The sequence below is a fragment of the Myzus persicae genome, unplaced genomic scaffold, assembly GCF_001856785.1.
Source record: "Myzus persicae strain clone G006 unplaced genomic scaffold, MPER_G0061.0, whole genome shotgun sequence".
In the NCBI taxonomy this organism is placed as follows: Eukaryota; Metazoa; Arthropoda; class Insecta; order Hemiptera; family Aphididae; genus Myzus; species Myzus persicae.
This window is the reverse complement of record NW_019100581.1, coordinates 208-104,320: the sequence shown is the minus strand read 5'-3', so window position 1 is coordinate 104,320 and position 104,113 is coordinate 208. Positions and strand designations below refer to the sequence as shown.

The 104,113-nt window shown below is 29.2% G+C and overlaps 5 protein-coding genes across 9 annotated transcripts; 1 reads left to right on the top strand and 4 right to left on the bottom strand.

Moving 5' to 3' along the window:
- Nucleotides 1–44,900: 44,900 nt before the first annotated feature.
- Nucleotides 44,901–72,699, bottom strand: LOC111034528. 2 transcript variants are annotated; one of them, XM_022315803.1, is made up of 13 exons: nt 72,602–72,699; nt 64,720–65,452; nt 57,150–57,362; nt 52,324–52,428; nt 52,056–52,235; nt 51,552–51,638; nt 50,848–51,105; nt 50,324–50,511; nt 49,490–49,701; nt 48,441–48,598; nt 48,143–48,268; nt 47,418–47,603; nt 44,901–47,190 (listed from the first exon to the last, which is right to left on the bottom strand). In XM_022315803.1, the coding sequence occupies exons 2-13, from the start codon at nt 64,871–64,873 to the stop codon at nt 45,656–45,658; spliced, it is 3,402 nt and encodes a 1,133-aa protein (XP_022171495.1). In that variant the 5' UTR covers nt 64,874–65,452; nt 72,602–72,699; the 3' UTR covers nt 44,901–45,655. The 2 variants fall into 2 exon arrangements, with proteins under 2 accessions (XP_022171495.1, XP_022171501.1); XM_022315809.1 differs by lacking the exons at nt 52,056–52,235; nt 52,324–52,428; nt 72,602–72,699 and having other exon boundaries at nt 64,720–65,497.
- Nucleotides 72,700–75,285: 2,586 nt separating this feature from the next.
- Nucleotides 75,286–77,479, bottom strand: LOC111034821. The gene is made up of 2 exons (XM_022316204.1): nt 77,357–77,479; nt 75,286–76,057 (listed from the first exon to the last, which is right to left on the bottom strand). Exons 1-2 carry the CDS (start codon nt 77,452–77,454, stop codon nt 75,751–75,753), a joined length of 405 nt encoding a protein of 134 aa, XP_022171896.1. The 5' UTR covers nt 77,455–77,479; the 3' UTR covers nt 75,286–75,750.
- Nucleotides 77,480–81,499: 4,020 nt separating this feature from the next.
- LOC111034309 (rac GTPase-activating protein 1-like) lies at nt 81,500–98,561 on the top strand. Of its 2 annotated transcripts, none has more exons than XM_022315470.1 (12): nt 81,500–81,949; nt 94,834–94,941; nt 95,232–95,434; nt 95,510–95,639; nt 95,696–95,862; nt 95,938–96,082; nt 96,161–96,326; nt 96,456–96,576; nt 97,324–97,718; nt 97,792–97,918; nt 98,003–98,166; nt 98,237–98,559. In XM_022315470.1, the coding sequence occupies exons 2-12, from the start codon at nt 94,860–94,862 to the stop codon at nt 98,313–98,315; spliced, it is 1,779 nt and encodes a 592-aa protein (XP_022171162.1). In that variant the 5' UTR covers nt 81,500–81,949; nt 94,834–94,859; the 3' UTR covers nt 98,316–98,559. The 2 variants fall into 2 exon arrangements, with proteins under 2 accessions (XP_022171162.1, XP_022171155.1); XM_022315463.1 differs by lacking the exon at nt 81,500–81,949 and adding an exon at nt 90,544–90,721 and having other exon boundaries at nt 98,237–98,561.
- On the bottom strand, nt 83,319–92,771 carry LOC111034291. Of its 3 annotated transcripts, none has more exons than XM_022315434.1 (5): nt 92,743–92,771; nt 86,469–86,563; nt 85,522–85,791; nt 85,240–85,440; nt 83,319–85,180 (listed from the first exon to the last, which is right to left on the bottom strand). In XM_022315434.1, the coding sequence occupies exons 1-5, from the start codon at nt 92,754–92,756 to the stop codon at nt 83,622–83,624; spliced, it is 2,139 nt and encodes a 712-aa protein (XP_022171126.1). In that variant the 5' UTR covers nt 92,757–92,771; the 3' UTR covers nt 83,319–83,621. The 3 variants fall into 3 exon arrangements, with proteins under 3 accessions (XP_022171126.1, XP_022171144.1, XP_022171135.1); XM_022315452.1 differs by lacking the exon at nt 92,743–92,771 and adding an exon at nt 92,010–92,556 and having other exon boundaries at nt 83,622–85,180; XM_022315443.1 differs by lacking the exon at nt 92,743–92,771 and adding an exon at nt 91,626–91,847 and having other exon boundaries at nt 83,622–85,180.
- Nucleotides 87,376–88,574, bottom strand: LOC111034324 (ATP synthase subunit s, mitochondrial). The gene is made up of 4 exons (XM_022315481.1): nt 88,305–88,574; nt 87,991–88,211; nt 87,751–87,913; nt 87,376–87,690 (listed from the first exon to the last, which is right to left on the bottom strand). Exons 1-4 carry the CDS (start codon nt 88,397–88,399, stop codon nt 87,576–87,578), a joined length of 594 nt encoding a protein of 197 aa, XP_022171173.1. The 5' UTR covers nt 88,400–88,574; the 3' UTR covers nt 87,376–87,575.
- Nucleotides 98,562–104,113: the final 5,552 nt, after the last annotated feature.

Here is a 104,113-nt window from a genome sequence, read left to right as displayed (position 1 = left end):
TGACGAGTTACAGACAGTTGTAGAAGATGTTGGTACTTACTGTTTGTTGTTAATATACTTATACAAATAAAAGACATTTATCGAATTTTTAGAAGGAATGTGTGCGTGTGATAACTGATAAATAATAACAGCTGCAGCCTACTGCCTACACTGCTTATATATTTTATTATTATTATTATTATTATACACTAAAGACAATACTCATAAGCGTGTATATTTTCCATTACTTTTACACAGAAAATTGGTCGATTGAATGAGCGCTCTCGATATTGACAAAAATACATTGTAAATGCACTAGATACGGATTTTTTTTCAATTAATCACTCAAAACGTTGAAACATTGATTTCACATAAGTATGCGCTGCCAGAGGTTCGCAAATAACACGACGCAATTATGATGCTTTTATTAAACTTTATGTTTTATATTTTCGAATAATTCTCAAGTCTTATAGGTCGCAAGCAGCAGTCGAGGCCACTGAGCACAAAAAATGAAAAATAAATTACGTGATAAAAAACGAATAATGGTAATGGTTTGAGCGTTTTACTTCATGTACATCATTTTTTAATTCATCTAAAATATTTTATATTTTGGCACGGGAAATAATATGATGATTCCAGTTCGTTTCTAAATAGATTTATTATCGTCCACATGTTGTTATACTTGTTAGTTTTTATCAATATATCATCATATAATCGTCAACCTTCATAGCTACCACGTTAGAAGTTCAAAGAAAGCAATTTCAAGAGATCTTGAACATTATATACCTACCAATAACTAAAAATTTATAAATACCAATTTGATTTTCATATGTAATAATAACAAACTATTTCGAGCATACAGTTTGAATACTTTCGCACTTATGCGTATCTATATCGACATTTAATAATTAATATTTGAATTAATTATGCTAAATAAATTCTATTGCAATGATCTGCAGTTTATATGCAATAATTAAATTATTATTGAAACACAATATTGTTTATGCAAATTTCATGTTCAGTAATTCATAATTTAATTATTAAACCAATTTTATCAAATTGTATTATTCGATTTCATTCTATACCATAATGCCATTAGAATTAGATTAATCACTTTGTTGGTGTAGTTGAATAATTGTATGCCATTTTAATTGAATTTTATCAATAACAATTTTTTAATATTATTTTAACATTTTATCATTTTTAAATATTAATATTTTTTATCTATGCAGCAATATGGCTCAAACAGATTTTTAAATTCACTAGATTTAATAAATATATACGTTATTATATATTATATGTACATTGTGCACAAATCAAATCAATCGTATAATAATTGTATAAAAGGACAAATAGGTGCTATAATGTTTAATCTAATTGTTAAAATAATTTTTCGAGTTCATATGATAAGTTACTTGAGAATTAATTACATTGTAAATACTTTTTAAACACAAATTAATAGTATAACATGATATAATATATTATATACAATAAGTTGATTTGCCTTTCATATAGGTCGTAGGTATGTATATTGTATGATCGTGCATTGCGTGTATACTGAAATAATTGTAATAGCATCATTACAAATATTTTACTCATACGATTTTCCTAAAATAAAAAAACAAAACTATATTGTCCTAATCATTGTCATTTTTTCAATCAATCGTAATCATTAAATTTGAAAAATATCAGTAAAAATGTCCGAATTATACGACAATATATATAGTCTCATCGACGATTGACCGATTGCAGTAGCTATGCATTAAAATATACCGCTGTGTATGTTTATATATATATTATATATATATAGTATAATTTTTTTTCTCGTATAATACACGTGTGTGTTACTGTGTTTGGCAGAATTTCTATTGGGCACCCGTAGGTTTCTGCCATGCCCGGTATAATAACATTATTATATTCAAACCAAAATTATGCCGATACTCAGCTTCCAGATATTCACTGTATACACAAATAGTGATGGGCCAATCTCAGGTGAGAGGTCTAATAGAATTGTATGCAAGATATATAATATATGTCTTAGCAAAAACGCATAGGCATTTAAGTATCGAACGTCAAGAATAACGCTAAAAAAAAAAAATCATAATCATTTTACAATGACTGTCGTACGTGACGGCAATTAAAGTTTAAACATTAATATAGAAGTATATACGGTATTATTGTTATATTCAATGTAAACGACTTGTATAATACCCACAGCGCGTACTTGGTCGGCTGGAAAAAAAATCGTGACACAAAAATTATAAACTGATTGACATGTTCACGCATAAATACCTATAGGTATTGATACCTACACGTGTATTGATGTATATATATATATATATATATATGTATACAATTATTATACGGTTGCATATTTATGTAAATACTGCAATATAGTCGTATACTCTGCAGTTTGCGTAGTTGACACATTTTCTTTTTGTCCTGATGCACCACAAAATTTAGTATATGTATACACATAATATTTTGTGCAGGTAGTCATTTTACATATTATATTTATTAGGTAACACTGCAGACGGTGTTACACCGTGCAATATTTCTAGTAGAGTTAACTTCCGGAACGTCGGGAAAATTAAGAGTCACCTACTTATGTATTTTATTTTTTTACCAACAAACGTGGGTTGACAATTTGTTCGTCTACACGAGCGATCGTTCACGGATATTAATAATATAAATGTTATTTAAACGGTACATATACGCAAACATGGAATTTGATTTTTAGGGGCTCTAGTCACATGTACATTTTTTATGAATTTAAATAACTCGCATCTAATGAATATAGAATATATATATAGTAGAATGCTGAATTCGTTTTTCTTTTAGTCTCGGGAATGGACATAAATCAACAAATAATTCTAGAAGTTTAATAATTAAAAATTAAAACTAAAAATACATTGTTTAACTGAAAGCTGAGTTGAAAGGCTAATTCACATATTATATTGGAGGGTGATAGACCGTACCTAATGCCACTCACGTGCATAAACACAAACGTAATTCTGAATATACCATATACATATATGCCATACAATATATAGGTATATACGTTTACGTCAAGTACACACAACACAAAGGCAATATTTGTCGTTAAATGTATTCGTGTAAATATACTCAAAATACTTAAACGCTAAAGTGTTTTCTGACTGGTCATTGTCTGCTGCAGGACGCGTGTGTACTGCGCAGCGCCTTTCGAAAATATACTAAAGACAATGATGACTGCAGCAGTAAAACGTTTATTACCGTTGTCGAATGTATTCTTGTACATAAATTACATGATGTTGGACACAGAAAATGACGAATAATGGTTTACAAAGCACAAATGTACAATAGTAATTTATTGTCGATATAAAGATGGTATGCTATGTATGGTATATACACATAATATAATATACATAAGTATATAACTGTATAGAGGGATCGCTTAATCCGGCAATCTCGAGTCTTAGTAAAACCTACTATTTTCTGTTACTTTGGCGGAACACGGCTCACTCGAATCACATTATATGAATATATATCGTTTCGAAATGAGTTAACTTAATGCGTGAACCGGCTAAAATCAAAGGATATTTCATACCTATATATACATGTATATATATATCACATAATATGCAGTTAGGCGTTAATCAAAAGAGCCTGTACATGAAACTCATACAACAGTTAACTGTGAAGTATATACCCATGTGTAGGTATAAGACAATACGATACAACAATTATTGTAGTCTTATCACATTATCAGTTATCACTCACCGTATATTCTTAAATTTAAAAATCTGAAAATCAAAATTCTCGTATTCACTCACATGTATATAATTTATATTTTATGTATTATTATATTATTATACATTGTAATTATTAGAAATTGTAGGCAGCTTTTTGTTATGCATAATAATATGTACTACTCTAGGCTTATGCGATTTCACATTTAAATTTAATTGCGCATAATAAATAAAATTGCCTCAACAGTTGTTTCCAAGAACACTTTCTTTAATGAATGAGTTACAAATTATGGACCATCATGCACCTGCAGTAAAGGTAATAGGTACCAGATACCTGTACCATGTTAATGAATAATGATCATTAATTACAGTGCAGGTGCTGTTTAATATTGTACATTGATAATATTATAATAATTGATATTAAAATTTAACAATAATATATAATATTATAATAATATGATAACAATTATCGTTCTCGTAATTTTCGTTAAAAATAATATGTGAATGAATTGATTTTAATTTTAAATTTAACTCGCGGAAGTACGGTCAACAGTCGCTGGATGGTGTCTTCAACAAATGAACATGTATTTTTATTTTTTATTACTCTATTAGCATTCATGATATTATTTTATTTATGATTCAAAAGATAAGATATTAAGATGTATGAATATAAGGTTGAAAAATCAATTAAACATTTGCGAAACGAAACAAACATAGGAGTAAATTGACTCAAGTTTTGTACACAAAATGGTTGGCCTATACATTGATCCAAAATGTAACTCCGACATAATCAGGCGAAACAGTAAATGAAGAATGATCAAACATAAATTAATATTGAATAGTTTATCAGCATTCTGCTTAAAAGAGCAACGTTCATATCCTGAGTGGCTGAGTCCATGTTTCAAAGTCGAATTATTGTGTATGTGTGTATACTGTGCTGCGTGTCCTATTCCATTGTTTACCTACCTATTGCTTGTTCAGTTGTTCACTATATACCTCAAAGAGTAAGTACGGATCTTAAAATTGACAACATTTAAATACAAAACTATATAAATATTAAATTAAATTAAAAAAGATGGGCAAGTGGGTACCACTTTGGTTTACATTAGGTATCTCGCTAGTCACGTTATAATATGTGTTAAATTTGAATTCAATGACACAAAATTATTGTAAATGTAAGCAAAACGATTCTGATCGAACATTTTCCATCAGCCCAGTGGCGTGTATCATAAAAAAAATAGGTGTTGCTCTAATAATTGTTGGTGACCTACCCCTTATTATACTGTTATACCGACTTATAAAATGCCCTATTTTTCTTTTATCAATACCCACCCACCCATATTTAAGGTGTTGCCTCAACAACACTTGGACCCTATGTTACACGCCACTGATCAGCCTAATCATTTTTGACGACAAAATTTCATTCGATGTACGAAATATTTAAAAAGTATTTGAGTATCCAATCTAAGTATTGAAAAAATTCTTAGTTAACTTTTGAAACTCTAGTAAATACCTACGCGAACGGTTCAAAATAATAATCTTTAATTAATTTTTGTATGGAACTAAGCAATAATTTAAGGTGGATGGTAGTTTGAAAATTGTAATGTTCTAATTCCGTAAAATATCTCAATTATTCTGTCGAGTTCAGTCCGTTTAGTTAGCATAACAAAAAGTTCTATAAAAAGTTTAAAAAATAATTCTAAGATAGATGGAGGTACTTAGACTTTAACAGCAAGACTTTCCGGAGCACCGGTGTGGTTAGAAATTGTAACATTGCAAATAAAATAAAACCAAACAATTTTCAAACCAACATTTTGTAGGATATCGCACCGAAATATTATGATTTTGAAAAAAAATTAGTACAACCCACAAAATTAATAAAATATCAAAGGTAATAATAATACAACGTAAACTATCATTAGAAATAGATACTAATCTCAGATCTATCCAGAATAATTGTTTTCCGAATCGAATGATTTTAGATTTATTTATTATCATTGAATTTAAATTTAACACATTCAAAATTACAGCAAGTGATCTGCTGCTCAATGACGACGTACACTTTAAGGGCCAGTTAAAACACTATTCATGAAAACGGATACGTTAGCTGATAAACATAAAACACATTGATATGAATATACATGGTGGCCACTGCAGCAGAATAGCAGAAATTTTATTATAAAGGTACATACATATTATACTTGGGTAAAAGATAATTTAAATTATTAGTTGTATAATTGGTTTTATAACTACATTTTTTTTGAAGCGTCAAACTCAAGTTAAGGAATCCTTAAAAGGTTGTCACGAGTTACGTACGCATATATTATACTACGCACCTGTCCAAATAAAGGATTGGTAAAATAATGAAGTAAAAAAGAGAAGTAAACATTTAGTAAGTAGGGATTATAATTTATGAGACATAGATGATTTATCTTTAAATTTCCTCCGCGTTTGAAGCTATTAACATCATGTCATTATGTCAATAATTATATAAAGCTTTTTAAATATTTCTATAAGATTCTCTCCTCACAGTTATGCCACTGTACGTCTGCACATATTATCTTGAAACAAAAACATAATATGTTCTCCCTAAGTTAAATTACACTTATAGATAATGCACTGCATGTATGTTGTACTTACACTGTATAGTTAGATAACTAGATACTAAGTGATTATAAAGTTAGTTGAGTTAAGTTAGAGTTAGCGCTTTGGCAATAAGCAATAGGTACATCATAATTTATCACTGTGAGTTAGTATATAAACATTAAATTAATACTACGCATCAGAGAACGATCTTCTCGATGTTAGATATTTTATGAAAATTCGATATTTATAATATTTATACTAGGCAGCAAAATGTATGAAAAAATTCAATTTTAATGTCCAGACTATTAATTAAGTTGATTATCTTATAATATTATACTTGTAATTTTTTGTCTAAAGAAAATATTTTATAATTATTATACCTATGTTACATTACCTAAATATTTAGCATTTTGAAACTTGTTTTTAACAAAATTACCATACGTATAATTACATGTATTTATATGAATAAACACAATTTTATACAGTTACTATCGTATTAATTTGTAAATATTTGACATTTAACAAAATACAATTAATAATTGTGTTATATAACTAATTGTTCAGCTTCAATAGCTGAAGTAAGAAGCAGCTAATAGGCTCTAATAGCTAGAGTACCTAAGGCAGTAACGCATGCTAACTATTATATAATAATGCACATTTTTATAACTATAATTATTCTATTGCACATTGCGTTTTATGCAATATATAAATTGAACCCCAGAATATTAATTTAGTATTGCATTATTTAATACATTATTAAGACAACTATAAATACATTCCTACTAATTGATGACTATATACTCGCGTAGACCTGACGATAAAAAAAAGATAACCAGAAACATAATAATATAATATGCTGTATTCGATGTACATATTATACGTTTTTATAAGTTTCTAAGAGTTTCTAAGTTTCATTTGGGTACACCCTCGTCGTATTCGTTTATATGGGCCGTTGGTATGTTTTTTACGTTAACACATTATCTTATTTGCGCAATGTCTTGGTTTAATCAGCTATTATATTATAGGCACATTTTGGTGTCGATAAATGTGATAAACGCTTGGTTTACCCCACGTAGAATTCAAGCTCTAAAAATGTAGGAAACATGTTTATTCCGTTGTTGACTGCAAGTTTGAAGTATAATAATATCGCGGTAGGTGTTAATAAACACAGATTATAGGATAGGGCACATACGAAAAAGCGAATTAACACAATTAGTTCTAAATAACTATCGTACAGGCGTGTATGAAACTACGGCGCATTATTCACAAGGAATCTGAGAATGATACAAGTGACTTATGTGGATCCATAACCTTGGCTCACCGCTCGTATATCGCATAAACCAAGGGAAATAGGCGACGTGATTCGTTGGGAGGTGATTAAGTTCACAAATAATATACGTATAAGACTCGTTTCGCCGGAATGTCGTCACACTACTCACTATACATCTGATATCGTGTGTCCACTGAAACAGGAAATACTCAGATATAACTAAGTTCAAATTTCAGAATTCATCAAAATCACGAGAGTATGTAAATTATTCTGTGGTTAAAAATCTATGACACCTAAGGCTTTAAAATACAATACATAATTCCTCATAAGTTTTATTTACTGGAATTTAAAAAAAAGTAAACTTAAACCCATATTAAAATCAATCTTCGAACATCAAATAATTATGGTTATAAATAAAAAAATGCGCCTATTTATTTTAAATAATTTTCATTTGCAACTAGTAAAACTTAAAAAAAATTGTTTTTGATTTTCAAGGTTTATGGCTATGACCAAGCTTAACATTTTTTTATCAACATTTATAGAATATTAGGTAAGTCTATAACTAAAAAAAAAAGTAGAAAGTCACAAACTCCCATAGATCATATAGATAACTTTAAATCAGTTTATAGATATTTTTTTTAATTTACCTAATAGTGAATAGTAGAATGTTACAGGTTTCTATATGAAGTTGTTATGAATGATAGCAAAATAATAAAAATCATTTAAATATTATCTAATGTCTTCAAAATGGCAAGATGTGCTATCTACCTATACTAAGTTTTATGCAATTTCTCTTTACAGGGCCCTCCTGAGATTTATTGGGATAAAAATAAAAAATTGTTCCACCAAAAGTCATGTATTTTTTTGAGGCCTTTGTATTTTATTATGGAGCCCCTTAAAAAAATTGATCCATAGGCCTTTAGTGTGCCAGGCCAACACTGTTCCGAGGTGATTCATGCACTTGGTCCCAATTTATTTTAACCGTGAACTGCAGCACTGGGGAATGGGCTTAAACTATTTGAATACCGTATGTTGATCACTATTTATAAACTTTATAATCTCCATGCTCTATTATAAAATATACTCTGTTTATTTTTTAGTATTCCCCCCTCCCCCAGACGTCCGCTTTTACTAAAAATATAACCACAATATTATTTTGACAAACAATAAAATTTTTGAAAAATACAGAAATCGTTTACAGCCGGACGTGGTATAGCCGATGTCCCTATTCATGTGGGACATTTCGTTGGAGAAATTCGATCTTAAGGTTCAATTGAGTCACGTCAATATCAAGTTTCTCTTCCGATATCTTTACAACATTGGCATAAAAACCATCATATTATGATGGATATCTGTATTATACATATTATACCTATTAAATAATAAGTTTACGAGTATACAGTATACAATATAAACATAATACACATATTTTATGTACGATGAACATTACATTCATTATTAATATATTTTATGTTGTTGCCTGTATAGGTGTAAATGAAAAATGATTGTATTTTCATTTTTTTGTGTGTTACTCGACTGTTCAGATGAAATAACATCATAATATTATGGTTATACAGATGAACTGGGACAAATTGATGCCGCTTCTAGAATGCTACAGACTGTTATACACGTTTTATTATGTTTCGCATCTCTTCAGTTTTTATATTACAGGCTCAATATCGCGGAATGGATAGTCAATAATTGTCTGCTCCGAATGCCAAATCAAAATTATGTACTTTTCTAAATTGTTATTATTAAATTTAAAGAACTTATTGTTGATTAATAGCCAAGTAAGTAAGTTATACGACGGACTAAGGTAGAATCTATTTTAGTCCGTGGTAACTCTAGGTAGATGGTAATATGAATATAATGTCTTAACAAAGTGATGCATAATTGTTACATAGCGTATTGTTTGTTTTTTTACATCTTATTGTTTAACGGCACCTAATAACACCAAATCACGTAATTTATTATTTTTAACTCACCTATCTGGCATAGATTAGAACTATTTATGTGTAACTTTGATTATTATTGGCCAAAATTAAAATTTTGCATGAGGACTATTTCCATTTTTATTATTATTATTATTGGAGGGAGGGGGTCTTACTCAAAATTCAAGTTGCTTGATTTAAATGTTGAGTATTAAAAACAAAATGGAAATGACTCCATTATGTACAGATTTAATACCTGCAGTCCATCTATATTTAACTCATAATTTATATTTTATAAGGTTAGGTTAAACTTATAAACTATTCCACAGTAAATCATATATTATATAGTGCCTATTGTATTCGTAAATGCTATATATTATGCTACATGCAGTCAATATATCATATTATATAAACAATTAGATAATATCACGCAATAACCTATATGTGTTGGAAATTAAGTTTAAATAAACTATAAAAATGGCATGTGCATAATGAACATTTGGTGTTTTTCTAAACGAGCGGAATTCTCTCTCTCTCTCTATAATATATAATATAGACATTAAAAATAGCTAAACTATTTAAACATTTGCGACTTAATATTTTTTATATTTTTTATTGAAAAGCCTACGTGTGAACAAAGTTAAACCAAGTCTGCTCAAGTAATTTCTATAATTAAATCAAGGTTGGAATCACGTAATGCATATAATGTAAATATAAAGAAACGCTGGATTAAGAGAACTGGATTTGTGTGATATTTATTGTGTAGATGCCTACAAAAATTTTACTGAGTCGTAGATACAATACTATTTGTTATGGGTTTTTGTCTTATGACGAGACTTGAGAATAATATTATTAATTGTCTTCATTATTTGTTAGTAGGTATACCGCTGCTAGTATATCAAAATTGTTTATAATAATACACAAACTAGCTTAAAAATCCATTAAAACGCCTTATAATAATAATACAGTGTATATATTATGCCCCACTACTTTTGTTGTAACAAACGCAACCGGCAGATCACTTTACGACGTAATTATGTAATAAATATTTAATATATTATACATTTAAAAAATAACAGAAACAACGAAAAAAAAAACAACAAAATAAATTAAAGAGTACATTGTTTAGACGAGGGATAATGTATAAAACGAAATACCTAATAAATCAAAACTGTATATTACTTTACCATGTCCGTCTTTACTAAATAATCTCTAAGACCATCAGATAGAAGAGCGCACTCTATTATATCTCCGATACTATCTATCTTTTGATTAGAAGTGACCGAGCTATACATTATAATGCACCTGAATGTCTTCTCAATATTTTATATATTATAATAATAACGTGATGGATATATTTTATTATTACCTACCTATACATACATTTTAATAATAACATCGTCTACTGCGATATAATCTTAAGGATCATCGTCTCTGCAGGACAACAATTGTGTACGGGTCCACATAATATGTTGTCCATTATAGGTATATATATAGTAAAATAATACACATTAATAACGTTGCGTTACGCGTCTAGGCGTGCGGCGTGTACAAGATAATATACAGAGCACATTGTTTGCTGATATCGTCAGCGCGAGAAAAAAAACCATAATAGTAATAATATGGGTACCGAGCGTGTAATAACGATATAATATTATATTGTAACGAAACGGCCGACATCGATTTTATATATTGAATGACGGGGAAAAAAATTGGGTGAAACTGGATGATATCAATGGTAATAAAAATAATAACGCGAGGGACGGAAAAAGTGGATCAAAAGAGGTACCTATACCTATACTGCGCATATAATATAAATATTATACATATATGTTGGGTACCGCGACCGTGGTTTCGGGTATACTCGGTAGAGATTAGCGCCACAGTGAAACGCATAATATAATATGTATATTGTATAATAATATAATACCTACTGGGGCCTATATAGTGATGCCGCCGCGGCCGACGCTCCGGAATTCTTTTCGCCGTCTTATTATATTATATTATTATATTATGTGTTGTGCGTGTTTTATAATCGTTCCGAAATCTCTGGGACCTTATTTCGTCGGTCGGCCGGAGGAGAAAAGAATTATATTACCCGACAGCCGGTGGAATGTTTTTCTTCTGAGCGGGATGGAAAATAAAAAATATCGAACCCTGTTCGAAAAAGCGGCAAGTGTCGTTTATATTATTATAATATTTCTGCAGGACCGCTCTATTTTTCTTCGTTTAATATGATATAATATTTAACAAACTATAATAAAACCGCCCTCGATAGCTATGATAATAATGTAATACTAATAATACGATCATGTTGTACGATCACACTTGACTTTTTTTCTATGGACAAGGCCCATACGAGGACTGTCAGCATCATATTGTAATTGTATACGTCATTGCCTGTTGGAAAGGCGTGATGAGATTATCTACTCTCTGTAAGCATATTATTCTGTATATGCGGAAATAATGGAAGTGAATACGTATTTTTAATTTTTTTTTTTTTAACAAATCGGATGATATAATACACAAAACACAATGATACCTACGGCTTTGCCGTTTTGGGACCAAATAATTCTTCAGCCGCGTTCGTTAGCCTCAGCATAGGACAGTGTAGGCTAGATTCTAACTATAGAATTTTGCAGAACGATACCAGTGATTAACAATAAACTTATAAATTATTCATAGCCGATAGGTCAATAATGATTAGTGTTGTTGCTGTTTTAGTGCGTATTCACTCGTGTAACTATAGTAGATGCCTAAGTAAAGTAAATATTATATCAACATTCAACATATTTTATTATGATTTAACATGATAGGTGTGACGTTAACCACGGTCCATGAATAATTAAAATAGTATAATACCCAAAAAGTACAAACTGATTTTTAATTTTAAACTAATATACAAATAGTCATTATTGACCTACACGTAGGTATATAGTAGTAATACCTATTTTGGTTATCGACTATATAATAATAGTCATTGTACAAATAGCACAGACTTTAAGTACTCTGTTTCATTCAAAATACATAGTTACTTTAAAACAAAAATAAAGTTTATACGATTTAAATGTCATTATATGACGCATGAAAACAAATATGGTTTGGGACGCTTGTAATTTGTGAGTATCTCACTACGATTTTTTTCAAATTTAACTACACCGGCTTGAGACTTATGATAGTGATGACTTGTGATGATTTAAATATTATCGACCATCACATTTTACGCGAACAACGACTAATTATATACATATTTAAGTATTATGATGAGGATGTATTATGGGCTATGGCTAATGAATGATCCTCAAGATCCACGCATTATCTATTAAGTATCTACGCACTTCTTAGTCCTGAACGCTGATAAATCCTCTGAATACACCACCGTTACGCTTTCTAATAAGTAATGACTAATAACTAATAAGTATTAATCAGTAGAGTGCTCAGCTTTTTTTGAAGGGGGGATATGCATTTTTTACTATTCTCGGTTATACGACCGATGAAAAAACATATACATTTAAAAAAATGATAACTAGAATAACTGAAAATTTGTAACTTAATAATAATAATAATAGCATTTCTATGAGTAATGACTAATGTGCAGTGTGTAAATGTGTAACTGTGGGTTTTCAAGCGATTGATAAACTGCAGACGGTGTTTTATTATATCTTAGTTTTGTAGAATATATAATACTTTATATCGAGTTGGACGGATGCAACATATTCAAACGAATTTATTGCGATTCTGCGATGTATTATTGACTTATTTATTATTCATTCTATTTTTACACAAATATCTCACATACTGCCATATTATCTAATAAATTATGTAGGTTAAAGAAAATTTAAATAGATATTTTTCTCCATTAGGTAGGTACCAATTAATTTATTACAGCCTACAGGAAGTAAGTTAACTAAAAACAATAAGCGTATTAAATATGATTTTGCTATTATTGTTATTTTTTTATTTGATTTAAATTTAAACTCACTTTGGTGAATTGTTAATCTTAATGTAATATTGATATGTTGTACGTTGTTATAAAAACAAATAAATAATTACAATAATAATATAATTTCCTATATTATTGTGCATATATATTTTTTGAGAAAACAAATACTTAATATATTATTATACTTAAAAAATAATTATTACGTTTTATCTATTGGTACCTTCTTTCTGTAAATATTATTGTAAGATAAATCTATGTTATTTATTTTTAAATCATTCTAATTTGCAGGCTATCTTGTTTCACCAAAAATGTAAAAATTCAAAAGATAAATAAATGTACCAAGTACCTATTTTATTAATGTATACATTAAAAAAAAGATATACTTATAATATTTATTTTATTTACATATTTGAAGCAGTTTACCATTCATTTAGATATTTAAGAAAATATTGTTAAATCATATTGGCTACTATTAAATATTTAATTTAACTTATCTATATTTTATTTTTGAAATATGATCAAATTGTATCGTATTTTTGTGTAAGTTAATTTTCTATGAATGAGTGTTTATAGTTCTGGAACAAATCCCAAGGTCTGAAGTAAAATAACTATGATATAAACTGTAAACATTAAACAATAAAACGGAAGAAAAATATTTAAAATGTAGATAAAACATTTGTACGGTGTACCTACATTATTTTTTGAAACATCACGACTTAGTGCTCATCAAATAATGAACTACATATTTTACATTAGCATATTCAAACATTAAGTTCGTTTAAGCTTCTTAAACGATTAAGTTTAACGCCTGGTAATTGATTTTAAATGCTGTTACGTATTAAGGAGATTGTAGGAGAAACAAGTTTTTGTCAAAATTATAAACTGAGCTATACTCAACATGCATAAAAAAATACTCAAGGTCTAATTAGATGTTTTACACATTAGCACTCAAAACGTGATTTTTTGTTATTTTTTAATTGTTAGTAAACATATTACATAATCTATATTATATTTAATTTAAGAAGTGTAACTAGATTAAAAATTAAAGCTTATGATAGCTGTTCCATTGAGACCTGACCTATAGAAATTCTTAATTTATTTAGAATTTGATAATCATTATTTGCTATTGGATTTTAAAATCATGTTTGTGGTCTGCAATACATAATACGTCATAACGTATAGGTTATGATATTTGTCAGAGATTGTTTAATGATTACCTGGTCAGGGTTCAGACATAAGCTAAAAGTTCTTTAAGTGTTAGTGATTTACTAGAAAAAAGGTCAGACACTAAACAATATCTGTTACAGTGTTACTGGATAGTTTATTGTGAAATTTTTTTTACAATTTATATTATTCGCTTTCGAGATAGCTTTTATTTATAGATCTTTTTGTCATGTGTGGTTAGATGGGAGAGTATGGAAACTCATAATTTTTACATTTGTATTATTTTGAATGATACATTTTAATCATTAAAAATGCTTTAATTTTAAGTATGAAATGCATTACATTGTACAATGCATACTTTCTAAATTGATGATTCCTTTGCTTTATTTTTTGATTGACAGTAAATTTAAAATAAAAAAAAATCCTATAAGCTGTAACTTCATATTTAATTGGAATTAAATTATTTATACGTGATCACTAGGATTATAGATTTTAAAGAATTTGCTTTTGTGTTTTTTTTTATGGTTTGATAAATCATATTTTGAAAACAAGGAATTTAAATCCAAAATTTTACAAAATTTTTTATTTTTAAATTTATACAGATTTTAAAGTTTTTGCTTATAAGATTACAATATCTGTGTTTTAATATTTTATTGTTTATAATATCAAGTGTAAACCATGCATACAACAGAGAACATTTTGCGGAATACGAAATTGTAAGTTTACCACCATGGATTATAATGTATAATATATAATATAAAAGTGCCTTTACTCGAACAAAATCTGAATTATTATTTAGTCCATTCGTGCTCGTTGATCTCGTTTATATCGTTAGTATCCTATAAGGTTGACAATAGGTCATGTTACACTGTATACAGTCACAGAAAACCTGCAGTGAAGTAGCTCTCAAAATAACGGTCTGTACCACGTTGTGGTATACAATATACTGTATAGTATAGGTACATAGATTTAAGATTATATTAAATTGTATTATACATATCGAGAGAAACTTTAAGCAAAATGATTCAAGTACAACTATGTCTTTATGTATAATATATTTATAGGTAACTTATATCATTAAATAACGATTGAGTTGGAAAATTAGAGAAGAGAAAATAAATAACATCTACTCAACTGCTAACGAAGATATATTATGGTGAAAATATATATTTTTTCTAAAATAACACACATAATTTATACTTACAGCACTAGTGCAGTATATACACAATGCACAACAAACGAGACGAATAATCATTATACCGAATAATGATCGTTTTAATTGCTTATAAATTCTGTCTGTACGACCGCAACAAGACTTGAATAATTGATTTTTCAGAAATTTCATTATTGTATACATTAGAGCCAACTATATGCATGATAGGATTCTCATTTCTCCTTGTCATAATATTATTCGAACATTTCGGCGGAAGACGTGAGCACCAAAACGAGTGAAGAAATAAATAAATCGTAGAAGAGCCAAAATCCCAGATATCTGTATGTTTTATTTCAGATATTAAATGTAGAACTTCACAATACATGGCTCAAAAATGCCAAACGTATAGGTATTATTCTCAATCGACAAAATGTGTTAGCCGATTATGGTATATAACGTCGAAGTATTTATGTTATAATTTATGACATATTGTTAGTACCACAGTCCATAGACTATATTTTCATATAGGTTAGGACGTTAGGTAAAGGTTAGTTCATGGTAGTGGCAGTACCTAATTATAGTGAGTAATCGCGTGTATGGTACTTATGGTATACCGTAGAGGACAATGAGATTTACAAAAACATTTGTGAATGAACGAGTTTTATGTACTTGTTAATCAAACAAAAATATAGATTTTTACGATTAAATATTATATACATTATAGTCGATTTTATATATTATTTTAAAATATAATATGAAATATTATTAATTGTGAAAATGGTATATACTTTTTGTATCTTTAGCGCTCATTTCATTTAGCCGAAAATTCTTTGTCACTGTTCGGCTTATTGGATTTACTCGCACTGTTTAGTAGAACTGTGTTTAGTAACTGTTTATACTTTCTTCACGAAACACATCTAATTAATACAATAAGATATAACAAAATGTCATCGGTCATGTACACTGTACATTATTGTAATTGTTAAATTGTATATACTAGTGTATAGCACAAACTATTTAATGATTAGTGACCTAGTTTTGAACTTAAATAATAAACGAAAATAAAATTCCAACAGCTTGTTCTTTTGACAAGCTCCTAATAACTATTATAGTATTTATTGTTTAAGAAGGATAATGATGGCTCCCGCTCAACAAGTACATAATATTATACAGTGTTTAGGTAAGTACTTAGGTTTAAATTTGAAAAAAATGGAAAATGGAAATCCAAAAATACATTTAGAATTATTCTACCTTTTGAAATACATGTTTGTAATTTCGAATAAGTATGATTAAAAAAAAAAATTAAGAATGGTTAACTAATATTATAATTTACATTTTCATCGTCAAAATTGACTTTTTTGTGGGCATTAAAGGTTAAAACGTATGTTATTAATATTTAACACACTTAAATGTGCTAAATTCACCGTTAATATATATTTGCTTATAATAGTACCCAACTTTAATGTACCTATCCAGAAGCTTGAATTATCTTAATAATATTAAAATAAGAACATATCTATAGATGAACAAATTGTGATATAAATCAGCACTCAAGGAATTCAAGTAAAATGATTAAAATCGTTATTTATACTATCTCTAAACAATATCAACAGTATAAGTTTATAATTAATATCATATTATTTCAGTAAGTGTCTTTATACATAAACAGATTATATATGCATTATTAAACACATACCTGTATAATATTATGAAAGTCAAAATTATTGTTTATGGGTATCCATAAAACCGAGGTAGGGTCACCTGTTTCACTAAACATCCGACGATGATTCGTGCTCTAAGTCGTCCAAGGAGAACACACACGCACACACACACATTATATAGATATTTACACATACCTATATTATATAAATGTGCATAATAATAGTCGTTTTTACAGCGGAGAAAATAAGCGAACGTACTTGATATTAGTATATAATAAAAATTATAATGCATAGGTATTACACCAATATAAATGCAAAACTCACGTAATCTATATTATTGGGAAAAAATGATTTTAAACCAGCACAGGCTGTATAATTTTGTTAGTAAACAGGGCAAGGCGAACACAATAATACATTACAATATGCACCTATATTTTATACAGTTTATCCACAAAATATTATCTTAACGTGATTGCCAAATTGATAATAATAATAAATTAATAATTATTATAATCATTTATTAATATTAATTTATTAGCAAAGATTGCGAAAGCGGAACACCACTATAATAGCTGTTGCAGCGGCAACGATGTGGTTGTCCGTCGATACTATACTCAGTACCTAACTACGATATAAACGTAAAAGCATTTATCAATCACTGTATGTCTATAAATAATGTATATGGTAGAACCACGTATATCAATATATTATATTAAATTTTTTTACCGGGCCCTGCGGCCCTTATTTCGCATAAACTATATTACCTGTATATTATTTTTCACTTCGCTGAATAGTGGATTTTAAATGTATTATACACGATTTTTGTTCTGGTGTAGCGTAAACTCAACACAACTGCTGAACTGTGGAGACATGAATAATAAATAGATAATTATATGGTATATTATGGAATATGGGTAACTTTAATCTCATCAACCCACAACTTCGATAAAGATTAATCATTTTTCGCTAAAATAATCAAACACGAGCTCACGGCATACCTACTATTATTACGCAAATATAGTACGACCTATACCCAAGTATACCTGTGCATTTTTATGTGTACTATAATAATTTCTAAGATATAGAAACTATAATTAATATAAGTAATAATACCTAATAATAATAAGTTCTGATATTATAATATATATCATATAACGTTTAAATTGTTTTGCAGAGTGTAATTAAAAAAAAAAGTAGTCTACTGCCATACATAAATAATTATTTGTACATATCTACTGATAACATCTAATAGATTGTAATCTTATAAATTGTGCATAGGTATTACTCGGGTATAGGGTATATACATTTTTCGTTTGTAATTATTCACATGTATCTTAATGTATTGATATTTTTGTAATCAATGAATCATATATTTATATGATTACCAATTATTTGAATAAATTGAAATAAATTATTTAGTTACAGTAATTATTCAATCTCCCCGAGCCTGAGAATAATATCTTGTTTAAGTATTAATATAATATATTTCATAGTAATATAACATGTATACATATATACAGAGACAGGGCCATATTGCAAAATAAAAACTATTAGATATATTATATTTTGTTGTAAATTGATATGTATTTTTATTTCGTAACTTGTTGCTAGCGATAGTGAATTGTGACATTTTAGGAATGCTACTAGGTTAAAATCAATAATAATTTTTCAAAATAAAATTACTTGCGTGTTTGTATGTAGTATCACGATACGTATGTGATAAAAAAATCTCAATTCTGCGTGTAAAAAATGGGTTTTTTCGTAAAAAACATCATTTGCTAAATAGTTATGACGAAATCAAAAAAACTAATAACTGTAGTAAGTACCTAATATTTTAAAACATTTATTTCAATTACAAGTGTACCTTACTCAATGATAGACAGGTACTATATATAATATTGTGCTAGCTGCATAATAACCCAGCTTCGTCTGTGTAAGAATATAAGTGAATCTCTGTTTAAATGTATCTCAGTTTTAGCATTGATTATGTATAAAATATTGTGAATTTTAACCGATTGTTTTAGTGTACCTCTCATCAGTTCACGGGCAAATCGACGTCAGTGTACCCATCTTTGTAGAATAATTCGAACAATATGAGCAACCGCAAGACGCGGGATCGGATTTAGCACTCGGTAGTCGGTATATATTTTTAACTTGGTTAAACTCCTTACACTCTACAAACTTTTCTGATACCTAACAATATGTGGGATTTTCATCAAAATCAATCAAGTAATTTTTTGAGTACCTAAATATAAGCTAAAATATACATTTGGTTTCAAGACATAGTTTCTTTAATCGAGGCCATGTAAACTCGACGATTTGATGCGTGTTCGTACCTGATCTGCTCGAGTAACCGCTGGCAATCATTAGTATAAAAAAAACCAACTAATTTCTACTATTACTATTATAATCTGCAACCAATGGCACCCATTTATGAACAAAAAAAAGATTCAATTTCCACCGTGAATCTCAAAATCCTTGTTTGAGGATCTCTTTAAAATGCGAATACTGAAAAATCCTTTCTTATAGTGTGTCTTTAAACCATAAAACGTACCACTGACCAAATTTCATACTCAGTCAGTCAATCAGGACAAGTCGTTTTAAAAAAATATATAGATTGTACAAGATGTGGAATGTCAATAATAAAATGTGATAATATTTTTTTAACGCTGTATCTACAATAAATACATTTTATATATATAATATAGAAGACGTTTGAAGTTAATCGAATTATATGTTACTTATAGTTACCATATTATGTGTGCTATTAGTTGAAACTGTTTAGTTTTTAATTTTTGTATAGTTACCTATTCATAATTTCGTGCAAACATATAGGTATACAGGTATATTCGGTCTCAATATTAGTTAGGTGCAGTATTTTATATTTATATTAATTAGGTAGGTACTATACTGTGTTATAGTTAATTCACTGCTATGCGAACAAACCTAATTAGAGATCTTTCTCCCAAGACAAAAAAAAAGTATTATAATTAAAACAATTACATTTTGTAATTCGATTTCTAAAATTAACTAGGGTATACATTTCGTTTTTCATAAAAATAATTAACTATTGGTGTGTACACTAATATTTGACCAATTAAACCTATACATAATGAACGACGGAGCGTATCGTTGTTTCGGGCGTTTTTAAAAATCTTAAGCACAAACAATTATTAATAAAACAATACCGTTAAAACATCTTACCACGAAAAAAAAATACACTGTGATTTCGTCTCGTTTCTCTATAATATATTTATCATTGAGCGCTTCTGAAAGGGTAGTCGGGTATTAATAGGTCCAAAATAATAAGTAATATTATAATCAATAATCATGCAATATATATACATAGGTCCGAGACGATCTTTTTAAGGTGTATAATTTTGATGTTCGATGCATCGTCCTTGAAAATATGGACCCCCGTTCGAGGTATTTACCCTCCGGGCGACCACCACCGCCGCTCAGCCGCCGCCGCCGCCGCACCGGCTTACGCATTTACATTTGAATAAAAAAAAAAAAAAGAATACACATACACATACGATATTATATTATATATATTAATATAATGTGTCGGCGGAATTCGGAGAACCGTATTATTATATTATACTATTATATATACAGTATAATATATTTATGTGTGTGCGTAGGGTTCCCATATGGACGACCCAAGACGAAATGGCCCCGACAAAGTGGGTAGTACACGCACGTTGCACTCTCTGCTGCCATTGCAGTATATGTATGGTTGTGTAAACTGTTGAATAACCTGCAATCTCCGGCGAGGGATCTCTCTTTTATTCGCCTCTCGTCGTCGTCCTTTATGCATTTACGTATTATTACTATTATTATTATTATTATTATTATTACATCTCGCGTGCATTATGTACGCGTTTTTGACACAAGACGCTGAGAAACCGCTCTCGCCCCATCGTACCTGTGCGAGGAGAAAGAACCGACCAAAAAAAAAAAAAAAAACGATGAAAACTACTCCTTCGTCCCCTCGACTACGACCGCAGGAACAATGCGCAATTCTCGTACATATATATATATACAAGTATATAACTATATATAAGTGCGTATAGCTGTGTGCAAGTGCCTATAATATAGTCTACGAGACGACTATAGATTATAATATGCTCGTTTATACGAACGCATTGGTCGTCGCGATAAATAGTATTTGTCGTTCCCGCGATGGATAATAATAAAATTGGTAGGTATGGTATTACGACTCGTGTGCAATTTTATTTATTGTGTAAAACGTAAACAATATTATTACCTATGTTTAAGAGTACGTTTCGATTAAGACTTTCTACGGAAACTAATAACCTATAATCTATAATTTATTACTATCATACTCCCTCGTACACGTGTGATGTACCTACCTACATATTAGGTGGTACATTAAAGTTCACTGTAAATTATAATCTCGTGAGTTGTGCGTTTTAATAATCACCCTGTATATACTGCAGACTGCAGTGAAGTGTTAATGTGTTTACTGCACGGAATTTGTTTAAGATTTTTAGTGTAGCGCACTCACTAGTGGGATCGTCGGTTGCAAAATACTTCGTCATGGTTGTAACAGTATAACTAAAGAGCGGATTATTACTTATTAGGTTCTTAAACATTTTAATATTATTCTTTTATGCTCCAAAAAAAACCTTAATATATACTTTTTTTTTACTTCAAACAATTTAAAAATCTGTATATCAGTTACGATAGAAACATATTATGTAAAATATATAGTATAAGTTAACATTAAACTTTATTCATTTATAATATTTACATTTACCATCCTTTTATTTCACACCAATACACCGTATGATCATATGCTTAAACTTTAAAATAATTATTGCATACCTCATCTTAGTCATCTTCTTTGGTAAATTATTTAAATTCAGTTAAACTTAAAACAAACAAATTAAAACATGTGCAATTCAATTAAAACCAAATTATAAAACAATTTCTATCATTTTTAATTTTAAAATTAAAAACATTTTTTTTTCGTGTGACGAAATATTTCAACTCAAGAAATGAAAAAACTTGACTTTTTTATAAACAAATAATACAATATATATTCTTAAATATGAAATATAGGCTGAATATTTTTAAATCCTTAAAACAATATTATGCCGTATTATATTATTATTATTAATATTATTCTACGAATTTTGTACTGAATATGCGGTCTAGAATATTATTGATCCATGTTGAGTTGTATAAAACCAAAAAATATATGTAAAAACCTAAAAATCCGCTCTCTAATTATAACATACCTAGTAAGTAGTAATAATATTGCATTTATATACTGTTTATTATTATCTAATGTTTGATGGACGTTTGTTTTACTCTGCTGGTCGTCTGTCTTTCGTCCAGAATCTAAACGTTGTTATATTATTTTAGCATCGAGAACTCAAGAGTTTGTAAAATCTAATCTAGTACGGGAAGTATTCAAGTATCTGTAATAATAAAAAATATAAATAAAACATAGAAAATGATTTATTATTCGTAGTTTAATGAGAACATACATGTTGAGTGTAAAATAACAGCGGTATTACAGATGTGATATTAATAGAAATTGCAAAATTCAAAATCCGATCGAATTTAAATACGTAAATAATACATAAACAAACGCATGATATGACGTGTCTTATATTATAAGTCTAATTATATTTAGATAAAACCATTAACTGTAAACAAATATTAGGTATTATTAGACATTGTTAAAATGAGTTCGTGTTTTTTTTTTAATTTGAAAAAAACCTATTGTTGTAACATGACAATGGTCCATGAGTAATGAGTATTGAAACAATTATACCAGGACACCTATGGTATTATTAGTGTTGAATTGCATGAAACGTTTGAATAATTTCGGATTCTTATGAGAAAAATAAGAACATGTCGACATTATGACATTACGATCTGATATTTATGTCACGCTATTGACACATCAAGCAATTATTAATTATTATATTCATTACATAAAAATATAATAATATTTCTAATTTACAATAATTGCATATAATAATATGATACAATTATGTGACTTACAATGTCAATAATCAAATATTATTGATTCAATGCTAAATATTCAAAGAATATAATGTGTAGGAGTAGGACGTAGGTATCAAAATATACATTTTGATAAATATTCCAATCACGTCAATATTATGTTCATCTATTGTCCATATGGCATGCGACTGTGCAAGTGAATAATAGTTAAAATGGTTTCTAATTAAGTATTTACGTGACAAATTACTCGTAATAAATAATAACATGATTTATAACTTTATTTGTGTATTGAATATTATTTTTTATACTGAATTTTAGAATTTTAGTCTTATTCTTGCACTTTTTTACTTAAAAGAAATTATACATTCTTATGAGTCAATATATTTTCAATTTACTGTAAGTGTATATTAAATCATAATTCCATTTATATCCATTATATCTTAGTAATCTGACATTTGTTACGAATTATTAAATATTGATAAATTAATATAAATTAATATAATTTCCAAATCATCATAGCCCCCTCATGGCCTCATTCAACATCTTCCAAACCTATTTTTATTTTCAATACAGTCTTGTGCTTAATAATTTATACAAAAAAACGTAGTTCTAGCTCATTTATAAAAATAATTATTTCTTGTCAGGTGGCACTGCTGGGAGCCTTCCTTCTCTTTTAATTGTTATTATTGTTAATTGTTATATTCTTTAAGTCACCACACTTACTTATTATACACTGTATGTATAGATTGTAAATACACTTTTATTTAATAAAAAAAAATAAAATAAAATAATTTGGTAGGCTCTCCTTAAACGGTATCCAAATCTTTATAGGTAGGTTATTGAACAAATGGTTCTCAAGTATACTTAAAAATTCTTATAATAAAAATTTGAATAAAGTTGTTATTAAAATGAAAAAATGGGGGTGGTCATGCTTGATTAATCAACCTATACATTATATGCACATAATAACATTTATAATAGGGTAAATCGATTTTATAAGTACCTACACATTTAAAATTCGTTAAAGTTCTAAGTTTAAAATCAATAATGTTTAATTGTGTGCAACAAACAAAGCTAAAATGTTGAGCATAAAAAATAACAATATAAGGGAATTAAAATAATAATTAATCTTGTTTATCAAACTACCATCTACAAATGCCATCTGCTTATTAGCATCAAAGAAATTATTTTTATTTATTAACATTATACACAACTGCAATCATATATGATAATATTATAACATTATTTAGTTATTATAATTATTATTATCATTTTTATAATGATGTTGAATTATTGTTTTTTTTTTATTACAAATTATGATGGATTATTAAATGAAATATATTAATATGTTATAACCTAAATTACTCGATATAATAAGTATGGATCATATTATTAGGAATTTTAAATGTACCCACTGGGATTCTATACCCATATTGATTTTACTATAACGAGTACACAGTCACACAGATATATGTTTATCATGCAGTATCTGCAGTTTTCTATAAATTGGCACTATACCACTATCAAATATCGGATTTCTAATTTATATAAAGTTATATACAAACTTACTTTGTGTGCATTACTACTACGCATAGGTATACACATTTTAAATAAACCACTATTTGCGTTACTGTTACCAAAACAAAAAATATATAATATTATATATTGGTAGGTGCAATTTGTACGAGGCATTAAAGAACTATGTATGTTGTATCTTGAGTGTACGTGATGTTATATTTTTAACTTTCCCAGATCTTTATGTCTTGTAAGGTAAAAAGTCTAATAATTGTTACCAATCAGGTACTCGCTGCTATAATATGTATTACATTAATATTATAATATAATATCGCATTTTAATGTACCTACCGCTATGGACAAAAATAAAAAATAAATAATCAAATGAGATCATTGGAGTATTATAGGATCTATAGAAATCCATTAGGCTGGATTAAGATTAATTGACTCTACTGGACGTACCATCTAAAATTGTATCATCATTTGCAATTTTTTATTTTGAGTTATCAAGAATTCGCGAGTATAGCAACAAACAAGATTTGTTATGCACAGTTTTTTCCATCTTAATTTATTTTATGGTCCTATATAGGGATATCATTAGTCTGATTATTACACACGTAGGACGTGGGTTTATTATGACGCAATTATTAAATTTATCATATGGGTAAAATTGTACAATAGGTAGTATAGATACATAACACATCATATATAAGTATCATAATGGTACATAATAGGAATTATATTATATATTGAATATGAATTTAAGTGGTATGACTACTAATGCCATTATAACGTGCTTAGTATAACGTTAAGTTTAAAATAATAATGATTTGAATGTTTAATCGTAGTCACTCCTACAGTCCTACAAACAGATGTCATTATATAAATGCGCAACATCTACAAGTGCCAATTTATTTTTCGATTTAACACGGTAGATATTTTTGCATTTTCATAAATAAAAGTTAAAACGTTATACAAAGCACGTGGTTCGGAACGAATAAGCGTGTATTTAATATTTTTTAAATAAAAGCATTTGCCAAAAAATTGATACAAAAACATAATTATCGTGACAGGTCATTAGAAAATTGTTACCACCTCTTCCTAAGCAACCATTTTTTTTTTTTATCGTTATAACTTATAATTATATACCGACCAAAGATCGTCTTATGCCGTCGTTGTAATACATAATATTAACACGTCGCTGCAATAATAAATGGCAGACTTAAAAAAAAAAAAATAATAATAATAATAATAATAAAAAAATGTTTGCGTCGTTGTAGACACTTGCAGATAGCAGTGGTACATATAATATATTATATAGATTATAGGTACACGCGGTACATCCTGTTTTTAAAATGGGTTTGGAGTGAAGATGACACGTGTTAGGTGTTTTGTTTTTACCCCCCACCCCCTCGTCACCACCGCGATCATCGCAACATTTACACCCTTGCACGACCAATGGAAACTTTTCCTTTTATTTTCGGGAGCCGACACCGCAGAAAATAACAACGGTAAATCGAAGTAAATACGCCTGCACATAATATATATTATATGTACAGCTACAAGGTGGAATGATATGACGACGGATGGGGAGGGTGGAATACCGGAATGCCAAAATCCGAACGAATGTGTTCAGACGTCAGACATATGCGATGATATACATATCGCCTGTACACCGCAAAGACTATATACCTATATAATATGTGTTAGAAACATTATACATACATGCACTGCGATATACATAACATATATTATGTACCTATATATGTACGAAGTGTGCTGCAGCAAGCCTCGCAGACGTCAGACGGCGTCCACCAGGTGTTTTTCTTGTGCATGCGCGTGGCACATATATTATATACATATATTTATGCGTCTACACATTGTATATATGTATAGTAGACTAATATGTGTATAGTAGTAATTTCCGAAGCAATTTTTTTTTTTCTTTTTTGTCTCGTGCGTCTGGAGCAAACATTTCGATCCCGTAATAATCACGATAGTAATAATAATAATAATAACAACAACAACACAAATGGCCCATCTGGCCGGAATTTTATTATTATTATTATTATTATTATTATTATTATATGTATCGACGGCCCCCGCGCAGTCGATCATTATTGCACCTGGCGAAACCGTTTGTGCACACGAGGACGGACCGTTTCTTTTTTTCTCGCTTTTCTTCCCTCCTCTGCTCCTGCGTTGTATATATACGTAGGTAAGTATTGTATACAGGTATACCGTATTACGGTCCGGCGGCCAAAAATGCGTCCTGCGCCCTCATTGTTTGGTGCGCTGGGCGCATTATATACATATTTCGCGGCGGCGGACCACCGGTGACAGATGGCGAATATCGACGTGCCTGTGTGCAGGATATATATATATATATATATATATATATACACGCACACACACACACACACACACACACACACCATGTACACGTACAATATATAGGTATGTAGGTAGTATGTGCACTTAAATATTATAATGCTCGTGTGTGTTGCGAGAGGGCGAGGGAGTCCCGCGGGAGACCAAACGGCAAACCGTGATCATCGCGGCGGCTGCTTTGCTTTCGTGGTGCGGTGGTCGCACAATATATCATGTGCGTCGTGTGTACCCCGAAGATTTTTACACGATAGTAATGATATAATATAATATTATGGTGGCGTGCTTATATATTACGGTCGAGAAATCTACGGGGGGTGTATGGGGTGCAGTTGCGACCCCCGCGGGTATTTCTCAGCGGAGCCTATTTAGGTATACGGCATGCAGCAGCACTACATGTAAAGCTCAAAATCAACATGTCAGTTGTAAGGGATTTTACTCGACTCGAGGTAGCCACCGGACCCCACAGGTACCCATCGCAGAGATTGATTTCGATTTGCGACACTGAAATTCAGTGCCACTGCAGCTCAAGTATAAGCAATAAGCAATGTCGTCCATGATATTGATGATGCCATTTATAATGCCATAATATTCATATATTATGTACCATTGTCAACGTAACTGATACGGTATAATACATAGTATTTTTACTATTATATCATGCTTCGACCTTTTGTCTGTCTGTCCGGAATGTGCAGCCAGCATAAATCGGCTTCCGGACTTGAACGTCGTAAATATATTTTATGTGAGTCAGCGGCACGACGACCGGAATAATATATAATCTCACCAGTCCACACCGTACACCGTGCGAACAACAACAGTCCACGAGCGTACAAGTAAAAATTTTCTTAGGTGTAAAAAAAAAATCTGAGAGAAAAATAAAATATGTAAGCACGAATAACGGGAAATCGGGTGAAAACGAATTCGCGCGCGTTTACGTGTACCTATACCTAGACCGGTGTCCTATATTATACAGCATGCTATTCTACATTGTGGATTGTGAGTACGACTATATTAGGCAATGAGTATATCCAAATATGATATGCGAACACTCTGTATATCCAGCCAATGGGACTGTCATCGTGGATGCACAACCGGGAGATCCAGACTATAAACGCGTACCCACCTTTGATGTATTGCGAAATGACTGTGTCTTAGGAAATTTTCGCAGTACACATTATTAAACATATGTAATATTTATTTCAACATGGGTATTAATCGATAGGCACTTCAAGTCGCACGGCTGGGAAATTTTACACTGCCAGTTCAATAATATTTAAATTACAAAATAAATAAAAAATTGTCTTTACTTTTTGCCGTCGATCGATGATTGTCTGCAGCTTCTTCGGGAGACTCGATCAGATTTATGAGTATCTGTGACATTATAGTTGGCTTATTGGTCATTACTATAAATATTGATTAATGTAAAGTATGTCCTTCTATCGCTCTCTTGCTACTATATAGACAAAACATGTACAGCTTGAACGGTGTGCCCATCAATCTATAGGTATACCAATATTATCTCTGTCCCGTCCTCTTCATTCCATTCACACACTTTATAGTTCACGTATAATTATTAGAGCAATGCTTATATTTTGTTTTATTCGCCGTAACTCAGCTTATTTTTTACCCACTTGCATGCCTTACTTGATATTTCACTTTATTATACGCCGGTTCGAACCTCTTAGTATATTCTAGCCTATAGGAGTACCTAAAGCTCCTTCTACATTAGTCGATACTAGACTGAACGTTAGAAATAGGTCCTTCAGTGACGTAGGTATTTATAGGTATTTCACTTTCAAGTTACCACACACGGTTTAAGAAATTAGACCAAAACATCAAGAATTGTCATTACATGGTTTTACTTGGTTCTACAATGTAGAATTGTCATTACACTTTTTTTTAAATGTTTTTATTTAAAAGACTATTTAGGTTCAAGTTGCACACTAATAATAGCACAATAGATAAATTAAATGAATGATGCGAAAAGAAACAAATATAAATATATATACCTAACCCAACCTCACGCTCGGTAGTTGTTAACCAAGAGGGTCCTCTTTATATATATATATAAAAAATATATGAAAAAAAGAAAAATATTGTGCGTCTCTTCGGCTGTCAAGCAGTGTAATGGGACGGATGATGGTTTTCAGACCGCATAAAACGATCCGCGCATACATAACGGTAAATGTATTGGCGTGAATAGGCTGCACGCGATGAGGAGCATTTCAGACAATATTCGTCTGTCGAAAAAAATTTGAAAATACTTACAGCACACACGCGCGAGCGCGGATAACGCGCACGGTGGATATTCTTCACATCACAGTATCACACGCGAATAATTCCGAACAAAAGTGACGCACTATTATATTATATTATTTGTATACGAAGGGTAGACGTTCGGTCCGTCACATATTATACGTATTATATGCATTATGTACAATAAAATGTATATATAGTGTATCTGCACATGTATATATATATATATATAGGTATGTTGACGCGTGTATAAAATAGTATGAGTTATTGTGTATATAGTTCAGTATTTTTGCGTGTTGCGGATGAGTTTTGAATTCGCTCCGACAATTCAGATTTTTCGAGTAAACAGACACTGCAGAACGGGCAGAGGAAATACTTAAATCACAATAGCACAATATGCATTGTAATGTAAATCGATCGGAATTCATTTGAACCGGCTTCCTTTGCATTTCTGCGATTTTAACGCGCGTGCTACGTACCCATACATATCATACGGTTATGTAACTACCACATTATAATGACTAATGACAAATTACCTGCTGCAAACATCTTTCAACCGCAGGTACCTAACTTATGTACATATAAAATATAATATTAAAGTATGTGTTAAGCAATAATCGAAGTTTAAAGAAACATTGCTTTAATTAATTTTTTTTTTTAGCACATATTATCAATCATTAAGTGTATCGTATATAATAAAGTTATATAGTTTTCCAGGGTTAATTTAATTTATTTAGTTTAGGTGAATAATTACCAAATAATAAAATCTGAAAACTGCAACCATTTGAACTGCACGAGGTACTATAATAAGCAGACAGTTTGCATAATATTGTAATTAAAACAATTTTATTCATCCAAGCATTCCGAGCAAATTTAACGAGTTTAAAATTACTATATAGGTGCCTATACTTTGCTGCTCATATTCGTTATGCGCTTGTTTAAAATATGATTATCATATAAATTTAACTTAACTGATATGCGTAGGTATATTAACAGTTCACTACAGAATGATAAATTTAAAATTTAACGAATGTGCTTAATAATATATTAATTAATATTTATTTCAATTATATAACTTTCAACACTTTTCATGTGAATAAATTTAGCTGAACGGTGAACGTACATTAAATGTATAAATATTATAGTGGATTATAAATTATGCAGATTTTATTTCTTGTCTTAGTAACATTAGCATAATGCAATATTTATTCAGCTAACCCCAATTTTATATAAACACATCAAAAACACTAATTGTACAGCTTACATTCCGTAATTAGCCATGGCTAAAATAAGAAAACTCTACATTAATGTTCCTTAAATATATGTTTGATTTTTAAATGTATACATTATCATTGATTATATAAATACTATAGTATTTATAAATAATGATATTATGTATTAGTGTATTGCACTATTACAGTATTACCTATGTAGCCATGTAGGTAATATATCTTTACACTATTTATAATATTCAGCAAACATAAAATATCATAGCAAACTTAAAGTTATTGAACTGCCCTTGAGTATTTTAGAAATCACAGCCAATTCACTTTTTAGCATCCAAGGTTCTGTATGTTTAAGTTTGATGTTTATTAATTTCGTAGAAAAGTATTGAAGCTAAAAATATACTATAGCCTTAATGTTAAAAGTCAGTTATAAAGGAGGTATCGTCCATCATGCTGTATATTCAGTTAAAAAAAATTCTAATACAATTCAAAATTGTTATCTAATTGAGTTTTATAATTTTTACTTTTAACCGATATTTTACAAATAACATACCTACTTTTGTACTTTTGTCGTTTTAGGTGATTTATTTTGTGATTACCGATTCTTGTGGATAATTAATAATTAGCATCAGTGCACCTATGCAATTTATTTACTTCCAGTGGAATTAAAAACTTAAAGTTAAAAGTTAAAACTAACATAATAAATAATAATATTATTAATTACATAAGTAAGACATATGATATTTTATATAATATTAATATTATTTTTTTATTTTAAATACATAATATTATGTAATATTTTGCTTATTTTAATTAAAATAACCTATTTACAGTCCATGCAATTTGATGAAGTCGTTTTCTTATCTTATCTGAGACAAATCGGGACAAGTAGTAATCTGTTATTGAGTAGGTTTTCGTGAATCATACATTAGTCGTGTTTTTCGTGATCTGAGCTCACGTCATTTTCATTAGATTTAGTTTATTTATACTTATAAATATTAATTTTTTAGACTGAAATAACAATATGTTGAAATATCTAAAAAAAAAAAAGAATCGAATATAATACAATTTTGTGTTAACATATAAAAAATAATGAAAGTAAGACTTTTTTTAAATCGACTTTCTTGCATATTTTTGAGGTTTTTAGAGCATATAAATCCGGACCCTATAGTTATATATTTCTTATTTTCTTAAATAACCATATAAGATTAATAAAGTTATGAATTGATGTACCTACATATCAACATAGTAGAACAGGAGGAGGTTGCTCGGCTTAATAGTGAGTGTACTTCGTCACTGCTGACTACACTGCAATGAATGTGTTAAATTTGAATCCAATGGTATACTAAAAACGGTTATAAGCGAAGACGATTTGTCAGCCAATATAACTAAGGATATTGTATTATATATTTATATTTTATACTACTATCAGAAATATGGTAACTCTGTAAGCCAACCAACCTGCAATGGCAATGTTAGCATTGTTAGCCAATAACAAATCACATACATTATAATAATTAGGGCTATGAATTTAATGCACTAAAGGACCTTAAAAATGTAAAAAAATGCAGTAAAAAATGCACTTAAAATACAAAAAATGCAATATAAAATGCCAAGAATTAAAGTATAAAATTCATTTAAATGGCCATAGTTGCCGAGGCTTATTTCAAATAAAAAAAAAAAATTCATTTAAAATGGTTTTTAATTTAATTTTTAAATTTATATTAATATTAGGCGTAGGATATTGTACAAAAAAATAGTAAAAATGTTGATTGAATTTGAATTTTCTTTACTTAATGATATTTCACCTGATACAATTTTTAAGCACTTTAGAAATAAATTGTTTACAAATAACTTATGTAGTTACCTAGCGATTGCCTTATTTTATCAACATATATAGGTACAGCCTGCGTACAAACATTTTTTTTAAAAACATTTTTTCCGTCAATTGACGGAACTTGATTAAAAATACTGGAAAATGAACTAAAAAAGGAAAATCTGACCTAAAAATGCACAGAAATGACTTAAAAATTAAAAATGTCAAAAAATGCAAAATAAAAGTTGCATAAATGGATTAGTAGTTACATAATTCAAATTATGTACTCATGAGCTATGTTTCACGATCATCAAAAAAAAAAAAGCACTTTAATACAAATTCACAGCCCTAATTATAATATAGTAATTATTTTAATATAATTTCATATAATATTTCTAGCTTTATTTGCCAATACAAACATATGACATAATTGACATAACTATAATAAAAAGTATTTTAATATATTATACACTGCAGTAATTGAAATAAGGAACTACGTTCGTTTACCACTCAAACATCGAGAAATGTCGAGTTATGAATCTCGTATGTCATGTAAAATCTATGATCTATAAAATGTGTCACTGTAATCCATTTAATCGATATGAACAGTTTCGTCGAATAAATCAATAAATAGTTTTAAATAATTTTAAAAAATTGCATTGTGTATATCTAGTAGCAGATAAATAATAATAATATGTATACCTAGTGCAAAACGTTTCAAGTCCCTATCGAAATAATATTGTTTTAATTTATATAATGATGTGTGATATATATATCACGTATTTTTGAGATTTGTATTTTCCTTGTAAGAATAAATATGACTTGTATTGCATTTTTAGATCTTACAAATAGACGATTTTATAGATTATTACTTAATACAAAATAATTTGCAAATTATGGGATTTTGACGGATATTGTAAAAACGTTAAGTTCAAACGCTTATTAAAATAAATTGTGTCCGTGTGTTTTTGATATCTTTTAATTTTTGTAGCCTGTAAGGACAACTTATGATGAATCTAGTGACTAGTATTTATTTTTCAAGTTTTTTACTCACACACAAAAATTGTACCTTACATAGTTAAAATATACATTTATTAATACACGTATAAAAAGTATTTTCATACAAAAAATTTTTAATTAAAATTAGAAAAAGAACACATCAATGTAAAACCAATACCTACAATCTTTGCTCCTCTCAGAATTGCATACTATAACAAAATTATGTTACATGGTGAATGTCATCTCTTTTAAATATAGGTACCAAAACTTAGATATTTCATACAAAATAATATTTAAAACTTGTAAGTTTAACCAAAGGTTTAACTCGAGTATATTAGAAGGAATTTTCGAATAAAATAAAGTTTTTATTCATATTTTATACACAAAGTCTTGAATTGATAAATATAAATTGAATATTTTTAAAAGAACAATTGTGTAACATTTTCGATGATTTACGTGTAACATAATAGCGCTATTCTTTTATGTTTATGGGTACATAATTTAGCCTTTTATAATATGTTTATTACAGCCGCACATATATTGTAATGGTTCTCTTAAATTTCTAAGAACCATACACGTCCTATATTTCACATTAGATTAGAAACTGTGAACATTATATTATTAAATATTTTATAAACCGGACCGCGGCTCGTGTGAAGTTCGTTTAATCCATTACGCAGACGATACGAAATGAAAATCTAACACCTTACACTCGCACCGCAGGAAAAAGATTGTTATGCGCCCGAACTCGCGGCGTTTACCAAAAGATCGTCGGCGGCGATCGTTTTTTTTTTTGTGCGTTACGATTTCAAAGCGACATATTTTTATTGTACAAACTGATCGTCGCTATGGGTGGTAGGGAAGTTTCGTTAGTGGCACAAATGTCCCGGGCACGGAATTTACGGGTGAGAAACCGTACACAATAATATTATATTGTACGGCGACAATTTATATGATGGTCCATTCAACGATATTATTATGTGTACAATAATAATAATGAATTTGCGGAATAATCGAAAAGGAAGTCACATGCCTTGTGTAATCGTAAATTATATCGCCTTGGCCGTATATAATACAAGTTGGTACGGCAAGAATTGAACGGTACGTACAATACGAATATATTATGTTATATTATACACAAAAAATATACGCTGTATACAAAAGACGAGTCAGCCCTGGTGGACTATATACTATATTTTAATATTACATAATAATATATTATCCGCGAACCGCTTGCAATGTTCTCTCAACATATACGTCCGAAACGACGTCCATTGTGCCTACGAATTTGGTACGATAATAAATTACAACAGAATAACACAATACGCGCGCATATTGCCCGAATATTTTTTTGGTGCCGCGTGATGGCGACCACGCGTGGTCCGGCTGTGGTATAGTCATTGATTAAATATACATGTATATTTAATCAATGGTATAGTCCAGTTACCGCGGGAACTGCATGATGGGCAGGCGACGGATACCGCGGATCCGGTAACCGCGCTCACACGTATGATATGTATACCCATATACCCATATATATAAGTGTATTATCCGACAATTTCGTGTTTAATTAGCGTACCTACGGGTCTATGGGTGGCCATCTGCAGCACTCTTCAGTTTAACACTGACGAAACTATATCATGTAGGTGCAATGTATGTATAGGTACATATTACAAAGCCGACTGCTAACGGTATACCGTGGTACTATATTTATAAACAAACGAAATAAAAAATAAAAAACTATGTATACATCTAACATAATATAGTTTAAAAAAAGTAGCGAATTAACACAGGACGTTTACCGTTGGACACTGTAGGTATATAATAATTAAACATAGAATACTGGGCGCGACGAATCGCGATCGACAGCGGCCACATGATGTCATCTACTGCACGGTTATCATCATTATCATCATCATCATCATCATCAATCATCGCAAACGGAGACTGCGGAACCGCACGTTTCGCAATAATATCGTAAAAGTTTAAAATTTGATACATATAAAACATAATTATTATAAATGAGTCCGCGTCCACTGCAAGAGACGACGCCGATCACGAGATCGTCCGAGAATTTCATCATCGTCCGACGTATACCACTTGTATACGCCTTTTATATTAAATTGTATACGGCGTGTCACGAGTGTTTGTGTGCTTGTGTGCGTGCGTGTGTGTATACAACTCAACTACCTCCGTACAGTAGTTAATATAATAATAAGATTATAAGAACATGCGACAACAATAAGGCCTAGAAAACGCTATTATTACGTCTCCAGATGGACGATATTATAGACTCGAAGACTATATTTAATATATTGTTTGCAGGCGTGCCTATATGGAAGACGATTGTGGCGGTCGCAGCAGCAGATCGGCTAACGGGTATTTCGCAGCAGAATGTTTGCGAACGACACTGAAAAACAACTCATTCCAAAGCGTCCGCTTTTGTAAAATTGTTATTATTGCGGCGATGATTTACCGCGTGTCACGAATAATTGTCGCATGCGTGCGGTTGATAACGCGCGGACGATGGCAGTCCTCCGATGGTGGCCTCAACGATTTCGACTCTGCCGTGCACCTGTTGAACGAGAAAAGATTTCGTTTCCAGCAGTGTAGAAGCCATCCGTTTGAAAATTATTTTTAACGGGCCCTTTTCTCAAAGCCCGTGGTTTTGCGAAATAATGTTTAAAAAAAAAAACAACGAAAATTTCAGCCAGGTGGAGGGGAGGGGTAGAATCGTATGCACCTATCTGCTTTCACCAAATCACAGAACAATAAATTATAATAATTAGTAGGTATATCGCGGGTCCTATTGCTAAATTTAGCTTTAGTTTTAACGAAGACCTTTTAGCGTAAGAAGTAAGAACCTACCAAAAATGAGGTCCGTGGCTAAAATACCGGTTTCGAGACCATCGACGACAAGTTTACAGTCAAATACACGTGTGTGCACATCATTTGACTATAACGAGGTCTATTCTGCGGTCACACGGGACTGCCGAGAAATTTGAATTACACTCGGACTGATTTAGGCTCACAGTGGAGGGTATACAATAAGACATAAGTGAACAACTGCTGTTGCACTTTCTCATGACATTAATACTGTTTGGACTGACAAGGCCACGGCCCGTTCGCTTGCTAGTAGCAATAGAACACGAAGTCAACTGTTTGTACTTGTACATATTGTTATACAATGTTACCTATATGTATATATATTATCTAACAATATTTTTTTGTAGATTTAATTTTTCTCGAGTTATAAATGTTATTGTTCATTATATTATTTTATTGAAAAACATAATGATTCCTAATATTTGTAAAATATTAAGAAATATATAGGTATTTGTGACGAAATACATGTTAAAATTATGTCAAGTATTTAATTGATTAAATCAAGTATGGCTGCAGATTTAACTAAAGTAAACATTTTAAAAGAATTTATCACAGTCACTTTCATAATATTATTAACATTCATATCGATTTCTTGAACCTATCCAAATGCTTACTAGTTTGTTTTAGGAATTTTTTGTAGGCTTTGTTATGCGTTTATAATATTATTAATATTGTTGCATAACATATAAAAAAAAAATTTAAGAATTCTCTGATCCCCCGATTCTTTGATTCTCTGAAATTTGTATTATTTAAATATAAAAACCAAACATTTTTAATAAATCCTAACCATACCTTTTATGGATTATAAATCACAGTATTCCACTCATTTTTTTCTACTCCATTATTCCATGTTCTGTTGGCTTTTACACACCCTTATGATACATTGTTCGCACGACGGCGGACGAGGGATATTATGGTATTGTATACCTACAACATTTTCCTCTTACAATTTTCACTTTTAAAAGTATAATACGTATCATCTAAACTAAGCACCTGGTCTTAACGATCGAAAAATGTGATCAATGCGCATTCAATTTGGAACACCTATATTATGAAACGATGTCAAATAGCCGCCAAGGACAGGCCGAACAAATATGTTCTCTGTAGATTTATGTATACACGCCAGAGTTTAGAGGTGTGGTATATTATTCATATGACGTATTTAGATTTTAGATGCATAACAATATTGTATAAAATTTAAGTCAAATAAATCACTCACTACTCGGCGTTGCTTTGTGAACTGTGGGAAATATAATAATTGAAAATAATATACCTCTAACCCGTTTATAAGTGGTAGTGACCGATAATCATAAAGATGATAGAAAAAAATCTTGTTCAAGTGTATGTTTCCAATTATGGCTCATAAAATAAAGAGATCAGTTTTCTTTTCAAATAACTTATCAGATTATCAGACATCAGTATTCGTAAATGAGCGCAAGATTAAGACATAAGTTTTCGACTGTTTTCACCAACTCTTCAGTCTTTAATTATATATAAGTAGATTGGAACGAATTATTTTGTCATTTCGTTTTTGCAGACTCCAACAACAATATTACATGTAACGGACCAGAACATTTTTTTTAATAAGAAAAAAACATATTTTTAGCATTGAACTTCAATTCAAAATATTCAACCGCCGGATCTTAAATTCAAAACTTAATTCTTGGATTAAACATGGATTGGTGCATTATTTGATCGCAGTATTACCACGGGTATCGGAGTTTATAATCATAAGGTTGTTTATACATTTTGTCTATTAAATATGAGGCATTACAAAATATGCGAGCCAAAGCAGCAGTCGATCGTTTCAATGGAATAATGTTTACTCACAATATAATGTGTACCGGACAAAAGGCACATACACCCATTACTCCCATGGTACTTGTTGATTCGTAGTTAATTATATTTGTATTGTGGTGAAATAATAACGAATAAAACGCATTTTTTATTTTTTTATTTTGTATAGGATAATATACTTATTGTCGCCCGCTGAAGAGCCACCACTACCTCTGTTCATACCAGACCATCAAGACCGCATGATTCCAATATAAATATAATACAGTAATACAGTATGTATACATAATATGATTTCGTGTCGTCGTGCCTGTAGGGTTTGTATAGTAGTTGTTGCTGTAGGATAACGAAAGCAAGGCGAAAAGAACCGAGAACCCTCTAAGTATAATAATCGAGACACAATGGTCGGAGGTTTTCAATGCAACGCATCACCCCTTTCATTAAGACGACGCGGATTTACAATCTCGTCGACGAACCGGTTGATTAACTTTATAACATATAACGTCGACGTCGACGCCGAAATCGAAAATGTTATTAGATTTACAATTAGTTTTTGTTTATAGCTATAGTTTTCATTCGGTTTACAATGATGCCATTTATTAATTAATATATAGTTTACAAGCGATATATATATTTTTTTTATTGTTTAGGCTATTGCAAGTATACATAGGTATTATAGAATTTTCAATTTCAATTTACTATTAATGCTCAATTAGCGATAAACCGTGTGATCTATTGGGCATATTCATGTTTAGGTTTAGTGTGTTGGTGAGGGTAATATACTATCGTGGTTTACGCTTCAGTTGTGCGCAATATTTTATTTTGTTTGAAAAAAAAGCTTAGTGTGAAACCTACCGGGAATACTGTGATATCCAACCGTGAAATAAAAAAATATAAAAAGACACACGACCAGGTTGATGGAAAACACATTACTGCGTATGCAGAGTGCAGACTGTAATTAGATTTATTTGTTTATATCGTCGTTCACTTCAATTTACATTATAGAAGATTTTCACAAACGAATGTTTAGGCATAATGGTATATTTTTATTTACTGTAAGTCTATAAATAGTACATTGTATTGTGAGCATCGACTATCGCAAATTCACAAATGGTAGGTCAGTACCAGCCCACAGGTAAATAGTACAAAACATACAATATACAAAAATACATATGAGCACCTAGATCACGATGGACCGGGTGGATCACACGCTTTACCAATACTCAGGATCTCGAATTCTGAATCACATTAATTAGTTACAATTACGACATTTTGTGAAAATTTCCTAGCGAAGAGTATGAGTGCCACTCTGTCCACTTTAATGACGTTAAAGTGTTTGATAAACGTCACAGTGGCACCAGGTATGAAGAATTGGAATGCTGAACTTAATTGTATCTAATAAATTAGATATAATAACAAAAAATATTAGAGTTAAAGTTAGTTAGGTACATTTCGGTACAACATTTCGAAATGTTTCATACAAAAATGTCGAAAATGGAGTGACGATGTGCGTACCTATATAGCTTTGCTCGAATCCATTCAATTTTATACTTTATTTTCCACACTTTCGAATCTTTTCATAATCTTTACTGTATAGTGTGTATTATCGGAATAGAAATTCCTCAATTCCTCAGGTGTTCGCTGTTCAATGGCCATCTCCCGCGTGGATGGCGCCAATCCTCATTTGGGCGCAGTCAAAAAGAACACAGTTAAATATTTGTCTGTATTACCTGCAGAAATTGGCAAATTGCAATACAATAAGCCACATCGTAACATCTAATTGAATTTCGTGCAATATCCGTTAACACTACATAGTCATTCGCATTTTTACACCGAATTACCGTTATGCCTGACGCCCCGACATTGTTATTAAAAGAAAATTATAAAATGTAAGTATTGTTATAAAATAGATAAATAAATAAACAAAAAAAGATTAATCGTTTTAATAAAAATTACAGCTTCATTACAAACGTTCACTATGTTTTTGGGATATTTAACTAATTAATTTGATGATAATTACATGATAATAAAATGTGTATAAAATACTACTAAGTAATAACTACTAACCACAAAGTTTAAATAAAAAAAAAATTAAATAAAAAAATAACTACTAAGTAAATATTATTATTATTATTATTAAAATGATTTTTTGGATGGTTTTAAGAATATCTCTTTCAAATATTCAAGGTGAAACTATACCCGTTTTAGGGATGCAACTTTCCGCCAACAGTTGTATTTTGTACATATATAAAGGACGCAAGTAATATTTTCTCAACGTGCTAGGCTTAGGAAGTTATAGGTAAAATTTGGTTTTTCTACTATTAAGGAGGAAGTGGTCATGAAGTGTATGTGTGTGTGGGGGGGGGGGTATCCGCTGAATCGGCTTGTCTTCATGTAACATATTATACAATATTTAACAACGGTCAGTGGTTCTTCTGATTTTGCAACGCCATCATCTAATTAATAGTCTTTTTTCTCCTAACACAAGACTTATACCAATTTCCGCAAATCCCCAGAACGTACGTCACCGCAGCGGTGTCCAACGCCCCAGCGGTGCTTGAATTTGCGTTCGACATCTCTTCGTCGAAGACATTATATAAGATTATTAGTTTTGGTTTAGCGTCCTATTAACAATATTATTATTTAATTGTTAAGATATACGTACAAGAGATACAAAAAGTTCAACAAACTCGCGGGCCGACGTCGTCATCTCCGAGGACGCGCAACAATAATGCTACACGCGTCATTTGTATAATAATAATAATATTATATTATAATGTTGTTCGCTATTTTCACTGTACATTGTGCATATACGTGATCACACAATAGGAGACGTCTTTGTACAAACAAATTGCTAGTTTTCCACGTATAGATATTATAATGTTCAATATAACAGCAACAATACCAATAACAATAATAATAATAATAATAATAATAATAATAATAATATTACTATAAGGAGACACGCGGCTGCTACGGGGCCAGCCAGCAGACGAACGCATTATAATATCATCGCGAGCATATTATAATATATAATGACATCATGTATACATGCTGCACGCACAATAACTCTGAATATCATACTTTAACTAGGTAGGTAGGTAGGTAGGTGTACCTATAATAAGGCTAATATATAATATAATATACACAAGGTATTATAATAATATTATTACGATACGTCGTCGTACCCATAGGAGGTAGGTAGGTACGCGTCGTTATGCTGCTACTGTCTACGGTCGACGAATTGAACGGCGGCGCTGATGAACACTGCACGGCGTGTTTGGACTAGTCTTTTATTGTGTGTGTGTGTGTGTGTGTGTGTGTGTGTGTGTGTATAAGTAAAATACATAATAATAATATTATACAATAATATGAATTCGAGACTCTACTCTTCGTACACTTTTGGTACGTCGATACGGCGACGGCGGTGATGTATACACAATATATTATAATAAATAGGTACATGTGTACACAATATCTGTATTGTTATTTTACCATATACGATATAATAGTATAATATATTTTTGTATAGGTACCTACCTACCTACGCGCGAACGCGAGAGAAAAAAAACCGTGTAATCGTCGTCTGACGAGACGTTCGATGAGAACCGTAGAGGATCGTGACTTATCGAAATAATACGCGTGCATGGAAGGACACGACGACTACGCCAAGCCCCAGTTGCAGTCACGAGTTATGTATACTTGTGTATAATAATATGTATACATATATGATATGTATGGGTAAGTATAATATTTTAATAACGCACACACTATTGCACGTGGTATCTATTCCTATGCATATTGTCAGTGCCGATAACACCCCATCACAGTTCCAATTCCAACTGATGTTTCGGCTCGATTATTAACTTCTATTTATTTTATAACTTCATCTATAGTGATTTTCCCGCTTTATAACGACTTAAATAACGCTTCTTCGACTTGTCGACAGTGTATCTGCTATTACCGGTGGACTGTTTGACGGTTCGGCCGGAATCGACGACTCGCTCAAAATGGAGGTTCTGCAATTTCCCCTGTCTTCAACAAGAGTATACGCAAACATAAATACACATATAAATTATACATGAATTGCCTATTTACACAGCCAACGGGGTAAATCCCCGGGGTGGGCCCCCTCCCACTAAACCGTACTTGTCGTCCGCCATAACTCAACCTACCTACCTACATTTTTAGTTTCAGTAATAATATTGACCGAAAAAAATTATGAAAAATATTGGTCGGTAAAAATTAGTCGACGGGATCAAGCCAGGAGAGATTGTTTTGTACGGCTGTTATTTTATATTTTACCTTTCCACCGGCTGTCCGTTCTTCGTTTTAGCAAAATTGGCCACCACCATTGTGCAAATAAAAAATACGACGATAACCCAACACAATAATATACGTATCAACATCGCACGAATCAACATGTAAACATACAATACAATAATTATTATAGTAAAGACTAAAGAGCAATACGACGCACGCGGCGATTTCCATAAAATTGTCGAACAAGAAACTTATCACAATCAACAACATATTATTTTATTATTATTAACTTTTGCAAGCGACCAGTACAGTATTTTTTGCTCACAATATTGTATAACGCTTTAGTCAGTAGTCAACTAATAAAAATAAGTTTCGGAGAAATTTGATGTATAATATGTTGCCTATAAGATTTTAATATTGCTGTACAACAACAATATTGTATTCACGTAATCAAGTATTTTGGGACGACAATCGTCATTCGATAAAAAATTCATAATAATTATTACATTTTAGAACAACGTTTTTGTGAATATGTGATAGTTCTATCCTCCCCCGATTGTTGGACAAACTATCTAAGATTACTAACAGAAAACCCGAAATAAATCCATGGTATAATGGAAAATAAACAATATTGTTGCGGAAAAAGTAAAAAATTCGGTACCGACCGTTTTTATGGAGTTAAATATAGGCAATTTTCTAAGTTCCTGTGTGTGTAATAACTAGTAATTGATCATTGGTGTAAAAGATACTGGGAATTTTTAACTCTCAAAAGTACCATACATCATAAGTTCAATTTGCTAATTGCTACTACGAATAACTTCCAAAGTCTTTTATTTAATGAATACAGTCACAATTGTACGATTTGAGAACAAAAAACACATCATTGCAAAAACCATCGCTTCGCTGAATTAAACTGAGCTTCTATGATTTGTACATTTTTTGATTATTTGTAATCTCATTCTAAGCTAATTCAAATTTGAACATCGTCAACAGTAGTAGTTTTAGTTCACAAATATAGAATGTTATTAGGTACTTTCATATTATAACGTACTATAGGACATTTAAAATCCAAAACATAGGTGTTTTAGACATTAATCATTCATTAGTTATTTTAAGCATGAACAATTTTAAACAAAAATACTTAAGTGCGCAGTGAAATACAAATATTGCTCAAACAATAAAATATTTATATAGTATGTAATATAATTTGTATACAACTTTTAGATTGGAATATTGAAGGAATCTCGCCAAACCCAGTCTTAAACAAACTTCTCTCGAAAGTCGAAATAATTTTTTTCTGAATATTCTGTACCCGTTACGATGTCTGGAATTATTATTTTTGTTCCTAATATCTCAATATTTCTTTTTACCTATATGCTTGAGTGCTTGACTATATGATAAAATGTACAAACGTAGTGTTATTTAATGTTGTTGGTTAATTAATCGTGTTGGAACTTAAAATGGGTTTTTTCTGTCAACACGACTTTAAGCTAATCACAAATTCAGTTTACTTTTAAATTGCAATTTAAAACCAAATTATTTTAGACAACTAAATTAACTTGCAGTTATTTATATAGTTATATAAAATAAACGTTATATTATAGTGTATGATTAGTGTATTGAACTTTCGGACAAGTTCATGTTCCGCTTTACATCGAATTTGGATTGCCACTTGACTCTGTCTCCAAAAGTTTCACGCATACTCTACTTAATCGTTTTATTAAATTCCCAAATTCAACATATATATGATAAATTTAATTTTAAAAGTGAAGTTCTAAATATTTAAGATGAATTCACAGCTACCTCGTGTACCGTGAGTGTGTGTGGTAACTATGATTACAACTTATAATCATATTGGTTTAAAAGTCGAATTGTAGTCAATTCTTGATATACTCTGTCGAAACTTGGTCATTACACGACACCAAAAAAGTAACTTCTAATTAGAATGCGATTTAATTTACACATCACGACACACGGCGTAGGTAGTTGTGAACCCTGCTTATGATGAAAGGAGTCTCTTAATATTAAGTATCAATAATGTGTAAGGTTCAGAAAAAACTACCACATTGAGCTTTGGAAAACTTTCGGAGATATTTGGATTGCACACTTTTTTTAACACTCGTTCCATTTTTAATTATAATATAAACTACAAAAGGATGATTTAGATAGTGAACAATTTAAATATAGTTTATTTATTATGAATATAACCTATAGGTACTTATAAAAATAGGAAAAATATTTTTGTAGTTTAAATAGATTAAAAAAACAATTCATGTTTTCACAAATAATAATATTAACTTATGGCATATTAATTAAACATAAAAAAATGTGGCTTGTAATGGAATGTTTAAATTTAATGTTTAGACATCATAATATTATATACCATTCTAAATAGTAAATATTCAATAACAAAAAATGTTATCCGAATGTACAGTTTAAAATGTGCTCATGAGTTTGTTAATTGCTTAAATTTATAAAAATTCGTCTAAAATATTAAAATACATAACGTATTATTATGCTCAACAGTCAACAATAATATTTGGCTTATACATAGGTAATTAAACTAGTTTGATTTGACATTAAAAGTTAATATTAAAGAATGTACGAATATAAGAAAATAATATCAGCTGATAATTTATTTTAAATTTATATTGATGATAAAATTAAAAACGTGGCGACCCTTAACATGTCCTTACATATAATGTTTAAATGTATCTATTTATAAATATTTGATTAACTGACAAGAGATCACATTGTTTACAGGCTATCGATCTATTTTATTATACCGTAACCGTCAAAACTTCAAACATAACATAACATTTGAATAGCTTAACTTATTTTATTTTGTAATCCAAAACAAAACTTAACAATTATTTATGAATATTCTAATGTTATCAATTACCAATTTTTTTATACAAATACCAACTATGTTTAAGCTGACAAAATAGTGGCAGATGGGTGATACATGGCAAAAATTGGGTAGGTATTAATAAAATCACATACATACTACTATGTATTTGTAATATCTATGAGTTTATGGCGAATATTATTCTTTCGACTGACAGTGCGCTATAACCTCCAGCCTGTATCAACATTTCAATTGATTACAATGTACTCCGATTTCTGTACACATACACTCTAAACATGGATTGGAGAGTTCAGAAATTATTTTTCCCACTCGGTACATACGTCCGTATATATTGCAGCCAGATATCTTCAGCATGGAAGCCAATAAATTGAACTCAGTATCAACCTTAGTTTTCAGTGGTGTTGTCCCAATATTTGGTTTTACATCGGTGTGCTGCATGACTTCCGGCTGCAAACCAACATCAGCGTGTTGCTTAAAATCGGGATGATGCTTAACTTCTGTCTGCTGTTTGAAATTAAAATACGGATTGACTTCGACTTGCTCCTTAACGTCAAAGTGTTTATTAACTTCACTTTGATGCTTGAAATCGGCATATATTTTGGAATCAGATTGAACCTTTGAATCCGAATGTGTCTTGAGTTCGGGTTGATCTCTCACGCTGAAGTGTGACTTGACTTCAGTTTGGTGGTTACTTAAGTCATGGTATGATGGTTTTAACTCATCGTAATGCTTTAAATCAAACGGTGATGTAACTTGAGCATTTTCTTTAACATCGAAATGTGTCTTAACCTCAGCTTGTTGTTTAGTACCAGATGGGATGGCATCCGATTTGATTTCTTGATGTGATTTGACATCAACGTGCTGCTTGACTTCTTGATGTGGTTTAACGTCAACGTGCTGCTTGACTTCTTGATGTGGTTTAACGTCAACGTGCTGCTTGATTCCTGATTGTGGTGGCTTGGTGTCGACGTGATGTTTAGTTGCGGAATTCAGCATGTCGTTGCCGTTTTGTTTAGTCTCGGTATTTGGATTGGATTCTAAAGGTTTGTATACTTCCTGTAGTGGTTTGACTTTGTCATGTTTGTTTTCTGAGTGATGCTGATTTATACCAAAGTATGTGTTGGTATTCTGGTGGTTTTTTGTATCCTGCGCATGCTGTTCTGCAGTATCTCCTGTATTCAAATTAGGTTTATTCTGTTGCATTGGTAGTGACATGAAGGCTGTTTGTCCGTGTTTGACGTCGTCATCCAAATTAACTTTCTCGTCGATTTCGTCATCTGTCCGATGCTCAATGCGAGTCTCTGATTCCATGTTATTTGTGGACGAGGACAGTGAAGACGGGGACGATGATTGTTCTGATGTATCGCCGTTGAACAAAAATGAAAACATACTTTCAAAACTATAATCTTCGTCTTCAAGTGGTTTTGGTACTGGTGTTGTGACTTCTGCACGCTTAATAGTTTCTGAAGTTGAAGAAATTACCAATTTTTCAGTGGTTGGAGTCGAAGTTGCAACTAACTTTACAGTGGATGTGATCGGTTTTAATGAAGATGTTTCAGAAGTTAAGTTCACTGGCTTAAGAGTGCTTGGCGATGAAGTTACAATTGGCTTTTCAGTTGATGGTGCAGAATATAAAATGTGTTCTATAACTGCATCTCTAACATTCGCTGTGGTTTTAGATGAGGTTGTGATTGTTTCAGATGTTACTTCAATTTGCTTAATGTGTTCCATAGTAATATCATTTTCATATTCATCTGTAATGGATAAAAAATTGGTTAATCATTTTCGTTTTGAAGATTGAAAATAATGTAGTCAATAGATATACATCAACTCTGAAATTTAAATTGTATATCCAGTAAAAATAAAATTGCTCAAATATAATTAGAATAACCTTGCATTAACAATTAACCTTAAAAAAATGTTTATAAGAATTAAAGGAGCAGGTATAACATACTTCATTAAGATAAACTAAAAAACTTACTGCAAATGATACGGCCACAGCAAGTGCTATTGTTCGGGTCGTTGATTCGCTGGCAGCCTACTTTGACGGCTGGACAATTTTCTTGGCAAACAATTTTGGCGTTGAAACAAATGCATATGTCACAAGCGCTCGGGTCGGTCAGCAACTCGCCGTGTTTGTATTTCTTACCATTGGATATGCACCAAACTGAACATAATTAAAAAATAAAAACTATGAAGATTTAGTACTAAAATCATCGTTAGCATATTATTTTTAAAATTAATTGTCTTACAAATTTTCACAAATTGAGTAATAAAATTGTTTTAAAAAAACGTTATCACATAATGTTGAAACTATTGCACAATGTATTATTTAAGAAGTCTAAATTAATAACTGTTTTAGGGGCATTTTATTTTCCACTTATCTAGTTTGAAAAATCTATCGAAAATCTACAAAAAATTGAAAAGCGTTAAGAAAGATATGGGACACTCCAGTTTTTAAAAATACATTTTAGCTGTTTTTGGATGAAGAATAATCCAATACAAACACATTTCCATTAATGGAAAACGAATTCACTCATGACTAATGCAGAAAAGCTCAGGACCCAGTGTCTTGATATTATCAGTAATTAATTTTAATTTTAGACTTTTCCAGTTAATTAAGTATTTAAATAGTAAGATTATTTACAAATTTAAAATTGGTTATAAATTAAACAATAACACTAAGAATACATATTAATAAATTACCAGATCCAATTGGTTGGTTCCCCACAGCAGGTTCGTCGTGGCGAACATTAGGTTGTTCCGTTGTCTTTCGAAATTTGTCAGGTAAATACATCGCACCATTCGGGGAATCTTTTGGAATAAATCCACCTAAATATTATATACAATTATTAGAAACATCAGATTTTTGTATTATTATTTATAAACCTTAGACTGAGAGTACATTTAAAATTAATATCTCATAAACTATGTTATTTAGAGTAAATATTAAATAACACTTTAACAGTAGCTATATACCTATAATGAAATGTATTAACATTACCCTCAGTCTCAATAGGCGGAGAAAAACTATTGACAACGGGCAAAGCAGGTTCTTCGACGTCTGATACATTGTACACACGTTCTATCACCGGCTGATAATTTTCATAAGTTGCAGCAGGTTCATCAACAACGGCATCCGCTGCAACGAATGGTATGATTCTGCATATCGGGAATACAATGTTTATCAAATATTTTATGCGTGAAAAAAAGATACACAAACAACAAATTAATATTATTAAAAAAAAAGTAAAAAGTAATTCAAAATGTCAAACTGATATTGTTAAGTTTACTTGTATTTTATGTGTAATGGGTAGGTGTGAACTTAAACATAATATTAAGGGGCCTCGTTACTTCGGTCAATTTTAGCTCAAAAGACCTTAAGTTTTGACAAAACTCAAGGTGATGTACGTTGTCCGTATTTATTCTGAAAAAAATTTGATCTCGACAGAAACGTGTCCATAGGCCGTACAGAACACTTTGTACAAATTAAATCTAATATTATTGTGAACAGTAATTTTTAAAAACTTGAAAATATGAACTTTTTCAAATCATAATTTAAATTTAAAATGGAAACTGTTTCTTACGATCCTCGGACATTTTTCTGCTGAATTCAAATATTTTTTCAGAATTAAAATCTGATAAATTAAGCTAATTTTAATTTTGTCAAAACAATAAGTAAGTTGTCGTAAAATGTATATGGTGAATTTTACATTGTTATCGAGTTATTGACATGTACAATGTACCTACATGCGCGTACGAGAATGGTATATTCAATATCACTCTCACTAATAATCATTTACAACTAACACATGTACCACGGAGGAATAAGGCAAGATTAGAAATTGTCGAATTAGTGTAATAATAAAACTAGTACTTTAAACGATTTTGAAAAAAATTGAAAAATAATATTTAATTTAATGTGGAAAAATATTTAATATTGTACTGTTACCTATTATTAACTTGGTTGAAAATTTCAATTTATAGCTCGATTGTAAAATCATCGTAAGGTCAGTAAAGTTAATTTATAAAAAATGAAAAATAATTAATTACTTGAGATTTGGTAAAGATGGCGGTAACGTTGGGTCATCATAATCCATTTCAAAGTTATTCGATTTTTCAGTGACATTCAATCCACCAAAGTCATCGTGCATTAAACTAGCAGGATTTGCATGTCTCGATTCCATGGGTTCTTCTGTAATTTGATCAGTAATATTCTTTGAATTTACAGTGATACTGGATGCACTATCTGTCTCCACAAACATCTGTTAAACACACTGAAATGTAATTTATGTTGCATAGCGTGTACGCCTTGATCTGAGTACCATAACTCATGTCACTAAATCTTGTTTGAGTTTACAGAAGAGCACCGACAACTCTAAGCATGACTGCATGGGTGCAGATTTCAATACAAGAATATTTTGAAAAAAATATAATAATAATAATGTATTATAAATAAATTAAATAGTATCCGCGCAATGGGTTCTAAATGAACAGTTTAAGTGAAGGTTATATTCACCGAAAATCTATAAACCATTCACGGGGAGTTCGCCTATATTCAATACCGTAAGTACCCATGTGGTAATTTTTATTCTCTGTACTGTGTGGCACTTAATTCAATTTTAAAATACACCGAAATGATATTTTTCAGAAAATGTATTGGTTTTTGCACCGAGAACAGTAAACATTTCACTAAGGCAACGCGTCTTGAGAGCTGAGGCTCAAATAACGGTCTGAAACGTAGTACTTCCCAATAAACACGCAAGTCGTATACTACTATATTATAATATACGTGATGACGGTTTTAATCGAATGCAAAACTGCCGTGGTATCTACTAGTAAACGGATAGTAGTTATTATTTATTACTATTATTATAATTAATTTACCTGGGCCGCCGTAGGCGTCGGCATCGGCGAACTACCGAGCGGGACACCATCGTCGTCGTCATCGTCATCATCATCGTCGTCATCGACAGTCACGGTGGACGGCTGCGTTGTCGCAACGACACCAGTGGAAGTCGACTCCGTCGCCGTCATCGTCGTAGGAGTGACAGTGGTCGGGCTGACGCGAGATTCTAGAATGAAAAATGGATCAATAACGGCGATTTATTATAATATTATCGTCCCGTCACGGACGATGTGCAGCGCATGCAGGGTAAACGATAGAAGCGAATAGCGCGCGCGCTCGGGACTTAGACGACGATAATAATATTATCATTCATCATATCAACATAATAGGTACGTGTAGGTATATACCTAATATATACATAAACGTCTATAGGATTTATGTACATATATATGTATATATATACGTATATAATATGGTGTAATGGTGTATGGGTGCGTCGGAGAAGTCAGTGACCCTGTGCGGGGAAACGCGCGGCGGCGGCGGCGGCGGCTTCGAGACGTACCGTTGCTGCTAGTGCTGGTGCTGCTAGTGCTGGTGCTGCTGGTGCTGCTGCTGCTGCTGCAGTTGTAGCTCGTCGGGCAGCAGTGCCCTTCCGAGTAGACCGGTCCGCAATTGGGCGATATTTGGGCGCGGATTGGCGGACATATCACCTTGTCACATCGCACCTGACCGTTGATGCAGAAACAAGTTTCGCACGACGACCGCGCCACGCCAATCACGGGCTCTCCCAGCGATATCAGCCGACCGTTTATGCGACAATCTGTGTTTACGTAATGTGCGAAAACCAATAAATAACAGATATTTTTTTTTTTTATTTACAAAAGTACACTAGTCACTACTACTATAGGCGATATTCTAATTTTGTCTTACGATATCAACTATATGAAATCGAGTAGATACCGATTTTCACAGGTTTAGATCATTTATGTATAAATATAAAAATATATACATACAACAAAATTTAACCCATAAACCAATGTTATATACTAATGTAATATGTAATACATATATAGTATATACCAATGCCAAGGATGCACTAATGCACTATGCACGTCTTATATAGATACTTTATTTTTTAAAGCAATTCTTTCTAAAAGTTTTCATTATTTTACTATTTTAATGTGGAATCAACTCTATTCATTTTCGTTTCGTATTTAAACTATAATTATTATTTATTATATCGTCCATAAATTATTATTTTAATACCTTTAAGCCGAGCGGATAAGGAAGAATCGATTTCGGTGGTTGTCGCATCCGTTGTATTTTTTATCTGTGCATTTTGTAACGGTGAACCTGTAAAATAAATAAATGTAATTAAGGTCAAGTGAAAATGTACCCAAATATTCAAATAAGCCAGTTAACAACATTAAAACTATTATAACAATTTAACTATCAAATGGCAAATGCGATATTATAATTATTAATTAGTATACCTATTACTAATATTTAAAAATACAGTCGTACAGGTAATTGAATTATTCGATGAAGATTAAAACTATTTTCTTAAAATACACACAAATGTGTAATAAAATGTATTATTATTCACTTATATTTATTTCTAATGAATTTAAAAATATGAAAAACATCATATTATACGGTTTCATAAAAACGTTTATGCTCGCCAACCAAAATAATATTATTTCAAATACCTATCTAAATTCATATAATATTATATATTTATAACATTCATATCTCGACATTTACACTTACATTTGTATCTAATTGGGCAACAAGTATGTTTTTTGTATACAGCTGTACAGCCTGGAATAGTTAAAGAGCATTGGGGCCGTACGCACTGTTGATGCCCTTTGATGCAGTAACAATATTCACACAGACTGGAACTGTCCATAGCCGAACCTTCCGCGTAAATCGTACCGTTTATCACACATCCTTGCGAATAGAAAAATAATCAAGTTTTTTCTTATTGGTGTTTTGTTATCGTTTCAGAATAAATACAATATATTATCCTCGTAAATACCTTTAGGTAAACCGTCAAATGTCACAATTGCAGAATTGTCCATCCTTGCGGGTCCAGACCGATTTTGCAATGAAAACAGTTTGGAATGAACAGCATCAAATTGTTCTACAATCAACGTGGAAATCAGGCTTTTAATTTTATTCAGAAAATTTTGTTTTGTTTAATTTATAATAATAATATTACAAGTCAAAACCAATCATATTATGTAAGAAATAAATTGATGTTAAATTATATTGTTATAAATTAGATAGGTATTTAATTTAAACATGAAAATTGAAAAAGTTCAACAAAGTCAGTTGAAAATAATATAGATTCATAAAATTAAAAATAAATTAATAAATTACGTTTAAGATAAAAATAAAATTAATAATATTTTTAATTTATGTTAAACTGTATGTTTCAATGTTTTAATGTTAATAGCAATTTTAGTAAGAAGTGATTAACTGAATAATTAATTTGATTTTAAACAGCATAAAATGTTCGTGCAACTGTCAATAACTTATCATCTAAGTTTATTACTACATGTCTACAAGCAAAAGTAATAGTACATTCTTATGAGTTATGGCATTGACTGTATTTACTATTACTTGCTATATGATTACCTATTATAGGCTGTATGATTACCTATTCATATATTCAACAAATAAGTGCCACAAATTATATAATAAGTTATAAAATTCTATTTTTTTAAATATTGAATGCAGCGAACAATGGTTAAACTTAAATTTTCTAATCGTCTACTGACACTAAAAGTACCCACTATACATTATTTACTAAATTTATCTTTTTTTCCATATAGTATTAGTGTAGTTAATTAATTTAATAAAGTTGATAACCTAATTTCGAAGATAACTAAAATTTATAAATTACAAGGAATTATATTTATATACATAAGATACATTGTATTTATGTACATAGATTTCACTTTTTCTATGTAAAAATTAAGTGTTTATGATTAATGTACCTATTTGGATCTTAAATTTTGTTTGATGTATAGCCAATGCGTATGATTAGAGGATTCAAAAACGTATGCACGTATATCTGACTGATTTTTAAAATTAATGGTATAGCTAACGGGATCCATAAGTCGGGTGTGACTCTTTATATATTATACAGTATAATATCATACGTACTGTATTCATCGAATACAGTTGCGTGTGAATATTTATTCATCGCTAAACAGCGAAGCTTGTTCATGTGGCAAATAATTAGAATTGGTGTTACAGAAATCACAAATATTCAATCATCGCATTATTCAATCGTCCTAATGTCCTATCGTGTTACATTTATTTAAATTCTTCAGTCTCCATAGTTATATTTTTAGCAAATAATATTTAGCATTTAACTTTAATAATAATAAAATATGAAAGAAAAAAAAAGAAAGAAATACAGATAGATAGTTTAAACTCGATTGGAAATTAAATTATAATAAAATTACGCGATTTGTAGACTATGTCAATCACCCATCGTAATTCACAATCCGTTTTAAATGATTCTGAGCAGAGCGATGAATGTATTGCGTTTACAATAATATGTAGTTTTTTGTGTCTGATGAATATATAGCCTTTAGAAGTAGTAAAAATACTTCAATCTTCAACTTTGAATAGATCCTGGAAGCGATTTGAATCTAATTATCTAGTAAGAAAATGACTAGGAAAAACTAAAAATAAAAACTGCAAAAAAATGGAAGTTATAGAAACACCAACTGAAGGCAGATTTTATATATTTGGTGTAATTCAAAATGAAAGAACAAAAAAAAAGATACTTAAAACTTTTACCGAACATTCAAACTAATATTTTCTAAACAAAATATAATTTTCATAATATCTTTGAATTTTAGAGCTGGTTATACATTTTTTTTTTAATTTTTGACTTAAAGTCAAAAATCTTTAAAATGTCAATGGTTCCTCATAAGTTTTTCTTACAGCAGTTTAAAAATATCGAAAAAATATTGTTGGCATTTTTTTTATAAGCGTTCCAAGTTCAAATTTTGACAAAATCAGTCAAAATCACCAAAATATGCAAAACTATTTTTGTAGTTATTTTACAAATTCTTAAATTAATTTCAATTCCTAAGAATTGAAATTTTAGAATAAGATTTTTGATAAGTTATTTTATAAGTGCAATTTTTTCAAAGTTTAGTGAAAAGCTTCGTTAATTTTTTATGAAGGTTTTTCTAAGAAACTAGATATTTAAATTAAAAATAATGTTTTATCCTCTTTAAAATATTTATAGTTGCATAATAACATTTTAAAATCTCATAATGCATGCATGTGACCCATCGACAGAAATGTGCCACCCAAGATTGGGTCGTGACCCATAGGTTGGGAACACTGTATTGCAGTGACCTACTCCTTTATGACGAGGTGCACTCAAAATCTACTATACAGCAGAGCGAGTTCCGTGGTGTTTGTTTCATTGGGTCCTACCCATATAAATTATTTTTCTTCATGTCCGTATATTTTTTTTTGTGTAGGTAGCCACAATAATCAGACAGTTTTTAACTGAATATAAAGTTTGAGGAAGAATATTAAAAAATGTTGTTAGTAGGTATAGACTTGGTTCAATGTATAATTGAATATCAAAACAGTAATAGGTTGCATAAGTCAAGTTTAAAATTTGATGGAACCTACATCAAACAGTGATCAGTCATTAGTCATTGGCTCACAAAACAAATTTGTTTTTGGCGGAAATGGTGCATAAGTATAATTACACGGTGTAATTAACCGTTACACAAAATAACGATACATTTTTGAAGAATAATAACACCCGTTTTCTGGTATCTGTGAACTCGTGTTGAACATGATGATTTCTTTAAATAATTTGTAATAATAATAATATTGATAATATATGTGCAATCAAACGCATATGGTTCAATTAACATCAAATTGTTTTCTTCAAAAATATTCACTTTATCAAATTGATTGCTACTTTTCGTTCGCTACAACGAAAACGATGTAATATTGTAATTAACTGTATCGCAAACATACACGGCATTACGTCTCAATTTAAATTGAATTATTATCAATGACAGCCGATTTATAAATAAATAAGTCTGCTCTGGAGCAATTTGAAAGTTTTTCTCTTCACGAGTGACAATTTTTTTCAATATAATTTGAATTTAAATTCGCGTGTATTATAGAGTTATTATTATAAATACTAGTTTTAAAAACTGGCGAAATATAATATTGGCAAGCACATATCACTTTTTTTACTGGTAAACTGGTCTTGAATGAATGACCCGTGGCAGTGGCAATGAGCCGCAGTCGACCTCAAGGCAATATACAGAAAAAAAGAGGTGATAAAAAATCACCACGTGCATATCCCATTCATAAATCGACCCGAAAAACTTGTAGCTATTGTTATTTTGCGTACCTACTAAACTTACTTAGCACATATAAGATCAAAATGCTTTCATTTAAAACACCTCTCTTTGTTAGTTGTAAAATCTATTTGTCCGGTTTCGTTTTTACGCAGTGAACACAGCCAATTCTTGTCAAGCTATTTCACCACTGCACAGCATACACATACCTTTTTCACACACGTCTGGTAGGGGCTGAATTGATATGTTAAGTACATATTATAACTTTACTCAACCATAATAGGTTCTACGCTTTACTTGTAAATGTAAACAATAAGCCTGCGATGACATATTTTAAATGGCTATAATTTGTATTTTTTTCTTTTTTTTGTATATTTGTTATTTAGTTGTAGATATTATAATAATTGCAATAATAAAGATAAACAGTTTGAAAAATTATTTTCAAAAGGTGAACTGAAGATAACTTTATCTATAATTATTGTGATATACTTACACCTACTACGTACATACTTATTTTCATGTCGACACTATGAACAATTTAAAGTGAATAACTAATCTCATTAAACTTTAATTTTAAACATTCGTAAGTAGGCAATAAAAATAATTACAGCTTGCTATTATGTTAACATTAAAATAATCGATTAAAAAATGTATTATAGATCAAATTTATCTGTGTAGATATTTATTATAGAGATTACAATACATTCATAAATGTAATAACTACTAATAGCATTGTCTGAAATTAACTATAAACAATTATCTATACGATTGATTTGTCTTTTAATGCCCATTTAAATGCAACATATTATGGGAAAAGTCTTCTTGTCTTAGGGTCCATCAAAAGTACCTTCTACGATTTTAATGATCCTTTGTGTCTGAAAGAACTGCATTGTTCACTTGAATTTGGTACTGTATTATGGAATCCTAATCAATTGTATTGTATTTAATTAATGAACTAGAAAAGGTCCAAAAAAATTGTCTATGAGTCTACACCTTTAAAACTAAGTTAATTCATCAAACCACCGAAGACATTGCTATTTTTGCTGGTTAAAGTCACTTAAGACCAGACAATTATTATTTGATGTTACTTTTCTTTATAAAATCTTGAACGGTGTTATTGACTGCCCGAGAGTATTACATAAAATTGGTTTTCACTGTACTCTTACCCCTTGGGGTGTTCCGGTGTTAAGTATTGATTGTTTTTTTTAAAAGAATAACTATTTATTATTATTATTATTATTATTATTATTATTATTATTATTATTATTATTATTATTATTATTATTATTATTATTATTATAATTCTTTACGTTCAACCACACAAAAAATCTTTTTTTCAATTCACAATAATTAAAATATAGGATATTACATATATTAGGTATACCTATATAATACCTACCTATTATATATTATCCTCAATCCAAATGAGATGTTGATTATTTTATTCTTATCATATTGAATAACTTATGTTATATTCTTAAAGTGTTAAAAATTTATATTTTACCATAATAACACTGAAGGTGCGCACAACATTTGTTCTTCTTGTGGACGATCACACATCCCTGAGGTGGTGGATCTGGTAATTCTGGACAAATTTGCAAATGGCATACCAAACTTCCGGTGACACATGTGCATTTTAAACACGGTTGATCTGTATTGACCAATGATCCTGGATCATAACTTCGTCCTTTATAATTACACCCGACTGACGCAATTTCTAAATCAAAAAAAAAAGTTTTAAAAAACTATAGTAACTTACGACAAAAGAACATAATACTTTTTGTATAATATTATTTTATTTTATTGACATAAACGCCTTTATAGGCTCAAGTACAGTATGATAACTTAAATAATACAAAGTTATGAACATAATATCTTAATACAAAAAGTATTTATACAAAAGTAATTATACAAAAAGTGCATTACAAATTGATTGTTAACAAATAAGACTTTCAATTTAAATGATTGTAAGGACTAGGTAATTTAGTATTTTATACTTTAATAGGGTTAGTATAATGTTGTAGACGGTATACCATTAGTAACTTATAAAGTAATTTATAAGGATACTAATCGAAAAATGATCAAATTATCTGACAAAAAAATGTGGTTTTAATTTTTAAAACAAATACGTCTCAATACTAAAAATGTTGCCACAAATATAAATTTTATTTACCCCAATAAAATTTGTTAGAATAGTAAAAACTAAAAAGTAGTGACTTTCAATCGAAACAGTTTTCTAAATGAAAATATTACAGAACCAAATGATTCTAGGGTTTTCTCTAAATTTAAAATGTTTAAAAATTGATATATTGTATTATGTACTGTACATAATAAAATGTACTTTTCGATCAAATGTATCATAATAGTTTAAATATATTGACTATGATAAATATTCCATGATTTCATCGTAGACTCTAGTGTTGTAAAACTAATAAATTCAATAAAAACGTAGATCTAAGGTTTTCCTAAGTGTACCAATTTGTAAGAAAAACTGCAAGATAAATACAACGAATTTTGTAAGTTATTATTTGTATACAATGTTATGATTTATTATAATACTTTATCATTACCATCACGTCTAATGAAAAGGTTATATCATTGAGTATTTTAGGTGCAGGCAATGAAGAAAAAACAGAGAAGAGTCCGACTAACGGTACGCGCATAATACACACGCCGCATTACCTCTTTTCGCCAAACAATAGTCTCTAGTGTTTAACTCATTATTATAAATACACACACAAATATAAAAATATTACACAATGCATAAAATATTAAAATGTTTATGTACCTATACTATACAGTATATAGTGTACCTATATGGCTATAACTAATATGGAATTATGGAATGGTAACAAGGAAATGTAAGTAATAACTAATACTTCATTTGCTCATGGGTAAGTAATATTAAAATTTATAATTTATTTCAGAAAACATATCACCGACAACAATCATATTACTGTTTTTAATGTGCTGACTAGTTATTATTACTATAGATGACCACTCTAAATGTAATAAAAAAAACTAATAAATGCTGGACTCTTGGTTTCATGTCTTATATGTATGCAATTATGCTCCTAAAAATAATCAAATTATGCACTTAAATTTGAAATACATAAAAAACTAAGAAAGAAATTATAACAATTAATGTTTTATTTTGTTAACAAAACTTAATCTCTTCCTATAATATTTTAATGTTTGATTTAAAATGTCAATGAAGTACATTTTTTTGTTTGCAAGTTCGTTTATGATTGTATTTATTGGATGACTTGTGGGTCAACCATTATTATCAACGTCATATTTTTAATCATTTAAAGAGTCTTGATTATGTATATTATAAAATATTGACAGTAGATACTTTAAAGTCTTAATGTTTTGAAACAAATTTAAGAATGCGAGATAAGCAATGTTGATGTTACAACTTACAATGTGTTTTTTTTAAAAATATATTCATGAAAAAATTGATACTTACAAACAAACCTATTAAAAATGAATATCAATTACTATAAAAATTAAAACTATAAATGAAAAAAATGAATGATTACTTCAAAAGGCCGTAAATAAGTGTTAACTATTCGAAAAATGCAATTATATCCAAAGTAAAACTTCATATACTGAACCTGTCATCTATTGATACTAATATTGCTATGTTACCCTATACCAGTATAGCATTTAATACGACTTTGCAAGATTGATATGCAAATTTATAAACTTACGAGTCCTGATATTAAATTATTTTTGAGAATATACTAGTGAAACGTATGTACTTGGAGACTACATCAAAGTATAATTAATTTTTGAAAATAATTGGTAATAGGTACCTATGTCAAATTGATTATGTAACAGTATTTTCATTTTCATTTCACAAAACAGAAATCAATACAATTTGTATTTGAAATTTCAATAAGTTATTATTTATAACCATTGTATTATAATTTATAACACACTATATTATAGTAATATGTAATAGTCACTAAATATAAATAAAACACATATCACTCAAATAATATTTCATATACACTATCAATAATCAAATTGCACGTATGATTAATATTAATTATATGTATTAGTAAGACATGAACAATTTTTAGATCAACTTGAGCCATATGAGTATAATAACATAAGTAGTACAAAATACAGTAATCAAAAAACCTAACCAACCTATGAGTTATGTTACTAAATAAAAATAATTAATGTTTACATGCGGAACTGCAGATGAAGGCGGCCAATTCAAAGCTCTAACTGTCTCGTGGGAACTTGGTTTTATTCTAAAATCATTCACACACGAATAACGTATTTTAATAATGTTACTATTATTTAGAAAATTGTAAGAAAAAAAAATTCTAACGGTTTTCTTTAACTGTATTACCTACCTACGTTTCAAAATAATAAATATTAAAGTGAATGCTACACCCTTATGTCTTGACGATATTGTTTGTGTGAGTTAAAAATGCGATAAAATAAGTACATCTACATAAACATAATACATATTATTTTATTGTATTTATATGGGTAACTCTACATAATAATTTTTAACACATATAATATCAATAAATATATCAATCACAGACTGTATTTTTATTTATTTAAAATATTATATTTTCAAAAACAACTATGAGTCGCAGTTTTATCAAATTATAACGGTTCTAAGACAATGGAATTCCTGTGAACACTTCATATCATTACCTTGTTGATATGTAGGTACTCTACAGAACTTTTAATTATTTAATTTTAACTGAATGAGTAATTTTAAATGGTATGTACTATAATATGTTATAAATGTTATAATATATATTATACATGTATTATACTTTTGTAACTTTATATTTTTGGTATATATTATATAATGATGTATATAATAAAGGATGAAATATTTTAATAAAACGGAGTTTAAAAATATTATAAACAGCTGCATGTTTAATTATTGATAATTTAACTGCAATAATATGCAATATCCACTTAATAGTCAACTTTGAAAATATTATAACTGAGAATCTACCATAAAAATACAGCATTACATTTAACAAATATTGAAATATATTTATATAAATAAGTTATAATATGTTATGAAAAAAAACCCTAATTTTTGTTAACTATTTTTTTATAACTTATATTGTCATACCTGATATCACGTATGACAAATTGAATTAATATAATAATATTATGTAGCATTTATCAAGAATAAGTATTCATATTACATATTATATTATTAAATTATTATCATGCCATCTTGATCTCTACACTGTAGCCATAATTTTATAATATCGAATCTTAACTTATCAATAATCTAAAATAAACTAAAATCTAATACATTTTATACTCGAGGCCTTACTGCCTTAGCAACAGTTAAATGATGAAAATATATAGGCATTAAGTGCCTGTATTATGTAATTCAATATAATTTGTTGTTTTAGTATTCTGACAGCTTTAGGTCAAGTTGTCAAAATGATAACTCCTACAGTGCTAGTATTTTAGGTACTAAACCTGGTGGTAACCAAACCCAGAATATATTATGGCAAACAACATACGCTACTCTGCGGGAACCAAGCAGACGGGACGTACACTCACACACACACAAGGGGTTAATGTACAGTTATACGACGATGTTATCTTGATTTCATAAAACCCAAATTAACGGTGTGTGTAGAATCAAAAATAGTCATATACATACAAAAATATGGTATACATACAAAAATATAGTATACATACACATTGCGGTGGAGCATTTATGTGTTTGTGTGCGAGTGTGTGAGAGAGAATATCGTGTTGGGCTCACGTCTGCCTCCAAGGGGTTTCGCGTTCATGGAAGTCTGCCGCCCGTGAGTGGGTTTCCTGCAATTCGTAATTACATCCTTAAGCGGCGTGTGTTAACCGTGAGAAAGTTAATACCCATAATACGCCAACTTAAGATAGGATTATGTAGACTTATATTGTTTCCAAACTTCATAATATTATATATCTAATTATTCAGATTTTTTTAGCGGTTAACCCTTCCGAAGAATAATTATAGATCAACGTTTACGTTGTGCACTGAAAAAAGTGTACAGCAGTTGTGCAGTATATAATACTATACTGTATAGATTGTATACATTTGTATATATTAAAGTTTATAAATGTAGATTATGTAGAGGTCATAATATATTATTATGGCGTTAAAAGTTTAAACGACCAAACGAAATCACCTGAAGTTTTACCATTAACGGGTTCACATTTTGCCATATTACCCGCATACATTTTCAATTGTATATGAATTTTTTTTTTCAAAATCATTTAAAATACTACCTAATGCATGTACCGGTATTGATAATTCTATATACATTATAAACATTGATAAATGTAGTTAATTTAAACATTAAAAAATACAATTCACAACATAGTACGTTGCACATTTATAATAAAATACTTTTCATATAAGTACCTAATACATTTTATATTCGAGTAGACGTCTATAAATATTGAGTTTTTACTAAAATTATTAACCATATTATTTATTAAAGACTAATCAAAATTAACTTATGAATTTCAGTATATAACTTAAGTGTTCTATACGTATTAACTTATTTAAGTAAGTACTTATTCTATAACAGTCGAACGGTAGATTAAACACACTGTTTCTTAGGACTTGCCCTTCAATCATCCTTACATAAATCAATAATAATATGCACTGGAAAATAGTCTTAATTGTATCAGAAAAAGAAACTAAATTTTTACTCTTTAAAATTATAGTTACCTAAGTTTATATTTAATTTAATATTGTTACACATTTCAACATTTGTGAATGCAAACATACATTGAGTGTGTATACGAATGTACGTTTGTGCGTGTTGTACCTATTAACCCGAGTAATACCTATTATTGTATATTATTGTATCCTGCATAGATCGATGTGTGGCCGTCTGGAGACATCAGTATTTTTAATTGCGGCGGTGCAATTACAAAAGAAGACGGTAAGACAGAGAAGGAATAGAACATTCCCTGTACGTTAATTATTTAAAGTGGACCATGTACCGTGTTGGTCATTAACTAATTGCCTGGCCAGAACCGATCGAGCAATCTTTTCTTGAGAAAAATGTCACCGGTCATTTTTTATTCTCAATCCACCTGTACACACACGATACATTTTTTTTCTCTTATACCATTTCTACTTATTTCCTGTGGCCGATGGATTTCCGTTGCTATTTCCTCAACGCTAGATCAACGGTTTCTGATGCAATGCCTACACAATAGTATTTCAGAAACGAGCCGATTAAAAATACAGAAATATCAATAGTTACAATTAAGTTAATGATTTTGTAGCTTAGTAATACCTACCCTAACGTGCGTGACTATACAATGCTCGGTGACCCACTCACATATTATATGATATTTTGATGATGCATGTTTATATTTTATTTAGGTATATAATTACAGAAACACAAGCACGTGGTTACGATTTGTGTTTGTAGATTTATAGTTATTTTATTTTTAGAAATTAAAACTTATGCAACATTATCTATATATGTACCGTAGCCCATGGGTCCGCGTGCAAATGATCATACCAAAAAAATCTATCGGTTTATTATCATACAAATTGAAAAATTAGTCTATAAACTTTGAAAAAGGAATAATAAAAATGTCTTGAAAGTAAAATTAAATATATCCAAAATCATAACATATTTACCCACATGATATAAGTAGTAACTTTAATTGTCAATTTACAATGTTCGCTTTCTCAAACACTATCGAGAATTTCGTTCTAATTCATGTTAAACTTTTAATCGGGAGACAATAAGACGACTAGAAGAAATATTATATTAGTACCTACACTTTCTGCCTTACTGATCCAAAAATATAAAACGTCATAGAAATGTTCTTAACAAAATTTGATATGATATAATGATTTCAATTCTAAAATATTGTCAAACAACATCTATATCAATTAGATACTAGTGTTTCATACTTATATTATTTTTAAATATTTGTATCAATCCTGCAAGGTGGGGATACCTGATGAATAGGAAATTAAAATAAATAATAATACAATAAATATTCATTGCCTTGATAATATTATTATGAAACTAAAATACAATTGATGGTAATTCATCAAAATTACCTACTTAATAATAAAGATAAGCTATAGTCAAAAGAATTATTGTTACAATTGAAAAAGAACATTTTCATTGTTATATATTATTCGTGACAGGAGCAACTAACAATAGCCATATAATAATATAATATTCAATATTTTATAATGTTTTTAATAACTTTACTCAATCTTATACGTGTTCTCATTTATATACCAGTAAGTTGTATGCTACTTATAATTATTAGTTCTGTTATATTAACTTAAGTTCTCTGAAAACATATTCGTTCAAATCGTATATTAACAACATTTTATGTTAAAATATCAATATTACACCATATCATACAAGATTTAATGTGTTTTTTTTCAAACAATGAATCTTACCAAACTTTCAATAACACATAGGACATAGCCAATTATTTTTCGTTTAACTGTTTGATTTCCCAAAAATAAAAATGGAATAAAACTACCTAAAACTAGTGTCAATTCTTTTTCATAAATACGTGTAAAATCATCATTATATAAAATATATGTAAAGAAACCAATTTAGACTATTTTTTCATTCGTCCGACAAGATATACTTAATATAATTTATTTTGTTCCAATTGTTAATGTATATTTTTACTAAAATTTAAATTTATAATTGTTTAAAATGTTATTTTTACCTAATAATTAGAAAATATAGATATATATTTTATATATTTTTTTTTTTTGGCATGAAAGAACCATATTTTAATCTGTTTTTGTTTACATTTCCCTATACTTAACGATCAATAAGACAACGACGAACTTTTATTCCTGTCTTGGAGACAAATTTCTTTATTATACATCCATGTGGAATGAGATAGGTAATTGGAAACATAATCTATTATATTATATAGGTATGTGTTTATTTTTTATTTTATATATAAATTAGTGATCGTGGCAAAGACAGTTTTTTACATATGTACATAAAAAATGTCACAACTCAAGATTGTTAAATACCTAAGTATAAAATATATTCTTATCGCATTACCAGTAGCGTTGACTGAGGCGGCGTCGACGTCGACGTCTTCGTCAGTGGTTGTGGACCCGACTCCGGCGGCGTGGGTGGATGGCCCGTGGCCGATCCCAAGCGACCGTCGGTCCGCAAGCAGCATCAGGAGCGCGACCATCCACGGACGAACCATCGTACGCAGAGTGATGACTACACGACCGCGTGGTCAAGCACAGACTGTTCTAGCGCACACGGCCGGCCACGCGCCTCGCTTCGCATAAACATCGTACACGTACGCGCGGTACTGTCGTATGTTACCTCTTCGCGTGCACAGAATATCGTATGTGTGCGTGCGTGCGTGTGTGTATTTGTGTGTGTGTGTGCGTGTGTGTGTGTGTGTGTGTGTGTGTGTGTGTGTGCGTGTGTGTGCGTACGTGCGTGCGTGCGTGTAATGTTTTCCAACCAGCAGTCACCGTTACCACCGCACCATTGTCGCTGTCCCGCGAGTGCGGCGGAAGAACGTCGGCCACGGCGACCCATCAACACACGACGTGACTATAGCTCGCGCCGCAAAGGTCACCACCGACCACCACTTTGTAGGCCGTAGTGTGTTCATCTTATCGCTTTTTCAACGCCGCCACCGCCGACGTGACGTGGTGTGTGGTCATCGTCGTCGTTTAGTGCAATCCGTCCGGATATTGCAGTCGTCGTTCATAAAATATCTGTATAATCGTTTACCGCAAAATGACGTTAAGGGTATTATTTCTGCAAACTACAAAAAGTGGCATCAGACATCATCGGCGTTTGTAAAAAATCCGAAGCATTAGATTATGCACAAAATATTTTATTTAGCAGAAGAAAAGAAAATTGAAAACGTATTATATAAATAAAAGTGCCATCAATTAGTATCTATTTCAAGGCGCTTTCAACAAAAGCTTACACATATAAACTTGTACCTAGATACCATATTATTTACCTAATGATTTAAGACAAATTTTAATTACTCTGTGTGGCGACTGTGTGGTGTTATAATAATATATACCTGAACAATTTCAATTTAATTCGCTGGAAAATGTACAGCAATAATGACTATAATAACTGCGTTATGCACTCTATCGCCTGTATTGTACCAAACGGATTTTAGTAATGCATAATATTATATAACTAATATAATCAAAACTAGACTTTACATTAAGGCAGTTGAACGAATTCACCGATATTATAAAAATTACATACATACCGAGAAGATGAACGATAAACGTCCTAACTGGAATCACAACTTTTTAAAACAAAACCAAATAAACCAGTTACAACAACGAGTAGGTACCTACCTACGCTACGTTCTCGTCATTAACACTATCGTTTCATTCATCAAACATTCAAATATATGGATAACCGCTAGTACATTAATTTAACAGTTTACCTACCATTCAAACAGAAAATAAATAACTGATAAATAATATTATGGAGTTAGAATTTTTCAGTCGGAGCTAGTGAAGTATAAATGATGGTATATTGTAGTGTATGTAGTAAATTGTAGTGTTTTTTGTGGGCTGTGTACTTACGATTTATCTGGTAGAACTATATTGCTGTATAATTGTAGAAATCTCATGAGACCTCGGTATTATTTTGAAATCTGAGTGTAGTCTGTAAACTAAGTTGTTTTCAGAGAGCCATTATGTTTATCAATTAATTTCGAACATTGGGACAACGCGATATGAGTGTCTGATGTTGTATTCAACAGGCTTCTATCATTGGGCATTTTTAATTAAAATAAGTCAGTATTATAATATTTGTAATTTTTATCATAATATTATGAACATTTTTAGATTCTAAGAAGAGCGATGAATGTGTTAATTTTACAACATACATATTGTTTTTTTTTGTGTTCGTAGGTACTAGTTACACGATTTCTAGTAGAAAAAATACTTTGATATTTAGATTTTTAACATCAATGTCTATTCTATTAGGAAAGTTAATCTAGTTGGTACTTTTAAGAAGTAAATTTTAAAACTTCTAATACTTTTTTGATAATGGGGAAAAACTAATAAAATGGGAAAAAAACAGGAAATTTAAACCGTATAAGTTTTTGACAATATCGATTTGCTTATTTTATTGCAATTCAAAAATGCACAACAGTAGATAATTTAAATTTCTATATTAGCATTGTCTACACATGGTCTAATTGTTAAAATATTTTGACTCTTTTTGAGTTATTTAGAGAAATTGGACATTTCCAATTTTTTCAGTTTGTTTCTTTAAATATTGATAAAACATTTTCATTTGGTTAAAAAAATATAATTCAAGGTTCCTCATGAGTTGTTATTAGAGCTAGTTATAAATATTTAAAACACATAGAAAAGATTTTTTTATAAGAATTTGAAATTAAATTTTTGATTTTGACAAAATCAAGAAAGCTAAGCATTGAAAATATTTATTTAATGTAATACAGAGTTTTCACTTAAGGGTGACCTCAGAGGGCCCCCTCCCATGCCCATACTTCTAAAAAATGTTGAACTGTTAAAGGCAAAATTACAACAACAAAACATATAATGTCGAATGTTCTCCTAAAAGTATGTCTAGTCCCCCCCCCCCTTCAACCATGTTCTTTACACCTACAGTTCAGCAGAGCGGTACCTCCTTTCCTACTTTTTTTCTTAAAACAATTTGCACATTTATTTAATATGTTAAATAATAAGTATGTAATATATAATGACATGACTTAAAGAAAATCACCCAATGATAACATCTTTGATTTCTTACCATTTAAATATTTTGAAATTAAATTATCATTGAATACCTATGTAATTAGTATATAATATGATTCAACTGTTCTCAGGTTACACTTATACATATTTTATATAACTATATATCTTAATCGCAAGTGTATCTAATAGTTAAACATATTTTCAAGTAATTAGGCAGCATTTTAACAGACAGTAGAAAATTGACAAAGAAAATTAGATGCAGAACAGGACAAGCGAAAAATATTTTCTTTAAAAAGAAGAAATTACTGATGGTAAAAAATACGAACATAAATACCAAAAAGAAGCTAATAAAAACGTATGTTTTGTTTAGCTGTAAGATATTTTAATTGTTGTGCTACCTTTTTTTATAAAGGCTAATAAAAAAAAAACGTATGTATGGAGTGTGTGGCATTATAAAGATGTAAATTGTGAGATATGGACAACAACATTAATAGATACTTTAAAGAAAATGAGATGACCGATGGACTCACTCTAAGCTTTTGCGGCTAAGGGATGGTGATAAATTACACAGTTTTACAATTAAAGAATTATAGAAGGAACATGATTAAAACGAAAATAAACAAAATAAAGAGTATGCGAAAGTCAATACTTTCAACAAAATAACTCAAGGATATAGGTCAAAAAATAGGGAAACAGAGAAAACATTTGTTGTAAATACATTTATTGTAAACCAATAATTGGACTGAAAAACTAAAACAATAGGGTGAGGTGGGGCAATTACCCTATCTTCACCATACCCGTTCTCCCACTTATAAAAAAATCATGCCTATGAACTTCAATATTTCTCAACTGCCATTATAACTTACAACTTATGAAGAACCTTGGATAAAATTTTCTAGCATTTCGAACTAACGAAAAATTTTTATTGACTTTTTCTTTTGCTTATAAATACTTCATAAAAGCCAAAATATATTGAAAATTGTACGGTGTACATAAAATGCCAGTTTAAACATACGGTGTAAATTTAATATATCAAAATAAATTTTTTAGAGTTCCACCAAAAATCGAGATGGATTTTTCGAAAACTGGTTTTGCGTAAAATTCTCAGTTTTTCCTTAAGATTAAGTCAGGTTTTCCTGATACTTTTGAAAACTAGTGAAAACTGTTGAGTTTTGGCCTACCCCCCCCCCCCCCCACCTACAAATAACCAACTAGATTCACTTTCTTATAAGAAAATATGCTGTTCAAGAAAATCGAAACATTTTTACACTCTCCAAAAGATGGCAACAAGACACTACAAACACATATTGTAAAATCAATACATTAATCACATCTTATGATCACAATCTTAAAAATTATTTTTTTTTTCTTCATTAAAGTCTAAGATACATAAACGATTTTAAATAGAACTAAAAATGCATATCTTTTTTCAGTTATTAAAAATGTTATCAATTTATTATTGATTTAAATTAATCTTTTGAGATTGCAAATCAGTCATTTCAATCTTCAATCAAACTTTTCGATACATAATTTATTTTACAAGTTGACAAAATTAAACCGATCAAATATTTCCTATTCATTCCACTATAATACATAATATTATCAGAATTGTTCTTGATATAATATTATCGGAATGTACAGTTTTGAGTTTCGCCTTATTCATAGTGTATAAGCAACCCAACTTGATGATATGTGTATGTCATCACATTTATTAAATATTTACCTAATGTTTTTAATTTTCTTCAAAATTAAAATATTTAAAAAATGCTTACTGGGAGCTTCCTAAAATAATATTATTGAGTTTGGATTTCAAAATGAGTCAATATTTCCTATCATATTAAAAATAATAGATTAAAACTGATTATTCTGAACGTACAATTTGTTATGTTGTGCTTTAGACGGTAAGAGATAACACTACTGGTATGACTTATTTTCAAAACATCTTATAAAAATAAAAATATTATATGAAAATACTGAGTTAAATCAATACTTTTCACGATTTTTTAATGATATTTCGTGAAAAATTCTGATTTAAAAGATAAGCCGATGCAATTTTTATTTTATGTATTGCAAGATATTCTTCGGAACGAAATTTCAAATTGACCTAATCACTATTAGATTCTTATTAGTTCTCTTAAATTTTAAAAATATAACATTTGTCTAAATAAAAATTCATAATCTTAGGTATATTTAATTATTATATTAATCCACTATTGTTCGTGTATATTATGTCGCATCCACAAAGTGTTATCCTTATCACTTAAGGTAATAGTTATTTAAAAGTTATTACTTACCCAATAATAATAATAATAATTATTATTATTATTATTATTACTTATTACTGTAATCGAACTTTTCATAAAATAGATAATATCCGTTATCCATTTCGGCCTAAATAAATGAGTCATATATGCATAATTTATTAGTAATAATCAAATCAAATTAAAAAAATTAATTAAATCATCGTCGAAATTAATTTTATATTACTTGTTTGATTTTGTGGAACTATATAGTGTATATGTATTATTGCTTTTGCGTATCACCTATATTCAAATCCTCACTAGTTTTGCTACAAAGTATTTTTTTCTTAGTCTGACCAATACAGTATAAGTTCAACAACTTTTGAAACTATACTTTGTTTGTTTATTAATGTGATGTAAACTTTATTTAGTTAGTTACAAAAGATTTTGAAGACAATATGTTACAATATTGATGAACGTTAAACAATTTTATCCAATTACGTTGTGAATTTAAATTTGTTGAAAACAATACAACTAACGTACCATAAATAAAATATAAAAAAGCGGGTAAGTGGATGTCGCTCTGCTGTACATTAGCTGTCTAGAGGTCGCAGTAATAAATGGTATTAAATTTGAATTCAATGATATCAAATCATTGTATACGAAAAACGATTCTGAGCGGAGACAGTATGTCAGTCTAGGATATTTTATATTGTTATTACTTATTATTAATATGATGATAGCCGGTAAGTTGAATTAATATTATTCTTAAATTATCAGTGATGCTGGAAAAATATTAAATATACCTATGTAAAATTGGGCTGTTTTGGAACCGAATTACAACAAAATGATAACCATTATTCTTTGTGTTAATATGCAATTTTGTCCAAATTTGAACTTAAATATCTATTTAAAAAAACTGTATTTATATTAGATTTTTTAGATTTTTTAGCTACGGAAAAAACTTTTTAAGTGGAACCTATTTTTAAATTTAAATTTTGATAAATGTTTGTCAAAATTTGAACTTTGAATGCGTATAAAAAAATCGTGCCAATGCATTTTTAATATTTTTCAACTGCTACTGTGATGATATATCAAGAGTTTTGTATAAGATTTCCATACTTCTTGACCCAACCAATAACATTTTATTGAAATTTATATTAAAAAATTTTAAAAATGATAATTGAAAATATCCGTCAACAGCTTAAAACGAGTCAAAATATTTTGAAAATTCTATCAAGTATATAAATTGTTGAAATTAACATATAGTGTAAATTTCAGGTGTCTATAGTAATTCGTTTTTAAATTACAACAAAATAAGAAAATCGTTACATGAGAAATCGAGTGAATATCCAATGTTGTGAAAATTTCAACTTCAAACGCGCATAAAAATTAAATTTAACTTTCCGGTAGAAATTTTCTTTTACTGCCCCAAATCGTAATGACAGACACAAAAATAAATATAAAAACACACAACATTGTATATTCATTGCTCAGCTCAGAATCTAAAATAAAAAAAAATAAAAATGTAAGTAATTTTTTTCTCTCATAAAGGTTATTCAATTTATAATAGATTGCACACCATAGGGGTACTAATTATTACTTAAAGCTCATAAAATATTTCGATGATAACATTTTTTTTCGTCTTATTAGTAATGATAAAAAACGTTGATATTGCCATGAGATTTTGTACCGCAGGCGTGATTAGTATTTCTCGATGACCATTTCACAAAAAGTTACAGATATATGCTGCGTAAATTAAAACAAGTAGTTTCCATTTCATGTATTAGATCAAGTTTGTGTTTATTATATATTTACATGCCTGTTACAATACGTTTAAGACATAAATCGTTTATAATAAACATTATATCGGTTAGGTTAATAGTTGGTGGAGAAAGGTGGTTAAAAAATTAAAAATAGAGAAAGTCGTTAGTATGACCATTTGGTAGTTTTCTATGTTGAAAAACATAGCTAAAAGATATTTATGACTAAACTCTATGAAAGTTTTAATTCACGACGGAAAGTAATAGCATTTGATATTAGTATATATAACATATTACAAATAGGAACCTATAAGTTTTGACTTTTGGGAATATCAAGTACCCGCTCAATGATAATACCAATGACTAGTCACGGACTCAAGTGAAAGCTTAAAGTCAAGTCATGATGTATTTATAAAATAATTCCCGCCTGCACAAATTACGTTCATTTTTCAACTTAGTATTCTCATTAGTCTAAGGCAGTAGGCAGAGGACTTCTAGCTCTAAAAAATCACCAAATATGAACTAAAATATACGAGATATGCATTTTAAATTATTATGTATTTAATCATTAAAAATTTAATTTTTAAAATTTATTAATTATTAAAAAAAAATAATAAAAATAAGATTATTTGTATGAGTATATTTAATTAAAAATTTGATGTCTGCGACCGACGGTAACGTCACCATGGTGCGCATCGATATTTTATGCAGTGAACAATATCTGTCTATAAATAAAATTAATAACCGGAAAATAAATCTAATCGGTAATCCTCCAGACGTGTTTCTAGGAAAACATACGTGTGGGAACAGTCAACAACCATAAATTAATAGGATCAAAATTTTAAATAATTTTAAATTCAACATTATTTTGGTTATATATTAAATATAATTAAATGAAAAAAAAGTCGACAGTAAAAATATCGATGAAATGATAAATTATTTAAAATATTCATCTAAAAGTATAGAATCGAAGAAATATGCTCTAAAACCAAAAAAACCTCAAGTTAGCTTCGTTTCATTACAAAACGTATTTGTTTCTTACTCTGCTATTTTTGAGATCGTGCAAAACAAATATGCAAATGCTACAAGTCCCCTGCCCCACAGTCATTACCTACCTAAAGTTTCTATGTTTTAAAACATATTAAACATTTAAGCCCTGCACATAAGTATATTATTTTGGTAATTACTGAAATACTGATTTACTACTTACTAATCGTTACTGAATTTTCTGGTTTTATGATAGTTTTGAGCTGCCAACATGTTTCGTGCTGATTAGTAATTGCTAAATACAATTTAGATTTATAATTCGTGTTAATACGTAAATGATTATTGGGTATCTTAAGTCTTAACTTAAATTAAAGTATCAGGCCACAGTTCGTACGGACGTTTATCAGTGTAGTAATGTCTATAAAGTACCTATATTATACTAGGACAAGAAAATATGTGTATAAAAACGGCAATAATTAATTAATAACCTATAAGTGGCGATAAAATATTTCGCAGTGATGTAGGCCGCTGTCTTGGCGACAAAATACTATAATCTATATGTATCTAAATATCTTACCCTACTAGCACGGACAATATAATCTGGACTACTAGTCTACTACCCCGCACTAGTGCACTACTATTCATATTGAGTAAACGAGTAAACAAAAAACGCCCTCTATAGCTTATTGCCACTTCCCATACGCTCATTGTTTGTCTAGTATCAAGGTGTATTGATATCAATATCGTATTGTTCTGTAAACATCTCACAACGAGTCAAAATATTTTGAAAATGTCTTCAAGAATAGAAAATGATAAATTAAACATTTGGTGAAAATTTTTAGTATTTATGGCTATTCGTTTTTGAATTACAACAAAATAAGATAATCGTTCCATGATTGATAGTGAATATCCGATGTCCTAAAAATTTGAGGAAAGTTTAAATGTGATTTTGTAGAGGGACTTATGGGCACCCATCCACCTACAAAATGTCTGCCTATGAAACTGTCATCAATCTACCTAATAACTTATATTGTATGTATTGTTCTATTTTTTGTAAATACCTACATGATTACTCCGTACATATATTGGCCCAAATAGGATATAGCTCGGAGGAAAATCCCCCCAAAACAAAGTTTTCGTGAAATAGGTAATAGGTAATATATTTATCCCTCCACATATATTTTTAATCATTATTTTCCCACAAAAAATTGAGTTATTTATGCCTATTAAAGTAAATACACAATTTTGTAAGAAGGCAATATTACAATATTTGTATTAAAATAAAAATGTAATTGGCCCAAATTTGTTTGTGAACAAAGCGACATGTTTTTAGTTTCAGTTTTATTATGGGCCCGGTCAAAACTTTCCTCCCCCCTCCTTCTCAAAAATTTTAATGACGCCACTGCTTAAGTTTATGATATAGGTGCTACACTGCTACACGCTACTAAAATGTTGACCATAACATTAAAATTATAGGTAATCTAAATTATCAACATATATTATGTATTATGCAACGATGTATATTAAATCCATTAGTAACGTAGGCACTTAATAAAATAAACTTTACAGTTTATAATCTTTGTACCACTATACTTATTACCTATACCTACAGCTATTATACGTCTATACTTTAGGTATGCATATTGAATAAATTGACTGGTTTCAGTGGCTGATGATCGCCTTGAGCATAAGATAGTATGATAAATATTATTACTTTCACCTTCAAAGAATTTTGGATTAAGGGAATATTAAATACTTACATGGAACTTACTCAGGACAGATTCTAAACGTAGTTGCGGGTACAAGATAATAATATACAAGACTGCCAGTACATCATTTTATGGAAATGGGATGAAAATATTGCATAAACCAGTCAATTCTTAACAATAATTATTTTTGTTATGTGCTACCTATATAATCGTGAACATTGAAACATTTGACTAACATTTTCATTTATAAAATAAATTATGTACTCTTGTTGTCTATAAAACCATTTTAGTTTAAAGTATATTGAAGTACAAATTTATTCTCTCATAATATGATCATTTTTCTACATTTAACTGCAGAATGCAGAATGGTAATCTTTTTGGTACCTATTCACACACCTATTTTAAATATACTACGACGTAATACTGTTCTTAAATTTAAGAAAAGGTTTGAGGTTTTCTCCAGCGTCTAATTGTAATTTGTATTTTGTAAGCATGAACGTAGGCGTGCGTAGACTTTGGTCGCGGGGTATGCGGCTAATAACATTATGTGCTCCCCAAAAATATAAAAGCTCATAATACAATTTACAAATATATATAAGAACGATTTTATTTTAACTGCTTCTTATTACTTTGGAAAAAAAAATTGTTAGGTATGTTGGCTTTGAACCTTTTTTTTATTAGGCCGTGTTTATTGAAAAGGATATAATTGTATAATTCTTATCACATAATTATGCATTGAACATAATATATCGTACATACAAATATTGTTATTTTTTCTTTCAAAAAAGTGTAAATTTGGACCTACCCCAGCCAAAAATATATGCAAACTAGCAAACATTTACCCTGCATATATACCCCGTTAGGTACCCCTATGGTACCCCTATGAGCACGAAAATTGTTCGATAATGCAGTCCTCATATATTGGTAGTAAACAGTATTTGTAAAAAACAGAATCACATTAAAGATGTTAAATAAGAGCAAATGTCTATAGATTTTCTGTTGTTTGTACTACATTGTAATTATTTGTAGACTAAGTCGAGTTAGTAGATACTAGATACACACGACACATTTACAGGTAAAGAAATTAGTCAAGTAATCTAATTCTTTAAAGTTTTCCTTCTAAATTGTTTATTAGTAGTACCTACTTTCTAAGCTTGAAGTATAAATGTAACTGTAGAAAAATAAACAAACATTGAAATCATTAAAATAAATAATATAAATTTATTCTTTGAATTAAAATATTTTATGTTGAAAAAAATATGTATATAAAAACAAGGTTCAATAACATATTCGTATGTAGTTACCTATATACATTTAATAAATCTGATCATGTTTATTGTTTGTAATATCTTTAAGGCATAGAAAGTAAATGTAGGTATATGTATAAGCATTTGTCAAAAAAAAAAAATAATAATAATAAAACAGTGGGTGAAAGCACTTTCGTTGAAAAACAAAAATACTTTCTCTGTTAAAAACTAATCAATAACAATGTTGTGTAAGAGTCGTATCACGAAGATGCATAATGTGTATTAGAACTCAACGTTGAAATATATTAGAAAATATAAGAACATTATTATTCAAGACGCGAGTTACCCAGACTTATTTTAGGAAGACAAACTAAATAATAATATATGAAGCCAAATTAAATTATATAATAGCGTTTTCATTGTTTTCCAACTTGATCGACTTGGGTTTGAAGGTTGCTGACCACCTCTGGAGGTACGTGGTCACCGAGGATCTCGAACAGGTTGATAGCCTGTGAGCCAGGTATTGACTCGTATGCGACTAACTCTACGCCTTCTTGGACCTTCTGAATCTGAGCATTTTGGGGTATAAGATGTGTACTCTGTGCTTGTCTGATTGCTTCGTTTGTGAATATAGCTCCATCTTTAGATCCTTGTGGCATTGCTAGGCACACAGCCATCATGCACGTGCCCAAAACCACAATGGTCATAAACGAATTCATAGTTCTAGTGGGGAAAAAATATATTTAAAAAAAACTCGTTATGCCGTGACCCAAAATGCTTATAAACACTGTTATTATAATGGGTAGTTACAACAGTATAATATATAAGTATGTAATAGGCACTATTATACAGTCTATAGATAATTGTATATTATACAGTAATGTCAAACGCTCTCTAAATTACTATGTACCTATTATATAAGTCCTCGGCCCCCACTGATTTATAGATTTCATAATATAAATCCTAAAAAAATTTAAATTTCTATTACGAAATCTGGGATCAAGTGTATTCTCTTGTACAACAATTAACCATAATATTATTATTATGATTTCATGTTAACAAATAAACAAAATATATATATTATAGTGACACTGATCCACTATTAAATACATTATATAATACAAGTGTTAAGAGGGCGTCTCATCCCCAGCATGTGTTTACATCATCTTACAAACGTGCAACTATTGGTCCACGGTACGTATACAAGTGTACAACATAGAACATTTGAGTTCAGCACTTTAGCAGAACCAATTCTGTGTTGTTTTATTTTAGGTAGCGATACCGTTAATACTAGAGAATTGATATATTATTTCCAAACTTATAAGTTATAACTTATACGAACATTATCTGTATTTGCAGAGGGTAATGGTTTTAAATTTTTATTTTTAAGCAAATTACGAGTAGTTATCTAAATTATTTAAGTTTAAAAATACTTATAAACTGTTTAAAAATTAAAAAATCATAAAAATCAATGTACAAATATATAAATAATGTTCTTACCTTTAAGTTTTATAATTAGTTAATTCACTATAATAAAATACTAACGCAAAATCGGTTGTAGTTGTAGTTCGACATCTTCTTAGGTAGGTAAACAGTTTAATAATTTCCAATATAAAACAATATTTATGGTGAAAGACACATAATGGTGGTTCATTAAAAACATTAATAATTAGTTTAACTAATGAATTTAACTCCTAATTAAATGTAAATGATTTTTTTCTCTTATAATATTTGCATATTAATTGATGTAGGTACTTGTAATAAACTCTATCCTGATTTATGTCTACAGTAATTTATTTTGAATGTTAAAATAAGTAAATAGTCAAATAGACATGATGTGTTTGCTGATAAATCAACTTACAAATAAATTTACAATTACAAAAATATCTGAGAAAATTAACGATTGTTATCAGGTTTAAATTTAATATTTTATAACATTCCTCATTGATCATTGTTCGTTATTATTATTTATTAAATATTTAAACATCAGTATTATCTATTTCAAAAATAAATAAAGCTTACCTGAGTAAATGAAACTGTTGTCGTCGGTGTGTTGACTCACGAGTCACGACATAATGAAAGAACGCAGTGCGTTTTATAAGAAGACTAAAACAAATCATATGATGTGTGTACTCTAGTGGGAGTACAGTCGTCTGTCAGAAGCGAATTGAATTACTTTCTCCGGGATAATTTATGAAAAACCTTTCATTAAACATAATACATTAATACGCACGTGTCAGTGGATATTCATTTAATTTTGTTCGGTGTAAGTTTCCAAACAAATGAGACGTTTTCAATATTGATGTATTAAAATATTGCTATAAATATAAAACATCTTTTATTGGTAAAATAATAATTTCTAAAAATCACATACAATTTTTTTTTAGCAATTTCATCGTTGTGCGTAAGACCCGTTCCTAATTCATAAGTACCCATCAATTATCGTAAAAAAGAAAACATTATTGTTGCTCACTAATTTACTTAAGTTGAAATATTATATAAATAAATCGTCTAGTAGAGAAAACTGCTATTGTTATATATTTCTGATAAATTGAAGATTTTAAAAATGCTAAGTTCTTTAGACATCAGCTATCGTCCACGATTTTCAACGAATGTAAAATCTAAGTATATAGATATACAATATTATAGTTGCACGAAAAAAAATTAAAAATGAGCATTTCACAACTATAATCAAAAAGCCGATACATAATTTTTATAATGGATTAATAAGGTATATCATTAGTACTTACAACTTTTAAGTACTCAAATGTATTTTAGTAGGCATTTTACACTATTATAGATCATAATATATTTTATATCTCACTTGAAATCAGCTTTTTTACACAGTTAACGTTTTTTTAAAATAATTTATTAAGTTTTGGGAAAAGTTCGTAATCAATAGCTTTTATCATTCCAATTTCCATTGGTCAATTAATAACTTTAAATAGAATATTTACTAATTGTGATGACTGCATTTTCATTAATAATTTAAAATATAGGTAGGTATTAAGTTTTAGGTACTATATTAATTCAATAGACAATAATACAAAATTGGATACGAAAAAAAGTAAGAAAGGTTTTGAGCGGAAACGGTGTGTCAGACTTAATGCTTATATTATTATAGGTAAGTAGTACCTAGACTTCATAATATATTTGTGTTCCTATTATATCATTGCTAGTTATTTATTTCACTACCTATTGGTAATACGGTAGGTTGAATTAACTTTTGCCAAAAACATTGCATTAATTAAACTGTTAATAATGTTCATTATCATAATACTATAAATGTGTATCATAAAATATTATTGTTATTATTATTATTGACTTTTAAACAATCACTGTGTACCTAGTACCTTATAGTAAAATACAACAATACACGTAAGAGTTTCAATTCCATACAGTGAATAATAAGGAAATAACTAAAATTGGTTAAGCATCTAATTTTGTCAAAACTTGAACTTCAAATCTCTAAGAAAAAATTGTGATGTTGGTTTTGTGATGTTGAACATTTGATGTTGGTACTTCTGGGTTCGGTAAGAACTACTTATGAAATTAGTATATTTGTATTAAAAACTGATTTATGCTGTAACACTATCCATTGAATTTTGTCACAATTTATTGTGGTAGCAATATTTTATATATAAGTCAAGATACATATAAAATACAGAAGAGTGAAGACATTATACATTATTTAAACGACATGATTATAATTTATAATATTATGATAAACATTTAGCAATGACGTAGTGGTCAGCCCCCTCTGCCACATCAAATTTTGGGTCCATGTAGGTACTAAAATATGTTTTTGCGGGCCATGATACACAAAAATTCCAATAAAATATAACTCATTTACTCATTACAAGCGATACGGGTGTCCTACACACGATTTCTAGGTACCTAATCAATGATTAACCCATACCTTAAAATAGCAAAATTACTTAAAATATTATCATAAAATGTTATGTAATATAAAATAAGAATAATAAAATAATGAATTTCAAAAATTTCAAATTTATTTCAAAGGGCCCTTGAACTCCGGGTCCAACCACCTCGGATGTTCCCATTCGAACCACATTTGGGTGCTCTGGCAGTGGTTAACGAAATGTGGTACCTATTCGATGATCACAATAATTACGTTCACTTATCATTCATTATCATTTTATGAAAATTCCCATTTGTATTATGATCTTACTATATTTTAAAAAAATGTAAAAACAAAAATTAAAGGGGCACTCGATTTTTAGAACGATAAAAAAAATGTACATAGTTTTTTTTTTTAAATGTACTGTTAATTTACGATACCGGTAAAATTATACACAATATAAATAATATAATCATTTTAATAACTCGGAAATTATTCATTAGAATTTTGATTTAGGTCCCTACCTATATCAACATTTTCAAGAAAATCATCCACTAATTCATTTGGAGTAAAAAATTCTCATTTGAAAAATAGAAGTTTGTACCGCAACAGAACTACACTCCTTAAGTAGTACAAAAAATATCAGAACTTTAATAAGTGTAGCCAATGTAGGTAGGTACTCACTATTTTTTTTTTTTTCATTAAAAGAAAAAATATATGTACAATCTATATTATACTATAGAATAAGTAATACGGTTAATAAATTTACAAAAATTGACGGCTTGATGGTAGGGGGTGTCCAAACAACACTTCTTCAATTTTAGACTTTTGTTTTTTTTTATTGATTGAGTAGGTCCCTGGGCCAATTTCGCTTTAGACGACGTGGTGGCTTAATCGGGAGAGTGAGGGAGGAGAGATGGGCGGTACTCTTTTCGCCCAAAAATGACCCTTCGCTTTTTGCCCACGTCTCTTTTTGCCCAAATATTTTAAAACTACTTTCCCTTTTCGCCCAAGAATATTTAATAGCACTTTCCGACCAAATTTTTTATAGTACACACTTTGGGAAACACTTACTTGAAATTATTTAATTATTTATAATATATTATGAATTTATTTGTAGAAATGATATACTTATAGTTTCCAAATATTATAAAGATAAGATTAAGATATTAAGCGGTCGTACTATCAACATTTTGACGATTTATACTTTTGATAAAAACTTACTTATATTATATAAAAATTATATTAATGTACAAAAACACAATACATTTTTGGAGAGTAAGAGAAGTCGCCTCCTCGTGGTACCCTCTGGGTATAAATAGTTTTATAAAACTAATTAACACAAATAAATAAATTTAAATATGACAAATTTATTATTATGTTGGATATTAAGATAGTTAGAATATATATATAATTTCAAGTAAGTGTTTCCCAAAGTGTGTACTATAAAAATTTGGTCGGAAGGTGCTATCAATTATTCTTGGGCGAAAAGGGAAAGTAGTTTTAAAATATTTGGGCAAAAAGAGACGTGGGCAAAAAGCGAAGGGTAATTTTTGGGCGACGGGGTTTTGCCCGGAGAGATTGGAAATGAGTGGATTAGGGTGGTTGACTGTGTTATTGTGAAATATATTTAAATATTTATAGTAGTGGGAGGCAAGGGTATTAATGATTGGGATTTTGAGGTCGGTACTCACTATTAAAGTGAAAATTGTGGTTTATCTACGAGTGAAAAATCTCCTTGTATAATCATATTATATTAACGGTCTACCGAGGAAAGTGTAATAAACACGACCACACGGGTATTCCGGTATTCGAATACCCGAGGTTTCCGACTATAAACTATGATATTTGCACTGATTAATTTATAATTATTCTTCGTTATTACTTATTCGTCAATATTTAATGCTGAAAACCCGAAAATTCGAAAAATGAAATATTATATCATTTGATAAAGGTATAGACAGTTAAGTTGTAGTCATAGATAATAAAGATATGGATAGGACATATTGGTCTTATCAGCGGTCTTCGAGGGGAACAATTGAGGTCAAATAAAGTATTCTTATATTGAGTATCGACTATCAATATAAAGGAGCCTCAATTGCCTTCTCCTCCGGGAACGCGGCCTCAAATGTATTTAACATAGGCGTGGCCTATCCATATCTTTATTATCTATGGTTGTAGTCCACACTCCACAGATTTCTATACAGTAGGTCACTGATTTTCATCGTTTACTATTCATGTTTAGGTTGGTCACACTAGCATTGCGGACGGTTACTTTTCAAAACTAACAATATTCGGTTATCTCAGCCCTCAGGTAGTCCTCCGTGATTCCGCATATTTCGATTTATTCTTCATTGTTTGATTGTTATTGTTGTAATTATTAATTGGTGTGTCTTTCGTTCGCCGAGTGTTCTGATTATTTAGAAAATAGAAATTTTACAAATATTGAAATATGTATTAGGCACCAATTGACCAATCATATTCATGTACACATTTTTGAAACAGTTAGAGATATCATCTGCCCATCGCCCATCTCGATTCTCGCGTTTCGGTAATTCGGTAAACATTTAGATTAAGATTTATATTTCCCTTCTAAGTTATTTTCATTAATTTTGAAGACCATCACTTGCCTGTTCGCATTTTAGTTTAATTGTTTATTGAATATGATTTTATCGTCAATAATGATTCATTAACTACGTTGTCTGTATTATACTGTTTCCAAACCACCGGATATACCAATAATAAACAAAAGAGTAAGTAAATTATAATAACCTTATTAGAATATTAAGTTTACAGTCATTATTTTAACATATTTTATGAGATTAATTAAATATGTATACCTTTCTCAAAACAATATCAATAAAAATAAAAATTAATTGTATTCTTATTATCTCATTTAATTTGAAATATTTAACAAGAAACTATTCATAGCATTACGACTATTAACAATGTCTAATAGTATATTAAAATAAAAAAATTCTATTGAGTTTAAATTCAAAATCAAACTATTCAGAATGTATAGTATAATATAATATGTGTATTGATAATTAAGTAGTTACTTAGGTTACATTTTTTTATTCATACATTTAAAGTACCTATAGACGATTTATGGGTTGTAGTTGATAAATACAAATTTCAAGAATTAAAATTATTTTTATATTATATTTAGTTACCTGTTACTTATATAAGCGATTCCAAAACTGCAAAGAAATGCACTTAAGGAAAGAGACGCATAGTAAATCCTAGAAATCCTAAACTATATACCATGTGCTTCTTTTTAGACTATTTATGCATTCATATTAACTTCATTTTTTCAATATTATTTGGTTCTACTAATAATTAAATAATCTTTTACCTATTTTATTTTATACTATTGAAGGATTGGTAAAATTTTTATTTTTAGGGAGCCAAAAAAGTAAGGCAATTACTAATGTACTGACCTACCAAATAATAAATAATAATACACGTATTAATCAACAAGTTATTCTAAATGAAAATGAATAACCTAATGAAATAATAATACGTAAAATAATATTTTTATTAGTCTTAATTAAATTATTGTGGGTTTATCGAATATTAATAATAGTATTTTTTTAAATATTTTTTAGGTATTTTGGCTTAGGTACCTATTTAATAAATTGTAATAATATTCTATTGAATATAGGTCTACTAAAATGTTGGTTCTATAATATAGTTTATCATACCTAACATTTTATATATACAAAAAAGAGTACCTATCTATATAAAATATAAAAGTGTTACATTTTCCTACATTCGTACCCAAATTGTCAGTACTCTTAGATTTTAGTACATAGTTAGCAAAATAATATTTATAATAGGTACCTAATAAACAACTAAACTTACTGATTTCCTTGTTAATTTTAGTACAGGAATGTCAGTATTATTCTTGGTTTTGGGAGATGATGCATTTTTTAAATTATAAAATGATGTATACTTTTTTTGCAATACCCAGTTTACTATAACATAAGCATGATTTATAAATAAACTAATAATATATTTAAGAAAAATGTAGTTGGAATTTTATTTTATAAATATTCTTTCTTCTGTGTAGGTATACATAATATACCACATAGTGAAAACATGTTAAAATAATAGAATAAGTTGGGTAAAAAATGATGTATACATGATCTACTTATAGTAGATCTACTTTTAATAAGTAGGTGATACAGTTCATAGTATAATATTATATTTTAAGAACAATTATACATAGTACTATACATTTATAATTAGGGAGATATTTACTTAACAATTCGTAAGATTATTTGATTGCGTTTAAACAGTTACGGATCCACGGATACTTGTATTTTTACTGATGAATAAAATAACTTAAACCATCAGTAAGAAAGTGAGTAGTCGTGGATTTCAAACCATTATTAAAGCCATCACACAAATATAAGACTAGTTTTAAGTTGGGTTTAAAAATGATACATTACGAAGTGGGCCTAAATTATTCCTTGGTTTAAAAGTTGTTGATTGAGTTTCAGTTAAATATTTTTCAATTTCTTTATCAGCTTTATAAATTAAATCTAAAGTTGGCAAGGTAACCATTGTTGTTGTTGTATAAACTATGTCTGGAATGCTTGTGTATGTTCTTTTTGTTATAGTCAAAGATGGTCCATTTTGAATTGTTTCAAATTCGTCAGGATATTCTTTAGGGTACGTAATTTTTCCAATAACGGAGCGAAGAGAGTCTTGAATTGGTAATAATTTTGTTTCAATAATAAAAGGAGTAGTTGAAGTTGACTCTGATTGAGAATCGAATAGTTCATCATTGAGTTTTGAAGAATTTGTACAACTATTATTTACACATGAAGCAGTATTATTTTTCTCTAATTCCAGATAAATAGTGTCATTGTACATTTCAGTTGCTTTATTTATATTAATAGATATATTTTTTAGATTATATTCAATGTTTTCTGAAATATTATTTTTAATTTTTTTGTTATTAAAATTGCTGAGTGGTTTATTGAGTAATTCATTTTGGGGAGATTCAGTGGCTGTTTCTTTCATATTTTGTAAGGTTGTTAATATTTTAGGTAAACTTGTTGTATAGGTATTTTTTTTTTTCTGTGTAGTATCTAAATTTGTATCAAATGATATTTGTTGTGTCTGTGTTTTATAGCCAAAGTTTGGTCCAAACATATCTGTTGTATCTTCTAAATCCGTAAATGTATTTTCTGTATTTATCTCATCCTCAATTGTTTTTTGTAGGGTGTTCATTACTAATTTATGAGGTGTACCAATTGTTGATTTATCAGGTGCTCTTGGTGTAGTTGCTTCCCTCGACTCTTCGTAATCCATTTCAGTTGTTATATCTATTTCAGATGTTATAGTGGAAAGTTCAATCATTGGTTTTTCCGTATCTAACATTAAATCATTTGGATTAAAAATTTCGACTTGCGTACTACTTGTTTCAGGTACTGAGTTACTAATTTCTTCAGTAGCTGGTTCCTCTGTCAACCCTATAATAGTTTCAGTACCATTTTGATCTGTTAATATTACTGAATTATCAATATCTGTTGTAGTTTCAAATAATTCTTCAAATTGTGGTACAATTTCTGATGCTGTATTATTTGTTATAAAGCTAATATCAGTGGTTTTTACATCTGTTGTAATATTATCAATTTCAAAACCTAAAAATGAAGTGTTTGAACTTTCAATGAGATCACCCACAGTTACTAAATTAATATCATTATCTGATTCATTAAAAGAAGTATTTTTTTCAAGTATTTTATAAATATTTGGTAATGAAGTGTTGATGTCCGTAATTAATTTTTCAGGGTCATAAATAGGTATTGTTGTCACAAAATTTGGAACTGTAGTCAATTCTTGTTCTTGGCTTTTTTCTGTATCTCTTTTCCAAATACCGTCTTCGTTGTAAGTCTGTTCTGTAGTATGTAACCAGTAATCAATATTTCGGCTGTTTGATTTCTTAGAATTCATTGATTCTTTCTGTTTTTGTTCTAAAAAAAATTATCTCATTAAATATGTTTTTTTTAATAGTATATCCATACATATATACCTATTAAAGTTGACGAGCAATTATCGTATTTAGGACAACAATCTCCTGGTAAATAATATCCTTGGCAATCATTTCTAGTATAACATACAATAGAAGTGCATACTATCTCTCCACCATTGCAAAAACACACTCTACAAGCTGATTCATCAGATTTATTAATTTTTTCTCCGTTATTATACCGTTTACCTTTATGTTCACAATCTATTTAACAAAACAAGTACATTTGTTATTCTAATTTTATAGAATTTTAATATTAAATGTCTTAACAAAATCATTAAGTACCACATTTGTACTTTGGACAGCATTTATTTGGTAACTGAATTGTGATGCAACCAGTATTTATTGGACATTTCATCATTGAACATACAACATTTGGTGGATGGCAAATACACTCTTCACATGGACCTGCTCCTGGTATATATTCGCCTTCTCCATATTTTGAACCGTTGACTACACAGCTTGACTCAGCTAGTTTTTTATCATATTCCTTTTCGTGTGCAAAATGTTCGTTCTTAATATTTTCTTGATTTGAATATGACATGCTTAATGGCACTGAAATCATAATAATGTTTGTATCAATAAGATAGTCAACTAGTAAATTTATTTCCTTTATTTCCTTTCCATTGTTCTTATTATATTATTTATTTATCTTGTAATGATTATCAATATACATAGACGTACAATTAACAATCATTTGCACTTATCAGTTTTAACCCAACCACTAATACTTTCAAGACAAGATTCTTACGCAGTAAATTTCCAATACAAAAATTATATTAAAAAATATTTTAAAAAGATATAGTCTTTGTCCTGTAAGTGTTAATAAAATTTACAATAGAATACAATTATTGTCTATTATTAATCAACACTGTAATGTTCATGTTGCGCTAAAATTCCTTTTAATAATTATAATATTACAAGTAACCAATACTAAAAATTGTTATGTTTATCTGTGTAATATTCTTATATTCATTAATATAAAAAATTTATTTCTCTTAATTGAATATTTTAAAACTAAATTTACTATTTTCAAAAGACTCGATTTTTCTAAATACAAAAAATGTATGTAAAGCCTGTATAGTAATACTAAGAATAAACTGCACAAGTCCAAAATAACTTAGCTTTTATTATATTTTTACATAACTAATATTAATTAGACAAAATATCAATTTAATAATTAAATGCATAATATTAGTAGTTATAATTTAGAAATAATCTTTTCCTCTCACCTCCAAATACCACTGTATTTAATGTCAAGAAAATACTTGAAATTATAACCATACATTTCCATCTTGAACTTATTAACTTATGCCTCATGATGTTTCTATAACAAAAAAATAAAAAATATTACATAATTGTTGGCGAGTATAATTTAGTCAATAAAGAAATATTTAAATTTAAAGTAGAGTCAAATAAATCCTAGGTCAATGGTATAACTAATGAAAATCAAATAATGTTTTTGAATATTAACAGCCTTTAATTTTTTAATTAGGGAATAAAAGTAAATTGTTTTAACTTTTAGCCCAACTTAAAATAATCTTTGATTTTATTAAATTGTTTTTGGAAAAATGTAGGTAGTTTATATTTTCTAAAACAATTTGAGATTATAACACTTATTTTCTGAAGAAACCAATTCAATTTTATTATATTGATTTAATTGTATATTAATTGTTCGTGATCCTTAAAATAGTATATTATTAAATCATTTTTAATATTAGTTTGTCTACTGTTTTCCTTATTAAATTCTAGGTAATCATGTAATTATTTTTATAATTTGAATTTTTCTGTGATATTTAATATCTATAACAATTATTAGTTATTATGACTTGTAATATATATTTAAAAATTGCTTTATATGCAAAAAAAAAACAATATATTGGTTCTTAATTGAAATATCAACATTGTTAAAAATATCTATGCATAAATTCAAAATTGGCACCTATCTAGTAATCAGTTTCTTGTATTTCTTAAACACCTGATCACTAGTCATTGTGTTTATTTTGTTACTCATTAAAAAAAATCTACATTTAATTTTAAATGAAAATTGTACATTAACAAATTAGATTTATGCAATACTGATAATTTAAATCTGATTGTAGATAAGGTTTATGTGGTAAAATAAATAAATAATAAAACTTTTTTCTAGTTAGTATTTTATTACTCATAACTCATAAGATACAAAAATCATTGTAATTACTAGTAATCTGAATACTTTTTACACTAAAATATCAGTCTCGTATGATAATTAATTACAGTTAGAAATTAGTTTCTTTGTTTTAGTTAATTCTATAATTTGGATAATTTAGATATTTTTTTGTTTATATCTTTTATCATTGTCATTCACTATAATATTGTACATCACATTCTGGCAGCTTTCTTTTCAGATGATCAATTGTTGTTTCTGGTTCACTTAAAAATTGTAAATTTTTCAACTCCAAATATTTTAATGCTCTGTAATTAAAATAATTAATTAATTTAGATTTCTATCGAATAGATTAATCCCTTTCTTACTGAAGATATTCCAATGACATTATTCCTTGATCAGAAACATTTACACAGCCATTAATTTTCAAATGTGTCAAGTAATCTTTCAAGATATTAAGTTTAAGTAATGCTTCATTGTCAATTGTGTTACATCCAACAAATTCCACTTCGGAAATATTTTTACAATTTTCTATAAAATTAACATTTACATAAGTCATTAATAACAACCTAATATAAAGGTTGTATTACAGTAATTGAGGAACCCACTAAAATAACTAAATCCTATATGTGAAATTGAAGCTTCTTTTCCAGCATATACTTGTTCTATTAGAAACTGTCCGAGGTGACCTGATGTTACATTAGGTAAGCAATTGTAATGGCTGACAAATTCTTTACATCCTTTCCATCTCACTTGAGCACCATTTTTCATAAGCCATTCAGCACATGCCAAGTTAGGGCCAATTTCCTTGATGCGATCATCATCCAAACTATTTTTTATAAAGCAAGAATTATAATTAAACTAAATAAAATGCACTTAAATACTTAATCTTTGTCATTGAATTTTAAGTAAAGGCACTTGCCGGTTGAATGTGTCATCAATCCATTGCCATAAGCAACGTTTATTCATTCCAATTGTATTTTTTTTTAAAAAACGAAACTGTAAAGTTTTTAACATCTTCTCTCAGTTTAACACGATTACGTCAATTGCGCATTTAAATTTTATTTGTTGGCACTCGGAGACGAGTGAGTAGTGACAAATGGTAATAGACAATTGTCAATATTAAGTTTTTACATCGTGTGTTTGTAGTTTGTGCTTTGTTAAATGATAATAAACAATTATCCAGAGATGTAAAGTAATACTAAATATATATCAGACAAACATCAGTGTGACCAACTAATATTCTCTCAACAAAATAAAATGTATAAAAATGTTTTAATATTTACAAAAAAAATGGCACTAAGTAAATGTGGTAAAGAACATTTTATTTTTATGTACGTTGACGAAAGAACAAAACAAGTGAGTGCATTATAGTTTTAGTGCATTCTTATTAAATATTTTTTTTTTAGCAAAAAAAAGGGAATCCGCACTTCTATAGTTGTATGCTTAGATATTACCTCAACATCAAGTTTTGATTGTTGTAATGGACGTGTTTAAACTTCAATTAGAATTCAATGATATCGTCTTCTTTGCTTACGATAAACGATATTCTGAGCAGAAACGGTCTATATAATTCTTTGTTTATTTTGAATGTTTCCATAATATCCTTATATGGTTATTTTATTTTATATTATTTATGTTGATAGTAGTTTATTTTTTTATTAGTAATACGCGGTTGGTAATTATCCCCGAATTTATTTTCCTGGTTGTCCAAAGAGGAATTTTACATCTGATTTGCTCAACCTTTCTCGTAGGTTGAGTCATTTTTCTGACTAAATAATGGTAACACACGCAAACCAAATACATAATTTTTTCGCTTCGCTTAGAATCTAAAATAATTTCTGTTATTCAAACAAAGCGCAACCATCTGTACTACTAACATCCACCTTCGTTAAAATTGGAACAGTATCACAGTTTTGTATTCATTATAATTAACTCGTTCCTCAAAAAAAGTGTTCGTTCTAATGAAATCGTTATTTCCAAATACCAAATAACATTAGCCCGTCGCATTTTCTTTTTCTCTATATATATTTGATTCAAACTTTGTACGTATGTGTTTGGATAATACGTAACAAGTATATGGTCTTTAAAAACCCATCACAAATATACTCCCAACTCTGATATTATTACGATTTTGTATGTATCAAGTTAGATTAAAATAACCCAAGTATAAAATAACTAGATATTTTCATCGAAACACCATGTTAATTAGGTAGATGTGTATAAACTTAGTAGGTACTAAAAAAGTTAGATACTTGTGTAATTGTTGTCAATTATAACAACAATAATATTTATACAATGTTATTATAACTTAAGGATAAACTATAGTTTTGATATAACATACCTAAATATTAAATATCTTCCTTCAATAAATGTATAAATTCTACTTTAAAGTTATATCTATAGTCTGCGAGTTACGAATAACAACTAAAATCCAACGTGTGCCCATAACCTATATCAATGTGCATTTATTATATTCCATAAAAATGTAGTTGTATGACGTATACTTACGAAAAAAAAAATATTCACAAAGTGTGTTTAGATTCATTTTAACTGGCTTAATGCTGTCAAAACCCATCAAGTTCAAGGCCCCGAAAGAGCAGTGATTTTATGTTATATACGTAGAGATGCAAGAGGGTCATTCTACTGTTGCTATTAACCTATTAGTTACGGTGTACGGTTTTACACCTGACGTGATATTTCTGTTATTTTTTTTTTTTGTCATTGTTTTGGAGTGATTTGCAGTCAAATACTAGGTACGTGCCCAAAATAAAAGTATTCCAACAATTAGGTATTATTCCAATTTTATATCTTGTCCTGATTTTCCTTATTTTATTATGAGTAATAAAATAATGTGTACTAGTTTTAAACTTCTATAGAGTATAGTTCTATATCGCTCTTTAAATTATGCAGATTTTGTAATCGATTATATTGTTTTACCATTTATAACTGTTAATATAGTGTAACAATATGCATAATAAAAACGTAACAGAAACTATTAAGATAATGGGCAGTAGATAAATACAAATTTACTATATAATTACAATATAAATAAGTTGTATTGATGAAATCGATTAATATTCTAATTATACTATACGAGAGCCATGTATTTGTGTAATGAATACAGTGTACATAACATGCATTCTTTGTGATTGACTTGTCTAGTCATAATGAAATTACCTAATATTTAAAAATTGTTATTTAATTAACTATTAATGTCGTGGAATGTATTGCTTTTACTCTTTTACGGTGGATATTGGAATCAAATAACAATTTTGCCTGTAATATGGGTGGTAATCAATAATAATTCTTGGACCTTGGTCAATAAGCGCTATTTTGGTATTCGTTGTTACTATTATTAAAATAAGTGTGTAGTAGTATTAAATATAATTTTTAAAATAAACATTAAAATTCATTGATTGATAATTTTCAATAATATTCACTGTTGTAGTGAAACACCAATAATCAGTATGCATTATTTTTATTTTTTTATTTAATATTACTATTTTTACTTCTTGTTTATTCTAGACAACAATGAATTCCCTTTATTGCATTTTATACAACAGCATTGATGTAAATAAAAATAAATTAATTGTATTCAGGTAATCAAGAAGTAGGTATCTAACTACTACTATAAGTTAATATACCTTTAATAGACACCTGTTATAGTTTATAATATATTCATAAATCATATTTAATAAGAATAAGTTGAAATATTATTTAAATTAATTTGTGTACTGTTAAGTTTGCAGTATTTTTCTTGTTTTATCTTTATGGGAAAACAAGATAAACGGCATAACACCGCTAATAATGTTACAAAATAGGTACAAGGCTAATTGACAACTTAAAATATTTTACGACATTTTAAGTTTAAACAATAACCATTTAAAATAAATTTTAGTTTAGTGTTGTAAACTAAAAAGCATAATAAATATGTTTATTTTAGTAAAGCCACTTCAAAAATTATTTATTTATAAGAGTTGAATTAGGTATGCGGTAGAAGATCAATGTAATTTCTAATTTCTAATTCCCTCAAAAACGTAAAATACTTGTAGTCTTGTACCTATAACATTTTAGACGCTAAATAATCGTGAATCTGATATGATTAATTAGTGAAGTTATATTTATACATTTTAATATAGAAAAATGTAAAAAAAAAAATCACGATTTTTAATATTTCGACCATAAAAAATACCAAATTTTTTGTTTCATATAATAATTCAAATAATAAACTGTTACTCACATTTTTGATGATGATCTTAGCCTATTAAATATTCGGTTAAACGTGAGTTAGTTGTATTGGTCTCCTGTTACTGAATAACGATCTGAGGATCTATCTACCTAATGTTGTCGAACAATAAAAAACGAATCGATTCAAATCTAGAGCCTCCAGACTGAAAATCAAATCACGCATGCGCAATTTTACACTCGGGAAAAAACGATTTATTTAGTATAACAAAAACATTATTGGCATTCACTAAAAAAGTCTATGAATAGTTAATTTTAAATTTTTTATCAATTTGATAATAATATAGATCCCATCATATGTTTATGTTATTAATAAAAAAAATATAGAAAAATATAACTACAATACTGCGTATTAAAATATTATAATGTCTGTACTTACTTTGCAATTACTACGATATTTGTAGAACATATTATAATGTATAACTTTTTAAGTCCTTGTATTTACAAAAAAAAAACAGTAACTTTACATTCTTCTAAATGCAATCGTTTTACTAACTCGCAATTAACTGAACAATAAAGTTGGTTTTAGATCAAATTCAACACAATTCTACTAAACAAAATTGTATATTATGATAAATAATTATTTTTGTTATGAAATCAAATCCACGAAAAAATTGTCGTATTACAAGTAAATATTCTGAAACGAACCACGATATAAATTATCCGATTGTACCCTTAGAAATTGTCTCTTTACGAGGGTTGTTCTCCTTAGACTCATTCAAACAGTATTATCGATCATCATTTCGGTACTACTATGTGCCTTGCACCGAAGTTTAAACTTGTGTCCCAGTGTGAAACAACTTGGCAAAATATAGCATGTCATTTGTATTACTCTTACGCATTTCGTATTTTGGTTTTGTAAACTATGAAATTTAGTTTTCTCAAAATGTAAAAGAGTTTGAATAAAGCAACAAAACGATGGAGTTTTTTAGTCATTTATTTTTACAATTGATCTAATAATAATGTATCGTTAAAAAATGACTTTGAAATTATTTGACCTTCTTATTATAAGCTAGGACACAACAAGGTCCTGACAAAAAACACATGAGTACATTTAAGATAAATCATTTCCATTAAATTTTAAATTTCACAGAAATTAATTTTTTACTCACACGCTAGACCTCATTGTTATTTTCAAGATAAATGTTGGTATGTATTTAAATTGTTGTATACCTACTTCACATGTTATCCGTTCTAAATAAGAATAAAACTAAATAAACTGATAGTTGTCGTTGTTGTTTTTATAAATATTAATTACAAAAAAAAAATCAAATTTTATAACTAAGAACTTCATGAATAATAGCTAATCAGCTATAAATATACATTGTTATATTTTGTAATAATATGAAATTGTTTCGACAATAGGAATGGAGTGATGGTAAAATCATTTTATCTTTACAAGAATGTTATATATTAATTCCACTCCTCTTAGGTACCTATTTAACAATAATTACAGATAATAAATTATTTTTTCCATTATGAATATATTTTAAGTGTATCAAGATTTAAAAAATGTCGTTCCATATCAGAATTTTAAAAAAAACAGTTTTAATAATTAATCTATTATTCTATTGTGCTATCAATTTGTCGTTTTATAAATAAAACTTGTCGATTTTTGGATGAATATTGTAAAAAAAAAAAGTATTATTAATTTAATAGCTTATATAGTTCGTGTTGTTTTAATAGGAAGGAGAAACACATTTAAGACACCTTTTGAATAGTTTATTATAGGGTGAAGTGTTTTAAGCTGAATGCGTTTTCAATACTCATGTTATGCGTTCTAATTCGAGCAACAATCCAAATTTACAATTGAAAACTATTGCTATGCAATTCTTGTAAAAAAAATTGTAATGCTGTCCTACAATGACGTTACAAATAAGTTTATTATTTCTGCCTATCACTACGCATAGGTACCTACCTACCAAACAAAGCAAAACTACGTTCCACATACTCCGAACTATTGCTACAGTTCATATTATTATTTATGTCAAATTCGTCATAAAATGTATTTATTTATTTAAAAAAAAACAATTTTATGCATTATTGTCTATACCCAATGACCAATGTTTTAAGTTTGTGAGAAGTTTATTATTTTTTAAATATTGTAAAATGAATTACAACGGAATAAATCGTTTTGCTATTAGGTCTATCAATTTTTAGGTTTTATATTGGTGCGGTAAATTACATGATAAATGTAATGCAATTTGGATTTGGAACAAACTAAGATTTTACTATTCTGGATCTTTGATAGGCAGAATAACAACATCTTAAGGTGCATTATTTTCTTAAATTCTTATTATAAAATAATAAAACCAATTTTGAATTTTCGAAACCAATTATTTTTTCAATTTGTCAGTGTTACATCGGAATTAAATAAAACAGTATAACGGTAATACTCATTAGCGTACTGGTATACAAAATATAGGAAGGGAGAGGAAAAATCTCCTCTATGAACGAAAAAAAAACCTATCTTGAAATGGTTTAAATGAAAATTGTAACGTGTGTATATAATGTAGAATTTGTCAAAATAATCATAAAATTGAGTCTTACAATCTTAATGCACTTGGTTTTTACTACCCCGCCTGCTTAAATTCATTATTTTTCTTCAAAAGCTATCTCGGATCCATCATTACCATTTGGTATGTATATAATTAAATCCCCCCCTAACATAAAAACGTTGAAAGTACTAGAGTATTGAATACTCACTTGAGTATTCACCATTACGGTTAATATTTATTTAAAATTCTGTTTTTAATACATTTCGTATAAAATACTTAATCTTTGGGGATGCAAATATATTTTTTTTTTCCAGAAGACATTCTTTGGATTTTATTTGCTTTTTCTGATCCATGCATTGTGTAATACTGCAATGCATATAATATATTCATAAAAAAATAAGGTACCAAATACTTCGTTATTAATGTCAGAAACTCCCTTAATATAATATTGAAGTATGTTATGCTCTTTTTTACCTACCCACTTATCATAATCCATATTTTTATAATGTTTATATGTTACCATAACTCAGAAACATAATAATTCCCAGCTTATAATGGTACTTGAATTAGTATCATCGGTCGTAACAAAAATATCTATTTGCAAAATAAACAAGATACTTACTCATTTGATGATCAGCTTAATATCTAATAATATATGTGCATTTATAATTTTACATACAAATTTATATAAAATACAATTTTCAGATACTGTTTTTTCTCCTTCAAAAACAATGGACCAATTATCATTAGTCATGAAATATGATGAACATTTCAGACATGTGTTGGCTTTATTGGACACTACTGTGGAAAGAGGTACTTGACAAACTTTAATACATTTTACAATTATTTTGTCCTGTGTACATTGAAAAAAAAATCAATGCATAAGACACTCCACCTAAAATGTTTCACTAAATTATGAAAATTAAGGATTTTTAAATACACTACTCATACATTTATATTAAAATATTACCCAACGACCTTCAAAAACCACTAGGACTTAATCCCACCAAAGATTAGTTTTCAGTATAAATATATCTGTCAGTTAGTATAAATAAGTTAAATATAATTATTTTTTAATTAAAAATGTACAAATATTTATATAGATTATAAAGCCAAAATCATGTCATTGAATATACTCAGTGTACAATTTAAAGATCATGGAAGTGACAAAGAAATAATGAAGAAAAAACTTCAAGAAATGCGTATGGAATGCGAACGACTTATGCATAATCTTAAAAGTTCCAATCGATTATTAGATGAAGCAAATAAAGAAAAGAGGCATGCTGAAGTTGAACGAGACAATATGGTAATGATTTACAGTTAGATTCCTTATATGAAATATGAATGAATGTAATGTTTTTGTTATCAAAACTTTAATTAGGCTCAGAAACTTGAAAATTTCTATAGACTATTTAATAGCGCTAATAATTCGAACATAAATCGATCTGGTTCCCCAGTGTTTCAATGTGAAGCAGAAAGATTTGATCAAATACCACGTCAAGATACAACAGGTAAAATAATAATAATATTCATAATTTACATTTTTAATAAAAATTGTTCATTCCAGAATCCGTATTATCAGACATAAGTTATTCAAGGGTTGAAGACAGTTTAGATTCCGACAAGAATTTTGAGGATGCTATGGATCGCTGGGAACCTGAAGTAGTTGGTACTGTTAAAAGAAAACGAACATCAGGTCTTTCAAATCCCAATGGAATGAGGAAGGAAATTGAGGTAAAATTTATACTATGCTATCTAATATTTTATTTGCTAAATTAAATATTTACAAGTCATATTCTTGGTTTACAGACTACTACAACTACCTCGTCAACTCAAATAGTTGCAACCACTACTGTTACAATGCAGCCATTCACAAGAAACATCAGTGCAAAATCTGTTATTGAAACCAAACCATCTAACCTTTTTCCAACACCCAGTGCACCGCCTATATCTGGTAAGATATCAATAATGATTTACAAACATTCACATTATATTAAGAATAAAAATAATGTAAAATTTGATTATTGTATAGACTCTTTGGATTCATTTGACTCTGATCCATATGGTAATGAAAATAATCAAAATATACCCAACACAATACATTCAAGTTCAGCATTAAATAAATTGAACAATAGAGCTCACAATTTTACTCAAAAAAGTGTTATCATTCCAGAAATATGTGGCCCATGCGGGAAAAAGTAATTTGTATTTTGTATTAAGTATACATGTCATTATACACTTAGTGTTTGATATTATTATTATTATTATTGATGTGTCTGAAAAATATTCTTAATACTATTTGCTAAAAATAAGAAAAAATGTTATAGAGTTAAATTCAATCGTGTCGTGGTGAAATGCTTAGACTGCAAAGCAACAGCACATTTGGAACACAAAGATAAAATTCCTTTACCGTGTATCCCTGTAAAAAGTACACCCAGCAAAAATGGCGTAAGTTTTTATTAAAATATAATTGTATATTTATTATTGTTATTAATCTTTAATTCAGTGTGTAACAATTATACATTATCAAAAACATTTATTATAAACATATTTATGCTCAATCATATGCATGTATATTTTTATTAAATTTTGGATTCTAAAAAGCTAGAAATGTAAAAGTTATACAATGATGTGTGTGTAGCTACATTTTGGTGCAGGCATTTTTTTACATCCTCAACAGTAATGGTGGTTTCTTGTAACAAATTTTGTCTAGTTAGTAATTGGTACTTTCAGAATATTTACAGAACATTTTTGATAAAATTTATTTTGTTTTTTTGTTGTGATTTAAAAAGGAATACCCATATTTTTTCCAAATATTTATATTAGTATTTTCTAGACACTTTGGCTCTTTTGGAGCCATGTCTTCTACAAACCCATTCAATATTTACGCTATTCTATGGTACCTATCACAATATTTTGGTGAAAATGTATCAAATTAAGAAAATACTTGTAACACTAACTCATAGTGAATTAAAATATTAGTTTGGTTAGAAATAATTATAATTTATATTATATTTTGAGCAAATTTATTTTAAATATTCAAATCAGTGGTAAGACGTATATTAATTATATTAATACTGTAAGAATCATGAATTATTTTACTATTTTGTATACAAATTTGAGCCCATAATTATATTATGTGATGTTTAATATATTCTTAATAATTATTGTACTGTGTGTGAATACTAAAAATAGGGGCGAATAGCTGATTATTCACCAATGGTTAATGGCCGCCCGATGATACCTGCATTAGTCATTCACTGTGTGAACGAAATTGAACAAAGAGGATTTGATACTGTTGGACTGTACCGAATACCTGGCTCAGAAAAAGACGTAAAAGCACTGAAGGAAAAATTCCGTAAAGGAGTACCTAATTTGTCCGATGTTGACATACATGTTGTGTGTGGTTGCTTTAAAGATTTCTTGAGGACTCTTGATGATCCACTAATTCCCCACTACGATTGGAAAACTTTTACCGATGCTGTCAGAAATTCAAAAGATGAAACTGAACACAGACTATATCAAGCCATATCATTATTGCCACCCCCCAATCGGAACACTCTCGCATACATAATGTTGCATTTACAAAAGTATGACATTTTGTGTTAACTTGAAGTACAATATTCATATTTATACACTATATTCAATTTATAAATTATTTAGAGTTGCTGCAACACCTGACTGCAAAATGCCTGTTGGAAATTTAGCTCGAGTGTTTGGTCCAACAATTGTTGGTTATTCAAGCGAAGTTTCTGAAAATTTATATTTTGATTGTGAATTGAGTAATAAGGTAAGAACAAACAAGACAAAAAATTGTATACATTATATCACTTGTTTAGGTACATAATATAAATAATATTTTTTTTTTATACAGGTTGTTGAAGAAATGCTGAAACTATCACCTGACTATTGGTCAAATTTTTTGAACAATTTAGTGCCTCTGCGTGCACAAAATACACCAGTGAAACGCACTTCCTCCCGTCCATTACAACCCGCCCATACTCCAATTACAAAAAACAACAGAATTTTTGGTTCCAGGTTTGCTTATTCAAACTATTTTGAATTAAATTCAGTTTTATTAAAACAAAAATTGATTTATAAATTGCAGCACAAAAAGACGATATTTGGAATCTCCGCGATCAGTCAAGGCTGCTAGAATCAAACAACTTGAATCCAGAAAAAAATAATTCTATAGTAATAATTAATAATTATTTTTTTTTTGATTTTCTGCTTCTGTTGAATCAAAATACAAATACTAATTTAAGTTATCGTATTACTTATGTTTACTAATAGATTTATTTATCATTTTTCAAACAAAATTAATAAAGCTGATGAATGTTTATCAGGTTTTTTTTGTCGCATATTTGAGAATTTTTTCAAAATGTACTCACAAACAAACACATTTTTACATTACTGTTGTATAATTTTCAATCATCATTGTTTTCAATTTTTTTATAATCTGTGATTTTCTTTTTTACTCTAATTTTATTTATATACCCCTGAACAAAATATATTTTATTGCTTATAACTTATATTAAAAACCAAACAAAATATTATACATTAAGTCTACAATAAGTAATGAACAATTTATACGTATGTTTAAATTAACCTTAGTCTTTAATTTTTTTATATATATATACATATACCAGCTTAATAAATTTAATTAAATAAACAGAATATTAGTATTTAATGTTTTTTTTTTATTATTATTAAAGTCAGTCCTGGTTTCTGGGTTACTGGCTTAAAAATATTTACTTTTATTGCAATTATTTAAAATATATTAAATGCAGCTTTTTTTAAATTAAATAATGTATGCTGCATAGATTTATCAATTAATATATATTTATGTCTACAGTATGATGTTGTGTTGTGTAAATGTTTATGGTAGTGAGGGAAAGCCCGAAAGAATGAAGAAAAGGGAGTAAGGGGCTAAAGACAAGCAGGGTTGTAGGAGTTAAACAAACACATTTGTGTATGATTTTGGTGGAAGTAATCGATAAATTTATGGGTGGAAAATTTAAGTTGAACCATTCAAGTACTTAGGATCGGTGGTATAAAAGAATGGTGTTATCTAGGTACTGTCATCAACAATATGTGGTGACAAGAGAATACTATTGAGATTAAATGGTAGATTTTATAACACAGCTGTGAGGACAGTCAATATTGTATGAATTAGAATGTTGGACAGTGGCAATAAAACAACTATGAGTGAAGCAGAGATGTCTAGATGAGAATTTTAAGGTGCGTTAAGATACTAGGGAGGAGAGAATAATACCTTATTTAAGAAATTTATTAGGCTTAATGTAGGAGTGGCCCCAATAGTAAACAAATTCTGAGAGCATTTGAAGTTTTAGCATTTAGGTCTATTAAATTTGACAAGGCCAAAATTTTGTTTCTCGTCAATTTTTTCAGTAACAATGTACTGTTAAGTTACATGTGGACAGCTTCGTTGAAGTTACAGGTGTTATAATTTTCGATGATGAAAAAACCAATTTTGATTTAGACATTGATGTAATAAGGCCGGATTAAGATAGTTTTGGGTCCTGGACAAAACAATTTTAGTGACCCGTTACATGATCAGAATATTGGTGACCCACAAATAAATATATTTCAGACTTTCAGAATTAATAAGATTATAGATATCATAACTTCATTAGTTCATGATAATAAAAATAATAATAATAACATATCCACTACCCATAAATTATTGGACACGTACAACCGCTAGGAGCCCACTACTGCTTGATATCCGTTGTGGGCTCGTGGCCATGACTCCCCCTTAATTCGGGCTTCCAGTGACGAATCTTAAAATTATTGCAATTTCGAAGAATATTACCTATATTGAGTTATAAAATGTTTATTACATCGAGGGAAATGTTTTATACTCTCAGTCAATGATTATTTATCTTTCCAAATCAAAAGTTGAATTATAGAGACAACGTAATCCAAATTTTGGACTGGACTTAAAACTTTTTAACTCTTGTACTGAAGGATGCAGGTATGCCTGTTACCGGGTAATGGGTATGGTGCATTTAGTTTGTCATGGTATGTGCTATGTTACGGAGTACCGGTTTGAATATATTGACAATTGAAGTAATAAAGTTATTAGTAAAGTAAAAACAAACCAAATTACCGTATAACGACACGGTGGTCAATTTTACATAAAAGATACAGTACGGGTTATTGGGAAGTTATCCGTAAACTCGTGATAAACATAGTGAAGAAACAAATGAAAATTATTTAAATTTAAAATTTTGAAATATGTGATAAATATTCATATCATTTTTGGAAAACATCTTTCGGTTTCTAAATAGATTCCTAGCCTCCTAGGAGTTATTTGGAAGTTCTGAAATCTAAATTTGTACCTACATGGTTCATGAATAATTACTATTTTTCTGATTCATGTTCCACCTGAAAGACGATCTTAGATTTTGTTTCATAAAATATGAAAATGTGCAAAAGGGACTTGGCACGCCCGAGTTAATAAATATTAATGTTAATTCAGCATTTATTGTTCTTTTAGATTCAACTATTATTATTGTAGCGAAATACAATCAATTTTATGCATTTAAATTATGAAATATTTGCCAACAAAAAATTTAAATAATTTTAGATCATAACCATAATATATTAATCATTGTCGCTATAAATTATTTCATATTCCTAAATATCTAGCCTATTTTAATTACATAAATCAAATAATTGTATTATATTTAGGAACAAATCATCCTTAATTATAATAATAAATTTAAGGATATGGATGGATTATAAACCACCATCTAATGTAATACCTTATACCGTTAATTATAAATTATAATACATGATGGTATTTTTAATCAACGGTAACACGTTGTTATATTTTACTCGATGCCTTAGAAATGTTGTAATGCAACCAAACATACATATTTTAAAAGCGCACTCTTTCTGATTTACTTATTATGAGAAAAAATTACTGATCTGCGTTATAAGTGCTTAACGACTCCGATTGGCTGAAACCGTCGGTTTAGGTATTTAAATGTGGTACGACCCATACCGTGTTTAAGGTTTCATAATCGTTGGTAAGGTTTTACGGATTACAGAGAACAGTAGTTCGGCTGCAGTATTCCAGATTCCTGACCAACGGCGCGTATTGTTATACTGATTTTCACGGGGAAAGAAATATTACTGAACTGCGTTTATATAGTTATAATTGCCCGAATGTTCGCGGTAGACATCCGAAACTAACAGTTGATCTAAATATGATACAAATACAGTATGGGCCATAATGTGTTAAATGTTTCATATTATACTTGTTGATACAGGGTTTTGGATTTGCTGTAATATTCTGCGACAGGAAAGTCGAAAGTAAAATTAACGTAATACTTGAGTACTTGACGTGGCTACAATTTGGAATTTAACGGGGAGTTGAACAGGCGTAAATAATAATATGACGCTTGTCGAGATTCAACCACACTATGATCTATGTTCAGTGAGTACCCACCACCCACTCTGTATATTTATTTATTGATTTATATTTATGTATACCCATGTTACTACTTACTTCATATTATGCGCTTTAATTGTGGATATAATTTTGTGTTAATTATTAAACGATTAAATATTGCCATGTCACTTCCTTGTGTGGGATCTGCAAGAATGTAAAAATGATTATTGTTTTTTTGTTACCCACTTTAAAATTTCAACTAATCAAGTAAATGAACTATTAATGTAATACTAATTAATGCGGTTTTGACGATATACCTTCATTCGTGCTTTGATACCTGAAGTCATTGTAACTGTTCGCTACTTTGCTCAGCACAGCTATAGACGGGCCCGTATTTAGAAATAATACTTCCCGGGGCAGTCTTTTTAGTGGCAGGGAGAGGGTGGATATCCAGTGTGAAAAATAAGAATTTTAAATTTATAAATACCTATTTCGCATACGAAATTTTTAAAAAAAATGTATTAAAAAATCAAAAAATGCCAACGGCACGTAGTGTTCCCAAGCGGTCACCCATCCAAGTACTAACTACGCCCGACGTTGCTTAACTTCAGTGATCGGACGAGAACTGGTGTATTCAACGTGGTATGGTCGTTGGCGACGATCTGGAGGGAAAATGACAATATTTAAATATATTAATTGCAAGAATCATTATTATAGGAAGTAATATCCCTCCGTAGATAGCGATTTTCAGTTTTTGATTGTACTTATTAGTATTTTTTTTTAATACAATTTGACGGACAAAAGGACGCAATATATAGTTATTCGACGCACGTTTAACGTAAAACATTGATAGCTATAATACTATGCTAAAACAATATAGGTCACACACTTTACACGCTAATTTTTGTCAGTCAGTACCATTTTGTTGTCGAAAGAAGCAAGATCAACTTTGTGCCTACGTTATGGATTCTTCATCAAGTTCAACTGACAGTGATTGGATAGACGAAAAGGAAGAAACGGTTGTAGCAACATATAGGTATTTCAGATCAAACCTATACGAATCGTAAATTTTGGGCTCACCCAATTAACAAGGAAAGGGATGAAAAAGGCATATTTATTAACTTGTGTCCACAGTTAATAAATGATCCTGAAAAGTTTCATCAATACTTTCGTATGTTGTATGATCAATTTAATGTTTTACATAATTTGATAAACGACGATATTAAAAAGCAAAACACACAATTTCGGGCACCAGTTCCATCTGAACAGAGATTAGCTGTATGCTTAAGGTAAGTAATTACAATTTAATCTTTTTTCGCTTGCATAATATATATTTTTATAAATTAAAGAAGTACTTATAATATGATGTTAATTAAGAGAATCGTATTGGTTAGAACTTTCTTCTGAAATGTACTCGAAATATGATTGGTGAAGACGTAAGTTGTTGATCAGGAATGGACGACAGAAGTTTTGACCCTCATAAACATAATCCTGACCGTTTGAATTTGTTGATATAAAGTATTACACCCTCTATATTATATTTATCATTTATAACTTCTAGTATATATTACTCTCGATTTTCCAAAAACGGCAATATAAATATAAATATAATAAGGTGGAATATTTTTAGTATCTTGACCACTCGTCTTACTTCTACGTCTTCTGATACCATTTAAAAAACAGTCACGCAGTTTAGTCCATTCTGACTAGCACTTATCAGCTATTATAAAACATATAAAATTACGTATTTGATGATTCATGAATTAATTATTTCATATCAAGCGAATGATTTTAATCTCTATAAGCACGAAATTCGGGTTTTTTTAAACATTGGTAATTTTATTTGTTTAGAAATATCTATTATATACTGTGAACTTTATACCTACATGATTTAATAATAATTAATATTAATATTAGTTATTAGATTAATATTAATTATTTTTATTAGGTACATAATGTATATTATTATTATAATACATTACGGCGAAAACACAGTTTAAGTTAAATACTTTGAATAATATAAGTGTTTTTTTTTAATAAATAATTAATACATTTTAATAAATATTAAAATTATTAAGGTAATTTTGTGTATCGTTATTGTTTAAATCACCAAATCTATTTTGATAAATTAATAATAAATAAACTGTTATTTTTATATTAAGTTTTAAGTATAATATTTTTGTTTTAACTTCTAAATATTTGAATAAATACCTATCTCTCTCTACACTATACAAAATTATAAAAAAAAAAATTTATTTTAAAAGCAAAAAATGCCAACGGCACGTAGTGTTCCCAAGCGGTCACCCATCCAAGTACTAACTACGCCCGACGTTGCTTAACTTCAGTGATCGGACGAGAACTGGTGTATTCAACGTGGTATGGTCGTTGGCGACGATCTGGAGGGAAAATGACAATATTTAAATATATTAATAACTTGCATTTGACATAAAGAAACAATATTCACATTAGTTCCATCACGTTGTTCTGATTTTTTTTTTTTGAAACATGCTTTACACGAGTTAAGAAAAAAATTGCAAGAACCATTATTTTGGAAGTTATATC

What these genes read in the sequence shown, in the direction of transcription:
- LOC111034528 (XM_022315803.1), bottom strand. Translation starts at nt 64,873, where the DNA reads ATGGTTCGTCCGTGGATGGTCGCGCTCCTGATGCTGCTTGCGGACCGA. An exon ending in GCACCTTCAGTGTTATTATG is followed by an intron (nt 52,429 to 57,149) that starts GTAAAATATAAA and finishes CGTTGATTGTAG; the next exon opens with AACAATTTGATGCTGTTCAT. An exon ending in CACCAGCACTAGCAGCAACG is followed by an intron (nt 50,512 to 50,847) that starts GTACGTCTCGAA and finishes TTTTCATTCTAG; the next exon opens with AATCTCGCGTCAGCCCGACC.
- LOC111034821 (XM_022316204.1), bottom strand. Translation starts at nt 77,454, where the DNA reads ATGATTTGTTTTAGTCTTCTTATAAAACGCACTGCGTTCTTTCATTAT. An exon ending in CAACAGTTTCATTTACTCAG is followed by an intron (nt 76,058 to 77,356) that starts GTAAGCTTTATT and finishes TTTCCCCACTAG; the next exon opens with AACTATGAATTCGTTTATGA.
- LOC111034324 (XM_022315481.1), bottom strand. Translation starts at nt 88,399, where the DNA reads ATGTTAAAAACTTTACAGTTTCGTTTTTTAAAAAAAAATACAATTGGA. An exon ending in TATAGGATTTAGTTATTTTA is followed by an intron (nt 87,914 to 87,990) that starts GTGGGTTCCTCA and finishes TTAATTTTATAG; the next exon opens with AAAATTGTAAAAATATTTCC. An exon ending in ATGTCATTGGAATATCTTCA is followed by an intron (nt 87,691 to 87,750) that starts GTAAGAAAGGGA and finishes TTTTAATTACAG; the next exon opens with AGCATTAAAATATTTGGAGT.
- LOC111034309 (XM_022315463.1), top strand. Translation starts at nt 90,598, where the DNA reads ATGTCGTGGAATGTATTGCTTTTACTCTTTTACGGTGGATATTGGAAT. An exon ending in GAATGAGGAAGGAAATTGAG is followed by an intron (nt 95,863 to 95,937) that starts GTAAAATTTATA and finishes CTTGGTTTACAG; the next exon opens with ACTACTACAACTACCTCGTC. An exon ending in CAGTGCACCGCCTATATCTG is followed by an intron (nt 96,083 to 96,160) that starts GTAAGATATCAA and finishes ATTATTGTATAG; the next exon opens with ACTCTTTGGATTCATTTGAC.
- LOC111034291 (XM_022315434.1), bottom strand. An exon ending in AAATACAGTGGTATTTGGAG is followed by an intron (nt 85,792 to 86,468) that starts GTGAGAGGAAAA and finishes TTATGATTTCAG; the next exon opens with TGCCATTAAGCATGTCATAT. An exon ending in TTGCTCGTCAACTTTAATAG is followed by an intron (nt 85,181 to 85,239) that starts GTATATATGTAT and finishes AATTTTTTTTAG; the next exon opens with AACAAAAACAGAAAGAATCA.